A 144,179-nucleotide genomic window follows, 5' to 3' on the forward strand; every position below is an offset into this window, starting at 1 on the left:
CTCGTACTCCTCCACAACCTTGTCCATTTGTAGTTGTCGTGTAGAGGGACCCCGTCTGGAGGCCGTGACCACCGTCTTCTTCTTTCCTTCAGGGCGTATCATCAGGAAAACAAATTTCCTGGTTTTGGAAATGATCTTACTGCATTATTTTGCAGTAATCAAAGAGATGGCGGTAGGTGGTGCTACCTCTAGTATCCCGTACAACTTATTTCCCAATGTAATAATAATAGCATGGGGCCTTGATTCATACAGAGCATGTCACTTCCACAAGTATGGTTGTCATAATAATACATCAGAAACTTCAAGGGGAGTAATGTCACACAATACCTCATCCATGAAGGGCTTGATGTTGTATGGAAGGCGACACTGCTGGCTCACGCGAAGATCTTGTCCTTGGTGAAGCCACCCAATGGTGTATGGTTGTGGATGCACTGTGGTCGGTAAGCCCAACCGCTTCACGACCTCTGCCGAAATGAGGTTATTTTGACTCCCGCTATCAACAATGAACTGTATCGGGGAGCCCTTTACCCACATCTGGGAGTGGAAGAGACGCTCCTCCTCCTCTGGACCTTCAGGTTCATTATTCTGGATCTTGGCGGTAGCAACAATGGCGTTAGGATCCGCATCAGTGATCTGCTTCCCTTTGTCATTCCCGTTATCGATTTCTGACTCAGAGTCAGAACATGCATCTGATTCTGAAACCTTTAGCTCAGCCACCAGTGACTGCTTGGCCTGACACTCACTTGTGTTGTGAGTGGAGCTCTTGTGGAACTCACACCATTTTCCCGTGTCCTTTTTCGGCTTCGCGGCGCTGTTCTTTGCTTGCGGCTTCGGCGGGTTGTCTTGGGCTGTCCCGCCTTGGCTTTGTCCTTTGTTTTGTGGTTTAGGGGCACCTTTCCCCTGCTTTGGATTCGTAGATCCAAAGTCTCGCTTCTTTTGTTTAAACTTCTGCTCGACCTTGATGACATATCGGTATGCTGCGCCGAGCAAGGATATGTTCAAGAATTGTATTTCTTCCTGGATGTACTTGTGCAGGCAGCCACGGTATTTGAGTATCAAATGTTGCTCTGAATCCTTGATACCTAACTTTGTGCGAACGATATGGAAAATATTGGTGAACTCCGGCACGTCTTGGTCCCTTCCCTGCCATAGCGTGGTCCACTTTATGTATTCATCCTCATAGCTTCCGATAGGGTAGTACTGCTCCTTGATGGCATCCCGGAATGCATTCCAGGTGGGCATGGTTGAAAACAGTGAGCCAGTACTTTCATCCTTCTGCTCGCAGTAGGTTTCCCACCAATCCTTGACGTGGGGGGCTGCTTTGAGAAGAGCGAAAACAATCTTTTCCCGACTCGAAAGTTCATGAACAGAAAAATAACCCTCTAACATATTTAACCATTTATCTACGACATCTGCGTCTATCTGACCCTCGAATATGGGGATTTCAAAATTAACTTGTACCTTAAAGGGCGTGGCATTTCTAGAGTAGCTGCTGGAAGCCGATGTGTTGCTTCTGGGTAGCCGCTGAAGAATCTGGGCAAAGCTGTCCATCATCGCGTTCCGTTGTCGCTCGAGGGCTTCTTCGAGCAAGATTTTGATGGGATCTCCTACCCCTTCGTCTTTCTTCTCATCCGCCATGGGAGGCCGTCGGGATTTGCGAGGCTGGTCTTGCAAAGGTTCGACCAGTTCAAGCCCTAACTCCTTATATCCCGACCTTGTTGGGGACATGCAAAGAAAAACAGAGAAAAAAGCAGACCGCTCTGATACCACTGATCCGGACTTAAACAAGAACGCAAAAAATTACAGAGATAACCATAAACACAGATATGCAGTGGAAATAATACTTCATTTCATTAATGTAAAATACTGAAATATGCTTACAAACGGTAATGGAAATAAACTAGCTAGGGCGATGGTAGCTTATCTCTGAGGAGAGATGTGGTGGCTACATGCCTCTGAACTGTGTTACAATGAGGCTTGAAGGCCTATTTATTGTTGAGAAACAATGGAAAACCCTTAACATTCCAAAACCTAACCCTAGAAGATGAAACGCCAAACTGTGAGCCCCGTTTGGGTAAATTGGTACACCAACTTCCCGGGGTCGTAACTTTGGCATACGATCTCCGTTTGACGCGTACAATAGCTCGTTAGAAAGATCTATCCGAGCACTGCCACTTTTGGAGGCATTATCGGTCCATGGACCCATGTTGCCCCATATTTCCCAAAAAACGTCGTTTAGGGCCTCAAAATGGCTCTGGAAGTTCAGGACCCGAAAAACTACTAAAAATAGTAAGTTGTGCTACAATTAAGGAAACTGAAAATGTTGAGAGAAACAATGGTGGGGGTCCAGGTGGACTTGGCAGGTGGCCACCAATATCCACCTGGATCACATATACCATCAATCGTACAAGAATGTGGAGGAAAACTTGAATAGCTTTATTGATAATCAAGAAATAGCAAAGAGGATTACAACCAATTGTTCTGACCTAGCATCATCCTCTCAGCAAGAAAGCCCTTCTTCACCTCATAAAAAGCTTAGATCACCCAACACTATGATATTGCACCAAGAAACCAGCAGCACTTCCTTACAAGATACAAAATTCCAACCTCTGGATCTCTGGGATGAGGGATCCATATATAGATGTTTGCAAGGGGGGTGAGTAAGCTTTTGAGATTTGATTAGTGTCCTCTCTCTAATAGTTCTTGATTCCACTTAGAGATTGATGATCTCTTACTCATCCCTGGGCGAATGCAGAGAGGCAAGTGTCACAGAAGAAGTTTCTAGAAGATTCCATGATCGTCCACCTTGCAGATTGACCTTGCCATTTGTCCACTCTCGCCCATCGCACCCCATAGAAGGGCTTCTCAAGATGCATCACACCTCCTATGTGTATTTAGGTGGGATGCAGCGCACTTTGACCATGGAGTAGGTAAGATGGTCCAGTTTTGACCAGTTCTGAGCAGTTTTTCATGGAGAACCTCTGGGAGAAGATGTAATCAGTTGACCTTGTTCTTTTAGGGGTTGGAACAACACTTTTAGGGACTTAAGAGCCCTTGGTTTATGGACATTTATGATTCGGGTTGTAGTGCCCAAAAATGTCTATAACAAACACAGGCGACCAACAAAAAAGGAGACAGAAGCAGGACCACAAATCCATCTGGAGACATATAGGAGCCATCCACATCACAGACTCAGATGTTGGAAAGGCAGCTAAGTGTGGAATTTTCTTCATTCAGTGGACCTTCTAACAAGGACGAGGACATAAAGGATAGGTATAAAGACATTAAAATAAGGAACGAGAAGCTCAAAGCTCAGGCATATGCTCAATATCTAAAACTCACTCCCACAAATCAAACAAGGCTAATGTCAACTTTTGACATCAAAGAGGGAAAGCTTCAAATGTCCTTTATCAAACCTGCAACACAGCAACTGAATACATCATCAGACTTTAAGAGGGTTAACTTTGAAGTATTGGAAAGGGATATTCATCCCATATACCAAATAGACCTACATAAATAGGTAGGAGAGATGATATACTCCATCCTCTGTATAAGGCCATAGCCACCCATCAACTACATAATTCATTGAATAATATCTCGACACAGTTTCAGTTGGAGAAGGCCTCCTCACAGGTCAAGGATACCAGGATTAAGTCTTTGGAAGACTTAGTTATTGATTTGGGACATGATCCAAAAGATATTAAAGACCATAACAACAAGACAATATAGAGGGCTACAAACCAAACCATAAAAGCCACTATTACCACAATAAAAGGGAAAGCATGAAAGCAGTTCAAAAGCTATCTCTATCATCTTGCAAGAAGATATTTTTTGTTTCCTAGATTAAATCTCAAGTTAGTTTGAGATATTTCGTAATAATTTTTGTATAAATACTTCACAATTCATAGTATGTAGGGTGGATTCTTAGACATTTCTATGGACTTCTTGATGAAGATATTGTAAGCTATTGTATCACTGACTAGATGAGCAAGCTAGATTGATGAATAAAGACAAGATATTTCACAAGATTCATGTGTTTAGCAAAGTGCAAATAAGTATTTTCTCGTGTTGATTTTCTTCTTTATTAAAAGTTTTTCCACACTGTACATCTGAATCTAAATTCTATAACATGGAATGATATCTCATAATTTGCTCAATTGCACTTTGTTTTAACTATTATGAATTTAAATGTTTTCTAGTGATATCTAAGTTAAGGAATTATTAATTGATCCTTAGTTAGGTTGTCTCTTTATAATCTATAACAAATGATTCTTAATTAACCTTTGTTTATGATTACCCTATGTTCTTCGTTTAAGTCCCGGTCTGAGAATTCTTGATTGCTCTCTCACCCTGATTCAAACCATTTCACCCCTCTTGCCCAAGCACCTGCACTCTACTCTCCTATCTTTCCCTTTGAATAGTCCCTTTAGTTAATTCCAATCCTGCTTCCCTTCTGTTGACTTCATAGCCAAATGATCTAAATACATCATTCTATCCATCTGTTTCAAGGATTCGACCATCCAATCTTCAATAAAAATCAAAAACTCCCTAAACATTTAGAACTAGCCTAAAATCCCAACAAACAAAGCTAAATCATATAGAGAGAGCCCTCTCTGAGCCATAGGTTGGCTAGAGCCTATGATTAAAGGTTGGTTTGTGGTTACCTCAGTCATTTTCGTTCTTCTAATAACTTCTAGAGAAAATTCTGAGCAATAACAACTCCCTTATTCGCTGAAACTATGCCATGTCATCTTCTCCCTGCTACCTGGACAAGTCAAACTCAAACTCAAACTCTGACTTGCTCTAACATTTTCATCTGGACTCTAATTTGAGTGTCATTCACATCATTGTTATCAAGATGACGAGGACTTCGACCCGATGCTAAGATTATCCATATTTTGCCACTTTGAGTTTTGAGCCTTTTGTCATGCCACTGATACATTTTATGAAGATCCGCTTGGATCAGTCCTTCCCACTGAGAGCTTTTGGACCACCAAAAGCCTTTTTAGTCAATTGGTAAGTGAGGAAATTTCTCCCTCACTTTTCCCTTCTCCATCCATTGAGCTTTGCTTGTATGCATTCCTTTGAATCCAACATGGGTGTACTCCACATCTCCCCATTGTGAAGTTTTGGTCCTCCGGTCGAGTATGATATCTTCGAGAAACTTATCTAAATACTCGAGTGAAAAATCATCCACTGTAGGAATCTGTACAACCTCCTTGGTATCCATAATCAATGGAGGTTCATAAAGCTTCAAGTTTTCCACATTTAATATGGAGTACATTTTCATATAAGCAAGCAAGTCAAGACGAAAAGAATTGTCTCCAATCTTTGCCAATATGGTGAAGGGACCATATCTAATGGGTCTCAGTTTCTTCCCTTCTCCCTTCATCATATATTTTCTGACATGGAGCCATACCTTGTCCCCAACTTGAAACTGATGGTCAAATCAATGCTTGTCATGTCGATATTTATATCAAGCTTGACTCTTCTCCAACTACTCTTACACTGCTTGATAAATTACATGTATCCATTGAATTAAATTTTGTGCTTTGTCACTATCATCTCGTCCATTACCATCCTCCTCTTTCCCAAAGACCATGTCCAAGGGATATTTGGGTAGATATCCAAAACATGTCTCAAATAGTGAGCTTTGTGTAGATGAATGTGCTGCTCGATTGTATGCATGCTGCATATAAGGAAGTTGTTCATCCCACAACTTGGGATGTTTCCCACAATAGCCTCGCAACAAGTGTACCATGACGTGACTGACAACCTTTGTCTGTCCATCAGCCTGTGGATGAAATGTCATACTTATTTTCATCTTGGCATCCATCATTCTCCACAAGCTGGTCCAAATCTCTTGAAGAAAGCTGGAGACTCTATCTGACATAATAGATGTGGGAAACCCAAAATGGACCCAAACATGCTGAAAGAAAAGAAAAGAAATCTACTCAGCAATGACCTGCTTTTTACAAGGCATTAAAATACACATTTTACTAGACCTATCCACAACAACATACAAATAGTTGTGACCTTTCCTAGACATCGGTAAACCTCCTATGAAGTTCATGGACACACTTTCCTATAGTAGACTCAGAATAGGGAGTGGTGTGTAGAGCCCAAGTTTTCTATTAGAGGGCTTTGAAATAGAACACAATGCACAACATATTACAAATCGAGTCACAATGTTTTTCATATGAGGCCAAAAACAAAACCTCTATAAATGACATAAATTTTTCTTAATGCCAAAATGACCAGACACCAAAGAGGTATGGGCCTCTTAGATTACATCAACCCTTTCATTACTGGGCATACATAGTTTTCCAAGGTGGTATAATAGATTTCCCTACAAGTAATAATTGTCTACTTGCGATCCACGAGTTAGTTTCGCATAGAGTTCTTTAAAATCATTATCGTTAGCACACCGTTCAGCATAACTTTCTAACGACAAAGAAACATTTTTCAAAACTAAAAATTCACAAATAGGAGGGTGAGAAATCATATTTGTTTCTGTGTTGTTGGCACCCTACTTATATTTTATTACCAAATGAAACTGTTGGAGGAATCCCGTCCATCAGAAGTGACGGGCTTGTTGAAGCTTGGTCTGTGATTGAAGATACTACAAGGGTTGATGATCTATGTGGATGATGGTCTCCTTGCCGATCAAATAGTGTTTCCACTTCTTTACACTCTGGATCAAGGTGTACAACTCCCAGCCATACGTTGGATAATTCACAGCAACCTGGGAAAAAGTCTCCGAATGGTAACAAACATGCTTTCTTTGTTGCATCAATACAACACCCATGGCATATCAGCTGGAATCTGTTTCAATTTCCAAAGGCTGCTAAATGTCTGGTAAGGCAAACATTGGGGCTATGCTGATCTTCTCTTTCAGTGTGTTGAAGGGTTTCTCTTATTTCCTCCCCACTGAAAGGCCAGCTTCACACTAGTCAGGTCGTGCAAAGGGGCTACTTTAATGGAAAATTTTGCTATGAACCTTCTCCAATACTACACTGCGCCCATAAAACTTAGAACTTCTATGACATTTGTGGGCTCATGCCACTTCATTATCACCTCCATTTTAGAGTCATCTATCCTTAATTTCACATTACCTAGAATATGGCCTAAATAAATCAGATAAGTCTTTCCAATATCACACTTTGACAATTTCAAATATAATTTATCTTTCTTTAGAACATCAAGCACTTTCTTTATGTGACACATATGTTCCTCCCATGTCCTACTGTACATAAGAATATCATCTAGCTACACAAGAACAAAATGAGCAAGAAATGGCCAAAATAAGTCATTCATTACCCTCATAAACGTGGTTGGAGTGTTGCATAGTCTAAATGGCATCACCATCCATTCAAACAGACCTTGCTTGGTTTTGAAAACAGTTTTCTAGATGTCCTACTATGCAATTCTAACTTGGTGATAACCACTATGAAAATCCATCTTGGAAAAATAAACATCATTTTTTAATTGATCTAACAATTCATCAATGCGAGGGAGAGGGTATCAATTCATCATCGTGATCTTATTTAGTGCCTTGTAATCCACACACATTCTCCATGTGTTGCCTTTCTTGGGCACCAACACAATTGGTGAGCCACAAGGAGAATAACTTGGTCTAATGACTCAATGATTTAATAGTTCCTTCACCTATTTCCTTATCTCCTCTATCTCGATAGCAGCCATCCTATACATGCAAAGATTTGGTAAAGGGGCATCCTGTTGCAAATGGATCTCATGTTGGATTTCCATTTTAGGGGGCGATATTTTCGGTTCCTGAAACAATTCATCATACTCAAAAACAATTTCAAATAATTCATTCTTATGATTAGGATCAGAACCTCTGAAAGTGTCAGCCGTATCGGCTTCTTTCACCCTCACTACCATGATCATGCACCCTTTACTGGAATTAACCAATCTTTTAATCCGTCCTGCATTGACAAGGCTAGCAATAACTTTTGTGTGATGAGCTCTGACTATATACTCTACCCCATCCTTGGTGAGGTGGTATTTGTTTTCATGTCGAAAGAAAATGACCTTTCTATCATATAAATATGGGCTTCCAAAGGCGATTCCATAGATGTCTAAAGGTACTACATCTAACTCTACCTCATCAATTAATTTAGAATCAATTAAAAGTTTGGCCCTACACTACATGGTGACTTTAAATTTGGATGTATCGCTTACCCAACCAAGCGGGTATGGACTCAGATGAGGTTTAGTTTTAAGACCTAACCTTTTCACTAAGGACTCTGAGATTAAGTTTGCTTGGGAACCTGAATCAAACAGAGTTTCCACCTTTATATGCTTTATGACAACTCTAATGTGGAAAAAAATCAATTCTCTTTCACTCATGACTCATAGGCTCATTCAAATAACTAGTGCTTGCAACCGAATAAGAACTATCATTAATAGAAGGAGTACGTATTACGCCCATGGTTGTGATCAATGTCTCATTTCCGGAATCTAATCCAAGGTCCTCTACTGTTTCCATTGTCTTCTGCTTCCCATTTCTACTGAATCTCTTTGGTCTTAGTTTTGGATGCAGCTTCCAATAGTGGTCGTCGTCATGCCCATCCTTCTTGTAGTGAGTGCATGACGGTGTTGCTCCATACCCCTTCTTGGCTATGACAGTCTTCTTGTCCTTCCCTTTTCCTTTCTTTTGGAATTTTGCATGCTGAGGATTGAATAACATCTTCTTGGTTTGGTCATCTCGATCATTATTGCCTCGACTTTCAAGATGTATAGATTTAACACTCACCGTATCAATTGAAGTAGGATCGAGCAGTAATAATGAGTGTCTGATATAACTATGCAGTGCACCTATGTACTTAGTTATAATTTCGAGTGCATCTAATGAGATTCTTATATTCATTGCTTGTTTCCGAAATTCTTCCGTGAATCCTTGTACATTTTGGCGCTTACCTTGCCTTAAATATTTCAAGTCCATAAGTTCCTTTTGATTATAACCCAAAGGGTAGAATTGGTCTTTTAATGTAGAAATAAAACTAGACCAAGAGGACAAAAGGTTACCTAACTTCGTGCTACCCTTATGTAACTTTCTCTCCAACTAAACGAGAGTAGTGCCACTCAACCGAAGTGATGCTAACTAGAAATTCACCTCATCTTCTTCGATCTATTGGATTCGGAAATAAACCTCTATCTATTTGATCCAATTATTGGGATTTTCTGCACTACATTCTCCATTATACATGGAGAGATCGAAATTCACATCTAGCTTGAAGAACGGTTTCTTAGAGTTATGTTTTGAATTTCTATGAGATTTATGAGAACTATCACTGGAAGAAGGAGAGGGAGGAGTATCTTCTCCACCACCATCCTAATTTCCTGATCCATGATCATCGACATCCTTCTTCTCATGCCCAAGTTCCTTCTCATACTTTGTGAACAACTGGTTCACTTTTCCTGCCATATTGTAGAATACCTTTTGGAAATTCGATTCCTCTTCCAAACAAGATTCTTCATTGGCCATGTTTCTTCTTCACTATACACGTTCTGCTTAGGATCAAAGGAATTAAGCATTCCTTCTCCTCTTTGCAACTCGTTCCGTGTTAGAATAAACTTGTGCAATTCGCATCTACAAAGACCTTCTCCGATACCAAACTTGATCCAATATCTTTTACTTACAGATGCATCAAAATTACATTTAACAGAGTTAATTAACCATGGAACTTAAAATCACATAAACAATGTGGAAATAATCAGAGGAAAAAAAACCATGACACAATGATTTGATTACAGAGTTCGTCCAGTTTGGACTACGTCTCCGGGCCCTGCTCAATAGTAGGGAGGCCTTCTTTTTATTAGTGGCATGAAAGAGATAAAAGTACAATAATAAGAAATTACAACCCTTATACCTCCAAGATGATATATGAGAACAGAATGGAGAGCCCAAATTTGAAGAAAAATAGAGCCACTGAACTCCTTGCTTAAAATAGTGAAAAAAACACCTATCCAAACTCCCAATTTGGATAATAGAGCCTTCTACAACCTTCTCGGAACCTCCCTACTGGTCAAGGCAAGGTTCTAGCCTACGACAAAGGTTAGGGTTTGTTGTATGTAGTAAATTTATGTATTCGGCTACTCCTCCCCTATCTTTCTCTGACACAACAGTCATATATATAAAATCATGGTGGCATCCCTCAAAATCGGGGTAGTTTCAATGTAATACCCAAGGTTGGCAAGCGGTAGCAGGCCTGAAGTATTCACAACAACCACCCTTCTGCAATAGTAAGCCACTGTTTAGCAACCCATTTCAATGGCACCTGACTCTTGTCGGCGGGTTCATCGGAGGTTCCAGCTTATCGGTGGATAGTCTAATGCCCAGACATAGCATCCCGCAATAAATATGGACCCGACAAGAAGATTCACCATATAAGGTAATGTCTTTGTGTCCGACACTCCCGTCGCATTATCACAATAAACGTGAAACCCTTTCCACAATGGTTATCACTTTGCAACACTTGTGGACAAAGGGTTTATTAATCACACTGTATAACATTTCGAGTTCGGGTCCCTTATCGTAGTATCACAATCGACACTTTTTCCCCAAAACATCACAAGCACTAACCTTTTCGTGCAATTGTGATATATGATGCATATCGCATCACAACTATGTCTTGTCAAGGCTGATTCATAACTCCTTCATCCTGCATCATGAGATATTGCAATTGCATTTGGGAACGCCAGGGGCCGATTCTTCCTTAAGCACTCCTCTTTTTCACCAATATACAATATGCGCGTCCAATGGAATCCGTCCATGTCGTTCTCCCTTATTCGCTGAAACTATGCCATGTCATCTTCTCCCTCCTACTTAGACAAGTCAAGCTCAAACTTTGACTTACTCTAACTTTGTCATCTAGACTCAGATTTGAGTGTCGTTCACATCATTGGAATCATGATGACAAGCACTTCGATCCAATGATAAGCTTTCCCAGATTCTTCCACTTTAAGTTTTGAGCCTTTTGTCATGCCACTGGGAATTTTTCTAAAGGTCCACTTGGATCACCAAGGCTGGCCTGCGCAAATCTTCTAGTATACTACACTATTGATACTTGGTTGAAAGCAAGATATTGGAGGAGGGTAGGCTCCGCCTACAATGAACATCTAAACACCCTACAATGAGACTCTATGTGGGATCTACAGTTATTTTGGTGATATCCAGTTTCTAAGATTTTCATTTTTGAATTACATTACACAGATACTGTTGACATTTGTTATGATATGGACTACTACATATTTTATGATAGACAGTTTTTTGATATAACTTTGGAACCTTTCTTATCTATCACCTTATTTTGACTGGATTAACGAAACTATTTTTATTTATAATAGAAGCAGTGCATTTACCTCTGAAGAAAACTATGGTATTGACCCATTGTCTAGTAACAAAGCCTATGTACATATTAAAAATCTCCATAGTAAATTTGGGGTTAGTGTTATAGACAATTTTGTGCCTTACAGCAACAGACATGAATTGTCAATAATCCAAGGGATCCAAAGTTCCCTAAACATGATGTTCCTACCCCTAGAGGAACAAGGTCAGCAAACCAACAGCTCTCAGATCAGTTCTCCACCTGAAAATACTAAAAAACAAGCAATCCTGAAATCAAAGCAGGTGCTCCACTAGGTTTCTGCGCTGAAACTCAGTTGCTCCATGGTGTACCTGCGTTGCAAAGCAAGTGGGACAAAGGCCACCTGCGCTGAGCGAGATGGGACAAGTGGCACACTGAGTCATTGCTCTGGAATCTTCCAAAAATGACACTTGGATCAGGTATTTCGCCTTGTGATGAGTCAGAGGCTCTGTTTCTCCAAGTGGAAGCAAGGTTCTCCAAGTGGACTCAAGAACTGAAGATCAACTAAAGATTAACTGAAGAGAGAGAGGACACAAGGCAGCTACACATCAGTTGCAAGCTGACTCATCCTTTCTCAATTCATCTATATATTGAGCTCTCTCCTATGAGCTCAGAGGCTGGAATTTGGTGCAAAGTAATGATATGCTGTTGGTTTCACTATAGAGCTATTGGGTGATTGTTTGAGAGAGGTGAAGAGGAGAAATTCTTTCTGCTGGGAGGTGTTGCTGGATTGGAGCCTTCAATGGTTGTAATACTCTCAGAACCTTTACTTCTTCATTAATAAAAGCTATTGAGGTTCTTCTATGTGCTCTTGTTTCAATAATATATTTTGATAATTGCATGTTTGGTTTACACTAATCCTTGAACCAGTTATGATTGCATGCTTCTTGTAGTTCCCTTCTTTGTTATTTTGCAGGATCTCATTGTAGCTGGGCTAGCAAAAGAGCAAGGAGCTGGGAGCAAGCAGCCAAAGAGAAGAGTTTGGATTCGACATTAAGCGCAAGGCAACGGTTAGTGCATTTCTCCATTCTCTTTTGCTTTCATAAAGAAGTAAACCTTAAGTAGTTTGTTTTACAGTTGTTGCTAAGGTACTATCACCCTTAGAGTGGGATAGGGTCATCCGAGTCGGATACTTTTCCCTACAACAAACTGGCGACTCTGCTGGGGATCGTATCCGTTTGATTGTGTTTGTAGTATTTTGCTATTCATTTCCTGAACAAAAGAGTACCAAATCGAAAAGCTTTTGACTATATCAAAAGCGAAGTAGAGGGCAGCTACTCTAGCTCATTTCTGAGCAAGTTCATGATTTGAAGAGCTGATCTACAAGGATCCTTGTAAGCTCTTAGTGATAGCTTTTCACCTTCCTAATCATCCCTTTGAGTGTGCTTGACTGATTGTTTCTGATTTGAGCAAAAACTGTGCATTTTTGAGAAAATTATGACCCGGAAACTATGAAAACGCAAGTTTCGTTTTCCAAAGCAGGTAGTACACAGGCTACCTGCTTTGCAACGCAGGTCCCGAAGGGGCTACCTGCGCTGAGAGCCAGACTGGCTGTGCAGCACCTGCGTTGGCCCAATTTTGCCTAGTGCTGTTGGGGTTTCCTCCTTTTCTCTTGCCTGTTTTCACTATTGATTTGGCTGCCAGTTACCAGTCTTGCACCTGTTCTGAAACCAATATTACTTGCCATCATTCTGCCTCTGTTATATAACGAAATTGTACTTGTTCTTTGTATTTCTTACTCATTTACAATTTCCCATAACGAAGAGTAAACTAGTCTTGCTTTTGGCCTCTTAGATCTGAACCTGTGTTAGGCATTTTGCTGGTCTAAAGAGTTAGCTTGTTTGCTGTCCATAGCTGATTAGTCATTTTTACTTTCGTCAGTATGGTTTGATTTCATGTATTTCCAGTGATTAAGCAAGTGAATCTTAAGGTGTCTTTTGATTTTGGACAAACTTGTTTGTTTTCGCTCTAAATCGAAATCAAAGTTATATAACCACTTTCTTTTTGTAATCCATCAACATTAAGAAAAGGAAAAGAAAATGCATGCATTGTGCATTTTGCATTTGAAAAAGTTTGCATGATGATTTAGGAGAAAGTGCATTAGTTTGTGCTGTATGAACTGTGTGAAAAGAATTTGCCTTTCTTCTCCCTCAGTAGTTAAGATTTTCATCAGTCAAAAAGATTTGAAAAACCTTGCTTCTCATCTTAGGCTGCATTTAGGAATTTGTCATATACATCTCGTGGTGAACCTTGAAAGGCAAACTTTAAAAAGATCAACTTAAAATATACTGAATGAACCTAACAACGCATTGTAACATAACACAAACATCTAGAGGTCTAGGTAGAGACGTGTTCCGGCGTCGTTAAACATAGTGACTGTCGATCTCTACGAAGGTGGGTGATTCCTCCTGAGAGTCGGTGGCACTAATACGGAGTTGTGCTCCCACGTACCGTCGCGTATATATTGGGAGACCCTTATAGGCAATTATCCTTTATCCATAGGAAGCCGTGTTGACCGCCCTACTGATCGCGATGCAGTGAACACAGCATTCACGAAGATCAACCACCCGTACCGTAAAACGTATTCTGTGGTTTCGCGAAAGGTTTGGCACACCCTCTGCCTAGATCTCCAGAGCAGTTTCTTTTGGCCTTTTTCAAACTCTATAACTGAAAAGGTCCAACCGAGCATTTGTCACTTCGGGCTCGTTAATACATCGAAGGAGACTAGAGTCATCTTTAGCTTTTTCTCGACTCTTAAAACATGAAAAAGCAAAGTTATGTTTAAAAGCGTCTAATAAAATTCATTCAAATCGGAAACACAAATTTTCCCCTTTATATTTTAGTTGATCGAGTAATCCACAATCGTGGAAGAAAGTCAATTGAATATCCGTCGTTCTCGGAGGCTTGCGAGTCAACCATCTTTGTCTCCGGAATCGAAAACAATCCGGGCAAAGCGAACTCGTCGAACCAGTTCAAAATCTCCTTTAAAAGTTAGAACAAGTGTTCCAACAACATCTAAGATTCTGGTCACTCCAAACATTTCTGGAAACCCTACCTCCATAGAAGAAGTTCAACCACCACAGAGGGACAGTAATATTGATCCTAGTCTGGGGGAAAATACTTGTATGACTGAACCAGTTCCATCTGTAACCGGTCCAGAGAGTTTTGTTCCTCAAACATCTGTCGCTGTCGATCCAACCCCTTCTTCGGCACCGGAAATCTTTTACGGACCTGACGGTCTTCCTCTTCCACCTGGTCTGATTGCGATAGAGGAAATTATAGAGGAACCGCAAGTATCCACTCCAATTCAATTTGGAGTAGGGGTCACTCTATTTCCTGCTACAACAGAAGTTTGTCCATCACCAGTGGAAGTTCCTGTAGAATCACTAGGCGATCAATTGGATAGACTAAAAATGTCTGAAAAACCGTCGACATCTAGGACTGTGTCAAATGACACGGCGACGGCAGAATTACCTGCCACAAATCCAACAATGTTCGTCGGCATACCATCTGTCCCAACTAGCTCTCAATCGCTAGAAGGAGTCCACCAAGAGACTATCTCGACAGTATGGTCTGTTCCTGTTTGTTCCGGAGTAATGTCTAGTAACTCTCATGGTGAGACTCATCAAATTGACCCTTTTGGGAATCTAATTAGGCCATCCAGTCCTCCAGGACAATCAATTGCCTTGAGTTCTGGATTGCTACCGTATGGGGGGCAGTATGCCCTTTCATTACCCCCTCCGGGAGGGTACCCATACGGGAGTTCTCAACCTTATTCAAGTTATGGTGGAATCGCAACGAGTAGTTGGGTACCTATGCTATCCCAACCACCAAGAGTTGTATATTCTATGCAACAGTGTGTACCTGTGACAAACATCCCAACTACACCGGCTATTGTGACCGTGTCGCAAGTTCAAACAATGCCTGTTGTGTGTCAACCTCAGATTTCTCAGGTTCTCATGCAATAGCCCCTTGACCCTGCGACCCAACCACAATCACCTACTGGTGGGGCAACACAAGTACAGTCGGGTACAACTACCCCACATCTTGGTCCAATGGTTAGTATAGCGCAACAACCCATGGTATCGCAACCGTGGATAGTGCAATACCAATAGCCGCAATTCCAACAAGTGTACCAGGGTTCTGAACAGCAAATCTTTGCGAATACGGGACAACCATATATTCAAAATGGTCAAAATCAACCACTTTATAGTGGTCAAGTCCATCAACCGTATCAATCATACCAAAATCAACTCCATTATGCTGGTATGCAAAGACCAACTGTTCAGGCGATTCCATCTTATCCTGGTTACGCTCCACCTAACTTGAATCAACAGTTACCATTCGTGGCGACTTTAGAGTTGCCTGATTTACATCGGTTAACCAATGATCCAATTGCTTACGCCCCATGGTGGCCAGTGATTCCGCACAAACTTCCATCCGACATTCCTAAATTCAATGGAAATCCAGGTGAAGACCCGTCGAATCATGTGATGACATTTCATCTATGGTGTTCGTCGAACACTTTGAATGACGATTCGATAAGGCTTCGCCTCTTTCAGAGGACATTGACAGGTCCAGCGGCAAAATGGTATATAGAATTGCCTAGAGCTTCGTTCGACAATTTTAGCTCCCTTGCCACGACATTCTTAACCCACTTTCAATTACCAATAAGGTATGAAACGGGAACAGAGATATTGACCAACTTCAAACAGACAACCGCAACTCATATATCAGATCATATACATGAGTGGCGACGTCGACGAAGAATGGTTAAAACATACGTTCCTGATCAGCTTTTAGCTGAGTGGTTTATAAAGTCGTTACTTCCGGCCATAACGGAAGATGTGGCAAAGGGAGGAGTCGTAACAGAAGAGCAGGTTATCGCTCGTGCACAATATTTGGACTTAGTATATACTCAGTCCGGCACGCTCTATGACAAAATACCAGACGCCCCTAGACCAGAGTTTTCAATCCCTCCTCCTCCTAAATCAAACAGTGACTCTCATGCCGGTGATGGCGTGATAGGCACGGCAAACACGAATCCGAAAAAGACCCAACAAAAGAAGGCCCGTAAGGATTCGAATCAAAATGCGCATGAAGAAGTTCTTGCTTCGGAAGTAAATGCCGTATCGACAGATAAGGGCAAAGAAACCAATCAACCAGGAAGAAAGAAGAATCAAAACGAAGGGAAGAAAGATCAAAGAAAGTCATCTCCTCGAAAAAATCCTCGTAGAAAGGAGAAAACGTCTAGGAGATGTCACATATGTGACGGTGATCATTGGACGACAGATTGCCCGTACAAAGCTGAGTTTAAAAGATTCGTAAAGAATCCGCACACTCCAGCCGTATTGACTGATCCATTTCCCGACCCAAGTCAGAATCTGGTTGACAGTGGAAATGCTTCCCCATCACAAGTTATGATGTTGTCAAGTTTTAAGCGCCAAGATGATGCTTTAATTTCAACATTAGACAAAAGCCATGGGAATTCACAGTCGTTGAATGGCGAGAGAAAAGGTCGATCAGGCAGTTCGACAACAACTTCGACAGAAGTTGTGCCGCCATCCAACACGAGAGGCATTCCAACGATCCATGGAGGCAATCATCCTCTCCAATATATCGGAGTAATTTTCCTAAAAGGCCCTTCTTTAATGGGCACTTTTGCCCCACCATCACCGAGTAATCTTACGGAGATGGGTGCAACGGGATATGAAGCCTTCTATTTTTAATGGATCTAAAGGTTTCGAGGATAGTTCCTATCTCAAGTCAACCTCGTTTAAAAAATGAAATAAAGAGTAAAGAGGATAGTTATTTACGATGTCAACCTCATTAAAAAATGAAATGTCCCCTTAAGAATTAGAGGACATATGCCTCGTCCGCATTTTTATGCTGGGGGCATCAAGATTGAGCAGTTTTAGCAATGTTCATGCTCGTTAAAAAATAAACGCAAGAATTGAGCAGTTTTAGCAATGTTCATGCTCGTTAAAAAATAAACGCAAGAATCGAGCAGTTTTTGTGTAGAGTTCATGCTCGTTAAAAAATAAACATAAATTGTGAGCAATCTTTCCCTAGCAGTTCAAGCTCACTCAGAAAAAATGAACCGGTAAATAACCATTGAGAAAAGTAACCTTTGAAAGCCATATTAAAAGCCCTTGGTCGTGTTTATATGCCATCACCTCCATCCATTCATTTTGGCCAATCGTTCATCTCCATATGTGTGTTTACCCATTTTGAGGAACAGCTGCGAAGAGTGATTTCACTTAGCCATCCTTGTGACACTGCCGTGATTGGAAAATTCCAACCTGTACCTGGAATCTGCTGTTATCCCCGTTTATCACTCGTTCCTCAAAAGACGAGTCTTCTTTGAGCTCTTTTCACTGACTCGTAAAATATGAAAAGTTTGCCGAGTTTTGGCCTTCCAGCTCGTTAAAAGGACCGGAAGAGCTATCCCTCCTCTAGATTTTAATCTTTTTGGACCTGAGGGATTATTGCACAAAAAGATCGAGCGCTTGTTTTGATCAGCTCGTTAAAGAAATCGAAAATTCATCCCTTCTGTATGGTTTTATACTTTTTCGGACTTAAGGGATTAGAAGACGAAAAAGGAATTTTTGGAGTTAACTTTCCGTACCTTTTCAGACTCTCTAAAAATGAAAAGGACCGAGTTTTCCTTGTCGTTAGACTCGTTAAAATGATTAAATAGCGACAAACTTGTCTTTAGACGAGAACGAGTTTCCCTATCGCTAGGCTCGTTAAAACATAGTGATGGGCTTGCCCGAAGGGCAGGTTATAGAACAAGCATATGTTATCCTCCTCAAGCTTGACAAAAATAAAGAGGTACTGGTCAGCAATGACTGGGGAAAAATTGGGAGAACCTCACAGCATTAATGGTAGCAAGTCGCTCTTGAACATGACACTTTGTCCTCCGTATCACATCGGGTTGGGTTGTTTCATTCACCGGTCTCATAACCATGGTCCTCGCCACACCATCCACAATTGGGGTAATGCTACCAATCCATCACATCAGTGTCGTTATATGTTCAAGAGATGTGGTTCTGCAAAGAGTCAACCGTGTCCCATCCACTGCCATACATTATCCTTCATCCACTTCATGACCGCCACCCTGAATCGTACATCACAGTTTGTTTTCACCTCATCACAATCACTAGCTCCGTTCCATGTCACTGATGTGGGATTCATTAAGGCCCTCCTTTGACGGATCGCTCCTTGTCGACATCAGCTCATTATCCAAGGAGTTGATCTAGGAACACCCCCTTCAGTACTTTGAAGCTTGCATGCCTCAATGGCAAGTTTCTCACTTCCGGCGACAGGTATACATCAATGACCTTCGACCAGAAGATTTTGCATGGTGGTCGACGCCAAGTCCTTTATTCCCGCCATGTGAATTGTACTGCCGTACCTTGAGGGTCATCATCCTTATCGATGATTCCTCTTGCGCTTGTTAACGGTTTACATCATTGACCGGTAATCAAGCGATGTCTTTCCATGTTCGACTTCAAAAAATTCTCACATGGATCGACTTGTACATCGAGTGAAGATCGGAAGAGATTGAAGACCCCGGATCTAGTTTCATCCATCCGGGCTGCGATATATATTCAGGACATAAAGACATTTGATATGTACATCATTACAGCAGATGATCATCCTTCTCAAAGGATGATAATTTCAGCAGAGAATTATCAGTCTACAATCAGACGATCGTCTGTTCTATGTACCAAAATGTATTTATAAAGCTGAGCATGGGAATGCCCGCCTCAGCTAGATCATGAAAATGTATGAAAAATAATGTATTGTACTGTATCTTATTACAGGACACTTCTCAGCAGATTGAATGAACTTCGGATCCTCTCAATAAAGCATTTCACCCGATAAACGACCTCATACTTTAGGGGGCATCTGTTATAGACAATTTTGTGCCTTACAGCAACAGACATGAATTGTCAATAATCCAAGGGATCCAAAGTTCCCTAAACATGATGTTCCTACCCCTAGAGGAACAAGGTCAGCAAACCAACAGCTCTCAGATCAGTTCTCCACCTGAAAATACTCAAAAACAAGCAATCCTGAAATCAAAGCAGGTGCTCCACTAGGTTTCTGTGCTGAAACTCAGTTGCTCCATGGTGTACCTGCGTTGCAAAGCAAGTGGGACAAAGGGAAGCAAGGTTCTGTTTCTCCAAGTGGAAGCAAGGTTCTCCAAGTGGACTCAAGAACTGAAGATCAACTAAAGATTAACTGAAGAGAGAGAGGACACAAGGCAGCTACACATCAGTTGCAAGCTGACTCATCCTTTCTCAATTCATCTATATATTGAGCTCTCTCCTATGACCTCAGAGGCTGGAATTTGGTGCAAAGTAATGATATGCTGTTGGTTTCACTATAGAGCTATTGGGTGATTGTTTGAGAGAGGTGAAGAGGAGAAATTCTTTCTGCTGGGAGGTGTTGCTGGATTGGAGCCTTCAATGGTTGTAATACTCTCAGAACCTTTACTTCTTCATTAATAAAAGCTATTGAGGTTCTTCTATGTGCTCTTGTTTCAATAATATATTGTGATAATTGCATGTTTGGTTTACACTAATCCTTGAACCAGTTATGATTGCATGCTTCTTGTAGTTCCCTTCTTTGTTATTTTGCAGGATCTCATTGTAGCTGGGCTAGCAAAAGAGCAAGGAGCTGGGAGCAAGCAGCCAAAGAGAAGAGTTTGGATTCGACATTAAGCGCAAGGCAACGGTTAGTGCATTTCTCCATTCTCTTTCGCTTTCATAAAGAAGTAAATCTCAAGTAGTTTGTTTTACAGTTGTTGCTAAGGTACTATCACCCTTAGAGTGGGATAGGGTCATCCGAGTCGGATACTTTTCCCTACAACAGTTAGTGTTTTGATGGTTATTATGGATTGATTCCAGTCAACATTTACCACCCATTTAATTTATATGGTTGTACTAGTTACCCAAAAATAAAGTCAAATTGTGGACAACATAATTGCAATTAGATATTTTAATTTTGAAGATTATATACCACCCTAGAGCCATCTTAACCCCAGATCTAGCCCCAAGAGATCCCCCGGATCTATCAAGCCCCATAGGGATCAAATCTCTAGAGGTGGAAACCTTTCCTCAAGCTTTGCACTAAAAAAAGAGGTTTTAAACTTTGATCCCTCTGGGTTCTTGATAGATTCTGGTTAAGATGGATCTAGGTTGGTTATTAGTTGTGCCAACATTTAAATATTTACACTTTTTCCTCATACAAAGTTTATATCACTTTTAACGTTTTATTTATTACTTTTAACTTTTTATTATTTTTGAATTGAATTGACATTTAAAATTGTTTACATTCTTACATTATACCTACACATCTAGCTTATTAATGGAATAAGAATTCCTTCAATCTTTCTCTCTATATATGTTTCATGTTAAAATATTTTACTCAACATGTGTATTGAAATATATTTTTCATGTTAAAATCCTTTACTCAACCTGAGTATTGAAATGTTTTATTTATAATGCACATGAAATTACTTTATTTTTCTCTATATAAAGTACATATAAGATTATATTTACTTATGGTTCACAGTAAATTATTTTCGTTATTAATGAATTACACAGAACGTAATATCAATGATAATAATTTTTCTTCTCCATATTAAGTAGTGAAGAAATTATATTTATTGGGCATACTAAAGAGTACTTTTTTTTACTCATCTTCATATTAAGTAGTGAAGAAATTACTTTTTTTCCTTATATTTTTATATAAAGTTATCTATTTTAATTATGCTAGAGATTAATTTATTTTTTATTGTTATTTGTTAATTTGTTAATTTAAAGTATTATTTTACTATTTTTAAACATAACGTTACATGGAAACATCTCTCCCATACTGGGATGTAAAGGCCTCAATCAAATATCAAACATTGCATCTATATGAATACAAAATCCTTAACCTAACTTAATTATAATTATTACACTAAATATTAATATAACTATGTACCTTAATTTATTAAAAATAACATAATTATATATATTTTAATATATTTAACAACAAAAGTAACCCCAAAGGAAATCTTGTTAAGAGGTATATATGGGGATTGGGACCAATGACAAATAATGAGGCAAAAATGCATTGATTGTTACGAGTTCTCATATTTGGTCGGACTTCACAAGTATCCAAAGTTAGAATTTTGGGAGACACCCCTATTATAATTTAGCACTTATATAAAGGAACCTTGTCTCAGGACAAGAATTTGAGAAACTTATTAAAGTTGATGAGAATAATCCTTCAAGAAATTCCAAAAACATAGTAGTTTCACATCCTTAGGAGTCAAAATGAAACAGCTAATAAATATGTGAATCAAACCTGCCAACTCTAGGCAGGGCATTCAAAAGTAAATGACTACTTGGGGTGGTGGATTCTTTCCTAACCGTAAAGGCCAAGTCTTACTTCTAAAGAAGGAAGTATGAATCGTTTTCCCTTAATTAAGAATTATTTCATGGATTGTCATAATGCTGGGGGTCGTCTTCATTAAAAAAATTTGGAAGGGGGGATGACAAATGTCATGGTGGCTCAATTAAGTTTTACGGATATAGAAGGAAGAATCTCATAATTTTTACATAGGAGGGACACAGATCAAAGGACGCAATACAAATACGATAATATACATCCACATCTAGTGATGAATTCTCATGAGGGTGAGTCACTTATGAAGATTAATGCTACAATGGCATTGGGCTCATATCTGATCTAGGTGATGGAGTATGAGTTGGAGTTGAAGAAAAAATAGAGATTTTTGGGGTTACCAATTTAGGATGCATTATAGAGACAAAAAAATAGGGGAATTATAGAATAATTTGGTAGGTCCTATGGTATAAGCCTAGAAACATGATTGTTGCATAAGCCAGTGCGAAATTGGGTTATAGGTTGGATCTTTTCTCTATATGGTGTTCTAGATATTTTACATGCATGATTGTGACGATCTCTAGGCTTCCACTAGAATATGTTTTTGGGTATGTTGGGCAAGAGAAAAGCCCTCAAATTATGGTCTTTTGGCTATAAGTTTACATGTCTTTGCACTTGTTTGATGTAATAGGCTCATTGAGAGTTGCCTTTAATTGCATTCTATTGAAGGAACAATTGTTTGGTTTACACAAACTGAACTCAACATTTGCTCCAAAGGGTAGGGAATTTAGGGAAACAAAGTGTGGCTTGTGGCTAGGCTTGATTGACATCCTTTGGGATACAAGCCATTTTAACAATGTAATGGCCCTGGGTTGAAAGTTCATGTAATAAAAGTTAGTAAAGGAAAAATAAGATCACGGTCAAGGGACACTTATTCCAAGTTGAATATTGGGAAAAATATCTTAGTGGGCATCACTTGATATGTTTATGGCTAAGTGTACATTGGCAAAGGCAATGAAAAAGGCTTTGAAAAGGAAAAAAAAGCATTATTGATATTTTATTTATGAAAATAAAAGAAATTAGGAGCAAAGAGAGTTGAAAGGTCATAGGTTGCATGTGAGGAGGAAAATTAAGGGAAATAATGGAAAATTCAAGAAATTAGAGGCATGAATAATAAAAGACATCAGAGCATGATTTGATAGCTTTTGTCAGTTTTGTTTTAGAATTAGGTTTCAGAGAGGATAAAAGCACGAAGAGGAGAAGGAAAGCAAGCAAGAAAAGGAAAGAAAAGGAAAGAAAAGGAAGGACAAGGAAAGCCTAGGAAGCAAAAGGAAAGCAAAGGAAGGACAAGGAAAGCCCATGAAGGAAAAGGAATGCAAAGGAAAGAAAGGATCAAGCAAGGAAAAGTTGGATCAAGCAACTTCAACGGGAATACTTGTAGGTAACATTTTGCATGCATGATTTCCTTGCTAGTTTTGACATACATGGTATGTGCATGTTGGTATTTGGCTTTCTTTATGTCATTGGCATGTGTTTTGTCGGGTTTGAAAATATAATTTAGCCTATCGTTTCCATTTATGGATAGCCATGGTGTGATGGGACTTTTCTTGGTTTGAGATTTAGATTTCAAAAAGATTTTGGATCTAGGTAAGGTGGCCTGAGGAAAATTCCTAAAGCCCTAAGAATCCATTGATCGGTAATGGAAGGATACATAGTAAAGCCTGAGGGTTGAGATGAGAAAATTCCTCAAGGTATTGGGGAATAAATTTTGAGGCATCCAAGCATGATTAAGTTTTGTGATCTTGGCACTAGTTTAGGAAAGGTCACAGTATGGTGAGGGTGGAGGTGGTTTAACCTATTGATTTCATTGGTTTTTTATGGATTGGTTTATCCCATGAGATCGCACATTCATGCTTGGAATATGGCACAAGGGTGATTGGCTAAAAGAAATATTTGGTTCAGCCAATCTGTGGTTGGGTGGTACGTGCGAGTCTAAACTTGGTTGGATTTTTGCTATGTTTAATAAGAGGGAATTTTCCCTTTCTTTTGATGAGTAAATGTACTTGTTATTATGTGGATTTAATGGTTGTTCTCTCATTTGTATTTATCTGGCTATAAGGATGGTTATTTGACAGTTCTTAGTCATCTCCCTTTTCATGTTTTTACTTGTAATTGAATGAATAATGAATGCAATACCTAATTGATGTTATGGCAGCTAATGTGACAAGGCAGTGGCCTTTCTTGTTAAACCTCAGATAAGTTTTTATCTCCTTATGTTTAGAATTGCGTTCATGACCTGTACCTTGTAGTTTTACCAAGTGTTTGATGAAATTTTAGTCTCGGTTGGGGAAGGTTAGGTCAAGTCATGGTTTTAGTTTTGGTTTGCAAGCATTATTTCTATGTATTTTATGAGTTCTGGAAGTTTTGTAGAGTTGTGGGTAGAGACTGGATCCCAGCCTTGGAAAATAGACTTAAATCATGCAGTCGTTGGCATAGAACTAGTAGAGAAAGGATATAACTACACTTAGGTAGGCTCATGAGAGTGACTGGATGCTCTCAGTCACTCGGAGAGACTAGAAAGGGAGTGATTGGGGTTCTAAGTTAGTGAAAAGGACAATCATCTCAAGGGCTAGGCACTTGGAGGGGTTGGGTTGCTCTTGAAGGTCCTATAACACCTGAGGGAATTCAATAAGATCTTAAGTTGTCGACTTCATTTCGATATGGTCATATTGCAGGCTGAGTCTTATCATAGTGACGCCCAGCCGATGTTTACCCCGGGAAAGCTAGTGAAAATAGGTAAACGTGGGAGGAGGTGATTTCAGGGTGGTATCATGGCAGGTTGCACTCTCTTGGGTAAAGTTTGATGTTTTCAAGGTTATGGTTTTCATTCATGAGGTCATAGTATATAGCTGGCATGGTCATGCATGATGTTGTTGTGATGATGTGTTAATATGATTATATGGATATGCTTATGATTATAAATGTACATGATAATGTGGATAGATATTGCAGATCAGATAAGCCTCCCCTGAACATCACTAAGATATGGATTTCATTTTGGTATTTATTTGTTTTATTTGACATGGCACAATTGTAGGAAGAAGGGAATCAAAGATGACAAGAAAAATGGTAGACTACAGTTCGTGTGACTCTCCCTAGAAATCAGTTGGGAAGCAAGGATAATTGTATTCTCCTAGTATAGCATATACATTTAGGAGCATAAGGGTAGAGATCAGAAGTTGTGAAGAAAACAATGACATGTTGGTTAAGGCTTAGGAAATACTTGCAAGGGCTTAAGAGAAGCAGGTAGAGATTAATGCAGTAATCCTTCAGAGCTTTCAAGAGTTACAGAGATAGGGACAGTTGAGGATCAATCAAGAGTAGGAAGAGAAAACTAATGGATCCTATGCTAGCATGTATCAATATGGATATAGGTTGGATAGAGGGGACACAATTAGAGGTGGAAGATCAATGGATACACCTGACATGAGGACTGGTATGTATGGACGTCATTCTAGTTCCTTGTCTTTGGACACCATCACAGTCATCACCATCACCATCCTTATAGGAGGAGTGAATAGTTTCTTGAGGAGTTAAAGAAATTGAAGCCTCAAACATTTGATGGAGAGATGAAGAAGGCAGAAGATGCAGAGGTATATTTTCTTGGGATGAAGAAATTCTTCAAATTGCATAGCTACGCAGAGAACATGAAAGGCAAGATAGCCACCTTCAGACTTAAAGGGAGAGTGTATCTTTGGTGGGAAGATGTGAATAATGCCAAGGGAATTTGAGAAGCCGAGTTGATTTGGGAGGAGTTTAAGAGACTCTTCAACAAGAAGTACTTATTGGAGAGGTACTATGATGAAAAACCTATGTATTTTTATGAGTTTTAGATGATTTCTATTACATATGATGAGTATACTAGCAAGTTCTTGGAGTTGTTGAGATATGTGCCTTATCTCAAGGATGACAAGGCTAAGATTTAGAGCTTCATCAGTGGGTTTCCAACAACATATAGATACCAGATTGAGTTTGATGAGACTATATTGCTAGAGGAAGTCACCTGGAAATCGATGCATTGTTATGAGGAGTCAAAGCACAAGGTTGATCCTAAACGTGACTTGAAGGGAATGATAAAGTTAAAGGAAAGTGGCCATCAAAGTGGGGAAGACCTAAGGATGCAGGTGAGAAAGAAAAGGTGATTCCTTACAAGAAGTTCAATACAACTGAGAAGGGGCATGGGTCGCAGCTTGGAGAGAAACAAACTAGAGGTGATGGTAGAGGATCATTGCAGTGTTGGATATGTGGCAAAGATCATCATAAGAAGGATTGTCCATTATACCAATGAGGTAGGCCTCAGATATATAATGATTAGGAGGAGAAAATAGTTGGGGATGTTGGTCATAGTATTGCCCATATCTGTGTAGTCGTGGACAACAAGGAGGAAGATCACCAGGATCCATTATTGAGATGGAAGGTAAGCTCTATGGTCGAGTTATTTCTATTTTCATTGATCCTAGATCTAATTATATTTACGTTAATCTTGTCTTGGTGGATAAGTGTGGCTTGAGAAAAGAAGTGCATGTAGAGTCTTGGTTGGTGCAGCTGGATATAGGTACTAAGAAGAGAGTGCATCACGAGGTAAGAGCATGCTCATTTGAGTTGAATGGTATGCCTACAACAACACATTTGAATGTACTTCCATTGGGATCATATAGTATTCTTTTGGTTATGGATTGGCTGTATCTTCATAGGACTAAAGTGGATTTTTATGAGAAGTCTATTGAGTTCCTAGATGATAATGGTGAAAAGAGAATCTTGTATGGAAAAATGAAGCCTACATCAGTGAGGATGGTCATAGCTATGTAGGCTAAGTGCATTTGCAGGAAAGGGTGTGTAATGTTTGCAATCCATATTTCTAGTGACAAGTGTTAGAGTCGGTCTGGTCATCCCTCTATCAGAGATCAAAACTCTTTTTGCATTTCATGTTCAGGTGTCCCACCTCGCTCGATCAGTTGCATTCTGTTAGGGGCATGCCATAAATTTGTCGGAAGGGCTTTTGTCATTCATTTGCCTCATGCTTTGCACTGTTGGATTAGGTCTCGTCATCAAAATCAAGTCTTAAAAGTCATTTGTAGTCTTGTTTCAGTTTCTGGGTCATAACAGTCATTTTAGTCATTAGGTCTAGCATTAGTCAATTTGGTCTTCAACAAAGTCTAATAAAGAAAGAAGGCCAGAGGGAGGTTCTTGATAAGTTGTTATTTCAAAGATTTTTATCGTCATATGCATGGATTATGACAAGTCGACATTTTGTTTTTTGTAATAATTTTCCAAAATTTTCAGTTCTTGAATTCTTCAGGTGCAGCCCTCGTCTCCTTTGCCAAATTCCATGTCAGCTATTCCTGCAAAAAATTGCCAAGAAATTAATCATTTCAACCAAAAAATCAAGGGGGAAACAAAAAGTCAGAGTTGTATTAATTATGAAAAAGTGCCAATTTCAAAAACATTACAAAAATGGTTTTGAGGAACCAAAAATCAAATCAATGTCTTTATAAGCTTTTTCCATGAAGATCAAAGTCATTTTTCATGCCAAGGTCAAAGAAAATCATTTCAAACTAAATTGGGTGAGCAAGTGCGTGTTTTGGGGCGAAATAGCTTGCAACTAGCCGGCGCGGTGCACAGAATAGGTGGCGCGGCGCACACTGGGAGTTTTCATCCAGTGTTATTCTGAATAAGCGCAGCGTACCGGAAGCGCTCGATGCACTGGGCTCTTAGCACGACGCATATAGTCCAAAGCCAGAAATTGTTTCAAATCTCTTCAAGTTTCTCATTCCTTGTGTGGATTTGCCAGGTAGGGCCTTCTTCTTGATGTTGCATCAAATTTTGTGATACATGATGGTGGTTTATGGGTGGTAACAGTTGACACAAAAATCCAAACCCTCCCTCTAAATTTCCTTCAAAGGAAGATTGTTGTGGGTTCCTAAATCTTTAATTTGTCACCAAGGACTCTCCTCCTTCCCCATTTATCCCTTGTTTCATCATTTCCTACCTCCCCCACTAAGCTCATCAATCCTACATTTTCTTTCCTACATTCAAAACCCCAAAACCCTAGCCCCTATAAAAATCTCCCAATCCTATACAACAATCCCAAAACCTAAACCCTATTCCCATACATAAATCCCTCAAACCCTCTCCCATAATTCCCTATCAAATTTCTCCCAATGATTCCCATTCCCCACTTTTAGTTCCCCTTCCTAACATTCCCTTGTTGCATTTGTTTTTCCCCTTGGTGGCAGAATCCAACTATATTGCATTACAACACAGCAGTTTCATACATCATTAAAGAGCAGTCCAAGCACAGTTCATATACAGTAGCATCTTTTCTTCAAGGTATATTGTACAACAGTCATGGCATCTGAGCATTCATCGAACTATGAGGTGGAAACCCAAAGTGACTCTCCCTTGGAAGAACAGGCACCCCGGAGGCCTCATAAAAGTGGCAGACATGTTAGGGAAGAACCGACCACCCTTACAGAATTGTAGGCCTGCCCTCTTGCTATGTAGTTTTTTCAGCATCAGTCATGCTATGAGTTTTGTCAAAAGGTGGCTAGTGTCAAATTTCATCATGAGTTGGCTCTTCTTTTTGTGTTGCACTTGCACGGAGATCAAGCTATCTTAGCCGGTGTCACCTTCACACTTACACCAGAATCTGTCTCATTAGCAACTGGTATACCGAACATTGGTGAACCATTGCACAAGAAACATAAGATTGACCGGCAGCATTATGAGCCATACATCAAAAAAAGTTTCCTGAGGTATCTCAAGAGAGTGTTCCTGTTCCGATATCTGAAATATGAATATGCTCCACTAATGAAATTGATCATGAAATATTTTAGCTGTGAGGGACGGTTCTCTTGTCTTTATGGTTCTCACATCAGGTTGCTCATGCATTTCACTAGGGTACGGATGATGAACATTCCATAATTCATTTGCCAGAACACAGAGAGGATGACCACCTTTATACAACATAAAACCCCTCAGCAGCAACTTAACAGTGTCTATCACTTTGCTCTTATTAAGATTTTGGTGGTTCATCAGCTTGGATTGCAGGGCATCACTTGGGATGATTTCATCTCTCGTGAATTCTTCAGAGCTTCACGGGGATTATCAGAGGTTAAGCATGAAGGTGAACCTTCTCATCAGTATGAGCACCATGAGACTGCTAGTGTGCCGGTATTCATCACATATCAGAGAGGCACCAACCATTTGTTTGCAGCGGCAAAGCGAGTGTTACCTCTACCCGGGGTGGAAGGGGCCTCGCTTCCTCTATCAGCATCACATGTACATGACAAAGGCAAGAGGCCAATGTAGTATGAGGGGCCTTTAGGTGAGCCATCGGGTGAACGAGAGATCGGCTTCATTCTCATTCATGATGATGATACTAATACGGGTCCACAAAGCGCCAAACCTAGAGAGATCATCTAGGAGCAGCAAACAGAGATCGAAGCCTTATCCCTTGACATGGAGAGGGCTAAGTGGAACATGAATTATTTGGAGCAGAGGAACAAATAGCTTGAAGATCAGCAGGCAATCATGGAGCTACAAAAAATTCGTGAGCATCGCCAAGCTGCACAAAGGAGAAGAGTTGAGCTCACGTCATTGGAGCAAAAGATTAACGAGGATCGGGAGGCCAATCTCGAGAGAGTTAACATGCACTTAGAGAGGCTGTTGGACAAGGCCAAAAAATATCATGCATTGCTGAGACACATGGCTTTTCACTACATGGCATGAAACAAGGTGTGTAAGGCCCGAATCATGAATTTGAAGGCAAAATTGAGGAAGGCAATAAAGAAGCAAAAGAGGCAAAGGGAGCTCGATCGTCTTTAGATATTGGCCAAAGCCTCTTTAGCCTAGCATAACACTTAATGAAGAATCTCTAGCCCAAATTTCAAGAAATTTGGGGCATTTTTGGTATTTTTGCAAATTTTTGTACAAAAAACAGGGTTTTTCTCCCTGTGCGCCGCACCATGTGGCGCGCGCTTATAATTGGAAGCTCAAAATGAAAAAGAAAATATTATTTTGGATTTTTCATGAAAAATCATGACTATTTGTGCATGGCCAAGAAGTTTGGGAAAGTTTTGAGTCCTCAGGAGGTCAAAAACACCCTAAAAATGACCTCTCTGCCCCTATTTTGACACACAGGAAGCAGTCTTGGGAGATTGAGGTTTTGGAGGGGCAAATGGGCACCAAATTCAGAAATTCCACTTGGGCTGGAAAGTAGACAGGTAGGGATTTCCAACAAGCACACTTGGGCTCAATTTGAATTTCAGAAAGTGCCTAAAAATCATCATCAAAGTGGTGCGACGCATACAAAAATTGGTGCGACGCACAAAGGTTTTTTGCCCAATTTTTCACCTTCCAGCTCATAAATTCAGCCAGTTTGACTAGTTTTGCTTTGTAATGTTATTTTTGACTTATCTTGATGTAATTGGATGAAAATGATGTAATTTTGACGCTTATTTACTTGTTCTAGAGGATTCATTCACCAAAAAGTGAAAATTTAATGAATGAATCAATTTCCTACCTTATAGAGGCAAGTTGTTTTGATTGCCTAGATTTTAGTGCTTTGTTTAGAATTGGTTGAAATAGCTCTTAGAATGATGAGCTAGACCCTTAGAGGCTAGGGAATAGGTTGGCTTGCCTATATTATGTAATTTCTAAGTCATTTTCAGGGTTGGACACTTGGGATTGCTTTGGCACTCTATTGTACATTCTATCTCTGCATTTTTGGCTAAGGAAAGACCAGGGTTTTGCAGCACTGTTTGGGATCGATGTGGCTTTATGTTTTGATGGTGTTCTTATCTAAGTAATTGTAAGTTCATTAGTGTTATGTGTATCATTTTCCTATCTCTTATTCTGAATTTGAACAAATGAGTGATTAAGGTAGAATCCATTACTATGCTCTGCCTTTGAATTTGTTTAAATTTCTATGTTTTCATCAGTTTAAGGAGAATTCTTGAGACTCTCTTTCTCTCCTTAGCTCCTCACCATTCTGATCTATCCATTCACTCACTTTAAAGCATCAAAACAATTGCCTTCCTTGCCCCAATCAGAACTCTGCAGAAACTGTGCCTCATCCCCGAGCCCAATTTGCCTTTCCCTGTTTCCAACACAAAACCCCCAAAAACTCAAAACAAACCCTTGTACTTTATACCTAGCCTAAAATTATCTTCTATTTCAATCATCTGAAGCTCCAATGCTTGTCTTCTGCCGAGATCGACCTGGAGAGAGCCCTCTCTTGTCCTCGTAGGGCTAGCTACGAGGCTGAGCATGGTTTGATGTGGACCTAGAACCTTGTCTTTTCAGCTTGAGACAAATCTAGGCTCTAACAACAAGGGTAAGGATGCTGAGGATGCATAAATATTCAATAGGTACCCTGTACTATAGTAGTTTTAGAGTGTGTTTCCAGCAGAGATTTCATATTTTCCTCGCCATAGGGGAGTGGAGTTTTCCATTGAGTTGGTACCAGGGGAAACACCATAATATAAAGCACCTTACAGGATGATCACACCAGAGTTGGTGGAGTTAAAGCTGCAATTGAAGGAAATGCTTGTTAAGGGATACATTAGGCCAAGCGTATCACCTTAGGGTGCACTAGTATTATTCGTGAAGAAGAAGGATGGTACCCTAAAGTTGTTCATTGATTACAGGAAATTGAACAAGATGATGATCAAGGACATATATCCATTGCTAAGGATTGATGACTTGTTAGATCAGTTGAAGGGAGAAACAATGTTCTCAAAGATTGACTTGAGATTAGGATACCATTAGGTATATATAAAAGAAGAGGAAATATAAAAGACTACCTTGAAGACCAAGTATGGGCATTATAAGTTTGTTGTAGTTTCATTTAGTTTGACTAATGCTCCAACTACTTTTATCTTCTTGATGAATAATGTGTTGTATCCTTATCTAGTCAATTTTATTATTGTATTCATTGATGACATGCTGATTTATTCTAAGAATGAGGAAGAGCATGTTGACAATTTAGCAATAGTGTTAAGGTTGCTAAGAGAACATCAGTTTTATGCCAAGATTACAAAGTGTAGTTTCTTTCGAACAAAGGTGCACTACTTGGGACATGTTTTCTCGAAGGAATGCATAACAGTAGATCCAAAAAGGTAAGAGTTATCATGGAGTGGGAAGATCCTAGAAATGTGGATGAAGTGAGATCATTCATGGGGTTAGAAGGTTACTATAGGAAGTTCATTAGGAACTTCTCATGCATTTCCTACCATAATACATCATTCCAAAGGAAATGTAATAATTTTGAATGGACAGAGGAGTGTGTAGCCATTTTTGAATAGTTAAAGAAGTTGTTGACAAATTCTCTAGTGTTAAAGATTGCAGATTCATATAAAGAGTTTGTAGTGTGTATAAATGCTTACAAAAGAGGGCTTGGTGGAGTACTTATGTAGGAGGGATAGGTGATATGATATGAGTCTAGGAAATTAAATGTGCACGAGAAAAATTATCCAACTCATGATATTGAGTTGGAAGCTACTATTCATGCCTTAAATATCTGGAGACATTATCTTCTTAGTAGGAGGTTTGTGTTGATGAGAAATCACAACGGGTTGAGATATCTATTTGAAAAATCCAATTTGAATGCTAGGAAAGCTAGATGTTTGGCCACAATCAATGAGTTTGAATCTGAGATCAGATACATCAAGGGTAAGGAGAACAGGGTTGTAGATGCTCTCAATGGTAAAGTGTAGTCGAACCACACTGCAATAGTGAGATCATATGGGGCATATTTACATGATCAGATCTTACAGGTAGGACAACATGATGACAGGTACATGGAGCTTATGCATAGGCTACAACAAGGTACATGTGACCAAGATGTAGACTACTGTCTCATGACAAATGGCTTGGTGAGATTTAGGGACAAAATCTATGTGTTAGATGACAGTGAACTCATGAAGCTTATGTTGAGGGATTTTCATGTAAAATCATATTCAGGTCACCGAGGATACCAGAAGACATTGACAATAGTGAAGAAGTTCTTCTATTGCTTGAATATGAAGAAGGAAGTGGCAGAATTCATGACTAGATGTTTGGACTGTCAGTAGATGAAATCATAGTGCAAGCATCTAGGTGGGTTTCTTCAACAATTCTGATTCCAAAATGGAAATAGGAGGTCATTTCCATGGATTTCATTGCAGGTCTTCCGAGGACATCGAGGCAACATGATTTTATCATGGTTGTGATAGAAAGGTTAAGCAGGGTAGATCACTTCATTTCAGTAAAGACTACCGATTCATCTAGTGAGGTAGGACAGGTCTTCATTAGGGAGATCATGATATTACATGGTGTTCCAAAGAAGATTATGTCAGATAGGGATGCAAAGTTTACTTCCAAGTTTTGGAAGGAGGTATTTGTAGGTTTAGGGACAGAGTTGGCCTTCAATACAACTTATCATCCACATACAGATGGACAAATAGAGAGAGTTAACATGATACTAGAGGATATGCTGAGGTTGTATGTTATGCAGTAGCACAAGACATGGGAGGAGTACCTTCCATTGGTTGAGTTTTCTTATAACAATGATTATCAGGAGTCATTGAGGATGAGTCTATTTGAGGAACTGTATGGGCGGAGTTGTAACACTACCATTAGTTGGAGTGATCCAGTGAACATGGTACTTATTGGACCAAACACGTTGGCAGACACAAAACACGAAATGTAGGTTATAAAGAAGAAATTAAGGGCAACAAGGGATAGGTAGAAGAGTTATGTAGACCAACACAGGGGATTTAAGGAGTTTCAAGTTGGGAAGCATGTGTATTTGTGCATCAACCCGAATAAGAGATCCTTGAGGATTGGATCATGTGCCAAGTTGGGACCATGATATTGCAGGCCTTTTGAGATCCTTGAGATGATTGGACCAGTGGCCTGTAGACTTGCACTACCTCCAACAATGAAATCCCATGATGTTTTTATATGTAAAGGACGTTGATCACATTATTGATTGGTTTATATTGTAGGTTGAGGAAGAAGTAGAATTCCAGCTAGAACCTCCGTGCGTATTGCATTAGAAACAATTCATGCTTCAGAACAGAGAAATCGAGCAAGTTAAAGTGCAGTGGAAGCACTTTGGGCCTGATGAAGGTACATGAGAGAAGGCTGATGAGATGTAGGTTATGTATACTTCATTGTTTGTCATTGGAGGCAAGCGAGTATTTTTGTATTTGTACATACTTATGTATGATTTTTAGTTTAAATACCATAACGAGTTGTGTTATAAAGCTCCAATAAGCGATAAGGTTGTCATGTTGTCATGTTTGTCATGATTGTTTTTCTTTTGAGCAGGTTGTTATTGTAAATACTACAACAACTTGGGTTATAAAGCTCCATGGGAAGTGTGTTTTTATTTTCAGTGGTGTTCTTGTTGTAGGCATCATAGAACACCAAGGACAGTGTTCCCCTAAGGGTGATGGGTCTGTAACAACCCCAGGTCAAAAGTTCATGTAATAAAAGTTAATAGAGGCAAAATAAGATCATGGTAAAGGGACACTCATTCCAAACTGAATGTTGGGCAAAATATCCTAGTGGGCATCACTTGATGTGTTTATGGATAAGGGGAAATTAGAAAAGGCTTTGAAAAGGAAAAAATGCATTATTAGTATTTTATTTATGAAAATAAAGGAAATTAGGAGAAAATGGAGGTGAAAGGTCACAGGTTGCATGTGAGGAGGAAAATGAAGGGAATTAATGGAAAATTGAAGAAATTAGAGGCATGAATAATAAAAGACATCATAGCATCAATTGTTAGCTTTTGTTAGTTCAGTTTTCGAATTAGTTTTAAGAGAGGAGAAGAGCACTAAGAGGAGAAGGAACGAAAGAAAGTAAAGGAAGGACAAGGAAAGAAAAGGAAGGTTAATGAAAGCCAGGGAAGGACAAGGAAATCAAAAGAGAGCAAGCATCAAGCAAGGAAAAATTGGATCAACCATCTTCAATAGAAGTACTTGCAGGTAACAAGTTGCATGTATGATTTCCTAGCTGGTTTTGACATGCATAGTATGTGCATGTTGGTATTTGGTTCTCTTACTAGCATTGGCATGGGTTTTTCTAAGTTTGACAGTGGATTTTAGCTTGGCCTTGCCATTTCCAGATAACCATGGTGTGATGGGACTTTTCTCCGTTTGAGCTTTGTATTGTCGGAAGATTTTCGATCTGAGTGAGGTGGTCTTAGGAAAATTCCCAAAGGCTTAGGAATTCCTTGACCAGTAATAACAAGATACACGGTAAAGCCCGAGGGTGGAGATGGGAAAATTCCTCAAGGTATTGGAGAAGAAATTATAAGGCATCTAATCTCAGTTTGGTTTTGTGATCACGACATTGGTTTAGGTGAGGTCACGATATGGTGAGGGTGGAGGTGGTTTAAGATATGGATTCCATTGTTTGTTTATGGACTGGTTTATCCAATGAGATCCAACATTCATGCTTGGAATATGGCACGAGGGTGATTGGCCAAAAGAAATATATGTTCCAGGGGTGGTACGTGGGATTCTTGAACCTGGTTGGATTTTGCCTATGTTTAAGAAGAGGTAAGTTTCCATTTCTTTTTATGAGTAAATGTACTTATTATTATGTGGCTTTATTGGTTGTTATCTCATTGTTATTTATCTAGTTATATGTTGGCTATAAGCATGGTCATTTGACAGTTCTTATTCTTGGATATTTTCATGTTTTTACTTGTATTTGAATGAATAATTAATGCAAGACCTAATTGATCTTATGAAAACTAATGTAAGAAGGTAGTGACCCTTCTTGTTAAACCTCAAATAAGTTTTCAACTCCTTATTTCAGACTTGCATTCATGACCTGTAGGTTGTACATTTATCAAGTGTTTGGTAGAATGTTAGTCCCGATTGGAGAAGGTTAGGTCATGCACTAGTTTTGATTTTGGTTTACAACCATTATTTATATGTTTTTAAAGAGTTATGGAAGTTTCATGGAGTTCTGGGTAGAGACTAGATTCTAGCCCTCGAAAATAGCCTTAAATCTCGCAACCAATGGCATAGCACTTGAAGAAAAAGGCTATAGTCACACTCAGGTGGGCTCATGGGAGTGAATGGAGGCTCTTAGTCACTTGGAGGGCTTGGAAAGGGAGCTAATGGGTTAGTGAAAAGGAGAGTCATCTTAGGGGTTGGGCACCTCGAGGTGTTGGGTTTCTCCTGAAGGTCTTGTAGCACCTGAGTGAAGCTAGTAAGGTCTCAAGTTGTTGATTCCATTTCCTTAAGGTCATATAGGACGTTGAGTCTTATCATAGTAACCCTTAGCTCATGTTTACCCCTTGCAATCCAGTGAAAGTGAGTAAATGTGGGAGGATGAAGTTACAAACACCTCCTTTGTGTCCCAGATTGACTTTCAAGAAGTTAGTTTATGGGTTTCTAAACATGGTTTGAGTATAGGATTTGCATGGTTGAGAGGTCACATAATTTCTTCTACTTAGGACATCAAATGGAGATTGTGGGAAGAGAAAGAGCTTGAAGTCTCTAGGCTGGATGATTGTGAGAATTGAATATGATATTGGGAATCACATAACTACAATGGGAAACATTGGGAGGTCACAGTCTCGATACTAAGTTGCAAGTTAACCAAGATTTTGGAGTTGGGGAAAGTGTGGTATAGTGTAGATTTTTTTTTCCTCCTCTAGACCAACCAAATTAACATGAAGCAAGGCAAAGAGCGATATTTTGGTAACAATATTTTTTAAAGGAAAACTAATTGCAAATACCAATAATGGGTTAGTAAATTAGTGGAGAAAATGGACACCCTCCAACTGGATATAATGGTGATGAATAGGAAATAATAGGAGTAGATGAATACCAATGTGAATGTGTTGGAGTAGGTCCAAGCCCTAAAAGATAAGTCAACTAGGAAAGTAGATGAGTTAGAGACCCTTCATTAAAAAACTGTAGAATTACAAGAACAAGTTCAACTTCTGTACACGAACCTAAGTTAATTCGATACTAGAAGTTGGAAGGAAGTAAACAAGCTCCCAAAACTCAATATGTCATCAAAGGAGAAGGATGATGACTTCAAATGATATATGAATTATAGTAATTTTTTTCTTTTATTAGGAAGTTACTATTAGATGAATCCCTATAGGAATGTATTGAATTTTTTTAAAATATGTAGTCCATTGGAAGTTTTAGTAGTCTATAGAAAGCATAGGAATAAGAGGGAGGATGACCAAAATGTAATCCATTTCATGTGTACATGTTGTGACGAGGAACATATTTAATGAAATATATATACATTCCTGTTAAAAATAAATAAATTAATAAAAAATAATAATAAATTTAAATATCATATAATCTTTTATGTTTTATTAAAGTTAGTATTCATGGTGTTTGGAATGATAACCTACATTCCTTCATTTTTACACTTCTATTTAAAGAATACTAATTCCAAATTTAAAAAACAGATTTCCTTTTTATAACTTTTTAATTTATTAAAAACAAAACATTTATATATTTTAATTTACCTTCAATTAAGAGGAAACTAGAAAAGGAAAATAATGAAGCAAACTTGAGAATCATATATTTCATCACATTTACAACCTAACTAAACAATTTATCTATATTAAAAATTAAGCGTAGAAATAATGTATTTATTTATTTTTAATCAACCTTCACGAAATAAGTGTTTCATTGAAATTATTTGCTTGATGTTTAATATTAACAAATAGTTAAATATTAGAAGACAGGGTAACTTTGAGAGTTTCAATGGATGCAATACCTTTTCTTAGACTAGATGGCCAGATTAGGTGGGTCTCCAGATCTTCTCCCCACCCATGCTCTGGATATTATTTCTTTAACTCATTGGTCACAAATGGGCCATGATACCAGAAGGCAAATCCTTCTCATTTTTTCAAGAAGTAGGAAGAAAATCCATAGGTTTAGGTTTTTGCACCATAGTTAAGAGAATGAGCCCTAAAACTGGCTAAATGTGGTCGGGTGGGTCAATTCATGTTGATTTGTCCCTCCTCACACTTTTTAAGGTGATGAGCCTCGGCATTGCAAAACAAATGCTACAACTCCTAAGGCTACCGACTTTAATTATAAACTCGGGGTTCATACAAACTTAAGAGGTATCAACACTATATGTACAACATACAATGTGTATGGAGTGCATGTACTGAAATCAAATCTTAAACTAATTTCAGAAAATGAACTGCTTGAAATGGAAACCCTAACCTATTGTAAGAAATAAAGTATAAGGAAAGAACCATATTCTAATTGCATAAAGATCATGAACTAGATGTAAAACAAACCTAACTTAACCCTATTTATCACATGTGATGATTTAAACTAACTGAGCATGGAATATGATGTAGGGAGTATTAACTGTTGCATGCATGTGCTAACTAAGAAATAAAAAGAACTATTTTTCTTTATCTTTTCATTTTATAAATGCAAATACTAATCTTTCCTTGTTCCTTGGCATGGGAGACAGGTGTGGAGGAATAGGGGTACAATGTTTTTGATGGCTTGGAGGTGAAGTAGAGGCCTAATCCTAGCTTCAGTGATGAAGTTTCTCAATTCGGGCTCAAAACAAGCCGCTACATGATTTCCCATAGGATGTACTAGTTCATACAAGGTCCCTTGTTTTATTACAAAAAAAGACGCCGAAAGCCTAGGAAGTGGTCTATAAGGTGGAATGGAGCATGGGAAAGGTGGATAATGGAAGAATAAGGCATGAAGGTGGTGGAAACTACCCAGAACTCAAGAAAGGGCTTCAGGATGGGTAGATTTGCTCAATGGAAATGACAATTTTTGCTTATAAAACAAGAATTCATATTGAGATTTTAGTGGATTTTGGCAACATGGGTAGATGAGGCGAACGAGATGTGGTCTCCTTGAAATGTAGAAGCTCCTGCAACAACACATTATTGTCTACATCTATCCACATTTATAGATGGGAAAGATTTATTAAATAACAGAAAATTACTAGTCTAAAATCCAGAAATTAGAGAACTAGTGAGCTAATAAATCTATTAAATTCCTACCCTAATCAAGTGAAAATGCAATGGAGTAAATTTTGTTATTAAATAGAATGTTTTGTGATTTAATTAAAGTGGAACCAACTCGATTGAAGCTCGTTAGCATGCTCTAAAAAATAACAGAAATTTATTGTTCTTTGCTACAAAGGAGCTCCAGAAATCTATATTTTGGAATAAGAAAACTAATCCAAGTAGCTCAGTGATTACTATGACTTTCCAGATATTTTCCAAGGATGAAATGATGTTTTTCATCCTGCAAAAGATCTTACATCAACCATTTAACCGAATCCTACAACAAGAAATAATTAATACTAAATGCAGAAATATAAAGAAACGAAAAAAAAAGAGATGCATGTGAATAAGAAGTGAAAATAAGGCTCCTGTCATGGCCAAGCCCAAGGAAACTCAAACACCTGTGGAGGAGAACAAAATTTAGAAGCTAAACATGACACCAATCTTGCTTATTTTCATCCATACAATTACATCCCTGCAAGAAGATACAATGGAGCTACAGAAATACGAGTTCTCTCCACAAGAAGACTAATCAAAATCTACTCGTAGAGGCAAATTCAACTTGGTACTTATACAAAATGATTAGGAATCATTCACCATGAAAGGAGGATGCTTTCCCCACGAAAATCCCTTGATTAGTGGATCAGGTTCCCAATACTAGGAATCTTCATTAAATGACAGGGAACACATTCCTAGATTTTCTCAATAATTGGAGTTCCAAAATCTGTGCCATAATTCCATAATATCTTGTTGATTTATTTTTTAATATTGATCCTCCTATAGTAGGGAGAAAGTCTCTAAATTATCTCCTCCTCCATATGTTCATAATTTGCCCAATATTCTCATAATATTCCACAAAAATAAATAATATTAGGTACAAATATGAAATTATTCATAAACCTTCCTAATGAACATATTAAAGTTAAAACTACATTATCTAATGCAAAAAGAGAGGTTTAATGTGCTGAAGGATTGTTAGATGAGCTTGAATTTATGTTTAATTCAGAGACATGGACCTTAAGTTATGTGTAATTTAGAGGCCCATCATACCCCCCTGCTGAAATTGTTGTTCATCCTCCAAGAAACTTAGTGACCTCATTGTGCCTCATTCATGGCTTGGTGGCCTCTCTCTTGTTCATTCCTGAGTCCTTTCTCTTAAGAATCTTTGCTTTAAGTTCTGCAAGGATAAGCCCAAAAATCTATTTGCGCATAGAAAAATAATTGTTTCTTGAGACCATTAGCTTGCCTTCTTCTTTTCTTTTGTGGCCTAGATGATTGTCTAATGGCCTTGGAGTTCTATGTTTTGATTAGGTCTCTCTTTGGCACTATCTTTTTTGATTTTGTTTTAGCACCATTTGTTATTTTCTTCCTTCTTGTAGCAACATTCTGTCTTCCTGTAGTAGTCATTCCTTATCTTTTAGAGTCTTTTAACTATATGGGAGTGATGAGAAATGACGTAGAGGGTTTGGAGGATGATGACAGGGCTCAGAGAGAGTAGTCTAGGTTTGTGAAAATGGATAGGATGCTCTATTTGTTTGTTTGTTTTTCTTTTTTTACTTTTCAGGGTGAGACAGAGTGTAGGGCTTGTTCTTGAAATTATGAAATGGGATAGATGAATGATGGACAGATACTGAATATGAAAGGGATGGAGGGCTTGGAGTGTTGTGGTGACTTGGACTTTGCAAAAATTTATTCTTTTAACTATTGTCACCATTCCTTGAAATCATCACCCTTCATAGTTTTGACTTTTCAACGTTGCATGAGTGAAGGAGTGAACTGTAATTAACTAGTTGAAGGTGGCTAAGATTGCTGACCCATCCTTAGATTATAAAACCTCAAATTTCATGCATTAACAACAAATTTATAACTATAATATGCTCAAGAGAAGAGGTCAAGAATATTGCATACATGTACTTATCTACTGGTTGTTGGAGAGACATGCATGCTACTGCCGAGTTGATGTTTTGTGTTTCTAATGACTCAGGTACATCTTCTTGACTTCCCTCTTTTTCTTTTTTGTTGATCTCATTTTGCTGATGTGTTGTCTTCTTGTTGATGTGCAGGTGTTGGGGGACCTATATCAACCTTGCCTAAAGAATACATGACCTTTTGACAAATTTATCCAATCATATTTCCTCTTGTAGCTTCTTCTCAGCCATCTTGTAGAGATCCTGTAGTAATTCAGGACAACCTCTTATAGTAGACTTGTTTTGTCCATATCTCCCAAAAGGTAGAATGGATTGACCTGAAATTTTCTGAGCATGTTTCCATCATCATTATGCACCTCCCCATAAATAAATCTTGGCCAAATGATGCATTAATCTTGAGAAAAAATAAAAATGGCTGAAGGTGATGGAGGTCGATTTATTGGAAACCATGCACTGGAATTTGCTGAAATTTCTTGGGCATGTTACCATGATCCATATACGTCTCCCCATGAAACAACATTTTAAATACATGCATGAATATCAATGAAATTCAAAAATGGCTAAAGGTGATGGAGGCCGATATCTTGGAAAATATGCACTGGAATTGGCTGAAATCGCTTGAAAATGTTATCATCAGCCATATGCATCTCCACATGCAACATCTTGGAAAGTTGATGCATGGTTTTCAGGTTATGGAAAAAATAAATTTTTTCTCTATGTCTTTCTATTTTTTGTGGTAAAACAGAGCATTCGAGTAGTTTTTTAGAACATCAAGCAAAATGAGTGGGGAAGGATTGAGAATGATGGGTGGATGGTGGAAATAGATGAGGGTGATGGATTGGCATGACCTTGGACTTGTTGGAGCATTTGAGAAAAGGAGGAGAAAGTCAAAATTTGACTTCTTTTGACTAGGTTTGACCTAATTTTTTCTTTTCTTTGGTGGCAACTTGTTTTTGTTGCTTGCAAATGTTGGAGAGCACATGAATTCATCAGAGAGGTACATGGAGTACATATTCTTTTTTATATTTTCCTCCTTTTTTATTCTAGGCCTATTAGCCGACTCAATGAGGTTTTCAACTAGTAGGTCTACCTAGGCACCTCAAATGAGGTTCTCACCTAGGATCTTTTCTTTTTCTCCTTTTTTAAATGGTCCATTGACTGCCTCATGGAGGTTTTCAATCAATGAGCCAATATAAGGCACCTCAAAGGAGGTTTTTGCCTAATATTTTATTTTTTCTCTTATTTTCCATTTTGTTTTTTTTGTTTTTGTTTTTTCTAGTCTACCCTGCTTGGAAAACAAAATCACTTTCAAGTATAAGAATACTTCTAATGGTGCCATTTGCACATCAAAATCATAGATAAACTGATGTGTAGACTTGCAATATATGATTTGACATGTACCTGGATTTTAGAGACCAAATGATTCGACTTTGAAAGGATCAAGCATAGTTGAAGAAGAGAGCGATGCTCCATCTTGTTGATTTTCTGGAACCAAACCTCAATATAAATTTGATGCCCTTGGTTTTCTTTCTTATCTGAATCATTATTTATTTCTTCTTATATCATGACCTTCAAATCTTCCTCTTTTTGTTGATTATTCTCTTGAATACATGGAGCATTTGATGGTAACCATGAGGGAGATTTCTCGATATCTGATTTTGTTGTCTGCTCTTCATCAAATCCAGCCCATGATCCTTTGGTATTCTCATTTGAATCTTCTTCTTCGAGATGTGGTCCTTCAATGATATCAAGAGAATCTCTTTTTTTCAATATAGAGGAGATGTTTGGCAGTGTTGTACCTTAGCATTATAAGTGGGCTGAGCTAATTCAATGTGTGGGTTTGTAAATGGTCGTATAGGTAGTTGACTAGGAGTGGATATTTGAGATGGATGTGATTGGGGTTGTCGTTATGGTGGAGGTTAATGGTAGGGATAACATGGAGTTGGGTATGGAGGATATTGAGGAAAATATTGAGGATATTGTGGATGGATCCCATAATTTTCTTGCAAACTTTGTTGCCAATATTGGTTTTGGGGTTGAGATGTCCAATGTTTCGAAGGAAAGGGTGTGTTCCAATTACTTTGAAGTGGATATGCATAACCTTGAAATTGTGAATTAGGTTCTTGCATCATGTTAGGTTGAATATGCTGCCATCATCCTCTTGGAGCTACATAACATAGCTGCATTGACAATTGACTTCCTCTATTGTCCTCTTCGTGAACTTCCTTCAACCTTTACAATGATGGACAATATTTAATAGCATGTGACTCTGCATGGACAACACGAATATCAACATCTTATTTTTGCTCATTTTGTATTCTTACATTTCTACTTATTCACTTAGATTGCTAAGAATTTCTGTTTTAAAGTCATCAAGAAAATTTCCAAGCTTAGCTTGACTTACCAATTTTGATGTTGATTGACTTACTCTTGCCCTCTCTATTGATATGTGTTTGCATGTTTCTCAAATTCCTTCAAATGATAATTGGTATACATCATTTCTACTCATGATATCGAGGAGATCAATGCACTCATCTGTTGAGTCTCGAAATTATCATCCATATTTCCATCATTTCATAAATATTTAGCCCTCATTTCATAACTATCTAGCATAAAACACTACATCAAGTAACCATCTCCTTGATTATATGGGTTAGGATCCTTGTTTTCCAAAGTTATTTATTTTATCTATTTAAAGTGAATTCATGATTAAAAACTAGGAAATTGACATGGTTTCATTTATATATGTGTATGTGTGTGTGTGTGTGTGTGTGTGTGTGTGTTATGAGTTTTGTGACGTGTAGATCATTTGGAAGCTTCCAATGCACCCTTATGTGGCCTCCCAAGATCAAATTCAAATTGCAACTCAAGAGGTGGACCATATTCCAACGAGAAATATCATGGAGATCTTTATGAGTCATGGGATTTGTATCTTCTATTTAGGGATAAGTTGAGGCAAGTATGGATCTAGTAGATATTTAAGGGATTTACATTTATTGAGTAGATTTCCCTAATTCATGTATAAATAGGAGGAGAATCTTTCAAACGAAGCTAGTAGTTGTCATTTTATTCATTAGCATCAGATTTATGATTTTTCATTCAACATGAATAATATCATTTTCTGCAAATCATGAGTTATGAGTGTTGTTTTATTCTTAAGATGCGATAGTTGTTCTTGTGTGCTCATTGAGGAATGGAAGGATCCCCATCAACCACAATCTGCATACAACTGTAACTTAGCTTGATTTATGTTACTTTCATTCATGCAAGTGTGCTTTACTTTCTATAGGTGTGATTTGTTCTCTACAAGTTTGATTTACTTTCTTACATTTGATTTTATTGTCATTAAATTGCTTGATTACTAGCTATCTTAGTTTGCTTGCTTGATAACTAAATCAGTAGTTGCTATTTACTGCTTTCTGGATTAATTTACTACTTTCTAAAATATCATAGTTTGCTTCTTATAGTTTTTCATATATTAGTTTGCTTTTGAATAGTTTAGAAAGGCCATGGCATTAGTTCATTCATTCCAGCTTTAGAATTTAATTTAGTTTTCTTGCATAAGATTCCTTTTGCAATTTTCTTTAGTTATATTTGTAATATGTATTTACTTTCTCTCTTTCCATCCTAAGAAAACTTTCTACAGTAGTTTCATTTGAGGTCCCACATATTTTTGTTTTCTTCTATGTTTACGAAACCCCCGAGTTGACATATTAAAATAACAAGGGATTTAATATTCAATTAAATCGCCCTACATTTTTGGCATCGTTGGTGGGGAAGCATACTTAGATGTAACTAGTTAAGGATATTGTTTAGAAAGCATTTTCATTAGGGTTATTTGAATTTAGCTGGAAATTAGAAAAGATAAAACGTTCATATAAAAACCTACATTCACTAAAAAAAAACATAAAAAGGACCATCCATATCATCAATTCCTAGTTTTGCAGGTAGAAGAAATGGATGGCGATGGTGAAGATGAGGATGATCCTTTTGGGTTTCCCATTTAGGAACCTGATATCAATGCTGATATGAAGAACATCTATCCATCTGTACTTCCTATCTTCAGTGGTATGAGATCAGAAGACCAATAAAATTTTCTATTTGAATTTGAAATAATTTGTAGATCTTATGGCTACATATTACACATTCAAAAGTTGAATTTGTTTCTGGCAACATTGAAGGATAGAGCTCTTAAATGGTTCATGACTTTAGGAAAAAATTCTATAAGGACATGGGATTATATGAACAGAGTACTTTTGGAAAAATACAAAGATTATTGTATAAACCATGACCTTAGAAATTAAGTCTTTAAGATGAACCAAAAACAGGATGAAAGCTTACAAGATTTAGTGGAGAGATTTACATATCATGTCAAAAGAACTAAAATGTATAATTTAGGATCAGAAATATTAAAAAATCTCCTACTAAATGTTATAAAGGATGAATGGATTGATCTTCTTAACCCTGTGTGAATTGTGTAAGAACATATCAAGAAGAAAAGCTAAGTATGCAAGATCCCCTCAGGATCTTGTTATGGAAAGAGTAGGTAAGTCGAAAATAGTATTGGTAAGTCAATTTGAACTTAACAATTTGCTATACATTTTTGGTAATTTAAAAGAAAAAATATACATGCTAAGAATGGAAACCAAGCAAATAATTGAGAATGTTGCTTCATTTATGTTTTTCCATAAATGAAAAAGGAAATATGCTTTGAATGAATGTCCACTTGATAACATTAAAATGAATGAAATTTGTGCAGGATCACATACTACTAAAGATTGTCCATCATTACCGGGGTTAAAGGCAGTTTACCAAGAAGCAAATCAAACGTTAGAAAAATCTTGTTATGCGGCTCCAAACATATCATGGAAACCTCATCAACTTGGTATGATGTAAGATCTTACTTCTGAATTTCAGGGTTATGTACAACAATCTCAAAGGAATTGGCAAACACCCCATCTCAATCCTAACCTCAAAACCAATCTTGGAAACAAGGTTGGCAAGGGCTTTACAGAAGAAATCCACCATATCCTCAATCTTCCTCACTATCCTCAATGCCAAGCTCAATGCTATTCATACTATTCACCTCCACCACAACATCCATTTCATGCTCAGTTGACCTAAATTCAACCATTACCATCTGCAAAAGTACCCCAAAGATCCATTTCCACTCCACTACCTGTAAAACCATTTGGAATCTCCAAAAAAAAAAACACCTCAATCCATTCATAATTTTGAGGAACTGAAAAATAAAGTACCAATTTCCATTGAAGAACAACAATCAGAACAAGAAAAATATTCAGGTAACTTCCAAGAATCATGGATGCATGTTAAAGAAGAGAAGTTGTTGAGACCTGAGTGTCATGTAGGTCTATCACGCGATTCTATGAATGAAGATCACATCTCTGAAGACTTGCATGGCATGATATCAAAAAACCAAGGAAGACAAGATTACATTGAATCTTGGTTTAAGATAGTTATCGGATCTCAGGATTCCATTATTTAGTATCTTTTGACATTATTAAAATCAAGGAAGTTGATCTCTCATATACCGGTACATATCAAAGAGTATATTTTAAACATAAATATGAGTTTACTGATGATTTTGTTACGCAAATGGATGCATTGGAAATTCTCTTATACTTAAGAGAATGTTTTATTTATTTTTCAATAGAATAGGAATAATAAATAAAAACAAGTTTTTGGGATTTTTAAGATAAATTTGCAATTTTGTGGTGTAGTAAGAACCACCCATTTAATAACCCTTGGAAAGAAAAAATTGCAATAAAACAAACGATTGTGAAAGAATGATAGTTTCAGGTAAGAGATCGATTCTTTTCATTTTATGTTTTGCATCCAAATTTGTAAAAGAGAGGAACCAACTAGTAAAAACTTGAGTATGCTTTGTGTGACCTGGAGGATCAGAAAAAAGAATTTTCATATTAGTATATCTTTTGTTTAAAAAAAAAAAAAAATCCTTCCATTTCATTATTTGTTTCTTTAAGATATATATATATATATATATATATATATATATATATCTATATATATATATATATATATATATATATATATAAAGTGAATGGAACACATGTAAGTAAAAAAAAAAACTGAACAAAATAGATTTGTTTGTTTAAACAAATTTGAAAAGAAAACAAATACATTGTAAAAAAAAAAAATATTGTTTTTTTTAAGGAAATTAATTAAAAAAAAAGTTGGATAGATTATTTTAATAAATAAAAAATAAATAATAAAAAAATTGAAAAAGATTTATTAAAAATAAATAAATAAATAAATAAAAGCACAAAAACAAAAATGAAAATAAAAAAATTTAAACCAACAAAACAATTAACAAAACCCAATTTAAAAAAAAAAAAAAAAACATAAAACTCAAACGGTTCTTGAAATTGGATTTTTCTTTTTTTTCATTGCTCAGGCTTGGCCTCCATTAAACCTGCAAATAAACCATTTAATCTAAATTGCGTCGACCTTTGAGCTCTGGATGGATGGAAAACAGAACACAAATGATGAACAATTTGGCTGGGAAGAGACAAGTGGTTACCAAAACCACCTAGGGACAAGAAGGACCGTTGGATTCAACTCGTGTGAGATCGACACAGCTCTGCATTCCCCTAATTTTGAAAAAAAAATGAATTTCACCCAGCCTGAGTAGAGGCCAAAGGTTAAAATTTTCATTTTTCAAAACACATTTTGTGACCAAATGAAAATGAATCTCAAAAATCTAAAACATGGGTTTTTTTCAGGACGGGGTGAATTATGTTTATCATAAGAGATTTCCTGAAAATTTGAATTATCTTTAATGGGAGATATTTCCTGAAAATTCATAACCATTTGATAGATTTTTGGGGTTCTTTGGAGCCTTTTTTGCGAGGTTGCCTGAAAAAAAAAAGTTTTCAATTAAATGCAGCCCGCAACCATGGCCAACGACCAAGCAGTGTTGCCAAGCTGCAGAGAAAAAAATCAATCAGTAAATTAAAAAAAAATTGATAAAAATAAAAATTTTAATAGTTAAATAACAAAAAAATATTAATTATTAAAAATAAAACATGCTTTCTTACTGCAAAAGTTTCAGAAATGATATTTTCTCCATGTTTACAACCTACAACAAAAACAATATATATATACTATATATATATATATATATATATATATATATATATATATATATATATATATATATATATATATATATATATATATATATATATATAATCGTAAACCTTTCCCAAGCTTTTATAGAATGAAAATTGGTTGAAAAAATCCACTTTCTGAGTAGTTGAGTTCAAAAGATATGAAAAATGATTTGGCAAATATTTTGGAATCCCATTTTCCTAAAAATCTTGGAAAGAATGAATTCAAAAGATATGAAAAATGATTTGAAATATATTTTGGAATCATATTTTCCTAAAAATCTTGGATTTAGATTGGTGACTTCTCAAGTTATTGTTTCAATTTTCAATTTTAGAATAATTAAAATTTCCAAAATTCCATTATATTCATAAATGTGACTTGTGATCTTTTGGTATGTCATTCAGATTTCATAATGAATGTCATGAGTTTAAATTTTGTGGGGATTTGAATTTGTTAACTATTCTATAATTTTGACACAACACTAATTAAACAACAATTTTTCCGCCACATGGTAGTACAACATTGGCCAATATTGGACATTCATTGCCATATCATCAGTCAAATAGTTAACATGTCACATCATCCATTTGCCATGTCACCCACTACCACATCACTATTACACAGTCACCCTCCATCTTCCAGCTCATTTTTCAACACTGAAAATAGATCAATAAGAAGAACAATAAGGGTGCTTCATCTACAAGATTACTGTTTTGCAAAACACCTTGAAGATAATCTAGCAGATGGAAGATTTAATCCTGTAGACATGGGTTTTCATTTCATAAAGTATTTTTATATGATCATGTTTCTTTGAGTCTTGCAGGTACAGAAGCCAACGACATCACAAACTGGAAAATTTTATGTCATGACTCAGCCGAAGAAGATTGACAGGACTTTTAGATGCAAGAAGGGCACAATCCTGCAACTGAGAAGCCTCATGAGAATCTTCACTGTTTCACCCAAACTTCAAATCATCCTAACTTTCTCATACAACATCTGATTTAAACGATTCAAGCATCGTTGGAAAGATCTCGACAAGATCTACATAATGAGAAAGCTATCATCATAGTTTGAAATGGAAACAAAGTGAATAAATTGCTAACAAGACAGAACAGGTAACCTGAGGCACTAATGTCAATATAGGTAAAAATTCGTTTGGTTTCCTTTTGTGAATTTGTTTTATTAGTATATATTCTTAGTTTTTTGTGTAAATGTCATTAATAGAGAGATTGATCACCTCTCTCTTTTGATAATCTTACCTTCTATTGCAGAAGAAGTACTATTTTTTTTGCAGGTTCAACGAGAAATAATAGATGACCATAACCGAACAGTGTCTCTCTCAAACACCACATTTATTTCACAAAAACATGATCAAAGAAACATCAAATATGAAACATCAAAGCATGAGCATATGATGCTAGATCATATGCAACACTTGAGAGCTCTCATATGTCAGTCTCACCATTGCATTCCTCCTTCTTTAGTCAATAAAACCTTCATCTCATTTCCTTCACTCCTCATTTTCTTTCACAGCCATTTTCCTTCCTTGCTTTCACTAATTTGTAACCCAGCAATAAAACATTCAATTCCTATACAGAGCTAATTCATTACATTTTCTTTCGATTTTTCAAATAAACCTTGATCCACTGCAAAAAAATTTCATTCATAGTCCTTCAAAATCATTGTTTCATGCTCGCATTAGATGATGGAGGATTCCTAAAGGCCTCCCTTCTAACAAGTCCTAGCCTATCGACATCAGCACATTATCTAGGTTCAAGGCTAGAGTCCTTAGTAGTACCTTGAGGCTTGTATGCATTAATGACAAGCTCTCTCACCAGCAATCATGGGAGTACACCAATGTCCCTTGATCGTTGGATCTTGCAAGTGGATCGACATCAACTCATCTATTTGTCCTTTGCAAGATGTACTTAGGTATCTTGGCACTCATTGATATTAATGGCGACTTTGCCTCACATTGGTTAACGAAATTCATCAATGGTCGGTAATCCAATGAATTATCTTCATGCTCGACATCAACACATTTATTTTCATGACTAGAATTGTACCATCGGGTTTTGTAATGATTGAAGACTACATCATTTCAGTAGTTTGCAACATGAATCAATTTGTAACAGCAACATTAAAGATCCAAATCTAGTCATCAGCACAAAGACAACAAAGAAGTAGATCAAATTCCTTTGTTTACATACTCCATGATCTGAAAACATTAGCAGCCACACCCTTCAGCATCCACAACTCATGTACATTGAGGGTAAGTGAAGGTATGTGATTTTCTAATTTTTAGTCATGCAATTCCTTAAAATGCTAAAATTGTAATTTTGGAGAATTCCTCATTTACACTCCCTTTCTCATATTGTCATAAATTGAAAAACACCTTTAGTTGGGGGGAAGGGACATCAATTCATATTCACATTTCATACACCATCACACATTTTCATTTCATTCCAACTCACATATTATTTGCATTCAGTTATTGTTGCAGTATGATTCCAAATGATTATATTCTTTGCAAATTATCAATTTATTGATAGTTATTATAGGACTTGAAAAGAAAATGCTCAATGTTTACATGAAATTTGATGCAACAAAAATTAAAAAGCATTGTTACACAAGAACCAATGCTCAAATTTTCGGTTGTCACACAAGAACCAACCATCAAAAATATATGTTGCAATCAAATGTATTACACTCTGCAAAATAAAAAATGATGATGCAAGGTTTGTAGAGAATCCATACAAGCAAAAGTTCATAAAGAAGCAAATCATTTAAAAAAAAAACAACTTTTGGATAAATGAATCAATGCAATAGTTGCATGAGGATGTGCAACAACTTCAGTTGGGGGGTATGTTGAGTCTCAAAATTATCATCCATATTCCCATCATTTCATAACTATTTAGCCCTCATTTCATAACTATCTAGCTTAAAACCATACATCAAGTAACAATCTTCATGAGTATATGGGTTAGGATCCTTGTTTTCCAAAGTTATTTATTTTATGTATTTAAAGTGAATTCATGATTAAAAACTAGGAAATTAACATGGTTTCATGTGTGTGTGTGTGTGTGTGTTATGATTTTTGTGACATGTGTAGATCATTTGGAAGCTTCCAATGCACCGTTATGTGGCCTCCCAAGATCAAATTCGAATTTGAACTCAAGAGGTGGACCATATTTAAAGGAGAAATATCATGGATATCTTTATGAGTCATGTGATTTGTATCTTGTATTTAGGGATAAGTTGAGACAAGTATGGATCTAGTAGATATTTAATGGATTTACATTTATTGAGTAAATATCCCTAATTCATGTATAAATAGGAGGATCATTCTACAAAGGAGCCTAATAGTTGTCATTTTATTCATTAGCATCAGATTTATGATTGTTCATTCAACATCAATAATATAATTTTCTACAAATCATGAGTTATGAGTGTTGTTTGATTCCTACGATGTGATAGTTGTTCTTGTGTGCTCATTGTAGAATGGAAGGATCCCCATCAACCACAATCTGCGTACAATTGTAACATAGTTTGATTTATGTTATTTTCTTTCATGCAGGTGTGGTTTACTTTCTCTAAGTGTGATTTTCTTTCTGCAAGTTTGATTTTCTTTCTTAAATTTGATTTTATTGTCATTAACTTGCTTGATTACTAGCTATCTTAGTTTTCTTGCGTAATAACTAAATCACTAGTTGCTATTTACCGCTTTTTGGATTAATTTACTACTTTCTAGATTATCATAGTTTGCTTCTTATAGTTGTTCATAGATTAGTTTGCTTTTGAATAGTTTAGAAAGGCCATGGCATTAATTCATTAATTCCAGCTTTAGAATTTAATTTAGTTTTCCTGCATAAGATTTCTTTTGCAGTTTTCTTTTGTTATATTTGTAATATGTATTTCCTTTCTCTCTTTCCATCCTAAACAAACTTTCTACAACAATTTCATCTGAGGTCCCATATATTTTTGTTTTCTTCTATGTTTACGAAACCCTCAGGTTGACATATTAAAATGACAAGGGATTTAGCATTCAATAAAATATCCCTATATCATCCCTAATTGTTATAAGTAAGGATTTTTAGTGTGTCAGGTCTTAAATGATGTAGTTTTCCCCTCTTAACATTATACATGAACCTCTCTATTAGATCCTCTAGACTCTCATCTTCTTTTTTATTCAATCTAAATATTTCTTCTTTAAGATCATGATCTTTATATTTTTCTAGAAATATATTTTGCATATCATTCCATGATCTTATTGAATTAGTCCCTAAACTCAGGAACCATTTAAGAGCTCTATTCTTCAATGTTTTTGGAAACAATCTCAATTTTTTAGTTTTTAACAAGTAACTATAAGATATACAAATAGTTTCAAATTAAAAGAGAAAGGTTTTCAAATTCTCTGACTTTAGACGATGAAATTTTGGAAGAAAAGATGGAGGGGTGCTCTTCATGTGCACACTACCATCAGTATCTTGAATGTCAAATTTGGGAGGATCTTCCCCATTGTCATCCTCTCCATCCATTTCTTTTACATTCTTTTTCATTTCTTCTTCTTCTACTTGCAAACATGAATGTGGATGTGGCTCTTACTGCACCACGTGATCAAATGGGGGCGTGGGTTGGTGTTGGAGATTTTTTTTGTTTTTTATGATTGAATGGAAACACTAACGAAATGCAATTTCTATTTTTGGAATGAAATATGCCTAATGAAAATATTTTTTGTTTTTGCAAAAAGTAAAATGGAATGAATCAACTAGGGAAGAAAACAATGCATACTTTGACACCTCCCTGAAAACAGCGCCAAAAAGTGATGAACCTCGGTATTGCAACAAGAATGCTGCAACTGCCAAGGCTACTGACTTTAATTATCAACTGAGGGTTCGTACAAACTTAAGAGGTATCAACACTATATGTACAACAAAAAATTTGTCCTTAATTTATTGTAATGATGTAATGGAGTGCATGTACTAAAATCAAATCCTAAACTAATTGTAGAAAATGAACTACGCGGAATGGAAACCTTAACCTATTGCAATAAATAAAGTACAAGGAAATAAACATATTCTAATTGCATAAATCATGAACTAAATGTAAAAGAAACCTAACTTAACCCTATTTATCACATGTGGTGATTTAAACTAACTGAGCATGGCATTTGATCTAGGGAGAATTAACTGCTGCATGCATGTGCTAATTAAGAAATAAAAAGAACTATTTTTCTTTATCTTTTCATTTTGTAAATGCAAATGCTAATATTTCCCTGGTCTTTGGTAGGGGAGACAGGTGTGGAGGAAGATGGGTACAATGGTTTTGATGTCTTGGAGGTCAAGTAGAGGCCTAATCCCAGCTTAAATAATGATTTTTCTCAATTCGGGCTCAAAATAGGCCACTACAAGATTTCCTACAGGATGTCTACAAGATGTACTAGTTCCTACATGATCCCTTATTTTATTACAAAAAAAGGCCAAAAGCTTAGGAGGTCATTTAGAAGTTGGAATGGAGATTGGGAAAGGTGTATAATGGAAGAATAAGGCATATAGGTGGTGGAAAGTACCCATAAATCAAGTAAGAGCTTCAATATGAGTAGATTTGCTCAATGGAAATGAAAATTTTTGCTTATAAAACAAGAATTTGGATTGAGATTTTAGTGGATTTTGGCGACATGGGTGGATGAGGCTTGGATGAGGTGAATGATATGAGGTATCCCTGCAATGTAGAATCTCTTGCAACAACACACATTACTGTTTTCATCTATCCAAAAATTCATCTATACATAGGAAATATTTATTAAATATTGGAAAATTACTAGTCTAAATCGATAAATTTGAGAACTAGTCAGCTAGTAAATATATCAAATGCCTAACCTAATTAAGTGAAAATGAAATGGGGTGATTTTTTTTATTAAATATAATTTTTTTGTGATATAATTCAAGTGGAACCAGCTTAATTGAAGCTCATTAGAATTCTCTAAAAAAGAGCATAAATTTATTGTTATTTGTTACAAAGGAGTTCCAGAAATCTAGATTTGGGAATAAGAAGACTAATCCAAGTAGCTCAATGATTACTATGACCTTCCAAATATTTTCCAAGGTTGAAATTATGGTTGTGATCCTACAAAATAACTTACATCAACAATTTAACCAAATCCTACAACAAGAAATCATTAATACTAAATGCAGAAATAGAAAGAAACAAAAACAAGAGATGCACATGAATAACAAGTGAAAAGAAGGAAAGAAAATGATACAAAAAGGGATCCGAGGCTCATGGGATGGCCAAACCTAAGGAAACTTAGAGACCTATGGAGGAGAACAAGATTTAGAAGCTGAACATGACACCAATCTTCATTATTTTCATCAATAGAATGACATCCCCGCAAGAAAATACAATGGAGTTGAAAAAATATGAGTTCTCTCCACAAGAAGAATAATCAAAATCTACCTCTAGAGGAAAATTTGACTTGGTACTTATACAAAATTATTAGGAATCATTCCCCATGAAAGAAGGAAGCTTTCCCCACCAAAATTCCTTGATTAATGGATCTGGATCCCAGTAGTAGGAATCTGCATTAAATGGGAGGGAACACATTCCTAGATTTTCTCAATCATTGGAGTTCCACAATCTGTGCCATAGTTCCACAATAACTTGTTGATTTATTATTTAATATTGATCCTCCTACAATGGGGATCAAGTCCCTAAATTATCTCCTCCTCCAAATCATCATAATCTGTCCAATATTCTCATACTATTCCACAAAAATAAATCATATTAGGCACAAATATGGAATTATTCATAAACCTTCCTAATGAACATACTAAAGTTAAAAATAGATTATCTAATGGAAAATAGAGGTTTAATGTGCTGAAGGATGGTTAGATGGGCCTTAATTTATGTTTAATTCAGAGGCATGGACCTTAATTTATGTCTAATTTAGAGGCCCATCATAAGGATGTACGTTGAAAAAATTGGAAACCATTGATCAAGGGTTTTATCACTTTTTCATTTTGCAGCAAAAGTTTTTTTACATTCTTTTTCAAGAACAAGGATGATTAAGACCTGATATTCCAAAATGAGCCTTACTTCATGGGGGTCCAAGCATTATATATGGATAAATGGAGCCTTGATTTTCACCCTGAAAGTGATGTCCCATATTATATCCCTTTTTCGGCGAAGCTCTCTTTATTCCCCTACATTGTTGGAATGCTATTACTTAAAGAAATATGAATAATTCAGTTGTGAATTAAATTGGTTGAGCCAAGCCAATAGAGAGGTTCCTCTCCTATGAAATAGTATGCATGGAAGTAGAGTCTAGGGAAGGGTCTCCTAATGGAAATATCCCTAAATCTAGATATTTGGATCCATAGTTGGGAGGTTGACTATGATCAAGTTCCTTTTAAATGCAAAGTCTTCTGTGAATATGGCCACTTTGCAAGAATTTTCAAAATGAAGCAGAAGTGGTAGGAAAAATGAGGGAATATAGAACAATGGGAACAACAAAAGAAGATAAGAGGCCCAACTAAACAATACAACAATCTACCAACGTAACTAGATTAGAATGGGAATAAAGAAAAATGACCAAATTCCATAAGTGATCCACTGTTATGGGAGTAGAAGGATTTAGTAACAATCAAAATGTGAAAAATAATAGCTTTGAGACTCTCAATTCAATGACTGAATAAGGGGAAATTCTTGAGACCATTGTATAAGAACAAGTACAAAATTTAGGACCAGGTCATGGACTAGAGTAAATGATGAATCCATGTGGACATTTAAAAATGATTCAATATTGGAGCATAAAAAAAGGAATCTTCCTTAGAAGAGGAATAATTTCTCTCCCCTAAAAGATATGAATTGGGGCCTTCCTTTCAAGCTCAACTGATGAGAAGTCAGATGTAGAGAAAGAAACATATATAGAAAGGCTCCAAATGAAGGTTAGTTGTTGATCCAATTGTTGGGCTATTAAATTATCATTATTATTACTATTTGTTGAAATCTATTTCATCCATTTCCACCATTCTTTTATCACATTATTTATCATAACTTATCATACAATTCTATTTCATAATTATTTATGCTCTTGTGTTAAGTAATACTTGTTCTCCTTTATTTTTAATAAATTAATGATTATTATGCATGATTTTTCCAATGATGGTTTATCACTAAAGTTTTTATAAAATCACTCACAATTTTGGCCTACAACATCTCTTCCAAATTGCAAATTTGATTTTTAGCTCATAGTCAAATATTCCTATTCAGAAATTCACTAGGATAAAAAATGACAATTTCATGTTAGATATCTCAAGAAAATGAAGATGAATCTTGAAAATATGAGACATGGGTTTTATGCATAACAAACCAGATTACTTTTCCATCATGCAGTTTTTTAAAATTCAGTATGGATTGAGAGAAATCCAAGGTTATCTAAAGGATATTTTGCTAGATTTGTTGTTGTGGATATTTTCCAGCTTTCGTTAATTGCAAAATCAGATTTGACTTGCTCGAGTTGATTGATGATGGAGAGATCTTCCAGATTTCATCTTACTGATTAACTCATTGTAATCAATCCAAAAGTGTAATGAAAAATTATTTTGTTAATTTTAGTTGTAATTATACCTTTTCTCTCTATATATTTAATTGAAGGTAGAAATCAGAGAGGGGGATGGAAAATTATTGAATTAGAGGAAGAGATTAGAGTTTTATTATATCTATTTCTAATTTTTAATGAAAGGAGCTATCACTGGAATTTCATAAGTGTCTACTTGTAATCTGATTTGAATTATTTTTCAAGGTCAAACTACCACTTGGGAAGTTGGACCCACTACCTTGGACGAGGTGCTACCTTGAACATCTAAAGTAGTTTAGTTGTGTGCTTGTTTCTTTGAATTTCGATTGTTGTTCCTTAAAGTAATTTTTTTTTTTTAAGTAATTTGTTGGTTGCTCCATTTTCCTGATTTGTTGTTTCCTGTAATTTCTAGATTTTGATTAGTTTACTACTCTAGATCAACATTTGAATTATGTTGGGTGCAGCTGATTAAATTTCCAATTCAGCAAGGTGTGGTTTAATTTAGTATTGATTCAAGTTGTGTGATTAACATAACTCTTTTTCCTATCATTTACTTTCTGCTTTTTAAATTTAGCATTGTTATTCAAGTTTTACATTTTATTTCTTGTTGAACGAGCTTGATAGTGTAAAACACAATCAAGGAGAACCATTGTTAGCTGTTGGTAATTTCTTTCATATATTTTGCAATCTGTCTTGAAACAAAAATACGTTCCTTGAGTTGAGAATTAATGTCGAGATGATTAGTTGTTTTTTTATCAAGCAATTCATTTCCCCAACATTTTGGCGACATTGTCGGGGAGGCAGTCAAATAACACTACCACAATAATATATGGTTGTAGATGCATTCCTGAATCTGAGAGAGTTTGATATTAAAGATGGAAGGTAAGAACCTATGCACACACCCTAGCTAACTTGTGGTGAGGTATGCCCTATGTAGGTAGTTTTAGGTCATATAACATGCATGGATAAAAGTAGGATTCTTAGAGGTACAAATTCAAAAAAGGAAAAATTATCATTTCACTTAGGTGGTGTTGTAAGCACCACCCATTCCACTAACCAACTCGCAAGAACATTTTAAGGAGGAATCTTCAGGCATGGTAAGAGTTCTAGGGAAATTTCCTCTCGCTTTTTGAAATTTGCTGTAAGAACAAGATTTATAGGAGTGAAATTAGTAATTTTGTAAAAATGATATTATTAACTCTATACACTTACAATTGGGAATTTTTCATGATAAATAAAATCAAGAAGAATTTGAAGTGTTTTGTCATTGGTACCAAAAGAAGCATTTTGCAAGAGGATGAAAGCATCATATCAAAGAGATTGAGAAATTGCTACAAGTTCAAAGCCATGGAAACCATGGTCAACATGTATGTTTCAAAACACTATTCTTTCATTTTCTTACTTACATGGATCTTTATTTTATCTTGCAACATGAACTGATTATTTTTCTTACCTACGAAGGTCAACCCTACAACCCAATCAACTGCATCATCAAAATCCCCCATGCCCTATACAATTTCCTGAACATTCCATCCCACACCTCCATAATAATAAATCATTACAACATGCTTATAGTGTTGAACTACAAATTTTATGCACCCCTCCCACCCATTCTATTTTACTTACATCACTAATGGAAACTTATAGTAGGTTTGGTAAAGTTTTAAATCCTAAAATTGCAGAAGTCATAGAGGACAATGGGGTTTATTCTAGTCGATAGCAACAAGAAGATGAGATCAATAAGACATTAGAAGAATTTCATGATATGAAAATTATGGCAAACAAAGAAAGCAAAGACTATATTGGATCTTGGTTTCAATATATCATTTGTTCACAACATTACTCCATACTCACCAATTTTTGGCACCATATTTTTAAGGGAACTTGGTGTCTCCTACGATGGTATTTATTAGCCCATCATTTCCACCCTTCACCCCTTGTTCAGATTGTAGTTTGATTGTAATGGTATTTCATTGCTTATCAGGCGCCCTGAGGTTCAGTTTCAAAGAGGAGGGACCACATCATCCATTACTTTAAATATACCTAATGTGGGAGGAAAGAGAGATATCTCGAACTACTGTTCCTACTTATGGAGCACCTAATAAAAGAACTGGATGGGTGGATGGCCTAATTAACCAGTTGAGGATGACCAACCAACAGGAGTCAAGAGATCAACATTCTGGAAGGAAGGAAAACTAACATACCCGATTAGGTGATAGTTCTATAAGTTGAAAAAGCCGGTATGGATAAGGCAAAATTGAATAAGCTCATCCAAAAGGAAGGTAGTTCGTTAACCCATCTCCAAGGAAGGGACCCATACTTAATGAATGAGGGAGATTACGCCCTGATTCTCTTTCTTTCTTTATTTCTTCCATTATTACGGCTTCAAAAAAAGGAAAGTAGAGTCTTGGATATAACCACTTCCCCCATTGTTGGGTTGTGATTTGATTCCCAAGGCTACATGCTAATTTATTAGTTGAGTTGCAGTGACAGAAAAAACATAGAAACTGGTCGGATGGCATCGTGGTGACATGGCATGCATGGGGAGGAAAAACTAAATTGATTGGATTACAAAGTCAGTGGAGGGAGACAAACATGGGAGGGAGTCTCCCATCCAACAAGAAAAAAATATAGTCCAACAAGTGGTTGGTATAGTTTACACTACAATTAATTAATTCATAGCAATCAACGTGAAAAGTTCCTACCTATGCCTACACCCTCTTATATCTCTTCTGACAGTATTTGGGTAACTATATACTTGAGGGCCTGTTTCGAAATGGCTCAATTCGAAGTAATATTATATGTAGAGATGTTACACCTTTTTCAAATAGAGTAGGCTATTATAGAAAATAAAATAACTAAGTAGATAAGTAAATAAATTTATTTATATTTAAAAAGAGTTGTGCTTGCTACAATATGTTGTGTAAATCAATATCAGTGATAGATATTTGAATTTGTTTGTGTATGCAGAAATACTATATTGAAAATTATATTTCTACAAACACTCATCACCATTTTGGAAAAAATGTTTGTTTATCATATTTTATGGATTATGGGCTTGATAAAATTACTAAAACATAGACGGGTCAGTGATGTTTTGAAGGAACAAATGAGAATATTTTTAAAACATGTTTCTATCCTTAGTAGCCATTTATTTATACTTTCTAACCCAATTTTAATTGCTCGAGTTGGATTGGAACGGAATAATTATGACCAAAACGTTGATAGGGTGTCTAGTGGCAACTCAGGGACAAAGATGGGATAGTCGATTTTTGGAGGCCTAAATGAATATATTTTGCAAACATTTTTCTATGATATATTCCCCTATTAAAATAATTTACAAGTCAATTTGAATCACTTGATTTTGATATCATTTGAGAATGTTATGGCCAAAATACTCGCTACTTATCGTAAATCAACATTCTTTAAACTGTGTTTTTTTTTTTTTTTCCGGTTCTTCACTAGCATATTTGACCCATCAATTCTTATTGACATCAAAATGTGTTTTTATTGGATATAGCTACATGAATAAAATTTAATATCCAATTTTAATCAGTTTAGTCCATCACCAAACGAAAACATTATGCTTAAAATATCAACTGGTTGTCTAAGTTGGGAAATCGAAAATGGCTTTGTTATGAAGGTTGTTCTAAGTAAATTAGACATATCATATCATGGAAGTTTTAAAACCTGTTTCTATTAGTGATATACCTTTTAATTAGTTTTAATTTGGATTTGGAATCACTCAAATCAGATGAAAACAAAGGAATTATTATTAAAACACTGTTGGTTGGTATGGTCGACTACTATTCTCCTGTAGGTAACAAATACTTTTTTATTTGTTTATCTTCCTATGGATTTGTTTGACAGGGTAATTATTTATTAATTTTTTCATATTTATTGGATTAAGAGAGACTACACACCTCTCTTCTTCTATTATTTAATGTTTTATTGCAGGTAGATGCTTGCTTTTTGCAAGTCCCAGGAGAATAAAGGAGGTCCATTTATGAAAAAGTGATTCTTGAAGGCACTGTTAATGAAATAAGGGAATTTCATCGAAGCATCTATTAAGAAATTTACTATCATATGATGTTGAGTTTTTTTTATTTTTTATTTTTATTTTAATTTTTTTATTTATGTTTCATGATCTAAAATGTCTTATAAAAGTTGGCTATAAATTTCCTACTAAAACCTGCCAACAAGAAAAAAAAAAAACATGAAGAATTTTTCGTTACTAGATAAATTCCTAATAGGAGAAATGAAGAATGTATTTTCATTTGAAGGCCCAATTTATTTCCACCAAAGAATTTTTCTAAAAGATATTTTGTTGACATTCATTCACCATTAACAAATTGTGTTCTTGGAAACAAATTGTTATTCACTTAGGAAACAACATTGTTTCACATGAAATCACAATTATTGTAACTTATTTATTTATTTATTGTTTTTCAATAAAGTATTCTTTCTTTTCTAATTTACCTTATGTTTTTATGTTTTAGGTGTTTTTTCTTTCAAAGTCACGAATATTGCTCCTTCTTCAAAATAAAGGAAGGAAGTTCTTAAGTTTCATGTTGTTTCTCCACATTTATCCATTTGTTCCCTAGCCTTATCAAGTATATGGTTGCCTTATATGTAATATTAAACATTCTTATGGTAAGTCTTGTCAGAAATGATTTAATGTTAATTCCTTATTACATTGTAAAGTGACTATGATTGTTGGATGACTAATCCTTTTCCATGTTACCTTGCAAGGATCACGCATTGAGTTGGGTTTTGGGAGGGATTGCCATCATCATGATTGATACTTCATGTCCACAAGATTAAAATGTTATAGGTAGTTTTGAGGTTCTAACATGAAACACTGGTACTGTTGGATAAATAATTCTTGAATCCTTATTGTTTCTACCTTAACTACAATTGGTGTTTCCTCAGTCACAACTGTTGTTGCCTCAACTACAATTTTTATTTCTTGACTCACAATTATTGTTCTCTCAATCATAGTTGTTGTTTTCTAGCTCATTGTTGTTGTTCCCTCAGTCACAACTGTCATTTCTCAACTCATAGTTGTTGTTCCCTCAGTCACAACTATTGTTTTCTAACTCAAAATTGTTGTTCCCTCAGTAATAATTGTTGTTTACTAAGTCAAAATTCTTGTTCCTTTGGTACAAACTATCGTTTCCTAGGTATCAACTTTTGTTCCCTAAATTACAAATGTTGTTACCTAAGTCATGGTTGTTGTTACCTCAATCATAACTATTGTTATTGGTCCATTTTCACGCTTTTGTTTATTTTCTTTATTCAACACTTGTAGGTCTTTCTAATTTATTTTCTCATTAGTGAATAAGAAATACTTTTAATGTTCTAGGTCCTCTTTGACATAATTATTGGGTAGTCAATTTATCTTTGTTTATCTATAAACATAATCTTATTTTTAAGTAATAATTATGCAAAGATGAATCATCACGCCAATTTTCAACTTTCTTAATTTGTCAAGCCCCCGATCTTATAAAATTTATGATTATTACCACAAAATTGTACTTAACTCTATCGTCACTATCTAATGAACTCTTCTTCAAACTAAATATTAACAAATAAAAACATATTTATCAACAGGCATTTTAGGGTTATTAGTTTTCAAGAAGCAAGATTAACCAAGTTGAAAATAGTTACTACAAAACATTTCATGCCATCCCCAGCACTTAAAGAGTTGACCTGCCACCTCAACTATTAATTATTTTTCTGTTGATTAACAATAAGCATAGTTGAATTTTAAACATAAATAGTCAACTGGAGGATAGCAGGTCTCATCACGAGTCGACCTACCATGATCATAGGTCCTAATAAAGTGACATTATAGCTACTAGTCACCAAGCTAGGGCAGTGGCCTTCGATTGTAAAACTAAAGGACAAGATGTCTAATCATGGGCCAACTTGTTCACTTTTGTTAGCTCCCGTGAATGGCATTGTTATTAACTGGTTAACAAGAAAGAACAATAATCTTCAGTAGACATCTAAGTAAATTTAAATTCTCTTGTAACTATTTATTTATTTCTAATAGATGGCACATTGGTATCTCAATGGGTTAAAAAGGCATCCCTATTGAGGTTATGGACACTTGTTGATAGCAATGGCCATGCCTATTGTATAGAAGTTAATTCAATATTATGATATACTTGGCAACCCTGTTTTCTATAAACTAATTCCTGATAAATCCTACTGTTGCATATATAAGGTTTGCTAGAACTCATGGTTCATGGGATGATATTTAATCAGTTCTTAGATGATGATGGTTATGGTTTATATCTATTGATGAGTTCTAAATATTCACTTTACCCATCAGGGGCGAAGCTTTTAGGATATTTTAGATTTGGAATTTTGCATCAACTAATCTATCATTCCTTTGTTCTACAAAGTTTCATATCTTTAATCAAAGAAAATTTCTTTTCCCAATCAGTCACCATTCATTCTTAGCTTAACAACAATACTATTATTTTGGGGTAGAATAAAGAGACCTTATTCTAATCGTGAATGTCAGGTAATTGGTAAGATCTTGAGAAGTAAAGATTGAGATAACTAATTCATTCCATGTATCACCATTTTTGTGCCCAGAACAAGCAAAGCTAATGGTTCTAGGGAATGAATCTTTTTGTCATCATTTTTACCCTATTTCATATTCCCTTTTTATACATTATTATCCCATGGCATTAGTAACATGATTATGTCACTTTTATAAAATGAGGTAATTGAGGTGATGAATTATTGATTGAAGCTACTCATGAGATGTGTTATAGAAATCTTGATGACATAGCAGCTAATCAGTTTGTGGGGAGGAAACCCTATTACACTTTATGATTACTTTCTTTCATCTTGCATGGCTTCCACCTTCCACATCACTTTCAACATAAGCTCAACCTACATCAAATTCGACAAATATCAGTCCATCCATGCCATTCCACATTTTTATGGAGGTAAAACTTGAGGTAAAATAACATAAGTTTTTTATTTGTTAAAAGTTTAGGATAATGTCATGAAAAACGACAGAGCATTATTTACTCATATTTTCAAATCATCAGTTCGACTTCTTCACCACTTCCCAATTTTTTTAAATGAGTAGTGTACTTTCATTAATTTATTTATCATGAGAATGCCATTAATACATTGAATCTTGGTTTAAGACAGTTATTGGATCTCAAGATTCCATTATTTAGTATCTTTTGACATTATTAATATCAAGGAGTTGGTCTCTCATATACAGGTACATATGAAAGAGTATATTTTAAACATGAATATGAGTTTACTGATGATTTTGTTACGCAAATGGATGCATTGAAAATTCTCTTATACTTAAGAGAATGTTTTATTTCTTTTTCAATAGAATAGGACGAATAAATAAAAACAAGTTTTTGTGATTTTTAAGATAAATTTGCAATTTTGTGGTGCAGTAAGAACCACCCTTTTAATAACGGTTGGCGGGAAAAAGTTGCAATAAAATAAATGATTGTGAAAGAATGATAGTTTCAAGTAAGATATCGATTCTTTTCATTTTATGTTTTTCATCCAAATTTTTAAAAGAGAGGAATCAACTAATAAAAACTTGAGTATGCTTTGTGTGACCTGGAGGATCAGAAAAAATGATTTTCATGTTAGTAGATATTTTGTTAAAAAAAAATTCCTTCTCTTTCATTATTTGTTTCTTTAGTGTATATATATATATATATATATATATATATATATATATATATATATATATATATATATATATATATATATATATAAAGTGAATGGAACACATGTAAATAAAAAAAAAACGAACAAAATAGATTTGTTTGTTTAAAAAAAATTGAAAAGAAAACAAATACATTGTAAAAAAAAAAAAAATCATTTTTTTAAGAAATTAATTTTAAAAAATAACATTTTTTTGGATAGATTATTTTAATAAATAAAAAATAAATAATAAAAAATTTGAAATTTTTTTTATTAAAAATAAGTAAATAAAAAAATAAAAGCACAAAAACAAAAACGAAAATAAAAAAGTTTTAACCAACAAAGCAATTAACAAAACCCAATAAAAAAAAAAAAAAAAACTAAAAGATAAAACTCAAATGGTTCTTGAAATTGGATTTTTTTTTTCATTGTTCAGGCATAGCCTTCGTTTAACCTACAAATAAACCATTTAATCTAAATCCCATCGGCCTTTGAGATCTGGATGGATGGAAAACAGAACGCAAATGATGAACAATCTGGCTGGGAAGAGACAAGTGGTTACCAAAACCACCCAGGGACAAGAAGGACCATTAGATTCAACCCGTGTGAGATAAACATAACTCTGCATTCCCCTGATTTTGAAAAAAAAGTGAATTTCACCCGAAAGTTACCTGAGTAGAGGCCAAAGGTTAAAATTGTCATTTTCAAAACACATTGTGTGACCAAATGAAGACGAATCTCAAAAATCTAAAACATGGGTTTGGTAAATTATGTTTATCATAAGAGATTTCTTGAAAATTTGAATTATCATTTACGTGAGATATTTCCTCAAAATTCGTAACCATTTGATAGATTTTCGGGGTTCTCTGGAGCCTTATTTGCGAGGTTGCCTGAAAAGAAAATGGTTTTCAATTAAATGCAGCATGCAACCATGGCTAGCTACCCAGCAGTGTTGCCAAGCTACAGAGAAAAAAAATCAATCAATAAATTAAAAAGGAAATGATAAAAATAAAAATTTTAATAGTTAAATAACAAAAAAAATATTAATTATTAAAAAAAACATGATTTCTTACTGTGGAAATTTCAGAAATGATATGTTTTCCATACTTACAGCTTGCAACATATATATATATATATATATATATATATATATATATATATATATATATATATATATATATATATATATATATATATATATATATATATATATATAATCATAAACCTTTCCCAAGCTTTTATAGAATAAAAATTGGTTGAAAAAATCCACTTTCTGAGTAAAAAGGATGAGTTCAAAAGATATGAAAAATGATTTGGCAAATATTTTGGAATCCCATTTTCCTAAAAGTTTTGGAAAGAATGAATTCAAAAGATATGAAAAATGATTTGGAAAATATTTTGGAATCATATTTTCCTAAAAATCTTGGATCTAGATTGGCGACTGCTCAAGTTGTTGTTTCAATTTTCATTTTTAGAATAATTAAAATTTCCAAAATTCCATTATATTCATAAATGTGACTTGTGATATTTTGGTATGCCATTCAGATTGCATAATGGATGTCATGAATTCAAATTTTGCGGGGATTGGAATTTGTTAATTATTCTATAATTTTGACACAACATTAATTAAACAACAATTTTTTCACCACATGGTAGTACAACATTGGCCAATATTGGACATTCATTGCCATATCATCAGTCAAATAGTTAACACGTCACATTCTCCATTTGCCATGTCACCCACTGCCACATCACTCTTACACAGTCACCCTCCATCTTCTAGCTCATTTTTCAACACTGAAAATGGATCAATAAGAAGAATGATAAGGGTGCTTCATCTACAAGATTATTGGTTTACAAAACACCTTGAAGAGAATCCAGTAGATGGAAGATTGAATCCTGTAGACATGCATTTTCATTTCATAAAGTATTTTTATATGACCATGTTTCTTTGAGTCCTGAAGGTATAGAAGCCAATGACATCAAAAACTGGAAAATTTTATGTCATGACTCAGCTGAAGAAGATTGACAGGATTTTTAGATGCAAGAAGGGCACAAACCTGCAACTGAGAAACCTCATGACAATCTTCACTGTTTCACCCATATTTCAAGTCAGCCTAACTTTCTCATACCACATCCGATTTCAACGATTCAAGCATCATTGGAGAGATATCGACAAGATCTACATAATGAGAAGGCTATCATCATAGTTTGAAATGGAAAGAGAGTGAATAAATTGTTGACAAGACACAATAGGTAACCTTAGGCACTAGTGTCGATATAGGTAAAAATTCATTTGGTTTTCTTTTGTGATTTTTTTTATTAGTATAGATTGTTAGTTTTTGTGTAAATGTCATTAATAGAGAGATTGATCACCTTTTTCTTTTGATAATCTTACCTTCCATTGCAGAAGAAGTACTATTTTTTTTGTACGTTCCACGAGAAAGAATAGATGACCATAACCAAACAGTGTCTCTCTCAAAGACCACATTTATTTCACAAAAACATGATCAAAGAAACATCAAAGATGAAACATCAAAGCATGAGCATATGATGTCAGATCAGATGCAACACTTGAGAGCTCTCAGATGTCAGTCTCATCATTGCATCCCTCCTTCTTTAGTCAATAAAACCTTCATCTCATTTTCCTTCACTCATTTTCTTTCACAGTGATTTTGCTTCCTTTCTTTCACTAATCTGTAACCCAGCAATAAAACATTCAACTCCTCTACAAAGTTGATTCATTACATTTTCCTTCCATTTTTCAAATAAACCTTGATCCACTACAAAAAAATTTCATTCATAGTCCTTCAAAATCATTGTTTCATGCTCGCGTTAGATGATGGAGGATTGCTAAAGGCCTCCCTTCTAACAAGCCCTGGCCTATCGACATTAGCACATTATCTAGGTTCAAGGCTAGAGTCCTTAGTAGTACCTTGAGGCTTATATGCATTAATGACAGGCTCTCCTGCCTGCAATCATGGGAATACACCAATGTCCCTTAATCATCAGATCTTGCAAGTGGATCGACATCAACTCATCTATTTGCCCTTTGTGAGATGTACTTACGTACCTTGGCACTCATTGATATTAATGGTGAGTTTACCTTGCATCGGTTCACGACATTCATTAATGGTCGGTGATCCAATGACTTCTCTTCATGCTCAACATCAACACATTTATTTGCATGACTAGAATTGTACCATCGGGTTTTGTAACGATTGAAGACTACATCATTTCAGTAGTTTGCAACAGGAATCAATTTGTAACAACAACAATAAAGATCCAAATCTAGTCATCAGCACAAAGAGAACAAAGAAGTAGATCAAATTCCTTTGTTTACATACCCCATGATCCAACAACAACAGCAGTCACACCCTTCAACATCCACAACTCATGTACATTAAGGGTAAGTGAAGGTATGTGGTTTTCTAATTTTTAGTCATGAAATTCCTTAAAATGCTAAAATTGTAATTTTGGAAAATTCCGCATTTACACTCCCTTTCTCATATTGTCATAAACTGAAAAACACCTTTAGATGGGAGGAAGGGACATCAGTTCATATTCACATTTCATACACCACCACACATTTTCATTTATTCCAACTCGCATATTATTTGCAATCAGTTATTGTTGTAGTATGATTCCAAAAGATTATATTCTTTTCAAATTATCAATTTATTGATAGTTATTATAGGACATGAAAAGAAAATTGTCATTGTTTTCATGAACATTGATGCAACAAAAAATAAAAAGCATTGTTACACAAGAACCAATGCTCAAATTTTTGGTTTTCAGACAAGAACCAACCATCAAAAATATATGCTACAATCAAATGTATTACACTTTGCAAAATAAAAAATGATGATGCAAAGTTTGCAGAGAATCCATACAGGCAAAAGTTCATAAAGAAGCAAATCATTTAAAAAAAAAAATAAACTTTTGGATAAATCAATCAATGCAGTAGTTGCATGAGGACATGCAACAACTTCAGTTGGGAGGTATGTTGAGTCTCAAAATTATCATCCATATTTCCATCATTTCATAACTATTTAGTCCTCATTTCATAACTATCTAGCCTAAAACCATACATCAAGTAACCATCTTCATGAGTATATGGGTTAGGATCCTTGTTTTTCAAAGTTATTTCTGTTGGCATTATGACATAGGTTTGACGCTATGACATAGGTGTTGTCCTTGATGGCAACTAACTCAAATGACAGATCACAGTTCAAGCTCTCAGAATGAAGGAAAAGGAGATATACGCAGGTTCCTCTTAACCAAGTCGCGTATACATGTGGGATCGCTGATCAAAAGGTGTGTATACGTATGCACACACTTTCATGTAAGGAAAAGCGCGTACATGTGGGAAAACTTAATTTTGGTCCATGGTATTTAGTCCTTGGTATTTGGACCTTTGATTTTGGACCATGGTATCTTTTCCGAAGTGTTGAACCCAGGTATTGGGTCCATGGTATTGATTCTCTATGGTTTTGGACCATGGTATTGAGTAAGGCCTAAGACTATAAAAGGGGAAGGAGATCATTAGGAAAAGGAATTCACTCAAGCATTGAATATCTTATGAAGAGCAAGATCTAGAATTGAGTTATGGTGCATAGCTGGATCTGAACCAAGGAGGAACCAGAGCACTAGAAGAAGGATAAGTTCTATTGATGGGTCAAGATCTTAAGGCTTGAATAGTAGTATCCTTGTGTGATTTTGATCTTTTATATTTTGCGCATGACTTGATCTATAAATCTGATAATCTGGGTATAAATGATGTCTGAATAAGTGAAAAGGGAAAATTATCTTTTATAGATCTATACGCAGGTTGGGCACAGCAGAGGCTCGTATACACGTTGGTTCAATAAGTCAAAATAGCGCATACGTTGGTTCACCTTAATACACAAGTGTATGCACGTAGGTTCTACATATTGAAGTAGCGTACGTCTCATGAAATATTTTTTAGCTACTTCTATTTATTGCTACAGTGTTTTGGGTTCAGGATTGGTTTCTGGTTACTGTCAATGTTTTCTGGTTACAACATTCAGAGAAGTAATTGTTTGATTCAGTTTTGATTAAAGCAAAGGAAATTGGTTGATGCAGATGTATTTGATGTTTGATTATTGTTATTGATGGATCCAATCTGAAAATTTATGAAACGTGGTCCCTAAAATAAGAGAGAAGGTTGTAGCCTTCTGTAGGTCAGCACCTACGTACTAGTACATCAGCTAGTACAAGAGCTAAGGGGGTTGAAGCTCCCTTCCAGGAGAAGCTGGAGAACAAGAGAAGGTTGTATCCTTCTACAGGTAGAAGCCTGCGTACTGGTATAATACTGCACCGGTACAAAATATTGTAAAAATAAGTTTCTTATTAAAAGAAGATAGAGACGAATTGCAGCAGGTGGTTTTCACCCACATTGGGTTCCACCTAATATCTTGTGTCCATGTGTGTGATGATCTATTCTGTTTTACTGCACCGGTTTACTGCTCTTATGGTTAATGAAGTTCTGATGCACTAATTAAAAATCAACATTTAATGAATTATAAGTTTACTGATATACGTTGGTTACTTTAGACATAGTAGTGTATATACGCAGTTTCCCATAACTGAAGTAGCGTATACAAATCTGATTTTGAAATGAAAAATAATTGATTTGATAATACTGATTCACCCCCCTCTCAGTATTATTTCCAGCAATTGGTATCAGAGCAGGTACTTCAATAGAAGCTTGATCGCTTGAAGGAAGATCTATCGTCATGAGCAACTACGAAAAAGAGGCATCTATCAGGCCACCAATCTTTCATGGGAGCAACTTCGTCTATTGGAAGGTAAGAATCACAGCCTATCTTCAATCTCTTGGTACAAAAGTTTGGGGTATCGTGGAAGCAGGATACACATTTCCATCAGCAACTCCTACAGATACAGCTGGTAAGAAGCAGTATGAAACAAATGCAAAGGCTATCAATACTCTATTAGGGAGTTTATCTTAATCAGAATTCATCAAGGTTATGTAGCTCAAAACTACAAAAGAAATATGGGACAATATCATTCTGAGCTATGAAGGAGACGATCAGGTAAAATGTACAAAACTAAAAACTCTCAGAATTCAATATGAAAATCTCAAAATGCACAATGACAAAAGTGTGGCTAATTATTTCTTACGTATAGATGAGATTGTTAATCATATGAAAAACTTGGGTGAAGAAATAAAAGAAGTTACTTTGGTTGAAAAGGTGCTAAGATCTTTGCCTTCTAAGTTTGAATCAAAATTTTCTACCATAGAAGAAAAGAAGGATCTACAGAGCATTACCATCAGCTGCACAGAATCCTAACTGCTTTTGAAATGAGAAAAGGGGGACCATCAGATAGTAGAGAAGCCACATTCAAAGCTTTAGGAAAAGGATATTACAATGAGTCAGGACATATGTCAGAAGGAGAGGAAGAATCAAACTTTGTCAAGAACCTTCGATAGGGTACTGGAAGATTCAGAGGTAAGCTACCTTTCAAATTCTTTGCTTGTGGAAGAGTCGGTCACTATGCAACCAAGTGCCCTCATAAAGATAAGCTTGACAAAGTTAAGGAACTAGTTAGATGGAACAAAAAACATAAAGTAAGTAAGAAGAGCTATTATACTCATGAAGACAATGATGGATTTTCAATTAGTGATGAAGATGAGCATTGTAATGATTATAGACTTTTGATGGCTTTTGAAGATGATGATTGTTATGAAACTAGCTCAAGAAAAGATAGAAAAGATAGATCAATGCCTTAGAATTCAGCCTCTTTGAGGGGGCAACCTCGTTTACATTACGTAAATGAACAATTCTTGGATGATACAAATGAAAAGACCTCCTTTCTATATATAGGAGTATAAGGGGTCATAACATAATTAGAGCCGACATAACAATAATAATGTAAGGGCACAGTAATAACATTAGTGGGCTTCTATGGGGCACAATAGTAACAATATGGGCACTACATGGGTACATCAATATAATAAGTGGGTTGTACTAATAACAATAAGGGGTTACACTAGTAGTATAGGGGCCTAACATGCCACTCTCCTTCAAAAAGCATTGTCCTCGACGCTTGAGTAGTTCTTGATGCTTCTGTATAAAATTCTTGTCCTCCCATGTGGAATCTTCAACGAGTAAGTTCTTCCGCTTGATGAGATACTCTGAAATTGATCAATTTTGTAGCTGTCAGGTTATTGTTTCTGTGACTGCTCTAGGTTCCAGTATGATTTTTCCTTCCTCTTCAATTTCTGCCAATATTGTTTGAATTGGGACCTTTTGCAACTTTTGAATAAGTGGCCATACTTCTTCACCCTTCTTCCATTCATCCCTTGCTTCGTTTATCCAATCTGGTTGGATAATAAAAATAGCAAAAAACAATGCTTCCACATCCTCATCCTTGAAGAGTCTTCCCATTCGGTAAGGTCCCCATTTTTTAAGTGCATGTAGTATTGCCAACATTTCCTTCTCATAAATATCTTGCTTGAGATGTAGCAGTAAAAATACCCAATCACCTACATCAAAATTTTTTTCACTACGATGTTGATCTACCTGTTGTTTCATTTGATTTTGCACCGAAGTGGCGTTATCCTTTAAAAGTTGGAGAACTTGTTGTTAATGCTCGATGTGATCTTTCACTGCTTGAAACTTTTTCTTCTCGATATGTACTTCTATCTCTTGAGTTTGAGGAGTGGTAATTTCTTCCAATCCTTTACAAAATATGGTCGGATTCATTTCTTGATTTTCAATGTGATCTTTCACTTCTTGAACATTTTTATTCTTGATATGTCCTTCTATCTTAATAGTTTGAGGAGTGGTAATTTCGACCAATGAATTACAAGATATGGTTGGGTTCATTTCTTCTTTCTCAATGTGATCTTTCACTTCTTGCACCTTTTTCTTCTTGATATGTCCTTCTATCTTGAGAGTTTTAGGAGTGGTAATTCTTACCAATGCTTTACAAGATATGGCCTGATTCATTTCTTCTTTCTTTCGGGTGGGGTCCTGCCGTATATCTTCTTCTTTTGATGTTTCTTGATCCTTTTCTTCGTCCTCTTCATATTCTATGTAAAATAATTTCTTTTCAGCACACTTATGACCTTTAGTGCATTTGCTATCACAATTGTAACAAAGCCCTTTTTCTCTTTTTTCTTCCAATTGTTGTGGTGTAACCCTTGTAGGTTGTGGAAGGCTAGGAGAAACAACACTTCCATCTTTATATTTGTGAGGGGTATGCTTCTTGGTTTCCATAATTTTGCTTTCCATTACGTCACAAAGCCCTTTTACTCTTTCCAATTGTTGTGGTGTTGCTCTAAAGAACGTGTTGCTCTTTGTATCCTCATAATGTGTTATCATTTCCTCTGTGAAAATTGACCACGTAACAAGTTTTCTACGAGAACAATGCCCTTCATACCATAAAAATAGATCCAGTTCTAAATATGAAGATGCAATACATACCTTTTGTAACAGTGGTACACCATGTAGATCAAAATATTGCTCCATTTGAAGTATCCAATTTACCGGATCCTTGCCATCAAACTTCCTCATCTTGCTTTTTCTTGATTTTAGGAGCTTGAACTTGAAATGACTGTAAATATGTACTTTTAGATCTTTAAGTTTTGAAATTGCAACCTATAGGATCCCTGTGTGTCCTCTTTCCAATGCCACTAGTCTGATCCAAATTGGATTCTCCAAGAAAGAGTTATGCACAATCTCCTAAGATGCCCTGATTATAGACCTTTCCAGAAGAGCGAACTTGTATGAAGTGCCACGTGTCACTGTTTCGACCTTTGGATCTAAAAGATGCATAAAAGAAACTATAGTCCTTCCTCTTTTTGCAACTTCTTACGAAATTTCAATCTGATCCCCAGAGAGAAAGTTATGACAATTTTCCCCAGGTCACCTGTTCGGAATGTAATTCAGGAGTCTGCAAAAATACCAACTTCCTCAGATCATCTCTCCGCAAATATAGTGCGAAAAGATCTAAAATTTGGACCCAAGGTTTAGCGTGATTTCTTCTCAAATGGTTTTTTTTTCAACTTCTGAAACATCACAGAACAAAAGTTATAGCAAAAATTCCACGATGACCTGTTTGGAGTAGCGAAACCCTAGAATCCAAAGCTCTGATACCAAATGTTATGAAACCAGCTCAAGAAAAGATATAAAAGATAGATCAATGCCTTCGAATTTAGCCTCTTCGAGGGGGAAACCTCCTTTACATTACATAAATGAACAATTCTTGGATGATACAAATGAAAAGACCTCCTTTCTATATATAAGAGTCTAAGGGGTCATAACATAATCAGAGCCGACATAAGAATAATAATGTAAGGGCACAATAATAACATTAGTGGGCTTCTATGGGGCACAATAGTAACAATATGGGCACTACATGGGTACATCAATATAATAAGTGGGTTGTACTAATAACAATAAGGGGTTACACTAGTAGTATAGGGGCCTAACAATGATTTCTTGGATGCTATAGATGAAGATGATCTCTATGAAGAAATTTCTAAACTTAAAATCTATTTAGAAGAAACGAGTATGATCATAGATATTCTGACATTCCAACTTGCCGAAAGAGAAAAACACAATGAAAAGTTAGAATGTGAAATTGTGGGACTTAGAAAAGATATTGAGAAAACAAAAGCTCTTAATCTTAGATATGCTAAAGGATCTGAAACTTTAGATGAGATTATCAAAGTGCATCATTCTCCTCTAATCAAGACAGGTCTTGGATATTCTGTAGAGGCATCTCAAGTACAAAAGCCATCCACCTCCAAAAGTTATCTTGATGCAGCAAGGAGAAATGAATAGGTTGACAATCGATAACAAAGGCATAAAGCAGATCACTAGGTAAAGCGGGGTCAATCTACTTCAAGTATGAACATAGATCACCAAGTAAATCGGGGGCAATCTATTACAAGTATGAACAAAAGCTACAACCAACCGTAGGTAAATCATTCTCAATTTGCCTCAAGAATGAATGTCTATGGAAACTACAATCACCTGGATGGTAAGTTTGATAATCGCAGGAATTTCTTCCATGGCCAATGTTTCTCTTGTCATAACCTTGGACACAAAGCAACTCAATGTGTTGCCTACAATACCATCATGACCATAGAAGCACAAAATCAAAGGAGTGTGACTGGAATCATGAAAAGAACCTATAATAACTTTTTTTCTCTTGAAAATGAAATAGAATGTTCTATTTGTAACAACTTCGGTCATGAAGATTCTGAATGCAGGAGTAGGTTTCAGCAAACAACTCAGAAGGAGAAAGCTTCATTGAGTCCCAAAACATGGAGAAAGAAAGAACCGCAACCAGAAAGATGTGGCATAGCATTATATGTGGAAGGACGGGAAAATTAGTGGTACATCAACAGTGGATGCTCGAAACATATGACAGGTGATAAAGAAAAATTCAATCATATAGTGCCTTAGAAAAGGAAAGGAAGGTCTCATTTGGAAATGACACCCTGGCACTCATAAAAGGTAAAGGTTCTGTTCTTTTGAAAGAAAATGTCAAAGCTGGAAATGTTATGTATGTTGATGGCTTAAAGCATAATCTATTGAGTGTCAGTCAAATGTGTGATCAAGTAAATGAGGTAATATTTCGATCAAATGGATGTATTGTTCGTGAGCTTGATACAGGAGAAACAATGATCAAAGGCATAATAACTCCAAATAGTTTATACATACTCAAGGGAGGACAACAACAATGCTATCTAAGCAAAAATGATGAACACTGGCTATGGCATAGAGGATTGGGGCATCTAAGCTTCTCTCAGATAAGGAAAGCATGCAAATATCAGGCAGTTCGTGATCTCCCTGACATCAGAATTCCAGAAAATAGAATACGCAAATCATGTCAGTTTTGTAAGCAAACCAAAACTAATTTCCCTGAGAAGGAAGGATCAGCTAGTAAGCCACTTGAACTTGTCCATACTAATTTATGTGGTACATCCAGGAAAAAGTCACCTCGAGGAGAAGAATACTTCATATTGTTCATTGACGACTTTTCTATGATGTGTTGGATAGGACTTCTGAAGCATAAATACAAAGCTTTTGAAAAGTTAAAAGCGCCTGGGTTGAAAACGAATCAAATCACAGAATCAAATGCCTTAGGTATGATCGAGGAGGTGAATTTACCTCAAATGAATTTTTCAATTTTTGTGAATAATGTGGAATAAGAAGGGAATTCTCTACTGCAAGGACTCCTCAGTAAAATGGAGTAGTAGAAAGGATGAACAGAACAGTTCAACAAATGGCTCGTGCTATGCTTGATGAGTCTGGAACTCTTGCAACCTTCTAGGGTGAAGCTGCATTTGCTGCTGTTACGATTCTCAACAAGACAAACGTCTGGGTGAACAACACTAAAACTCCTCATGAACATCGGTATGGTAAGAATCCTATGGTAAAATACTTCAAAATTTATGGAAGCAAATGTTACATCAAAAGGACTGATGAAAACCTTGGCAGGTTTGAAACTAGAGCAGATGAAGGCATTCTCCTTGGTTACTCTTCCCAAAGCAAAGGATATAAGTGTTACAATAAAAGACTTGGAAAAATTGTTGAAAGTATTGATCTAGTGGTTGATGAAGAAGGAAACAATCCAAGGCAAGTAAAATCCAAAGATTTCGAAGATGATGAGGACAATCCTTCAACATCAAATCAGACTTATGATGAAGAAGAAACCTATGAGGCACCAGAAGAATAGATAAGGGTAGAAGAAAAGACTCCATCTAGGTACGTTCAGAAGAATCATCCTAAAACTCAAATTTTGGGGCAGAAAGAGGCAGGTGTACAAACAAGAAGAACTATTTCAGAAGCTTCAAGCTATCTAGCATTGCTCTACTCCACTGAACCATGAAATATAAGTGAAGCATGCAAAGATGAATGCTGGGTCAAGGCCATGAACGAAGAACTTGAGCAGATTGAAAATAATAACACTTGGGAGTTGGTTCCTAGACCAAATGATAAGAATGTCATAGGGACAAAATGGATATTCAAAAACAAGTTGAATGAAAATGGAGATGTTATTAGAAACAAGGCTAGACTTGTTTGTAAAGGGTATGCTCAACAAGAAGGCATATACTTTGAAGAAACTTTTGCACCAGTTGCTAGACTTGATGTCATAAGAATGTTCCTTGCTCTTTCTAACTTTCAGGAGTTCAAAGTATATCAAATGGATGTGAAATCTGCTTTTCTAAATGGAGACTTAGAAGAAGAAGTGTACATTGAGCAACGAGAGGGATTCATCCTTGGGAATGATCCAAAACTTGTATGCAGACTCAAAAAGGCTCTCTATGGCCTTAAACAGGCTCCAAGGGCTTGGTATTTTTGGTTGGACAAATATCTCCATCAACAAGGTTTTTCAAAAGGATCAACAAATAACAATCTATATATAAAAATTGATAATGATAAATTGTTAATACTTGTTGTGTATGTAGATGATATCATATTTGGTAGCAATGAAGAAGCCATGAGTCAAAACTTTGCTTTGGTGATGCAGAAAGAATTTGAAATGTTCTTACTTGGTGAGCTCACATATTTTCTTGGTTTATCAGTCCAACAAAACAAAGACGGTATTTTTCTATCACAAACCAAGTATCTCAAGCAGATCTTGAAGAAATATGGGATGGAGGATTCGAAACGAGTATGTACCCTTATGGTAACAGGATGAAACCTCAGCGCAAATGATGAATTAGCATCAGTACATCAACCAACCTATAGATCCATGATTGGTAGCCTGCTCTATCTGACAGGTACCTGACCAGACATAATGCATGCAGTGGGAATAGTTGGAAGATTCCAGGCAAATCCAAAGGAAGCACACCTTCAGGCAGTTAAGAGGATTTTCAAATATCTTCAAGGAACGCAAAATTATGGCTTATGGTATCCTAGAGATACAAATCTCACACTTCATGCATATACAGATGTAGATTGGGCAGGAAGCATGGATGACAGAAAAAGCACTAGTGGTGGTGCATTCTTTATGGGTTCCAGATTAGTATCTTGGTTCATCAAGAAACAAAGCTCAATTGCATTATCTACAGCTGAAGTAGAATATGTGGCTGCTGCATCTTTCTACACACAACTCCTTTGGATGATGCAAACATTGCAAGATATTCAAATCACTTGTATTCCACCTATCTCCATTTTTTGCGATAATACAAGTGCAATCAGTATTTCAAAGAATCCAGTCATGCATTCAAAGACCAAGCACATACCTATCAAATATCATCTTCTCCGGGAACCAGTGCTTGAACAAAAGGTCAAATTGGAGTATGTTCCCTCCAAGGAACATGTTGTTGATATATTCATCAAACCATTGCCCAGGGAGACATTTGAATACCTCAAACAGAAGTTTGGAGTATTTGAGGCATCATCTTGCTATTAAATTATCTATTTCAGAGAACAGTGGTTGTACGCGAGTTTCATGAAGCGTATCCACATACATACGCCAGTTTCTGTGGATACAATTGCGTATATTATGGTTTGAAGAAAAACAGTGGGGCCAGAATCAGGATGAAAAGATTCTAATATGGGTCTGACAGAGACCATCTGGCACAGGTTCAAGGGGAGCATATACTTCTATTAATGCATTGTTGGCATTATTTTAGAAGATCTTGGTTCAATTTCACAGTTGTTTTTGTTCAAGTGGAACAGGTGCAGAGGGAGCTCATGGTTGTCAGTCTGAATGATCATCGACAGATGCTACTGATGATTAGTTGTTGATGACTATCATAGTCTTGTCTTATATATTTAGTCTCTATGTCATGTATTTCTTGTATTATCAAGGTCATGTAACGGCTTATGTTGGCTTCCCCACTATGCCTGGGATGGATGATGTAATGTTCTTGTTTAATCATGTGTAAACTTTTGGTGGATCCCCACTTGGTTGGGTGGATGAGTCAATATTGGTATATCCCCACTTGGTTGGGAGATGGATGTATGTATGAGTCTTTGGTGATAGGAAGGTCATTTATGATGTATAAAGTCATGTTTCTTCTTGTAGCACGTCTTTTTGCAGACCTTGCCTACAGTCAAGGGGAGCATGGATAGCACAACAAAGTAGAGATTTCAGCATGTACTCAAGGGAAGCATAACCCTTTGCCCTTGATAACAAAGGGGGAGAATGATTTTGAGTGCCTTGGGGTTCCCATCAAGTCCAAAGGGGGAGATTGTTGGAATTATGACACAGGTTTGGCGCTATAACATAGGTGTTGTCCTTGATGGCAACTCACCCAAATGACAGATCACAGTTCAGGCTCTCAAAATGAAGGAAAAAGAGGTATACACAGGTTCCCCTTAACCAAATCACGTATACACGTGGGATCGCCGATCAAAAGGCGTGTAAACATATGCACGCACTTTCATGTAAGGAAAAGCGCGTACATGTGGTAAAACTTATTTTTTGTCCATGGTATTTAGTCCTTGGTATTTGGACCAATGGTTTTGGACTATGGTATCTCGTCCGAAGTGTTGAACCCAGGTATTGGGTCCATGGTATTGATTCTCAATGGTTTTGGACCATGGTATTGAGTAAGGCCTAAGACTATAAAAGGGGGAGGAGATCATTAGGCAAAGACATTCACTCAAGCATTGCATATCCTATGAAGAGCAAGATCTAGAATTGGGTTATGGTGCATAGCTGGATCTGAACCAAGGAGGAACCTAAGCACTAGAAGAAGGATAAGTTCTATTGATGGGTCAAGATCTTAAGGCTTGAATAGTAGTATCCTTGTGTGATTTTGATCTGTTATATTTGGCGCATGACTTGATATATAAATTTGATAATCTGGGTATAACTGATGTTTGAATAAGTGAAAAGGGCAAATTATCTTTTATAGATCTGTACGCAGGTTCGACACAGCAGAGGTGCGTATACATGATGGTTCAGTAAGTCAAAACAGTGTATACTCTAGTTCGCCTTAATACAGAAGCGTATGCATGTAGGTTCTATATATTGAAGTAACGTATGTCTTATGAAATATGTTTTAGCTACTTCTGTTTATTGCTGCAATGTTTTGGGTTCAAGATTGGTTTCTGGTTACTGTTAATGTTTTCTGGTTATGGCATTCAGAGAAGTAATTTTTTGATTCAGTTTTGATTGAAGCAAAGGAGATTGGTTGATGCAGATTTATTTGATGTTTGATTATTGTTATTGATGGATCCAGTCTAAAAATTTATGAAACATGGTCCCTGGAAGAAGAGAGAAGGTTGTAGCCTTCTATAGGTCAGCACCTACGTACTAGTACATCAGCTAGTACAAGAGCTAAGGGGGTTGTAGCTCCCTTTTAGGAGAAGCTGGAGAATGAGAGAAGGTTGTAGCCTTTTGTAGGTAGAAGCCTGCATACTGGTATAAGACTGCACCAGTACATAAATATTGTAAAAAGAAGTTTCTTATTAAAAGAAGATAGAGACGAATTGCAGCAGGTGGTTTTCACCCACATTGGGTTTCCACCTTTTACCTTGTGTCCATGTGTGTGATGATCTGTTATGTTTTACTGCACCGTTTTACTATTATTATGGTAAATGAAGTTCTGATGCACTAATTAAAGATCAACATTTAATGAATTATAAGTTTACTGATATATGATGGTTGTTTTAGACATAGTAGCGTATATACGCAGTTTCCCATAACTAAAGTAGCGTATACAAATCTGATTGTGAAATGAAAGATAATTGATTTGATAATAATGATTCACCCCCTTCTCAGTATTATTTCCAACAATTTATTTTATGTATTTAAAGTGAATTTATGATTAAAAACTAGGAAATTAACATGGTTTCATATATATATATATATGTGTGTGTGTGTGTGCATGTGTGTGTGTTATTATTTTTGTGACATGTGTAGATCATTTGGAAGCTTCCAAGGCACCCTTATGTTTCCTCCCAAGATCAAATTCGAATTTCAACTCAAGAGGTGGACCATATTCCAAGGAGAAATATCATGGAGGTCTTTATAAATCATGGGATTGGTATCTTGTATTTAGGGATAAGTTGAGACAAGTACGGATCTAGTAGATATTTATTGGATTTACATTTATTGAGTAGATATCCCTAATTCATGTATAAATAGGAGGAGTATCCTTCAAAGGAACCTAATAGCTATCATTTTATTCATTAGCATCAGATTTATGATTGTTCATTCAACATCAATAATATCATTTTTTACAAATCATGAGTTATGAGTGTTGTTTTATTCCTACGATGTGATATTTGTTCTTGTATGCTCATTGTAGAATGGAAGGATCCCCATCAACCACAATCTTCATACAACTGTAACATGGTTTGATTTATGTTATTTTCTTTCATGTAAGCGTGCTTTACTTTCTATAAGCGTGATTCGCTTTCTGCAAATTTGATTTGCTTTTTTACATTTGATTTTATTGTCATTAAATTGCTTTCTTACTAGCTATCTTAGTTTGCTTGCTTAATAACTAAATCACTAGTTGCTATTTTCCACATTTTGGATTAATTTGTTGCTTTCTAGATTATCATAGTTTGCTTCTTATAGTTGTTCATAGACTAGTTTTCTTTTGAATAGTTTAGAAAGGTTGTGGAATTAATTCATTCATTCCAGCTTTAGAATTTAATTTAGTTTTCCTGCATAAGATTTCTTTTGCAGTTTTCTTTTATTATTTTTGTAATATGTATTTCCTTTCTCACTTTCCATCCTAAACAAACTTTCTACAATAGTTTCATCTGAAGTCCCATATATTTTGGTTTGCTTCTATGTTTACGAAACCCTCAGGTTGCCATATTAAAATGACAATGGATTTAACATTCAATAAAATCTCCCTATCTCATCCCTCATTGTTCTAAGTAAGAGGATTTTTAGTGCGTCAGATCCTAAATGATGTAGTTTTCCCCACTTAACATTATACATGAACTTCTCTATTAGATCCTCTAGAATCTTATCTTCTTTTTTATTCATTCTAAATATTTCTTCTTTAAGATCACGATGTTTATATTTTTCTAGAAATATCTTTTGCATATCGTTCTATGATCTTATTGAATTAGTCCCTAAACTCAGGAACCATTTAAGAGCTCTATTCTTCAATGTTTCTGGAAGCAATCTCAATTTTTGAGTTCTTAACAAGTAACTATAAGATCTACAAATAGTTTCAAATTCAAAGAGAAAGGTTTTCAGATCCTCTAACCTTAGACCATGAAATTTTGGAAGAAAAGATGAAGGGGTGTTCTTCATGTGCACACTACCATCAGTATCTTGAATGGAAAATCCGAGAGGATCTTCCTCATTGTCATCATCTCCATCCATTTCTTCTACATTATTTTCCATCTCTTCTTCTTCTACTTGCAAACATGAATGTGGATGTGGCTCTTACTGCACCACGTGATCAAATGGGGGGTGGGTTGGTGTTGGAGATTTTTTTTGTTTTTTATGATTGAATGGAAACACTAATGCAATGCAATTTCTATTTTTGAAATGAAATATGCTTAATGAAAATATTTTTTGTTTATGAAAAAATTAAAATGGAATGAATCAACTAGGGAAGAAAACAATGCATACTTTGACACCTCCCCGAAAACAACGCCAAAAGGTGATGAACCTCAGTATTGCAACAAGAATGCTGCAACTCGCAAGGCTACCAAATTTAATTATCAACGGGAGTTTGTACAAAATTAAGAGGTATCAACACTATATGTACAACAAACAATGTGTCCTTAATTTGTTGTAATGATGTAATGGAGTGCATGTACTGAAATCAAATCCTAAACTAATTGCAGAAAATGAACTGCGCGAAATGGAAACCCTAACCTATTGCAAGAAATAAAGTACAGGGAAATAAGCACATTCTAATTGCATAAAGATCATGAACTAAATGTAAAAGAAACCTAACTTAACCCTATTTATCACATGTGATGATTTTAACTAACTGAGCATGGAATATGATCTAGAGAGTATTAACTGTTGCATGCATGTGCTAATTAAGAAATAAAAAGAACTATTTTTCTTTATCTTTTAATTTTATAAATGAAAATGCTAATCTTTCCCTGCTATTTGGTAGGGGAGGCAGGTGTGGAGGAAGAGGGGTACAATGTTTTTTATGGCTTGGAGGTCAAGTAGAGGCCTAGTCCTAGTTTCAATAATGATTTTTCTCAATTCGGGCTCAAAACATGCCGCTATAGGATTTCCTACAGGATGTCTACAAGATGTACCAGTTCCTACATGATCCCTTATTTTATTACGAAAAAAGGTTGAAAGCTTAGGAAGTCATTTAGAAGGTGGAATGGAGCTTGGGAAAGGTGGATAATGGAAGAATAAGGCATAGATGTGGTGGACACTACCCATAAATCAAGTAAGAGCTTCAATATGAGTAGATTTTCTCAATGGAAATGAAACATTTTGCTTATAAAACAAGAATTTGGATTGAGATTTTAGTGGATTTTGGCGACATGGGTGGATGAGGCTTGGATGAGGTGAACGAGATGAGGTATCCCTGCAATGTAGAATCTCTTGCAACAACACAAATAATTGTTTGCATCTATCGACAAATTCATCTACACATGGGAAATATTTATTAAATAATGGAAAATTACTAGTCTAAATCGAGAAATTTGAGAACTAGTCAGCTAGTAAATATATCAAATTCCTAACCTAATTAAGTGAGAATGAAATGGGGTGATTTTTTTTTAAATAATTTTTTTTTGTGATCTAATTCAAGTGGAACCAACTCAATTGAATCTCGTTAGAATGCTCTAAAAAATAGCAGAAATTTATTGTTCTTTGTTACAAAGGAGTTCTATAAATCTAGATTTGGGAATAAGAAGACTAATCCAAGTAGCTCAATGATTACTATGACCTTCCAAATATTTTCCAAGGTTGAAATTATGCTTGTGATCCAGCAAAATATCTTACATCAACCATTTAACCAAATACTACAACAAGAAATCATTAATACTAAATCTAGAAATAGAAAGAAACAAAAAGAAGAGATGCACATGAATAAGAAGTGAAAAGAAGGAAAGAAAATGATACAAAAAGGGCTCTGAGGCTCTTGGGATGGCCAAGCCCAAGGAAACTTAGAGACCTATGGAGGAGAGCAAGATTTAGAAGCTGAACATGACACCAATCTTCATTATTTTCATCAATAGAATTACATCCCTGCAAGAAAATACAATGGAGCTGCAAAAATATGAGTTCTCTCCACAAGAAGACTAATCAAAATCTACCCCTAGAGGAAAATTTGACTTGGTACATATACAAAATTATTAGGAATCATTCCCCATGAAAGAAGGAAGCTTTCCCCACAAAAATCCCTTGATTAGTGGATCTGGTTCCCAATAGTAGGAATCTGCATTAAATGACAAGGAACACATTCCTGGATTTTCTCAATCATTGGAGTTCCAAAATTTGTGCCATAGTTCCACAATATCTTGTTGATTTATTAGTTAATATTGATCCTCCTATAGTAGGGATCAAGTCCCTAAAATATCTCGTCCTCCAAATCTTCAAAATATGCCCAATATTCTCATAATATTCCACAAAATAAATCATATTAGGCACAAATATGGAATTATTCATAGACCTTCTTAATGAACATATTAAAGTTAAAAATACATTATCTAATGGAAAAGAGAGGTTTAATGTGTTGAAGGATGGTCAGATAGGCCATAATTTATGTTTAATTCAGAGGCATGGGCCTTAATTTATGTCTAACTTAGAGGCCTATCATAAGGATGTACGTTGAAAAAATCGGAAACCATTGATCAAGGGTTTTATCACTTTTTCATTTTGCAACAAAAGTTTTCTTACATTCTTTTTCGAGAACAAGGATGATCAAGACTTGATATTCCAAAATGAGCCTCACTTCATGGGGGTCGAAGATTTATATATGGATAAATGGAGCCTTGATTTTAACCCTGAAAGTGATGTCCCATATTACATCCCTTTTTGGGCAAAGCTCTGTTTATTCCCCTACATTGTTGGAATGTTACTAATTCAAGAAATATCAATAATTCACTTGCAAATTAAATTGGTTGAGCCAAGCCACTAGAGATGTTCCTCTCCTATGAAAGTATCTCCATGGAGGTAGAGTCTATGTAAGGGTCTCCTAATGGAAATAAACATAAATCTAGATATTTGGATCCATAGTTGGGAGGTTGACTATGATCAAGTTCCTTTTAAATGCAAAGTTTTCCTTGAATATGGCTACTTTGCAATAATTTTCAAAATGAAGCAGAAGTGGTAGAAAAAATGAGGGAATATATAACAATGGGAACAACAAAAGAAGATAAGAGGCCCAACTAAACAACAAAACAATCTACCAGAGTAACTAGATCAAAGTGGGAATAAAGAAAAAGGACCAAATTCCCTAAGTGATCCACTCTTATGGGAGTAGAAGGATTTAGTAACAACCAAAATGTGAAAAATAATAGCTTTGAGGCTCTCAATTCAATGACTGAAGAAGGGGAAATTCTTGAATCCATTGTATAAGAACAAGTACAAAATTCAGGACCAGGGCATGAACTAGAGTAAAATGATGAATCCATGTGGACATTTAAAAATGATTCAATATTGGAGCATAAAAAAAGGAATCTTCCTTAGAAGAGGAATAATTCGTCTCCCCTAAAAGATATGAATTGGGGCCTTCCTTTCAAGCTCAACTGATGAGAAGTCAGATGTAGAGAAGGAAACATATATAGAAAGGCTCCAAAGGAAGGTTAGTTGTTGATCCAATTGTTGGGCTATTAAATTATCATTATTATTACTATTTGTTGAAATCTGTTTCATCCATTCCACCATTCTTTTATCACGTTATTTATCATAATTTATCATACAATTCTATTTCATAATTATTTATGCTCTTGTGGATAAGTGATACTTGTTCTCCTTTATTTTTAATAAATTAATGATTATTATGCACGATTTTCCCAATGATGGTTTATCAATGAAGTTTTTACAACAACACTCACAATTTTAGCCTACAAGATCTCTTCCAAATTGCAAATTTGATTTTTAGCTCATAGTCAAATATTCCTATTCAGAAATTCAGTAGGATAAAAAATGACAATTTTGTGTTAGATATCTCAAGAAAATGAAGATGAATCCTAAAAATACGAGACATGGGTTTTATGCATAACGAACCAAATTACTTTTCCAACATGCAATTTTCTAAAATTCGGTATGGATTGAGAGAGATGCAAGGTTATCTGAAGGATATTTTCCTAGATTAGTTGTTGTGGATATTTTCAAATTTTCGTTAATTGGAAAATTAGATTTGACTTGCACCAGTTGATTGATGATGGAGAGATCTTCCAGATTTCATCTTACTGATTAACTCATTGTAATCAATCCAAAAGTGCAATGGAAAATTATTTTTTTCATTTTAATTGTAATTATACTTTTTCTTTCTATATATTTAATTGAAGATAGAAATCAGAGAGTGGGATGGACAATTATTGAATTAGAGGAAGAGATTAGAGTTTTATTGTATCTATTTCTAATTTTTAATGAAAGGAACTATCACTGGAATTTCATAAGTGCCTACTTGTAATCTGATTTGAATTATTCTTCAAGGTTGAACAGATGCTTGGGAAGTTGGACCCACTACCTTGGATGAGGTGCTACCTTGAACATCTAAATTATTTTAGTTGTGTGCTTGTTTCTTTGAATTTATATTGTTGTTCCTTAAAGTAATTTTATTTTTTTTGAAGTATTTTGTTGGTTGCTCCATTTTCCTGATTTGTTGTTTCCTGCAATTTCTAGATTTCTATTAGTTTACTACTCTAGATCAACATTTGAATTATGTTGGGTGCAATTGGTTAAATTTCCAATTTATCAAGGTGTGGTTTAATTTAGTATTGATTCAAGTTGTGTGATTAGCATAACTCTTTTTCCTATCATTTACTTTCTGCTTTTTAAATTTAGCGTTGTTATTCAAGTTTTACATTTTATTTCTTGTTGAATGAGCTTGATAGTGTAAAGCACGATTAGGCAGAATCATTGTTAGCTGTTGGTAATTTATTTCATATATTTTGCAATCTGTCTTGAAACAAAAATATGATCCTTGAGTTGAGAATTAATATCGAGATGATTAGTTGTTTTTTTATCAAGCAATTCATTTCCCCAACATTTTTTTGACGTTGTTGGGGAAGGAGTCAAATAACACTACCACAATAATATATGGTTGTAGATGCATTCCTGAATCTGAGAGTGTTTGATATTAAACACAGAAGGTAAGAACCTATGTACATACCCTAGCTAACTTGTGGTGAGGTATGCTCTATGTAGGTAGTTTCAGGTCATATAACATGAATGGATAAAAGTAGGATTCTTAGAGGTACAAATTCAAAAAAGGAAAAATTATCATTTCACGTAGGTGGTGTTGTAAGCACCACCCATTCCACTAACCAACTGGCAGGAACATTTTAAGGAGGAATCTTCAGGCCTGGTAAGAGTTCTAGGGAAATTTCCTCTCGCTTTTTGAAATTTGCTGCAAGAACAAGATTATAGGAGTTGAAATTAGTAATTTTGTAAAAATGATATTATTAACTTTATACACTCACAATTCGGAATTTTTCATGATAAATAAAATCAAGAAGAATTTGAAGTGTTTTGTCATCATTACCAAAAGAACAATTTTGCAAGAGGATGACAGCATCATATCAAAGAGATTGAGAAATTGATACAAGCTCAAAGCCATGGCAAACATGGTCGACATGTATGGTTCAAAACACTATTCTTTCATTTTCTTACTTGCGTGGATCTTTATTTCATCATGCCGCATGAACTAATTATTTCTTACCTATGAAGGTCAACCCTACAACCCAATCAACTACATCATCGAAATCCCCCATGCCCTATACAATTTCCTGCTCATTCCATCCCACACCTTCATAATAATAAATCATTACAACGTGCTTATAGTGCTGAACTACAAATTTTATGCACCCTTGCCACCCATTCTATTTTACTTGCATCACTAATGGAAACTTACATTAGGTTTGGTAAAGTTTTAAATCTTAAAATTGTAGAAGTCATAGAAGACAATGGGGTTTATTCTAGTCGATATCAACAAGAATATGAGATCAATAAGACATTAAAAGAGTTTCATGATATGCCAGTTATGGAAAATAGATAAAGCAAAGACTATATTGGATCTTGGTTTCAATATATCATTTGTTTGCAACATTACTCCATACTTCACCAATTTTTGGCGCCATCTTTTTAAGGGAACTTGGTGTCTCTTACCATGGTATTTATTAGCCCATCATTTCCATCCTTCACCCCTTGTTCAGATTGTAGTTTGATTGTAATGGTATTTCGTTGCTTATCGGGTGCCCCTGAGGTTTGGTTTTGAAGAGGAGGGACCACACCATCCATTACTTTAACTATACCTAAGGTGGGAGGAAAGAGAGATAACTCGAACTACTGTTCCTACTTATGGAGCACCTAATAAAAGAACTAGATGGATGGATGGATGGCATAATTAACGAGTTGAGGATGACCAACCAACATGAGTCAAGAAAGAAACATTCTGGAAGGAAGGAAAACTAACATACCCGATCAGGTTACAGTTCTATAAGCTGAACAAGCTGGTATGGATAAGGAAAAATTGAACAAGCTTGTCTAAAAGGAAGGTAGTTCGCTAGCCCATCTCCAAGGAAGGGACCCATACTTAATGAACGAGGGAGATTGTGCCCTGATTCTCTTTCTTTCTTTCTTTATTTCTTTCTACCATCATTGCGGCTTCAAAAAAAGGAAAGTAAAGTCTTGGATATACCCACTTCCCACATTGTTGGATTGTGATTTGATTCCCAAGGCTACATGCTAACTTATTGGTTGAGTTGCAATGACAGAAAAAACAGAGAAACTGATCGGATGGCATCATGGCGACATGGCATCCATGGGGAGGAAAAGCCAAATTTATTGGATTACAAAGTCAGTGGAGGGAGACAAACATGGGAGGGAGTCTCCCAACCAACAAGAAAATAATCCAGTCCAACAAGTGGTTGGTATAGTTTACACTATAATTAATTAATTCATAGAAATCAATGTGAAAGGTTCCTACCTATGCCTACATCCTCTTATCTCTCTTCTAACAGAATTTGTGTAACTACATACTTGAGGGCTTGTTTCGAAATGGCTCAATTCGATGTAATATTATACGTAGAGATGTTACACCTTTTTCAAATAGAGTAGGCTATTATAGAAAATAAAATAACTAAGTAGATAGGTAAATAAATTTATTTATATTTAAAAAGAGTTATGCTTGCTGCAATATGTTGTGTAAATCAATATCAATGATAGATATTTGAATTTGTTTGTGTATGTAGAAATATTATATTGAAAAGCATATTTCTACAAACACTCATCACAATTTTGGAAAAAAATGTTTGTTTATCATATTTTATGGATTATGGGCTTGATAAAATTACTAAAACATAGCCGGGTCAATGATGTTTTGAAGGAACAAATGAGAATATTTTAAAAAATTCTTTCTATCCTCAGTAGCCATTTGTTTATACTTTCTAACCCAATTTGAATTGCTCAAATTGGATTGGAACGAAATAATTATGACTAAAACATTGATAGGGTGTTTAGTGGCAACTCAGGGACAAGGTTTGGATAGTCAATTTTTGGAGGCCTGAATGAATAGATTTTGCAAACTTTTTCTATGATATATTCCCCTATTAATATAATTTACAATTCAATTTGAATCACTTGATTTTGATATCGTTTGAGAAAGTTATGACCAAAATACTTGCTACCTATCGTAAATCAACATTCTTAAAACTTTTTTTTTTCGGTTGTTCACTAGCGTATTCGACCCATCAATTCTTATTGACTTTAAAATGTGTTTTTATTGGATATAGCTACATGAATAAAATTTAATATCCAATTTTTATCAGTTCAATCCATCATCAAACGAAAATGTTATGCTTAAAATATCCACTATTTGTCTAAGTTGCGAAATCAAAAATGGCTTTGTTATGAAGGTTGTTCTAAGTAAATTAGACATATCATATCATGGAAGTTCTAAAATTGTTTCTATTGGTTATATACCTTTTAATTAGATTTAATTTGGCTTTGGAATCACTCAAATTAGATGAAAAAAAAGAGTTATTATTAAAACACTGCTGGTTAGTATGGTCATCTACTACTCTCTTGTAGGTAACAAATACTTTTTTATTTGTTTATCTTCCTATGGATTTGTTTGACAGAGTAATTATTTATTATTTTTTTCATATTTATTGGATTAAGAGAGACTACACATCTCTCTTCTTCCATGATTTAATGTTTTATTGCAGGAAGATGCTTGCTTTTTGCAAGTCCTAGGAGAATAAAGGAGGTCCATTTATGGAAAAGTGATTCTTGAAGGCACTGTTAATGAAATAAGGGAATTTCATCGAAGCATCTATTAAGAAATTTACTATCATATGATGTTTAGTTTTTTTATTTTTATTTTATTTTAATTATTTTATTTATGTTTCATGATTTAAAATGTCTTATAAAAGCTGGCTATAAATCTCCTACTAATACCTGCTAACAAGAAAAAAAACAACCTAAAGAATTTTTCGTTACTAGATAAATTCCTAATAGGAGAAATGAAGAATTTATTTTCTTTGAAGACCCAATTTATTTCCACCAAAGAATTTTTCTGAAAGATATTTTGTTGACATTTATTCACCATTAGCAGATTGTGTTCTTGGAAACAAATTATTATTCACTTAGGAAACAACATTGTTTCACTCTAAATCATAATTGTTGTAACTGATTTATTTATTTATTTCTTGTTTTTCAATAAAGTATTGTTTCATTTCTAATTTATCTTATGCTTTTATGTTTTAGGTGTTTTTTCTTTCAAAGTCATGACTGTTGTTCCTTCATCAAAATAAAATAAGGAAGTTCTTAAGTTTCATGTTGTTTCTCCACATTTCTCCATTTTTTCCCTAGCCTTATCAAGTATATGGTTGCCTCATATCTAATACTAAAGATTCTTATGGTAAGTCTTGTAAAAAATGATTTAATATTGATTCCTTATTACTTTGTAAAGTGACTATGATTATTGGATGACTAATCCTTTTCCATGTCACCTTGCAAGGATCACCCGTTGAGACGGGTTTTGGGAGGGATTGCCATGGTCATGATTGATACTTCATGTCCACAAGATTAAAATGCTATAGGTAGTTTCGAGGTTGTAACATGAAACAATGGAACTATTGGATAAATAATTCTTGAATCCTTATTGTTTCTACCTTAACTACAACTAGTGTTTCCTTAGTCACAACTATTGTTTCCTCAACCACAATTTTTATTTCCTGACTCACAATTATTGTTCCCTCAATCATAGTTGTTGTTTTCTAGCTCATTGTTGTTGTTCCCTCAATCACAACTGTCATTTCCCGACTCACAGCTGTTGATCCCTCAGTCACAACTATTGTTTTCTAACTCGCAATTGTTGTTCCCTCAGTAACAATTGTTGTTTACTAAGTCACAATTATTGTTCCTTTAGTACAAACTGTCGTTTCCTAGGTCTCAACTTTTGTTCCCTCAATTACAAATGTTGTTACCTAAGTCATGGTTGTTGTTACCTCAGTCATAACTATTGTTATTATCCATTTTCACGCTTTTGTTTATTTTATTTATTCAACACTTGTAGATCTTTCTAATTTATTTTCTCATTAGTGAATGAGAAATACTTTTAATGTTCTAGGTCCTCTTTGACATAATTATTGGGTAGTCAATTTATCTTTGTTTATCTATAAACATAATCTTATTTTTAAGGAATAATTATGCAAAGATGAATCATCATGCCAACTTTCAACTTTCTTAATTTGTCAAGTCTCTGATCTTGTAAAATTTATGATTATTACCACAAAATTGTACTTAAATATATCATCGCTATCTAACGAACTCTTCCTCAAATTGTTGGGTGTGGAGCCTGATTATCTTATGTATTCAAAGGTTTCAGTCGGATGTATACCCCAGGAAGACTGTACACCCCTCCACGCAGGGGGGTGCGGTGGGGACTTGTCCCCTCCGCGGGGGTCCGGGGGGGCTAATCCCCCCCGGCTGGGGGGTCTGGGGGCCAGCGTTCCCCCGGCAGGGGTTCGGGGGCAGTGCCCTTGAAGCTAAAAATAGATGTAAAATTGCCTTGTAAAAGTCTAGTAATTTCTAGTCAATCTGGGCCGTTCATTTGGCGGATGATCTGACAGTAGAAGTTATGTTTAATTTAGGGTTTTTTTCCCTAGAAGGTAACCCCTCATTATATATGAGGGAATTGTATTGCGTCTATATATATTTGTATTCTGAGTGAGGAAGAGAGAGGAGATTGAGAGTGAAGAGGGTGTTACAGCAGATCTGTTGTAAGTTGTATCTCTTCAGTTTGCTGGATAATATAATAAAGAAGGACTCGCTGTTTCTCCGTCGACATAGCCCAAACTAGGTGAACCACGTATATCTGTGTCTCTCTTGTTTTATGTGTTTTCTGTGTTTATATTTCTGCAATATTTTATGTGTTCCATTGCTCTATAATATATAATTTTCTAACAACTGGTATCAGAGCCGAAGGTCTATTTGGCTGATAAACTTTCAGGAGGGAAGGGTTCCTGGTTCGAGGGGGAGAAATGGTGGAAGATGGTAGGTTTAGGGTCGAAAAATTCAACGACCAAAACTACCAGCGGTGGAAGATGCAGATGGAAGATTATCTGTATCAGAGAGATTTGTACCTACCATTGAGTTGAAAGACAAAGAAGCCGATGAGTATGACAGACACAAAATGGGATATTCTCAATAGAAAAGCACTTGGAACAATACGGTTGTGCGTAGTGGCATTGGTAACATTTAATCTTTCAAAGGAAACGACAACACAGGGTTTAATGTCGGCATTGGCCAAACTATATGAAAAACCATCGGCCTCAAATAAGGTATTTCTTATGAAGCATTTATTTAATATGAAGATGTCAGAAGGTGTATCTATTGTAGACCATTTAAATGATTTTAATACAGTTACAAGTCAGTTAAGTTCTATAGGGGTAAATTTTGATGATGAAGTTAGGGCTCTGTTATTTCTGTGCTCATTGCCAGAAAGTTGGAATGGTTTAGTTATGGCCGTTAGTAACTCTATCTCTAGATCTAGTACTTTAAAGTTTGAAGATGTTGTTGGTGCAATCCTTAGCAAGGAAATGCGACGGAAAAGCTCTGGTGAGACATCAGGTAATGCTTTGACTGCAGAGACTAGGGGAAGAAAAATGGAAATCTTTGGTTGAAAATGAGACAGGGAAAAGGTTGAAGTGTCTCAGATCAGATAATGGAGGTGAATATTGCAGCAAAGAGTTTGATAGGTACTGTTCAGAGAATGGAATTTGTAGAGAGAAGACAGTTCCAGGAACACCACAAGAAAATGGTGTGTCAGAAAGGATGAGCAAGGCAATCATGGAGTGTGCAAGGTGCATGAGTTTGCATGCAGGATTACCTTCACAATTTTGGGTAGATGTTGTAGATACTGTTGTTTATCTAATAAACAGAGGGCCTTCAAGTTCCTTGGATGGTGGTATTCCAGAGGAGGCATGGACAGGTAAAATGGTAAACTACTCATTTTTGAAGACTTTTGGTTGTGAAGCCTTTGTCCACATTAACAAAGAAAATAGAACAATGCTTGAGGCAAAATCAAAGAAATGTACCTTTATTAGATATGGTGTTAATGATTGTGGTTATCACTTCTATGATTATGAAAATCACAAAATCATTAGGAGAAGAGATGTAATATTCAATGAAAAGGTCTTGTATAAGAATCAGTTGCAGGAAAAGAAACAAGAAAAAGAAAACAAAGAATACACAGTGCTTGACGATATCACAGGAAAAGTGATGGTGCCTAAAAATCATAATGATCAACAGCCAGAACAACAACCACAACAACAACAAGCACTTCAAACACCTAAAAGTGGTGTTAGAATATCTACTAGGATAAGTAGACCCCGTGAACGATACTCTCCTTCATTATATTATGTATTGTTGAGTAATTCTGGTGAACCACAATGTTATGAAGAAGTAGTGCAGGTAGAAACCAGGAAGAAGTGGGAGCAAGCCATGAAAGAAGAGATGGACTCCTTAGCACATAACCAGACTTGGGACTTAGTCAGGTTGCCTGCTGGTAAAATAGCATTGCAGAATAAATGGGTTTACAGGATGAAGGAAGAAGATGGAGGAAAATAGAGGTACAAAGCTAGACTTGTGGTGAAGGGGTTTGCACAGAAGAAAGGTATTGATTTTGATGAAATATTTTCTCCTGTTGTTAAAATGACTTCAATCAAAACTATTTTAAGTCTAGTAGTAGCTGAAGATTTGCATCTTGGGCAGTTAGATGTAAAGACAACCTTTCTCCATGGGGATTTGGAGGAAGAGATATGTATCCAGCAGCTACAAGGATATGAGGTAAAAGGGAAGGAGAAACTAGTGTGCAGGTTGAAAAAGAGCTTGTATGGCTTAAAACAGGCTCCAAGGCAGTGGTATTTAAAATTTGATAGGTTTATGCGTGAACAAGGTTATAATAGATGCCACTTTGATCATTGTGTTTATCTCAAAAGGAAAAATGATGGCAGCTATATTATATTGTTATTGTATGTAGATGATATGCTTGTTGTAGGTTATAACATGCAGGAAATAAATGTGCTCAAAAGAAAATTGGAAAACTCATTTGCAATGAAGGATTTGGGTGCTGCAAAACAAATCCTTGGTATGAGAATAATTAGAGACAGGAAGAATTGCAAACTAACATTGTCTCAAAGTGAGTACATAGAAAAGGTGTTGAAAAGGTTTAATATGCAGAATGTAAAACCAGTTAGTATACCTTTGGCTAGCCATTTCAAATTAAGAAGGAGGCGTGTCCCAAGACTCAGAAAGAAATGGCTCATATGTCTAAAGTTCCATATGCATCAGCAGTTGGAAGCTCAATGTATGCAATGGTCTGCACAATGCCTGATATTGCACATGCAGTGGGAGTTGTAAGTAGGTACATGAAAAATCCAGGAAAAGAACATTGGATGGCAGTGAAGTGGATTCTCAGGTATTTGAGAGGTACCACAAATCAAGCATTATGCTTTGGTGGTTCAAACATTTCTCTATAGGGATATGTTGATGCAGATATGGCAAGTGATAGAGATAACAGGAGGAGCACAACAAGGTATGTGTTTACTGTAGGTGGAACAGTTGTCAGTTGGGTTTGAAATATCCAAAGTGTTGTTGCACTTTCAACAATAGAAGCAAAGTATGTTGCTGTTACAGAGGCTAGTAAAGAAATGATTTGGTTGCAAAGGTTTCTAGATGAATTAGGTAAGAAGCAAGAGTTGGGCAGGTTATACAGTGACAGCCATAGTGCCATACATCTTGCAAAGAACTCTGCATTTCATTCCAAGACTAAACATATACAGCTCAAGTACCATTTCATACGGTGAGCATTGGAAGATGGACAGTTGAAGCTGGAAAAGACACATACTAGCTAGAATCCTACAGATATGTTAACAAAAGTTGTAACCAGGGAGAAACTGAGAATCTACTCAGTTTCAATTGGTCTTCAAGTATGATGAAGAAGATGAGAAACATCCAGGTCCAAAGTAGAGTTATTGTCTAGCAAATGAAGCAGCGATGGAGTTGTTATAATCAGTCTCCAAGTGGGATATTGTTGGGTGTGGAGCCTAATTATCTTCTGTATTCAAAGGTTTCAGCCAGATGTATACCCCACGAAGACTGTACACCCCTCCACACAGGGGGGTGCAGGGGGGCTAATCCCCCCCGGTTGGGGGGCCTGGGGGCCAATGGTCCCCCGGTGGGGGTTCGGGGGCAATGCCCCCAAAGCTAAAAATAGATGTAAAATTGACTTGTAAAAGTCTAGTAATTTCTAGTCAATCTGGGTCAATCTGGGCCATTCATTAGGTGGATGATCTGATGGTAGAAGTTATGTTTAATTTAGGGTTTTTTTGCCCTAGAAGGCAACCCCTCACTATATATGAGGGAATTGTATTGTGTCTATATATATATCTGTATTCTGAGTGAGGAAGAGAGAGGATATTGAGAGTGAAGAGGGTGTTATAGCGGATCTACTATAGGTTGTATCTCTTCAATTTGTTGGATAATATAATAAAGAAGGACTGGCTGTTTCTCCATGGACGTAGCCCAAACTGGGTGAATCACGTATATCTGTGTCTCTCTTGTTTTATGCATTTTCTGTGTTTATATTTCTGCAATATTTTATGTGTTCCATTGCTTTGTAATATATAATTTTCTAACAGAAACCAAATATTAACAAATAGAAATATATTTATCAACAGTCATTTCAGGGTTATTAGTTTTCAAGAAGCAAGATTAACCAAGTTGACATCCCCAGCTCTTAAGGAGTTATCCTTCCATCTCATCTATTAAGTATTTTTTTTATTGATTAACAATAAGCATAGTTGAATTTTAAACATAAATAGTCAACTGGAGGATAGTAGGTCTCATCACGAGTCGACATACCATGATCATAGGTCCTAACAAAGTGACATTACAGCTACTAGTCAGCAAGCCAGGGTAGTGGCCTTCGGTTGTAAAACTAAAGGAGAAGATGTCTCATCATGGGCCGACTTGTTCACTTTTGTTAGAACAATGATCTTCGGTAGAAATCTAAGTAAATTTAAATTCTCTTTATTTATTTCTAATAGATGGCACATTGGTATCTCAATGGGTTTAAAAGGCATCCCTATTGAGGTTATGGACACTTGTTGATAGAAATGGCCATGACTATCGTATAGAAGTTAATTCAATATTATGATATACTTGGAAACCTTGTTTTCTATAAACTAATTCCTGATGAATCATACTGTTGCATATATAAGGTTTGCTAGAACTGATGGTTCATGGGATAATATTTAATCAGTTCTTAGATGATGATGGTTATCGTTTATATCTATTGATGAGTTCTAAATATTCGCTTTACCTGTCAGGGGCGAAGCTTTTAGGATATTTTAGATTTGGCATTTTGCATCAACTAATATATCATTCCTTTTTTATACAAAGTTCCATATCTTTAATCAAAGATAGTTTCTTTTCCCAATTAGTCGCGATTTATTCTTAGCTTAACAACGCTACTATTATTTTGGGGTAGAATAAATAGGCCTAACTCTAATTTTGAATGTTAGGTAATTGGTTAGATCTTGAGAAGTAAAGACTGAGATAACTAATTCATCCCATGCATCACCATTTTTGTGCCCATAACAACCAAAGCTAATGGTTCTAGGGAATGCATCTTTTTTTCATCATTTTTACCCTATTTTATATTCCCTTTTTATACATTATCATCCCATGGCATTCATAACATGATTATGTCACTTTTATAAAATGAGGTAATTGAGGTGATGAATTATTGATTGAAGCTACTCATTTGATGTGTTATAGAAATCTTCATGACATAGCAACTAATCAGTTTGGGGGAAGGAAACCCTGTTACACTTTATGATTACTTTCATTTAGCTTGCATGGATTCCACCTTCCACATCACTTTCAACATAAGCTCAACCTACATCAACTTCAACAAATATCAGTCCATCCATGCCATTCCACATCTTTTATGGAGGTAAAAATTGAGGTAAAATAACATAAGGCTTTTATTTGTTAAAATCTTAGGATAATGTCATGAAAAACGACCAAGAATTATTTACTCATATTTTCAAATCATCAGTTCAACTTATTCACAACTTCCTAATTTTTTTAAAGACACATGTTTTCAGTTTGAAGTAGTGTACTTTTCATTAATTTATTTATCATGACCATGCCATTAATACTCTTTATCATCCCTCGATATCATTATTCATTCTCAAAACCTCCCTTATTCCATTTGTTTCAAACCAAGCAAAGATTTAAACAACAATTATATTAACAACCTCAATCTTTTTTTCTAGTGTAGCATGATGGCATTCTAATTTTCCAATTTGGGGGAGGAGTTGCTATGCATGATGGATTTTTTTTCCTTTCTTCCTCATTTAAGGCATACAATTTCATTTTTATATAGTGTAGAAAATGATTCGCGTATATATTTAAAAATATGAAATAGATTCTTGTAATTTTTTTACAACAAAGATGTATCATTAAAATACACAATCCAAGAAAATTTCAAGCTAAACCCATTTGTAACTCTCCTTGTATCACACATTATCACCTACAACCATTTTTCTTATATATTGGGATATGTGGATCAAATGGCTATGATTTTCAGAGTGGAGAAGCATTAATATAATAAAAGTCTTCTAGCAAAATTTCAACAAAATATGATTTGTAGTTTTTGAGAAAATGATTAATGAAGTTTGTTGTTACTTGTATCATATTTTTCTGCAATTTTATATACATATGGTTGAAAGTCAATGTGCAAATTGTTATAACTTTACCAACATTGCTAGAATTTAATGATTATTGTTTTAAAGAAACCTTTGGGGAAGAATCATTTGGTTCCATCAATATCCTAAGTTGGGGTAAGTGTTTTGGTTATTGAATCATAACTTGGTTAATATAGAGGAATTGGGTTGCATGAGGACAAGTAATATGTTCAGCTTGGGCAGATGTTTGGTGATTAAATTATCATTATTATTACCATTTCTTGACATGTATTTCATCCATTTCCACCATTATGTTATCATGTTATTTATCATAAAATTTCATTTCATAATTATCTATGCTCTTGTGGATAAGTAATACTTGTTCTCCTATATTTTTAATAAATTGATGATTATTGTGTACGATTTTTCCAATCATGGTTTATTAATGAATTTTTTATAAGATCACTCATGGTTTTAGTCTCCAAGGCCTCTTCCAAATTGCAAATTTGATCTTCAACTCATAGTCAAATATTCCAATTCAGAAATTCACTAGGATAAAAGGTGACAAATTTACATTGGATATTTTGGGAAAATGAAGATGATACTTGAAAATATGAGACATGGGGTTTGTGAAGAAAAAACCAAATTAATTTTCCGAATCACATTTTTCTAAAATTCAATTTGTATTGAGATAAATGCAAGGTTATATGAAAGAGATTTTCCTCTATTTGTTGTTGTGATCGTTTTCTAATTTTCCTTAATTACAAAATCATATTCAACTTGCTCCAGCTGATTGATGATGGATCTATCTTCCATAGTTGATCTTACTAATTAATTCATTGAAATCAATCCAAAAATGTGATGGAAAATTATTCTATTCAGTTTAGTTGTAATTATCCCTTTGATCTTTATATATTTAATTGAAGGAAAAAATCAGAGAGGGGGATGGGCACTTATTGAATTAGAGGAAGAACTCATAGTTGTATTGTATCTATTTCTAATTCTTAGTGAAAGGAGTTATCGATGGAATTTCCTAATTGTCTACTTGTAATATGATCTGAATTATTTTTCAATGTTTAACTAACTCTTGGGCAGTTGGACCTGCTACATTGGACGAGGTGTTGTCCTAAGCATATAAAGTAGTTTAGTTGTGTGCTTATTTCTTTGAATTTAAATTTTTGTTCATTAAAATAATTTTCTTTTTTTTTTTCATGTAATTTTTTGGTTGTTGCATTTTCCTAATTTGTTGTTTCCTGCAAATTCTAAATTTCTATTAATTTACTGCTCTAGAACATCACTTGAATTTTGATGGGTGAAATAGGTTAAACTTCCAATTTAGCAAGGTGTGGTTTAATTTATTATTGATTTAAGTGCGTGATTAACATAATTATTTTTCCTGTTATTTAATTTATTCTTTTTAAATTTAACATTGTTATTCAAGTTTTACATTTTATTTCTTATTGAATTTTCTTAACAATGTAGAACACAATCATGTAGAACCATTGTTAGTTGTTGGTAGTTGTTTGCATATACATCACAGACTCCCTTGAAACAAAAATACGTTCCTTGGATTGATAATTAATGTCGAGGCAATTATTTATTTTTTTAAGAAAGAAATTAATTTCCCCAACACCAATAAAGCGGTAAGTTACAAAACAATAGAGAATGATAATGAAATGGAAACATAGAAAATATTAGATCCAAAACTAAAGTTATATAAATATACTAGAAAATGAGCAACTCAACCCCTCAACAAGGGGCTACTCTTTCATCAAGTTAGTAATGAGGGTCTTCTCCTCAAATTGTAGGGGATTGGGGTCAACAAAAAGGATGGGGAAAGTGAAATATTTGATCAAGATGGCAAAATTAGCCCAGCAATCACCCTTTAATATAGTCTAATAACTAAAATGTTAATTTAACCCACTACAAATCAAATCATTGGAAAATGGGAGGCTAAATGGCAGGCCTTAGAGGCCTTGTGGCAACTATAAGAGATCTATGTTATGAAAGGAGGTCAAGAACATCCAAATTAACACAACAGGGTAATGATTGATAGTCACCAATGAGTCTCCTTAGGACTTCAATAGCTTTATATTCATCAAGGACTTTATTATCAATCAATAGTTGTATGTTTTGTAAATGGTGTGTTCTTCTAAGGCAATTTTGTAAGGTATACATCTACAAAAACCTCATTTTTATCACTCAACAATATTCTCCTTAGGAAAGTTTAGTATATCTCTTGGATAAAGAAAAATGATAGAATTTTTGAAGAAGTTTCCATGCAATTTATGATGTATTTTCCATGAGAGAGACACATATTTATAATATAAATACACTTTTGTAGGTTTTCACCCTGTATATAAATTACCTACAAATGAAATTCTTCAAAGAAAAAAATAAATAATGGGAAGAAAAGAAAATAAATATACATAGAGAGTTCCCACTGGATCCCAAAACTAGGGCTACCATATTGATTTTTCATTATGTTCCTTTCAATGTTACAATACATATATATAAATGATGAAGCATTCATAAACCCCAATCCATTAACCCTGGATTAGAACATAACCATAGTTCCCTTGACTGAATCTACAAAATACCATGGGTAGAAAACCATCATGCCCAAAACCATGGGTAGGTTCTCCCACCATCTTTGGGTCAACCCCTCATCCTCGGGTTTGCATAAAAACAATTTTCTAGGGCACTTCCCCAGACCCCATGCAAGGCTGTCACCCCCCCTTGTGGCCCCCCCATTGCACCCAACACAATGTACAATGCATGGAGCTAGTCATGGAAAGAATATAACACACACCCAACATTTTGCCACTTGTTGTTTTCTTTCCACACTGAGGGTCACAAGAGACCTAGTCATTGGTCTATCCCTACGATTCCCATCGTTTCTCTACACCAAGAAAAAATCTCAATGCTCACACACTTCTTCAATGCATCTGCAACATTCTTCAAAGTGTCCACCTTTACTAGCAACATCATTTCATCCTCAACCATATCCCTCAAAAAGTGATACTAAACATTAATGTGCTTTGTCTTTGAATGATAAGCATGATTCTTTGCCAAGAAAATTTCACTTTGGCTGACACAATATACTCTGATAGCTCAATGTACCAACCCCATACTTGAACACAATCGCTGCAATCAAATTGCTTCCTTTCTTGCATGAATGGTCGCCATGTATTCCACCTCTATATTTGAAAGTGCCACTACACATTGTCTCTTGCTCATCCAACTAAATGCTCCTCCAAATAGGTTAAACACATACCCACATGTAGATCTTCTTTGATCCTGATCTCGAGCCAAATCTGCATCAAAAAATCCATTAATGTCCAAAAATACGTCCATTCTTGGTCTGCCTTGGTACCACAAGCCATAATAACTAGAAAATACCTAAACACCCACTTCACTACTTTCCAATGCTCCTTCCCTAGTTTCTACATAAACTTGCTCAATATTCCCTACATATGCAATGTCTAGTTTGGTGAAAACCATTTCATACATCAGGCTACCAACTACACTTGCATATGGAACATGAGACATGTCCTCTTCCTCTTCTGTGTCTTAGGAGATTGTTTAGCAGAGAAATTTACACCTACAAGAATAGGATCCTTCACTGGTTTACTATCTTGAATACTAAACCTCTACAATATGTAGAAAATCTTGTAGATTCACAAGCTCATGTAATCTACTAAAACAAGAGACAAGAATCTACTTCTACTCTTTACAGAGGAAGCCCATAAACATCGAGCAAACAATAATCAATAGAGGAAGAGAATAAAAGGCACATAACAGAATAAATATCTGGGGGAAGCCACAACCCAAAACCCCACTATTTGTTTTGTATTAATCTGAAAAATTAATATGAAATTACAATACTTGTTCTCTCTAGAACAATCCCAGCAGTCAGCAAATTCAATCTCCAACTCATAAGCGCAAGGCCAAATCGTAGCCACTTCACAAGCTCTCCAAATCTCCATTCCAATGTGTAATTCCTATGAATAATAGCTTGTATTTGAAGGGAAATAAAACCTCTAAAAATAGTGCAATCCCTCAAGGATCAGTTCCTCATTGCCTGCACTATCAGTGCAACTCAAAAAAATCTAAAACAAATAGTACATTGTCCTTGCACTCTAGTCTCAACTGGGTCTTTCTCATAATCTTCATGCATGAGTTTCTGATGGTGGAATCTTCAGTTAACTAGAGTAGCACTAATTAGGTCACTATTGTTGCAACTGACTGTTTACTCACTATTAGTTCCTGAAACTGATTGGAACTAATTTAACTAGACTTAACTCAATAAATTGAGTTAACTAATTACAACTCATTCATAACTCATCTTTAACTCCTATAAGTTAGGGAGAACATATACATGTATTCTAAAAGACTTCGAATTATAATTTCCTAAATTAATTAAGTTAATTAAACTTAATTAATTATTTTCAAATTGTTATGAGAAAAGAATTATATTTTAATTCACAGTTTAATTCAAGGATAAATTAAACTGAATTTCTTGTTGCCATTTCTCAACACTCCCTCTCAACAAGAAAGGGATTATCCACTACCCTGATCCTTTCTCTGTGAAACTTGAATTTACATCTCGGCAATGCCTTTGCCAAGATGTTAACATCTTGCTCCTCTGTGGGAATGTAATCCAACAACATCATCCGCTTGAATACACAATCTCTGAGATGATGATACTGAATATCTATATGCTTGGACCGATCATGAAAAAATGAATTTTTAGAGAGTTTGGTACAACTTTGATTATCACAATAAATAATTGTCAAATCCATCTATTGAACAAATAAACTAACCAGGATATTCCTCATCCAGATAGCCTCACATGCTACTTGACTTACAACCACGTACTCTGCCTCTACCGAAATCAGTGAAACCGATCTCTATTTCATACTGTACCAAGAAACTGTAGCTGACCCAATACTAAAGATCCCTCATGATGTGCTCTTCCTATCAGATGGACTACCCACCCAATCTGCATCGGTGAAGCTTTGAAGATTCACTCCCTATGTCCGTCTGTACCACAACCCAAACTGTGTAGTGCTTATGAGGTATCTCAATACATTCTTTTCTTCCTTCCAATACAACTTGGTAGGCATAACCATCATTTGACTAAGCTGGTTAACTTCATAACACATATCTAGTCATGTGTTCACAAAATACATGAGTGAACCCACAAGCTTCCTATAAACAGGAGCTTCCACTACTTCTCCTGAAGTAGCATCCTCCTTCCTTCAGTTACCAACTAGAGGAGTCTCCATGGGTTCACTTCTCTCCATGCGAAATCTCTCAAGTATCTCATTGGCATACTTTCCTTGAGAAATAAACAACTCCCCATCTCCCTACCATACCTCCATGCCAAGAAAGTAATGCATGAGCACCATGTCCTAAATCTCAAATTATCTTGCAAGGTCCTCCTTGCAATATTTGATGATCTTCTCATCACCTATTAGTATGAGATTATCTACATAAAGTACAATGATCAAAAGCTTACCTTCCACCACTATGTGATATAGGTTTGCGTCTACTTCACTCTTCATGAAGCCCAAACCAGTGAAGTAGCTATTTATCCAGGTATACCAAACATAAGGTGCTTGCTTCAGTCCATACAATGCTCTCTTAAGTCGGCACACATGCGACTCACGGTCCAAGGTTTCAAAAAATTCTAGATTCTCTATGTACATCTCTTCCTCAATCATGCCATTGAGGAAGGCAGTCTTCACATCCATCTAATGGATACTCCAAGCCATCTGTGCAAATAGTGCCAAAATAGATCTGATAGATGAGTACCTTGCAACATGAGAAATGGTGTCATCATAGTTAATCCCCTCCACCCATGAAAATCCACGGGCCACAAATCTGGATTTATGCTTCTAAACACTACCATATGCAACATTATTTACCTTGTAAAGCCAATGGGAGCTAACAACTAACTTGTCCTCTGGTCTAGCGACCATATCCCAAACACTGTTTCGAACTATGGAGTCATACTCCTCCACCATCGCATCAACCCAAACTGTTTGTTGCACTGCTTCCTGAAAGGATGATGGCTCTGTCACAATACATACACCCATAAGTGCCATGTATACAATGTACCTCTCTGGTGACCTCCTCTGTCTGCGCTGAGAAGAGGGTGATCCCACATTCTCCTGTGCATCATCCAACAATCTGTCAGCCTCTCTAGTGCACTTTCTTCTCTTTTTGGAATACTCTGACTGAGTGGATATCTCCACTCTTGGAATCTCTGCATGTGGCTGCTCCACATCAATGTGAGGCTCCTCAACCTTAGGAACTAAAAGTTCCTCCTCCGCATGTAACTCCAGCTCCCTCTCAAGGGATACTCACATGGCCTTCTCCTCATCAAAATTGACATCCTTTTGAACCACTATCATCCAGCTGGTTTATATGTACACCCGATAGTTGTAGGGAGTACCAGTGTACCCCACAAATATCCCCAAATATGTTGTTGGCTCAAGCTTCTTTCGTACATCTTTGGTCACATGGAAATAAACTGATGACCCAAAAATCCTGAAGTGGCCAACATCTGGCCTCTTACCGGAATAAGCTTTCTCTGGTGTTTTACTCTCAAGTGTCCGATGTGGGCTATGGTTCTGAACATAAACCACTATGTTGCATGCCTCATCCCACAAGTGTAGCGGTAGGCCCTAATCATGCAACATCGCCATTGATACTCCTACTATGCTCATTTTCCTCCTCTTGACAACATCATTCTGTTGAGGGTTATGAGGTGCCATCAACTGTCATTTAATCCCTTCCACTACACACATGTTTTTAAACTCATTGGAGACATATTCTCCACTGTTATAGCTCCGTAGAGATTTAACCTTCATTCCTGACTCTTTCTCTACCAATGCTTTGAACTCACAAAACTTTGTGAATGTCCGATCCATTCCTTGCATGAAAAATATCTAGCATTTACGAGAATATTCATCTACAAATATAACATAATACATGTGTTTGGCGGTGGATACTGTTGAGAATGGTCCACACACATCTGAATGAACTCTCTTAAGAATAGACTTTGCTCAACTGTCTCTATCTCCAAAGGAAGGCTTGGTGTATTTTCCAAAAGTACAACCCTTGCATGTATCAACTTGCTCAAGCATACCTTTGGGAAGACTGGTAGAGATTTTTTGCAATGTCTTCAAAGCCCCATGATGCAAGTGGCCCAAATGCCTTTGCCACAACTCATTGACGTCTCGGCTCAACATCTTTTCCACTTTTGAACTCAAAGAAACAAAATCCTCTACCTCTATCTTATAAAGATTCTGATCTTGAGTCCCTACCTTCTTTACTTGACCCGTGGCTATGTTTCGAAGGAACGCCTTTCCTTTCGAAAAGATTACATCATAACCTCTATCCTCAAGCATGGAAATGGATACCAAGTTCTTCCTCAGTCCAGGTACATGCATAACATTCTTCAAGTTATGTGGAGCCGCATGCTCCCCCTAAAAAGTAATAGTGCCCACTCTAGTAACACTATACTTACCATCATCACCCATCTCGATATCCATCTTGATATCTTTCTCCTCTATTTCACTGAATAACTCTTATCGCCAGTCATGTGGAAAGAAGCTCCACTACCTAAGTACTAGACACTTCCCATCATTGAAGACACCATACATGTAATGAGGGAAAATTCGAATTCAAATTGGGAGGCCAAAGCCTCACCCACCAATCCTCCCGAGGACTTCTCCTTGGACTTCTTCAATGGATAATTTGTAGCAACGTGACCCATCTTGTGACAATGAAAGCATTTAGCTTTTTTCATGTCCTTCTTCTTACCTCCATGAATAAGAATCTGATTTAGAATGAGAAATTTTACCATCCCCCTTCCTTGCCTTAATTGCTAAGGCACAATTTTCCTCATCATTAGTATTTGATGAAGATCCATTCCCTAGTGTTCCTCCTAATCTCATCTTGCATCAAATCTGACCATAGTCATTCCCAATCTGGTAGCTTCTCCCAACCATTGGTAGAGTCCTAATAACTATGCCAACTATTATTCCCACACTTCCAATTTCATCTCGACATTGAGTGAACTTGGTCAAGTACTTCGGAATCGTCTCACCTTTCTCCATCTTGATTTTACGAAGTTTATCCTTTAGTGCCAACTTCCTTTGATCACTGTTATTCTGATACAATTCTATAAATGTTTTCCACATAACATGTGGATTTTCCTTTCCATGGAGACTCAAGAAAATGTTGTCTCAAACTCCCTCAATGATTATCCGCCTTGACCTCACCAAACACTTCTTACATTCAGCGAAGTTCTGTGTATCCTTAACTCCTGGCTTGGGGACTTCTTGATTAATGAATTCCTTCAAGCCATTATCTTCTAGCACAACCTCCATCATGTCCCTCCAGGCTATAAAATTTGAGTTGCCTTCCAAGTCATACTCAGGCCTCAACCCATGTAATTCCATCTGCCGATCTGGAAGTATGTATGCAAATTCGACTTTCACTTGTAACCCAAAAACTTAAAACTTCGAAATATTCTCTAGAGAGTTGATTTTAAATCAACGATATTTCCCTTATCCAAACTCCGATTCGGCCAATTTGTTTTTTAATTTGGGTATATTTTCCCAAAGAATCCAAACATGCAATTTTTTTCTAAAAATTTTGTATAGAAATTCTCAGAACGTCTCTAGAAATTCTTGGCCCAAAAAACAATCTTGCTTCGATACCATGTAGAAATTCCTGTAGATTCACAAGCTCATGTAATCTACTAAAACACGAGAGAAGAATCTACTTATACTATTTACAATGGAAGCCCATAAGCATTGAGAAAACAATAATCAATAGAGGAAGATCATCGAGGCACACAACACAATGAATATCCGTGGAAAGCCACAACTCAAAACCCCACTATTATTTTCGTATTAATTAGGAAAATGAAGATGAAATTACAATGCTTGTTCTCTCTAGAAAAATCCCAACACTTAGCAAATTCAATCTCCAACTCATAAGTAAACTTAAGTCCAAATCTTAGCTAATTCACAAGCTCTCCAAGTCTCTATTCTAATGTGTAATTCCTATGAAGAATAGCTTGTATTTAAAGGGAAATAAAACCTCTAAAAATAACACAATCCCTCAAGGATCAGTTCCTGATTGTATGCATTGTCAGTGCAACTTATAAAAATCTAAAACAAATAGTACATTGTCCCTACACTCTAGTCTCAACTGGGTCTTTCTCACAATCGACATGTATCAGTTTCTGATGGTGGAACCTTCAGCTAACTAGAGTAGCACTAATTAGGTCACTAGTGTCCCAACTGACTCTTTACTCACTATTAGTTCATGAAACTGGTTGGAACTAATTTAACTGGAATTAACTCAATAAACTAAGTTAACTAATTACAACTCATTCATAATTGATCTTGAACTCCTGTAAGTTAGGGAGAACATATACATGTCTTCTAAAAGACGTCCAATTTGAATTTCCCAAATTAATTAAGTTAATTAAACTTAATTAATTATTTTCAAATTGCTATGAGAAAAGAATTATATTTTAATTCACAGTTTAATTCAAGGACAAATTAAACTATTATTTCTTCTTTCCATTTCTCAACAAAATATTGTCTTGACATACTTCCTCTAGTTTAACTAGAGCTTCCTCTTTGTCAGACGTCGTATGATTTCCATGGCTAAAATGTAGTTTGCAGCACCAATTCTAATTTGGAGGACAATTGGGTCTTCAAATCCTGGATAATTTCTTTGTCAGCTCTAATCAACAACATATCATCCATATACAAGACCAAATAAATAACATGACCAATTAATTTAAAATATACATAGTGATTCACTTTGCTTCTAGTGAATCCAAGTCCCTATATATATGTATCAAAATTCTGATACCACATCCTTGGTGACTATTTTAGCCCATACATAGTCTTTTTTAACATGCATACCAGTTCTTTCTTACCCTTCACCATAAAGCCTTTAGGTTGCTTCATATAGATCTCTTCTTCCCAATCCGCGTGAAGAAATTTTGTCTTCGTGTCCATCTGTTCTAGCACAAAATCAAATGCAACAAAAACAGATAAAAGTAATCTAATAGAAGCTGTCAGCCGGATAAATCGTTCTTGCGGACAAGATCGATCTCCCTAGTATCAATTGATATCTAGCGACAAGCAAAACAAGCAAATTCTACCTTTCTCTAAATATTTTGATTTATAAATAAAAGCCAAGAGGTGTTTTAGACCCTACCTTAAGTCCAATGCTAGTTTGTGGCAGCCACCCTTCGACCATCCAAATGAGTTTTCTTCTGAGAACCTGCAAACACAAACAAGCACACATCAAATAACACCTGCATAGCCAATATAATAAATCATATTCATCATGATGATCAAGGAATTCATGAAATAAGCCATAAGAGACAGCTTATTGAGAAAAATAAACTTGATTGTATTAACTTTAAACAAAGAAGAACTTTACAACCTTAGTGCCTTGATGTTGTACAAGCTCCTCCCAAGGTCCAAGCAAGAATCTCCTCTACTTTAACAAGTTTCACACTCTTCCCAATGAGATCAAAAGGTATGTAATCTCTCCTCTCAAGCTCAATTAGGAAGTCTAAATTCCAACAGCATTTACCATCAAAAATATTTAGCTTTCAACCTCCTTAGTAACTAGCCCAATGCCTCATTTATAGTGCAAAGGAAGGAAGTTACAGGTCCACCTTCAAAGGGATAGAGTCCTCCTTCAAAGAGATAAGCTCCTGACATCAAGGGGTTAGCTCCTTTAGTTATGGGATGCATGAATATCAAAGGAGCGAACTTTCCATCTCAAGATTCCCTCTAGAAGCTTACAGAAATAACCCAAAGTGAGTTTTTAAGAATAAACTTCCGCCTTTTTTACTTTACAGGGGTGCATACCAATTCCTTTAGAGACAGAGTGGGCAGGCACGCAGAGGACATGACCAGCAGGTGCGGGACCATAGGTAATGCTAAGAGAAAGTGCGGAACCGGAGTTTTAGAGATTTTCAAGGACTTTCTCTCATTTTTAAGGCTTTGACATGAAGAGCTAAGGTTTAAGACTTGCAAAGGAGGTAAGTATAAGTGGTGATAGACTCACACAGATTGCAGAAAGTCATGGTGACAATTTTTTTTTCAACAGATTGCCCCCTAAAGTGTGAAGTCTATAATAGATGAGGATTTCATTTATCATCTAAGAAGAGTGAAGTACTTTATCATTTCAAGGATCATCTTGTGGAGAGCCTGGTTGGAACCTGTAAAAACATTCAATACAATATATATATATATATATGTGATCATATCATTGCTGAGGTAGGCATTCCCATACTCAGATCAAAACTGACTAGAAAACTAACTAAACTGCTCTCATATAGGAATGATCTTGTAATACATCACAGGTATAGACATATGTAGACATAGTATGGGTGCAGCCATTTGTTTATGAATAGTCCGCTGTATAATGAATAACAAAATTCCTCGCAGCCTGGATGGTGGAAACTAGATCCAGGGTCTTGATTTCTACTTCCCAAAATAGTACGATTCTATCCATGTGAATGAATGTGTCGAAGTCGAACATGGTAGAAACCACTTGATTACCATTCAATGATGTAAACTGTTAACAAGTGTGAGAGAAACCACCAATAATGTCAATGGCTCTCAAAGTACTTAGTACAATCCATGAAATGTGAATAGATGAGTTGATGTCGAACATGTCACGGAATCCTTTGATCGAAGGTCAATGATGCAACCTGTCGTCGAAGGCGAGAAACCTGCCATTGAGGCATGCAGATCCCAAGGTACTGACGATTTCTAGATCATCTTTCTAGATAATGAGCTGAAGTCGATAGAAAGCAATCCGTCGTAGGCAAGCCCACAACACGAAATCGTAGATTAAGTTTGAAGAAATATAGTTGCAAGGAATGACTTAGGGATGTTCAAGATGGATGATAGATATTTTTCAGATGAATGGTTTATTTGCACTGATCTCTTGAACACATAATGACACTACAGATGGTTTGGTGACAATTGACCCAAAGCTAATACCCAGAAACCGGCTGAAGACTTTCAATATGGTTTGATTAACTGTTAGGCAAAGGATTTCCCAACCCAGGTGAACAAAAATTGTTGTGGTCAAGAGTGGTTGAATGCTTTTCTGAGACACAAAGTATAACAAACAGGTTCATTTTTCTCTCTTTTCCCCCACCATTTCTGGCAAGTACCTATTTATTTTTGACAAGCTTGACGAGGATAACATTTGCTTGATTATATGCTCATCCTTCGGATGAGTCCAACTTAGTTTAAATTCAAACCCTAAGAAGAAGTGGTCCGTTCCTGTTTGTAGTTGAACAGGTCCTTTACTGTTAAATTTTAACGAGTCCAGTATAGGAGAAACTCGGCGTTTTTCAATTTTAGGGAGTTAGAAGAAAAACTCAAGAAAACTCCATGGTTGTCCTTTTTCATAAATTTGTGTCTCCCAAGCCTGAAAAGGTATAAAATAATACTTGAGAGAACCACTTGACCATTACGATCAAGGAGTACTTTTCATAATTAGTGTCTCTGATCTGAAAAGGTAAAAAAGCGATCAATGGCATGTCGTTTTATAACCAATATTGAATATAAAACGACAAAAATCCGGCAATATTTTCATGTTTATACGGTCAGAAAAGAGCTGTAAGTGGACTGTCTTTTTAATTCCATTTTAACGAGCTTAAAAAGAAAAACCCGGCAATCTTTTCATATTTTAGGAGTAAGAAAAGAGCTTAAATATGACTCTAATGTTTTTTGTTGAAAATGATCAATTTTGCCTGAAAAATCCGATATTCTGCACAAAAACGCAAACATTACTCATACATGTTTAAAATAAATAAAAATGCATCAAAAAGTTACCATTTTAAAGTAAAAAATAAACAAATTAAAAATTCATTTATTCAAAAAAGCTTATAAAAAGGGCTTTTGTAAATTCATTTTTACCATTTGACTTCAAAGTGAGAAAAGAGAGATTTTGGGTAAGAAACTTCCCATGAAGATTGCGGAAAATCCGTCCATTGGAATCGAAATCCATCACCCCCAGGTAATCCACATCATTTTAATCTTGCATTTCAACCGTTTGAATTTTGTTTTTAGGTTTCTATTTTGATTTTTAGTAAAAATTTTGTTTGAATGATCGCTCGCGGGGGTCTGCAGGCGCAACATGCAAAACCTGCGGACCCCGACATTTTCCTACAAAGGAAAAGGCCAGGGGCCCACACCTGCTATTTAGGCAGAGTGCGGACCTACACACTGTCTCTAACTTGGAGAGTGCGGACCCCGCGACATAGGTTTTACAACTTCATTTTTTTCAATTTCCGCCCAAAAACTTTGATTTAAAATGTTCTAATCTACCTTTTCTTCCAACGTAGGATATACACCACGCTTAGTTGGTGGGAATGGGAGCACGAAGATGTGGACCTTGCCGAAATTAATCATCAACTTTCAATAGATGCATTGAAGAAATGCGAGCTATTTAAATTCTAGGCCATAAATGGCATGAGGGCCCAAGTAGACTTTTTGCAGTGGCTGGTGGACATATGAAATATATAGGACCAGTGTTTCATTATTGGTGGCCACCAGCTCGAAATGGAGCCAGAGGACATTTACTTTTTGACTGATTTTCCTAGGAGAGGTGAACATTTGACTCTATTCAGGACTAGGCCAGGTGGCCAGTCTGTCGATAGTCTCCGGTTAGAGTTTTGTAATGACTAAACCAAGGACAAAGGGATTGATATCAAAACCATCTCTTGTCCTAAACTCAAAGTGATTGCATTTACTGTCACTAGACTCTACGGAAGCGCAACACTGCATATGGCCACCGGATCCCAAATGCGAATGGCAGTAGACTATTATCGAGGCACCGTCTTCAACTGGTGCGAAGCTCTGTTGGCTGATGTAAAAGGCCAACTGACTAGAGAAAAGAACAGACAACTAAAGAACTTTGGATATGGTTTCTTAGTTGTAAGATTTGGTCTAGAGAGGGTTTCGATGTTGGTCCCACAGCATATTTCCATTGGAGTTGGACTTATGGCCCGTCATCCTGAGGAGGGTTCAGAGGTTGTTCGATTTCCTCCTGAGTATTTTCATTTGTTGGAGAACCAATTTTTCGCAATTCATGATTTTCCTTATGCTAGGGTGGATTATCGTGGCAACCTAGACATGGCTCTTCCACCAGGAGAGCAATGGGATGACTCAGGTAAAATCATTTTCAACATTTTTTTAAGTTTTTTTTTTTTTTTTTTTTTTTAAATCATCCAAAACCGATACTAAAAGTTTCAAATGCAGATGTGGGTCCACAACGACCAGCCACTCTCTGGCCCTATGAGAGGAAACACCCAGTTGCAGTAGTACCAACCCCATGGGACGAATCTACAGAGACCCTGAATGAATTAGAAAACCATCTAGAGAATTTGATAGCAAACATTCCAGAGACTAGCATAGATGACATTCCTCTTAGGTTACAGCGCTATGTGATTGGGGTCCCAGGACCTTTCAGGAGGTTCCTTTGTAGGGTGGCTCGAGCAGTGGTTTCTTATCGTGATCATCACCAGTGATCGGATGATCACCTATTGTAGACTCATATGACATTTTTTCTTTTTGTACTATCATTTTTGCTGATCATAAGGTGTTTTTCAACCTATGATCGAAGAAAATGTATATTTGACACACTTCTATGCTATGATATATCACTATTACTGGCTATCTTGTAAAACATGTTATGGAATGTTTTTAAATTTACTGTTTGATTATTGCAAATGTCTACTTAAAATTCGAGAAGCAATTGCATCTACTAATGTATTTAAATATCTTGGAATATGTTGATATTCAATGTAGTCAAATTCACCTTCCAAGAGACGAAATCTCAAAAATAATCTTAATAACACTGCATTTCTAATGGCATAATTCTATTAAGTTGTAACACAACGAGTTCAGAATCTAACCTCACAATCAAACTCCAAATCCCAAATGAGATGGATTTAGATAATAACTCAATCACTGCACTATACTCTGCAATGTTGTTCGTTGTTTGACCGAGGCTTACCCCATGCATAGATACCAACTCATCGAAGGGTGAATAGATAACCCAAGCTGCGAAAGAAATGTTCCATGTATTACGACAAGCACCATCAGTGAAATCAATGTATGTTTGAAGAGACGTCGACATCTGCAATATCAAGAATAAAATCAAGATAAGCAGGAATAATGACAAAAACACTCTCTAAACTAAGTACACTTTTCTAATCTAAAACACACCAGCTAGAAAGAAAACTAATCTAACTAAAATCTCCACACCCAGATTTAAGCATAATATCTCTTTAGATAAAGACCATTTCTGGGCTTACCTAAAGAGACACCATCAAAATCTACCAATTCATAGGCCCCTTTTGCCAGATTTCGCTTAACAACATAAGGACCATGCCACATACGTACGAATTTTCCAGCCCCTAGTTTATCATTTGCTTGATCGTATAGTAAGACTAGGTCTCCTTCCGAAAAATTACAAGGTGTAACATTTCGATCGTACTGAGCTTTAATACGTTTGGCATGAGTTTCAATTGCTAGTGCAGCGTCACGTCGATTCTCATCTAGTTGAGCCAAGTACAACAAACGTTTCTTCTCTTTAGAAGTGGCTAGAAGTAATTCTATGGCTATTTGCAATGACGGGATTTTGCATTCAATGGGTAACACAGCTTCCAAACTGTAAAATAGTTGGAAAGGAGTGAAACCAGTTGATGTTTTCACCATACGATACGCCCAAAGCACTGAAAATAACATGTTATGCCAATTCGACCTATGAATCCCAATGATTCGTCAGATCATAATGACTAGAACTTTGTTGATGGCTTCAACCAGACCATTAGCTTGTGGGTAATATGGAGTAGAACTATCGTGACGTAGGCCAAGTTGATCTATTAGTTTATTCATCATGATGTTTCGAAAATGATGCCCATGATCAGTGATAATCACTTGTGGAACACCGAATCTAGTAATTATATGATTGAAAATGAAAATCGCAGCAGTTTTGTCGTCTGCCGAAAATGTAGGCATCGCCTCAGCCCACTTGGTAAAATAATCTATCGCAAGGATGATATACGCATGCCCCCCGGCCGAGTGAGGGTTACATGTAATAAAGTCGATACCCCATTTTGCAAAAGGACCGATGGCAATTATAGGGTGGAGAGGAGCAGGTGGAGCACGCATCTTTCAATCAAAAATTTGACAATTGTGGCATTTTCGAACTGCGTCAATACAATCTCTAAACAAAGACGGCCAGAAATAGCCAACACACAATATCTTTTGGGCTGTGGCATACCCAGACATATGACCGCCGCACGCTCCAGAGTGACAGTCATTTAAAACCTTTTCGGCCTCCTCATGAATTAAACAACGTCATAAAATAGAGTCTGCCCCACGACGATAGAGTGTATCTCCAATAATCTTGTATTGTTGGGATTGGAAACGTATTTTCCGTCATTGAGATCGTGAAATTTCAAGCTGAAAATATTTGGTTTGGAGATAAACTATGATATCTCCATACCATGGATCAAGAGTGCTGATAAGAAAAAAGGATTTGTCCGCAATGGGCTCTTCCGCCACAGTTTCAGTATCAGCACACGGGAAGTCACACATCAACTCTGCAAAAACTAAAGATTTCTTTGACTTAGATTTTTCAAATTCCAAATCAAATTCCTACAGGATAACAATCCATTTGGAATACTTGCCCCCTAGCAATTTTTTGGTCAAAATATAGATCATAGGGTTACAGTAAAAAATTATGGTAGTTTTGCGTAGTAAAATGTAATGACAAAATCATTGGACAGCTTGAACAGCTGCCAAGGCCAATCTCTCCACATGTGAATATTTTAACTCCGTCGGATTCAAAGTTTGACTAAGGTAGTAAATCACATGCACCGAATTCATCTTCTTGAACTAACACCATTCCGATGGTGGAATGAGAGGCGGCGAGATACAAGAAGTAATCTTGGTTGTAGTTAGGAGGATGCAATAACGGTGCATGGGTCAACGCATGTTTAAGTGCATCAAAAGATTTGTCAGCTATCTCATCCCAAAATAATGGAGTTTTCTGTTTCAACAACCTGGTAAAACCCTTTGTTATCTCAACGTAGTTAGGAATGAATCGACGTAAAAAGTTTTCTTTCCCTTGCAAACTTTGGAGTTGGCAAAGAGTTGAAGGAGGAGGCAATTTTACAATAGCTTCAACCTTCGAGGGATCGACACGAATGCCAGCTTTCGAAACAACAAATCCCAGTAAACGACCCGTTTCTATACAAAAAACAAATTTGTGTGGATTCAACCTAATTCGATAATGCCTACATCTCATAAATATTGTTCGTAAATGAGTGAGATGATCGGCTCTACATAATGAATGGGCAGGTAAATCATCGAGATAAGGTTGCACAATGTGCTTTATGTCATGAAACGCGTAAGACATAGCCCTTTGAAAAGTTGCTCCGACGTTCTTTAGTCCAAAAGGTAATTTGCAATAAGCAAATGTCCCCCATGGACAAATGAAAGCCGTTTTTGGTTGATCAGTAGGTAGAATGTTGATTTGATTATAACCGGAAAAACCATCCATAAAGGAGAAAATTTCACTGCCGGCACAATCATCGATAATTTGGTCGATATAGGGTGTTGGGTAATTGTCTTTGGGACAAGCTCGATTAATGTCCCTATAATTGATACATATTCTTATTGTTCCTTGCTTTTTGTTAACAGGAACAATATTCGATACCCAATCTGTTAAAGGAATTGGATAAATGAAACCTGCTTTAAGTAATTTCTCATCTTCTACTTTAATAGAAGCAGCTTTTCGCGGGTGGATCTGACGCAAACGTTGTCGGACGGGTTTAGCATCCGGGTAAGTTTTGATTTCATGAACAACAATTTCTCGATCAATTCCTAGAATTTCTTCAAATGACCAGGCAAACACGTCATGAAATTCTTGAAATATGGCCTTATAAGTTTGGAGTTCATTTTCCGTACAGGAGGCACCTATATGAATGTTTTCAACAATTCCAGGTTTAACTGAAATGTCAATAGGAACCGTTCGAGAAATATTTCCCAAATTTAATTCAAAATCAGGATTTTGCAATGGATTCTGCGGTTCTTTAACATAATCAATTGTAAAAATAGATGAAAAATCATTTTCAAAATGATCAATCTCAGGTAAGAACGAAGATTTATGATGAAGATCTTCCCATGGTAAATCATCAACAGACAAAATTTCGCGAATCTGCTCATCAGTATGAACAAGTTCGGAAAAAGTTGTTGAATCTGAGTTTGATGTTGAAAGCGATTCTCCATGGATCACATTCATTAGATCAATTTCGGTTGAAGAAGGGTTGGAAAACGACTGTACATCCCGATATGCAATTTCATAGGGACTCAAAGGCATCGCATCACCAAATGAATCCACCTCGGATTCGGAAGGTAAAATCCAAGGATCATCATAAACAATAGTGTTTGATGAAATCATATGAATGGTTACAGTGGAAGGCGATACGTTAGGAGGAGGAAATGAAAATGTTCCTAGTAAACCAGAATCTTTAACCAATCCTACTCCAACATCCTTGTAAGGGACAGTTGTTTTGTTGACATGCTGGATACTTTCAGAAGAGGCTGGGTCGGATGAATAGTAAGTTAGCTAGTCTATAGTTACGATCTTTCCATTATGAGGAAACTTTATAAGCCGAAAGACCGATGAAACAATAACAGTCATAGCGTAAGACCAACTATGACCCAAGAGAAGGTTGTAATCTAGAGGGGCATCAACCACTTCCACATCGAGATTAACAGTTTTGCCTTCAACCCCTATAGGTAAATCCTGTAGAATGCTAAAAGGATGGAACCCATGACCATCAAAAGCCTTTAGAATAGTCGGGGATTGATTGAGTGTAGGAGAACCAAGCGATCTCCAACACAGGATCGACATAATATACGTTGCAGCTCCCTCATCAATCACAGTCCTAAAGCAAGGTTTGTTTTTTACTAACACTGGAATCTGGAAAGCCATTTGATGAGGTAAGTGAGGTGTACTATTTTCTAAATCGAAGATTATAAGGTTCGAGTCCTGAATATCAACAGCTCCTATAGCCGACAATAGCAATTTACGCTGTGCTGGACATGATTGCAGCACCTCCAAAGCCGACATTGTTGAAGGTGAAATAGCCAAATCTTCAACAATGTTATAGTTCTGAGCAGCTCTCACATGTGTATTGAAAGCTGACTTTCGAAGTATACCTTTTGTAGGCAGTTTGATCACTAAGTCTGGGTTAGGTTTCTCGATCTGTAGCAGATCGGAACCAGGAGTTGAAGTTGATGGGTTCGAATTAGAAGATTCTGCTTCCTTACCACCAACAGGACTTTTACTTCCATAATCTTGCGATCGTGTTGCAATCCTAACATGGGACATCATCATTATGAGTTCTTCTGAGGCATTTGAGGAAGAACCTATCATCTTACTATCTTGACTAGGAAAAGGATCCTTCAAGACAGCAGGCATTTGAGAACCTTTGATGATTTTCGCAACCTCAGCGCGATGAGGGTAGTCTCTTGTAAAATGTTCTTCGTCACAAATGAGACAAAGATAATGAGGTTTACGTTTCTCGTTAGTAGATTTTGTTTTATCTGATTTCTCTTTTCAATTTTTATCTGATTTATTTTTATTCTTCCCCTTCTTCTTACCGCCAAACTTTGATTTGGCCGTAGATGATTCTACGACATGAATATCGGCAAGAATTTCAGTGGAAGAATCTCCTGTCGGGGAATCTGGTAAAGTTATAATAGGAGAATAATTCTTCAAATATTTCTTCTTACTTTTGGTATTAACTGAACCAATCATACCGTTAGTGGCATGAGACCCTAAAGGAGCTGCAGTTATTTGATTTTGTTTAGGAAGGTCGGGGATTTTCTCGTTTAAAGTACCTTACTGCGTATAAACGAGGTCAAGGTACTGAGCTTGAGCAATTACTTGCTCTTTAGTAACAACTCCTGCCTTAGCTACATCCTCAGTGATCTTAGGTAATAATGATTTAACAAACCATTCTGCTAAAATTTGATTCGGAATATAAACCTTAACTAAACGCCATCAACGTCTCCATTCATGAATGTGATCTGAAATGTATGTGGACGTTGACTGTTTTAATGAAGTTAATAATTCTGTGCCATTGTCATATCCGACAGGCAACTGAAAATGAGTTAAGAATGAAGTAGCTAGCTGACTAAAGTTATAAAAAGAGGCTCGCAGTAACTCAATGTACCACTTGGCCGGAAGACCAATCAGAGTGCGTTGAAAAGGATCTAAACAAATTGAATCATCTATATTGGAGTTAGATGCAAACCAGAGGTGATAAGTCATCACATGGTTTGACAGATCCTCTCCTGATTTACCTTCAAACTTTGGGATATCACTAGGCAACTTATTCAGCATTGGCGACCAAAACGGAAGATAATTAATTAGATCGTTCATAAGGCACGACAAATCAGGCAAGTCCAAAGTTGCAATGAATGGTAACTGACGGTTAGGGTCTCGAAAACTTTGGGTCATAAGACTCGCCCCAGGAGGAGGATATCCAGGAAAACTTGGAATTGGAATTGCATTTGGGGTATTATATCCTCCCGGAAAACCAGGATTAACCGGACCGTACTGGGGTTGTTGAGGTTGCTGATAAGTATATCCAGGGTACGGTTGATACTGATAGACTGGGTTCTGCACAGCAGGACCAAATTGGTACTATCCCTGGTACGGTTGATAAGTAAATTGAGGTTGACTTGTGACAACTGTACTTGGACTAGGTTGTCCTACAGGCATCTGAACCGAAGTCTGAATTGTAGGTCTAGACTAAGGTAAAGATGCTTGAGGAGTTGATGTAAGAATAGTAGAAACCGGAGCTGCCGATACTCCAGAAGTAGGTGTGGTAGATTGAACAGATGCTGCAGAAGTTTCACTAGTCGTTTAAGGCAGAGTACGAGGTGTACTAGGCCCAGGCTAAGAAACTACACCAGATGCAAAAGTTTGAATACTAGGCTGGACAAGTTTCTGGGTTGAACCAGAAACCAAAGGTTGTCCAGATTGAGATGACAACTCCACATTCAGTTGCAAGATTTGTTGAGATTGAGATGGATCCAACACTACGTTCATTTCGGGGTATGGACCCATAGAAGGTTGAGCATATTAAGGACCATAACCGGTTTGAGGGTAGGGTTGATAATTCAAAGGTACATTTCCAGCTCCTCAGACAAATGATTAACCTGAAGGTGGTTGGAAACCTTGGGTTGGGTACTGAACTTGAGGTTGATAACCTTTAGGCATGTACTGAAACTGGGGTTGACCTTGAGGTACGTACTGAGTTTGGGGTCGACCTTGAGGAATGTACTGTCCCGAAGGTATGTACTGTCCTTGAGGCTGCCCCCCAAGCGGTAACTGAGTACCTTGAGGTTGCCCCCCAGGTGATAATTGAGTACCTTGAGGTTGCACCCCAGGCAGTAACTGACTACCTTGAGGTTGCAGATTTGGAATGGTACCTTACATCATAAGAATGTCTTCTACACTCAATGGTTTAGTTCTGTTATTACCAGTTAATAACCCATGTTCAACAGGTTGAGGAGATGCTCCCGAAAAAGTACCAGTGAGTGACTGATACCCAAAAGGAACAGAAGGACCGCCATACAAAAATGTTTCCGGTGATTGGGAAAACATGGATGACTATCTTGACATATTCAAAGGAGGATAATAAACTCTAGGTTTTGGATGATAAGGAACTCGAGGTGGTGCAAAAATGAGACCTGGATTTTCTAAAAAGTTGGTCAATGAAAGATACCAAGTGTCCCTCCTAGGTGGACTGTAAAAGATCGATTCACGCTCCCTAAGTTCGATAGTTGGTTGATTTTCAGGGATGGTTATACCTTCTTCCAGATTAACAAGTTCTTCAATAGCAATAAGTCCAGAAGGAAGATTTTGGGTAATGATTCTTCCTACCCTGGGTGAACCAGGACCACTGGAAGTTGGAGAAGCAAATCCTGACGATGGAGTAGCAGCAGGTTCAGTTTCAGGCTCAGAAATCTCAGGTTCCTCAGCTAATTCACTAGTAGAAGAAAAACTACCAGTAACTTTGGAAAATGAAATTGGTTCAGAAATATACTATGTTGCTTCTTCCGGTGACCCAACTCTACTGTCACTAGGAGTTACAAGAGCTCATAGCCCTTCAAGATAGCTTGGTGAATACTCAGGAGGTTTCCCCCGAATTCTACGGGATTGTCTCAGTAATTCAGCCACGATTAAATATTTTAATTACTTCACATGCAAACCAAGAAAAATCTCAATAAAACCACCTAAAGTCTCTAAAGAACCAAAAAATTTGAATCACATGCCTAAAGAATCTAGGAGTTCAAACCACACACAAACAGTAACTTTCCATACCGAAAACACTAGTTGGTGATGAAATCCAACGTCGTAGAATTCAATACAGAAATGGCGGTTGGAACAGTTACCCCAAAAACCTGCTTAATGAAACAGACTGGCACAAGTTTCTCCACTAAATCGTCTCGAGTGAAGAGAACCCCCTAGAGAGTCCAAGTGAGTCTAGTCGACGTCTGCTCCAGGTATAGTGGGATCTTCCCTCCACCGTCACCTTAGGAAAGAATCCTATAGATTATGGTCACTATGGTTACCAACAGAAACAAATATACCTGGGGGAACAATCTGTGATCCGATACACACGGAAGGGCAGAGTATCAAAGCTCAATCCCCTTGAAGGCTCCTTAACATAATCTAAGGTTTACCAACAACTGACCCCAGGCTCCTTGACAATGGTCAATCCAAGGTTTACCGTTTTTAATACGTGTATATCTTCTATCATTCCCGATGAGAAAGGATTAATTACCCCACTGGTTCGGATATGATATCGTGCTTGACTCCTATAAGAGGAGCTTCCCAGAGCATAGATGTAACAATTGGAATTTATCTCCTACCGCAAGATATAGCTAGTTATTTGTTTTAACTATCTTGGAGAGTTAATTACTCCCTACTCCAAGATATTAGCCTAAGCTATGTTGGTGATAAAGAGCCCTAGAAATAAAAAGATTGCTAGATAAATTTTACTTTAAGCATTATTTTTATTGGTTGTTCCTTAGGTCAAAAGGTATGGAGATGAAACTTTATGGTGTGAAGACTTGACTCCAAAACACTAAAAATGCACCTAAGATGATAAACAATCCATTTTCTTCAATGAATTTCTAGCTAAAGAAAGAGTTGAGAATGCAAATGCTTGAAAAACAAATTTTTCCTTAACAAACAAATGAAAAGAAAAACCTTTTGTCTTTTCCAACAAACTCAAAAACGAGACTACTAATTATGCTCACGAAAAAATCTTTTTTCTTTTTCAACAATCAAAAACTACAAAAACAAATTCTTTCCAAAAGAGATTTTAAAATTTCTAGAAAACACTCAAAACTATGAAAAATCTAATCTTGAGATCTACAAATTTTAAAAACCTAATTGAAATAAAAGCTTAAAAAATTTGTTTTTTGAGGATGTTTTACTTAGTTATCAGCAAACTAAGGACTAATTCGTTCAGAATAACAAATTAATCAAAAAACAACCAGCTTATGTTTTCTATTTAAAAATGAAATTCAAAACTTTCAAAACAAGTTCTTTCAAAGCTTTGCAAAGAGAAAAATGAGATTTATTTCTCACCAAGGGCAGATTCTACAAATCGGTCAGACTCATCAAGAAGACCACAAAGACCAGGGTAATCTGAGGTTTCGTAGGCTTCTAATCTCTAAGTTACTACAAAGACCAAACGAAAATCAAACCAGGCACACAAAACTTCTAGAAAATCACCTAAAACCAAAATGCCAATGGAATTCACCTACAAGAAGTTTCTGACAAGACACATGCAGATCTAGGCAGAGGCTAAAAAACATAAACAAATCCTAAGCTTAACTGAATGAAAAGATTTTAAGTATTTCAAAAATTTGACAGGGTCCGCAGGCCCCCGGTATAACCAAGTGTGGTACCGCTCTGTGTAGTAAAGCAACAGTGCGGGGATGTCCGCACTGTGTTACAAACAGAACGTGCGGTCCTCTTTCAAAAGTGTGAAAAACAAAAAACAATTCAAAATCTACAAAACTACCCAATCCCACACGCATCAAGAAAAAACCAGAAACAAAGAAAAGTTTCTCAAGTCAAAGTAAAAGTAAAGGCAAAAACCAAAATTCAAGTCCCCAGTATGGCCGCCATTTTGTCGGACAGATAAATCGTTCTTGTGGATAAGACCAATCTCCCCAGTATAAACTGATATCTAGCGACAAGAAAAACAAGAAAATTCTACCTTTCTCTAAATATTGTGATTTATAAATAAAAGCCAAGAGGTGTTTTAGACCCTACCTTAAGTCCAACGCTAGTTTGTGGCAGCCATGCTTCGACCGTCCAAATGAGTTTCCTTTTGAGAACCTGCAAACACAAACAAGAACACATCAAATAACAGTTGCATAGCCAATATAATAAATCATATTCATCATGATGATCAAGGAATTCATGAAATAAGCCATAAGAGATAGCTTATTGAGAAAAATAAACTTGATTGTATTAACTTTAAACAAAAAAGAACTTTACAACCATGGTGCCTTGATGTTTTACAAGCTCCTCCCAGGGTCCAAGCAAGAATCTCCTCTACTTTGACAAGCTTCACACTCTTCCCAATGAGATCAAAAGGTATGTAATCTCTCCTCTCAAGCTCAATTAGGAAGTCTAAATTCCAACAACATTTACCCTCAAAAATATTCAACTTTCAACCTCCTTAGTAACCAACCCAATGCCTCATTTTATAGTGTAGAGGAAGGAAGTTACACGTCCACCTTCAAAGGGATAAACTCCTCACATCGAGGGGTTAGTTCCTTTAGTTATGGGATGCATGAACATCAAAGGAGCGAACTTGCCAGCTCAAGATTCCCTCTAGAAGCTTCCAGAAATAACCCAAAGTGAGTTTTTAAGAATAAACTTCCGCCTTTTTTACTTTTACAGGGGTTCGCACCCATTCCTTTAGAGACAGAGCGGGAAGGCCCGCAGGGGACATGACCAGTAGGTGCATGACCACAAGTAATGCTAAGAGAAAGTGCAGAACCAGAGTTTTAGAGATTTTCAAGGACTTTCTCTCATTTTTAAGGCTTTGACTTGAAGATCTGAGGTTTAAGACTTGCAAAGGAGGTAAGTATGAGTGGTGATAGACTCACACAGATTGCAGAAAGTCATGGTGACAATTTTTTGTGCAACAGAAGCTAACTTGGCAACAGGAGAAAATATGTCACCAAAATCAATTCCTGGCACCTTGGAATAACCTTTTTCTACCAACCGAGCTTTTTATTTCTCCACCTTGTCTTCTACATTCATCTTCTTCTTAAACACTCATTTTCTTCCAATGGATTTCCTTCCAGATGACAACTCCACTAGATCCCAAGCCTTATTTTTGTCCAAAGATGTCATTTCATTAGCCATGGACTCTTTCTATAGTTTTCTATCCTATGAATCTATTGCCTCCCTAACAGTTATGGGATGATCATCAGTAATAGATAAAGAAAAATTTGAACATAAAGCATATGGACTATACCTTTCTAGTTGTCTTCTCTCTTGAACTGATCTTCTAAAAACTGGAGTCTGTGGCTCTTCCTCTTCTGATTCCTATTCTGTTGTAGAGTATGATTCTTTCTCCTTTAGCTCAATTTCTATATCTTCAAGTTCCTTTGGTAGGACTTCATGTTTAATAACAACTTTCACCTTTATAGAAACCACATCTTAGCTATGCACAACCTTCTTTGTTTCTAGGTTTGAAAGCTTATAACCTTTTAAACCATCCTTATAACCAATAAAGATGCACGTTTCATATTTACTCTCCAACTTGGTGCTTTTCTCCTCTAGAACATGTACATAAGCATCACAGCTAAATACTCTCAGATGTCAATGAGAGGGTTTCTTACCAATCCATAGCTCATGTGGAGTCTTATCCTCCAACATTAATGAAGGTGATCTGTTAACCAACTAACATGCAGTCTCCACTGCCTCTAGCCATAATTCATGTCCTAACCTGACACCAATGAGCATGCTTCTTGCCTTTTCCATCAGCATCTTATCCATTCTATCTGTAACTACATTTTTCTAAGGTGTGTTTGGAGTATTCTTGTACCATTCTATACCACACTTCTTATAGAACTCTTCAAATTCCTTATTACAGAAATATCCACCATTATCTGTCCCTAACATGTTGAACTTCTTCTCTAACGAGTTTTCCAGCAGAGCCTTAAATTCTTTAAACCTATCAAATACTTCAGATTTCTTAATCCTAATGAAATATTTCCATGTATTCCTTGATAATTCACTTATAAATGAGAGATAGTACACATACTTACCTAGTGATCGAACCGACATAGGTCCAAACACATCACTCTACATAAGCTCTAATATCCCTCTCACCCTCTTATCACGAGAGGGGAAACTCACATGATTCCGCTTCCCATATAAACAATGTTCACAGAAATTGAAATATAGAGAGAAATTAGACATAGCTTCTATTATACCATTACCATGTAGTATTCAAAGGCCCTTATCTCCAATATCTCCAAGCCTTCGATGCCATATCATGGAATTTTCTACAGACGCCACTAGGTTTTCTACTCCATGTTATAGATCAATTTGGGCACATCAACCCCAACCTACAGATCAGTACTATTAGGGCCCATCAAACCCTAATTCAGTTGTTACATGCCCTAAATAAGTCAACCATCAGAAAGCCTAGCTTCCCAAGAAGTTTCATGAACAAAATCATCTAGAAACTGCCTCTAACTAGATTAGTGCAGGTAGGCCTTCATTAGGGTGCGTTGCAATGCAAACCATACACTGACAGGGTGCTATGCAGCACACTTGGTCCCTCTTTGGCCTGTGTTGGGCGAATTTGATTGAATTTCCAGTGGGGTTTGAAATATTCCTTATCCATTGGATGCTGTTAGAAGTTTCTCAAACCTACCTAATCCTTTGAGCTTCTATTTGGATGAGGAAGGGAGTTAAGGAACATCAATCCCTTATCCCTTCCACCATGGAACTAAATTATAAGTTTGGGAGGGCATTCATTATCACCATTTATGGCATAACTTCCTTCATTCACCTATAAAAATACCACTCATTCAAGTGATCAGGGGCTGGAAATTATTGAATTACATGGAGATGCTGTTAATATGAGACTTGATTTGATTTCAAGTATTGTAATGATGTCAAAATGTCTTGCTTGTTATGAGGAGAGGATGGGATTGAACTGGAGGAGTGATGCTGAATCGAGCAATGGGTTGTAACTCTCCCTTTTACTAATAAAGTGTTCAAATCTTTTTCCATATGCTTGTGTTATTCATTTATGCTTTCATATGTATATCATGTATTGCTTTCCATGTTATGTTTAATCAATAGATCATTATCATATGCTTTGATCGGTTGTTGTCTTCTGTTTGTGTGCAGGAACTCTTCAAGCAGATTAAGTACAGAGAGGAGCAATAGAATCAATCAAGGGAGATAAGAAGCAAGCGAAGGCTATAGGTAGGCTTCTTTGCCTCTTATTTAATCTGTTGATCATAGGAAAAGTAGAGAACTCTTTAAACTGTTGTTCTAGACTTAGCTACTAGTCTAGGGCTTTAAGCATTTATCCATAGACACTACAACTTCCCAAAACAAATTGGCAACGCTGGTGGGGAAGATCACCTTTCCTAGTAGCTTATCCACCTCCTTAAACACCTTGACATACTTTACTTGTTGTAATTCAGCCTTTCGCATTAAATTTTGGTCAAAATTTTAGGTTAGATGACTCTTGAGTGGCCTCACAGGAATCAGCGCAGGATAGCCTTAGAGACAGTGCTCTGCAGCGCAATTAGGCCTTCTTTGACCTACGCTAATTTATGCTTGAAATATTTCACTCAGTGCAGTTGGGCCCTCTTTGACCTGCGCTGATCAATGTAGATAGGCCCTCTTTGACCTACACTGATCAGTGCCAATAGGCCCTCTTTGACCTATGCTGATCAATCTTTAAATCATTGAAATCATCATAGGATTTAGTGAGAGACAGTGCTTTGCAGTACAGTTAACCCCTCTTTGACCTGCGCTGGTCAACCTTAGGTCAAATTCCTGCCTTTGGATTGAGTTTTTACCAAAATTAATCTGATTGCTTGCTTGCTGAATGTCAATGATGTCATGTCTAAGAAAGTAGGTTTTCATCTCCTTATCTGACCCTACTTAGACTAGGATTGATAAATGTTTCTTGTGTATTTACTTTGTCATTTTCAATCTATAGTCGAAGGTTAGTTTTTGATCAATTGATCTTTAGCAAAGAAAGTGTCGTAAAATCATCTTTTCCTTCAAAAATTGAATTGTCACCAAATCTTCATTCATGAAAGATCGATTGATTAATGTATGAAAATGATTAGTATTTTCGTTGAAAGTGTCATAATTCCTCATTTCTTTGAAAACGAAAGTGTCGTAAAGTCTTCCTTTCCTTGAAAAGAAATTGTTGCAAAATCATCCTTTTTATGAAAAGAGATTTTTAATCGATTGTGCATATTTCCTTTTTGTTCTTTCACATTAAGGGAAATTTAAAAGAAATACATACATGTTGCATTGAAAAGTTTGTGTATGCTGATAAGGAATAGTGTAGGGAATTTTCATTTAGATTGTGCTCTTTTCTCTTTGATCAAAAAGAAATCTGATTGCTCTATCCCTAAGTAGCTAGGATTTTCATCGTTAAATTGAATGGAAAGAATGCTTATCATGGTAGTTGAATTCCTAGGAATTTCTGAACACATCACGTGGTGAACTTGAAAGGAAAATTCCTAAGCAAGATCAACTTAAAATAAAAATCAATTTACCTAATGGAGCATTGTCACCTAATGAAAAACATTTAGAGGTCTAGGCTAGAGATGTGTTTCGACATCGTAAAACAAAGCAGTTGTCGCTAACTCGTCTGCAATAGATCTTGAGTGTGATGCCTCATTCCATGTACGTGAGTATATCATAGCTCGTCCATGTACCTTTGGGTATATAGGGTAGTGTTACAATACATAAAGTATATGGGAATGCTATCACTATGTGGTTTTGCATTAGACATCACTTGTATGGACTGGGCTTTCACGTACCTTCAGATATATATGGGAGAACAACTCTAGGTTGCTATCCATCCTTAGGTAACCAAGTTGCTTTCCTTGTACACTGTGATACACCAAACAAAACATTTAGGGAGATTGCCTGCCCACACTTCTTGGTTAGCTAGGAGGTATTCTGCAGTTCACAGTGGCTTGGTAAACCTTTCTGCCTAGATTATCCCTCTTTTGTTTTGTTATGTTACTTTGATTAAAATAAAATTAATTGACCACAGATAACATCCTCCTCACTTACTCCTTAGTTGATCTTATGTTGAAACATATGGCGACACATTCGAAATACACCAATGAAGGAATTCCTTTGATGGGAATCCTAGTCCTTTTCCTCCTTTCAGAAATATTAGTGCTCCCTATATGGCTACATTGTCCCTTCTGGGATTTACCATTGGCTTGCTAGTATAGTTTTTTTCAACCTCCTTGGTCCAAAATGTTGTGATTTCTCCGCAATTGATTACACCTCCAACTGGACAAAAACAACCTCCAGTTGATCCTAAAGTTGACCCTTTGCCTTCTTCCTCATTTGTTTCTTCCTGCCCTTCTTCCTCTTCGCCTGGTGAAAGTATTGGTACTAGTAACCAGGTGGCTAAGAAGAAGAAGAAAGGGAAGAAGAAGAAGAAGAAGAAGAAGCAAATTTAGCAAAGGGGCAACCAAGAAACCATTTCTTTGAATGCAACATCTAATGAGAGACCATCTTCTTTGAAATTGTCCTGATATTCCTCAGATCTTAGAAGAATGGTCTTCCTTTTCACATCATCCTGTGTCATCAAATTCTGGAGATCATGTTGGTGACACACCATAAACTAGTGGTAGTAAAGTTCATGGAAACAAGGGTAAAGTTAAGTTTCCCCGTAGGTTATGTGAAGCGAATCACCCCATTCACCTTTGTCCCTATCTGGATAGAGCCAAAAAAGTGTTGGATAACCGTCCTGCTTCACCGCAACGATTTCCATCTGGTTACGAGAGACTATCCCTTAATCCTTCACTAGTTCATGAATTGACTGACTCAAATCAATCATTGGTCAAACCCACTCTCTCTGAAACTGAATCCTCTAAGTCTATAGTCAACCCAAATCAACAGGTCGAGGTGACAGTTGACTCAATTTCACCTTCAACTAATCGTACCTTTCTCATAGATAGTGAATATGATACCACTCGGGTTCTTTTTGTTTCTTCAGATTCTAATGAGCTTGGGGTCAGTTCTCCTGTTCGATCAAAACAAGAGGAAAATCCTCCCGCTCTCATAACTCAAAGGGTTAATTCTCTTACTTCTACGGTACCCCCTCCAGGTAGTCTAGTCACTTCCTTTGATTGGAATCAACTGGCAGGATTCCACCTTCCTTCCTATGTGCCTTTCCAGATCATAGTACAAGTTTGTAATATGATTGTATCTGGCACCATTATAGATGAAGGTGCATCAATGAGTATCTTTTCCTCAACTAGATGGCAAGCACTCAGTTCACCGTCGCTTGTGCTAATTACCCAAAATATGTTGGCTTTTAAAAGAGAAAACAGTCAACCATTAGGGATCCTCCCTCGATTACCCATTACTTTGGTAGGAAAAATTGTTTATCTAAACATGATGGTAGTCCCATGCCCTTTATATTACAACTTACTTCTAGGGTGCGACTATGTTTATGACATGGGAGCTATTGTTTCAACACTCTTTTGAGTGATTTGTTTCCCGAATGAAGGTAGGATTGTCACCATTGACCAACTTTCATTTCCTAGTCCAAATATGGCTCCTAGTCAACCATCTTCCCTAAATGGTCCTTTTGTACCAATGGTTTCATCCCTGCATGAGTCAATTATGTGGCAACCTATTTCATACCAACATCAACTGATGATCAATTCAGTGATGTTGTACATCATGTACTAGGGTAATTGGAACCATATCTCTCCTTCATGGCTTCTTATGAGTTTTGATCGAAGGAATAGGAGGATAGTCCTTTCTCTTGTGTCAAACTCATTAAAAAATGAAACAAGGGTCTATGAGGACAGTTCTTTTACTATGTCAACCTCGTTAAAAAATGAAACAGGTCCATGAGGATAGTTCTTTGTCTTGTGTCAACCTTGTTAGAAAATGAAACAAGAGTCTATGAGGATAGTTCTTTTACTGTATCAACCTCATTAAAAATGAAATAGGTCCATGAGGAGAGTTCCTTGTCTTGTGTCAACCTCGTTAAAAAATGAAACAAGGAATTTGAGCAGAGTTCCTTCTCTTGTGTCAAGCTCATTAAAAAATGAAACAAGGTTCCAAGTTCCAAGTCGAGTCTTTGAGTAGATCTCGTAAAATCCCAGTTCAGTCTTTCACTTGATCTCGTAAAAGAACCTTCATTCCATCCACCTAATAGCTACGAGTAGTCTACTTAGGTGAATATAATGGGGCTTGGGGGGCATGCACCTAATGGTAAAGTTAAGTTTTCCTGTAGGTTATGTGAAGGGAATCACCCCATTCACCTTTGTCCATATCTGGACGAAGCCAAAAAGGTTTTGGATAACCGTCATGCTTCACTACAATGACTTCCATCTAGTTACAGGAGACTCTCAATTTCATCATGCTGGGGGCATGTAAGCCAATCTCAAGCATATTTTTTCATTTCGAGCTTGTGTAAAAATGAAACTAAATCCAAGCATAGTTTTTCATTTCAAGATTGTATAAACATGAAACTGAATCCAAGCATAGTCCCCTATGGTTCAAGCTTGCGTAAAAATGAACCAATTTCCATTTTAACCCTTGTGATTGTCATTCTATCTGCCTTTTGAGCCTTGGTTTTTTTCATTCCATCACCACCATCTCTTTGGTTGATCATACACTTTCACTTGGTTGTTTTACCCTTTTTGAGGAACAGTTGCAATGAGTGGTCTTATTAGCTAGCCTCTTCACATAAATCAACATGTTTTGAGAAGTCCCAACATTATTGGAACCAGTTTCTACCCTAAACACCACTTGTTCCTCAAAATGGAGTCCTCTTTAAGCTCTTTTTAGACTCTCTAAATATGAAAAGATTGTTGAGCACTTGTCCTTTCCAACGGGTTAACGGATTGGAAATGATATCTCTCTTGTATAATTTTACACTTTTTCGGGCTTGAGAGATTATTTTATGAAAAAGAACTTGTGGAGTTTCCTTTTCGTCCCTTTTCAAACTCCCTAAACATGAAAAGGACCAAGTTATATTTTTCGTTAAACTCATTAAAAACATCAAATAGCGACAAACTTGTCCGTCTAGACAAGGCTAAGTTTCACCTTCACTAGATTCGTTAAAGCATCAAATAGCGATGGATTTGCCTGAAGGGTGAAATTATACAACAAGCATATGTTATCCTCCTCAAGCTTGATTAAAAATAAGGAGGTACTGGTCAGCAATGACTAGAGAAAATTGGAAAAAGGGGAAAACACTTTATGGTAGCAAGTCACTCTTGAACATGACACTTTCACCTCATCACCATGAGTATGTGGGTTGGGTCATTCAGCTTGATGGTTATCACACCATTGGTCTATCATACCATCCATTACTTTTTTTTGTGTCAATGCTACCAATTCATCTTAGTGTCACCGACATGTTCAAGAGAAGTCATTCAGTTCAAACTTCATCCTTTGCAATACCGTAAACCTTCATTTTCATGACCGCCATTCCTGAACCTTGTGTTTTCAGTAGATTTTCATCTCCAAAATCAATTACCTCGTTTAATGTTGTTGATGTGGGATACATCAAGGCCCTCCTCTGATGAGTCGCTTCTTGTGTACATCAGCACATCATCCAAGAAGTTGACTTGGAAACACCCCTTCAGTACCTTGAGGCTTGCATACATCACTAGTAGGTTTCTCGCTTCTCGCGATAGGTTGACATCATGGGCCTTCGACCGAAAGACTTTGTATGTTGTTCGACATCAAATCATTTATTCACACCATGTGAAATGTACTATAGTACCTTGAGGATCATTATCATTATTGGTGATTCCTCTCACGTCTGTTAACAACTTACATCATTGGCTGGTAATCAGACGATGTCTTCCCATGTTTGACTTCAAAACGTCTATTCCCATGGTTACACTTCTACTTAAGAGAAATATTGGATGAGATTGAAGACCCCAGATCTAGTTTCATCTATTCGGGCTGTGATATATTTAGGAGTACTATATCAAATGTACAATGGCCTTACATTCATGGTCATCCATTCATGGGTCTATATCTGTAGATGATTATATTTGTACATGTAATGAAAGTTTATAAGCTAAGCATGGGTATGCTTTCCCTCAGCTAGTTCATGAGAAAAGATCAAATTATCATGATATATATATTGTAATTGATGCAAGTCACCTTCTGCTTCGAAACCTCCTCTCCACATGATAAAGCATTTCACTGGACATACATATTTACAACTTCATGCTTTAGGGGTCAATTGTTATAGATCGATTTGGGAACATCAACCCCAACCTACAGATCAATACTATTAGGGCCCATCAAACCCTAATTCAGTTGTTACATGCCCTAAAGAAGTCAACCATGAGAATGCCTAGCTTCCTAAGAAGTTTCATGACCAAAATCATCCAGAAATTGCCTCTAAGTAGATTAGAGCAGGTAGGCCTTCATTAGGGTGCACTGCAATGTAAACAATACACTGACAGGGTGCTATGCAGCGCACTTGGTCCCTATTTGGCCTGCACTGGGTGAATTTGAGCGAATTTCCATTGGGGTTTGAAAGATTCCTTATCCATTGGATGCCTCTAGAAGTTTCTCAAACCTATCTACTCCTTTGAGCTCATATTTGGATGAGGAAGGGAGTTAAGGAACATTAATCCCTTATCCCTTCCACCATGGAACTAAATTCTAAGTTTGGGAGGGTATTCATTATCACCATTTATGGCATAACTTCCTTCATTCACCTATAAAAAGACCACTCATTCAAGTGATCAGGGGCTGGAAATTATTGAATTATAGGGAGATGTTATTAGTATGAGACTTGAGTTGATTTCAAGTATTGTAATGATGTCAAAATGTCTTGCTTGTTATGAGGAGAGTATGGGATTGAACTGGAGGAGTGATGCTGAATCGAGCAATGGGTTGTAACACTTGCTTTTACTAATAAAGTGTTCAAATATTTTTCCATATGCTTGTGTCATTCATTTATGCTTTCACATGTATATCATGTACTTGATTCCATGCTATGTTTAATCAATAAATCATTATCATATGATTTGATTGGTTGTTGTCTTCTGTTTGTTTGCAAGTACTCTTCAAGCGGATTAAGTACATAGAGGAGTGACAAAATCTGTCAAGGGAGATAAGGAGCAAGCAAAGGCTATAGGTAGACTTCTCTGCCTCTTATTTAATCTGTTGATCTTAGGAAAAGTAGAGAACTATTTAAACTATTGTTCTAGACCTAGCTACTAGTCTAGGGTTTTAAGCGTTTATCCATAGACACTAAAACTTCCCAAAATACTCCACTTTCAGGGACCACAAAATTGTTGCACCCCTCAATAAGAGTGCTACCTAGAAGCTTGTAAAAAGTTCCAATCTGAACTACCCACATCAATACTAGTGCTTCTTGAACCATCTTACAGGTATCTTTCTCGAACACTATTTTTAGACTTGCATCATTCATCTTGCTTACAAAAATGATAATTTTGACCAATGCAGGAATATGCAAAGCACTGAGAAGTGTTCTAATCCTTCAACCATGCAACTTTAACTTGAATTTTCTATGTCCAATGATTTTGGCCTTCCTGTCATCCCATAAGAAGACATCACCACCATCATATTTCTCATACTCGTAAAACCACTCTCTATGGTGAGTGAAGTGAAAGGATACACCTATGTCAATCAACCATGCCTTATGATCTACATGTGTACTTGAAGAAGAAGCCAAGTAGACATCCCCACCTTCGTTTGAGGTGGTTTTTGCCTCTGTAGAAGGAGAATCATCATATCCCTTTCCTTTCTCACGAGTTTAAATTTAAATTTTTTTGTACTGCCCTTCTATTTCACATTTCCATCATACCATTACAAGTTTTGTTGGATATTCAGATCTCCCTAAAAATTTAGATCTCCCACTCAAGGACTTATTTTTGTTTCTGTTATGGGAGTATCTTTGTACACATAAGGAATCTCCATTATGGCTCTCCATATTTTTCCATCTCATCTCCTCCGAAAACAAGGATGAGACTATTTCATCAAACTTCAAGGTAATTGAATTGCTACCTATAGCAACAACTAGATTATCCCACAAATCTGGTAGAGAACACAAAAAACTAATGCACTTATCTTCATCTAAAATTTTTATATCAGTAGATAACAACTAACTTACCACAATATTAAAGGCGTTGAGATGCTCTTTTACCAAGTCTCCATCCTTCATCCTCAAGTTATACAACTTTTTCCACAGGAATAGTTTGTTCACTGGAGACTTAGATTGGTACAAATTCCATAATTTAGCCCAGAAAGCCTTCACCGTAGCTCCGCCTGATACATTCAAAAATACTGAATATGAGATACACAACTGTATTGTGCTCTTTGCCTTCCGATTCAACTTCGCCCAGTCTTCTGTTGACATTGTTGTTGGTTTAGTACCTGAATCTACCATGATCCATTGATATTTATGCACCAATAGATCCTCCATCTTGAGCTTCTAGAACTCAAAACTTTGTCCATTGAATTTCTATATCTCTATCTTTCCACTGTTCGCTATCATCTTTGACTACAAGAACCAATCTTGCAGATCTCCCATTGTAACATGTTCTACCACAGGCCCAAGCAAAACCCCTCAGCAACAAAGGAGTCCCCTTGAAGCCAAAACAAATCTGATACCAAATGTAGGTTTTAAACCTATATAGAAATTACCTACAAACGAATTATTCAAATAGTAAAATAAACAATGCGAGAACATAAAACAAATATACACAAATATTTTCCCTCGATCCCAAAACCGAGACTACCATATTGTTTTTTCATTATGTTCCTTTCAATGTTACAATACATATATATCATACAAAAGAACTCATAAACCCCAATCCATTAACCCTAGATTAGAACATAATCGTAGTTCCCTTGACCAATCTACAAAATACCATGGGCAGAAAACCATCATGCCCAAAACCATGGGTATGTTCGCCCACCATCTTTGGGTCTACCTCACGTCCTTGGGTTTGCCCAACTATTATTGGGAGCGCATAATGTTTTTTCCCCCGGGGTGCTAGGCCCGGTGCAACATATAGCACGTGGAGTTATTTTTGGAAAGAATATAACACACACCCAACATCATTTTGGTTTACAAAAAATAAGTAAAATATTTATAATCAAAGTATAATTAATGCAAACTCAATTACCAATTAATTGTTACATTGTTATAGTCTTGAACTTAACAATATTATGGGTTTTCATTTTTATTAACTTTATGAAAAAAATAAATATAATTAAAATTGTAATTTAAAATAAAATATTAGATAATGATTTTTATTTTTATTTATTATTATTATTATTATTATATATATATATATATATATATATATATATATATATATATATATATATATTTCGTATGAGTAATATATATGATCGAATTCCCAATGCATTATCATATAATAAGGCCCAAAGTTGTTATTCCAAACTCAAAATGTTACATGTTAGGATTTAACTTAAATGGAGAAGATAAAAACATTTCTCCCAACTACTTAAACTACATCAAATTAACTATAATTGAAGTATTTTTCCTTTTAATTAAAATAATCATAAAATTTAGTTTATAAATAAAATACATTATTATTACTAAATTTTATATATATTTAGATTGGATTAGATACATAATTATTATAGATTACCTACTCTACTTAGCATGATCCTTAAAGGAAATGACAAATCACCAACTTCTCTTATTTCTTTGCCTTATTGAATGAGTTGTATTGAAAGCAATAGGTCCCTATGATGCCTTTGTAATAATAATCAATAAGAGTGGCGAAGTTAATAGGTTGTGGGGAATTTTCCTAAAAATGTATCACTCTATTGTGTTAAGAGGTGCATTCTACAACTGAATATGAGGGCGATGTGTAATTTTGTCTGTGCTCAAAGTGGAGTTGACATGTGTCCCTCTTAAAATGAATTTTTTTTTTCTCTAAATAGAAAAGCAATGTTTTCTGTAATAAAAAAACAAAAATGAACATGCGTGTTTAGTCAATTTTAATTAAAATCATTTTCAAACATCAATAATCTGAATTTTACTATGGTCACTAGATTTTTTTGTTTATCTAGAAAAGCACATTCGTCAAGAGTATGAGGGTGATGTGTGATTCTGTGACACGTGTCCTTTAAAATATTTTCTAAATAAAGAACAATGTTGGTTATAATAAAAGAATAAAAATGAATATACATATTTAGATAGTTATATTAAAATATTATAATCTATTATGAAGGATATGTGGTAAAAACATAATGAATATACGTGTTTTGTTAGTTTTATTAAAAGTATTATAAACTAGTGGGAAGGAGATATGGTAAAACTCTTTCACTCTACATTAGTTATTGAAATAAAATGGTAAAAATATTTCACCCTCACGATCTACAATAAATAAGATATTTCAATGTCCATGTGAAGTAAATTAATTTTATGTCAACTTTAGAGAAAGAATAAAATAATGAAAAAAATGAGAAACTTTATATTTTTACTCTCTAGTGTGAGGAATATGCAAAGCTCTTATACTTCTTTAAAACATTTCAATGTAAAACTTACATAAACTATTTGAAAATCCATGTTAACTAATTTATTTCAATATGCACTATATGTATAAAACTCAGTTGAGAAACCTATAGTGGCAAGAGCCATCACTGGCTACTATCCTCTAATGTGAGCTAACTCATGAAACTTATTTAAAGAAAATCAATGCCAACTTGAATTACTAACTAGTGTTCTACAAGAGGGTAGGCTTTCACTCCTGCCAGATGCCTCTAGCTCTTGGTTCGTTAACATGTTTCCTTACATGAGCTCTTAGCTAAGCAGAAGTAATTTTATGGAATACTGCAGGTGAAACACACACACACACACACATATATGAGTGTGTGTGTTAAAAATAATAAGAATAATAAGACATGGATCTATAATTCATTCTATTTTTAATATAAAATTCATGTCACATTTTAAAATAATTATAATAAAATTCAATGTGGGTTATAAATAAAATATTTCCATATTAATTAAAATGTTTAATCTTATATATATATATATATATATATATATATATATATATATTGATATATATTCTTTGAATTTTTTGAAAAAAAAATATATCTTATGGTTAAGACATTTTAAGTAGTCATAATTTTCTATGTTTTTACCGCTTTGTAAGTATACTTCTTTTATCAGTTTTGTCTAAAGTTGATCTAGAATTGAACTAGGATCTTTTAAAGTGACTTGGATTGTAAAAAATTTCAAGTGTGAATGATAAAAAATAAATAAACATATTAAGTAAATAAAGCATGAAGACTTAAACGACACTGCAATTTTAAAACGAAATATAAAAGATCGAGACAAGGAAGCAAGGAAAAAAGCAATTGATAACCAAGTTTATCAAATGTAAACTACGTCCTTAGATCTTGTCATGAAGAGAGTGGTATGTTTATTAATATGATGCCAAGCCTCAAATTCTTTAATACATCACCAAAAATTACTCCAAAATCCTAATGAATATACATGTTTTCTTTGTTTTATTAATAATATAATAATTGTTGGCTTATTGGGCCCTAACCCAGGTTCGGAAGATTTATTAGCCAAACAAATTCCCGCAGCTACTGGCCCTTTCGGCAACAGCCCGCAGAGCGCAGACTGAGGTCTCACCCGAGGTTGTAGGGGACAGTGTTGGAACCAGGTTTCCGCACCCTTGGGATGTCTTGATGTGGTCTGGAGGGGTCCCGAACCGTTCTGTGGCCTTGCTCCACTCTGTATTGCTATCGGGCTTTCACGTAGATCTACATAGATGCACTTTCTTATTAATGGAATTATTATATATTTGATCTTCTGATTACAGTCTTTAAGCAAAGATTTAGCAATAAAACCCTGTGTGCACAGTTATAAGAATATATAAAGTCATATAACAGATGCATAAATCAGAACACAATAGATCTGCAATACTTCAGAAACCACTTATCTTTATTAAAATCCTTCACCAATACAACCAAATCTACCCTACGCACTCAGCTGCAGGGGTCCGCGCACACAGCTGCGGACTCTACCAGGCCTCTGTGCACACAGCAGCAGAGCCTCTATCTATCTACCAACACCCTCGACTCGAATTTACAGATGCAGATATTACTGTCTTCACAAACCCATAACACCAAAATCAACCAAAAACCAGAACTACCTTCCACCCTTAGAACCTCACTCTATTTATACATTCCCATGGTCCGCGGACCATGGGCAGGGTGACTTACTTCCTATTATTCTATATTATTTCTGGGTGGAAAACCCTTTGACTCGACCTATTACATTTTGCGCTCCGCGTATTTTATATATTTACAATATTATTACCCTAACTTATAGGCTTTAAACCCCAAAATTGTTACACAGGGCCTTCGATACCCAACAGGCCCCCAACACAATCATCGTGACTCATCCCGAGTCACTTGTTGGTGTGGCGATCCGCGCTGCCTAGGCTCCACGGTTCACCTCCCTGTGAGTGATGCACTTCGTTTTGCTACTCCATCCTTGTCTCCTGCAATGCTTCTTCCAGTTCCTACTCCATTGCCTCTACCAATTCATGCAACCGATAATGCTCATTCTGCTCTACTCGGTTAACACAGAACACCCCTTCATAGGATTTTAGCTCTAGTTGGGGTGCCACGTACGGGAACTCCTCATGCCAATGCAACCAATTTCCAATTCCATGTCTTCTATATGCATTGTCTGTTGCAGCTTGTGTTGCAATTTTTCAAGACCATTGCTGCTGTCCGTGAGATCCCAATCTTCAAGATGCATCAAAGACGACTTGTTAACTGTAATTCAACCATTTGTCTCTATATTTATAGTCTTTCCCTTATCGTTTATCGTTCGCCAGCTAACCCATGGATTAGACAGCGTCACCCGGACCAATTCTGCTTCCTGTCTGGGCATTTCCAGCACGTCCCCTACCATCAGTGCTAAACTCTGCAACTCCATTGGCCATATGACCACCTTCGAGCTTACTCCTTAAGTGTAAATAATGAACAGTTCCATATCGGCTAGTCAACACAATAGCTTACTTTTCTCAAAAGTGCAGCTCATTCGGCAGATGCCCCCTGTAATTTATAGTCATTTTGAAATTCAAATTTAGTTGTTCCCTCCAGTTTTGGTGTCGTAACATTGAGCCTGTGGCAGATCAGTTCAGATCTGGTTTGTACCTTGTCTCTTAATTGCCTACCGCCCACTCCTTTTCACCATGAGTGAGACATCTTATCATGAATAGTGACCGCAATGGTCACCTCTTTGCCTGTCAACGCAACAACGCATCCCCTTCCACGCAACCATGACCCTTGTGACAGACCAAATCTACGTGCACCCCAGTTGTCACATAGCTTCCCCCTAGACTGATTTATCGTCCCGCACTCTCTTTCAACTCGCTGGAGCGGTGAGATTGTCCTTCGAGTGGTTAGTTAGGTGGTCAGCCCACTCGTGTAGAGGTTTAGGCGATTGCCATTTACACTTCCTGGGAAGGGATATCCATTAAGCTTGGCAAGCTGGACCGTGCCTCTTTCTGTAACTTCCTTGACTACATAGGGTCCCAACCAATGCATTCAAAGCTTGCCAGGGAATTTCTCGAACTTGTTGTGATATGGTAATACTAGATCATTCTCCTCGAAAGTGCACACCTTGATATGGCGATAAATGCCAAGCTTTCTCTCGCTACTTTTGTACCTACTGATGGAATCCATTCAAAAACCGTTGTTCCTCAAGTTACTCCAGTTGCGCGAGCCATTCTTCCAATGCCCTGTGGTCTACCATGCCCGTCATTGCCGCGATTTGCAAACGAGGTACAATGTATTCCATTGGCATTACGGCTTCCATGCCGTAGACTAACCTAAATGGTGTCTAGCCCGTCAACTTCTTGCACGTGGTTCGGTATGCCCATAGCACAACAGCGATGCGCAAGTCCTAATCGCTTGTTGAATGCACATTACATACCTTTGTCAACACAATCTTCAAGATCTTATTGAATGCTTTGACAGTCCCATTCACTTGTAGATGGTATGGCGTACTCTGTTGATGATATAACTAGAACTCCTCCATGAGCGCGCTGATAGTCTCATTCAGGAAGTGCATGCCACGATCACTTATTAGAATTTTGGGACATCCAAACCATGTCAACACATTCTCAAATAAATATTTCGCAGCTGTAGCAGCTGTGTAGTCCTTAACTAGCTGTGCTTCTACCCACCAAGTCAAGTATTCTGTTGCGGTGATGATATAGCGCGCGCCCATCTTCCCTTGAGGTGCGATGGGCCCCACAAAGTCGATTTCCCATTTTTCGAATGGTTGCAGCGTCATTTGTGGCTTGAGTGACATTTCATCCCTTCGCGATGGTTTCCCAGTCTGTTGACATATGTCGCAGGCTTGAAAGTACGCTTTTGAATCTTGATGTATGGTTGGACACCATAGTCCAGTGCAGAGAATATTTTGTGCTGTAGCACGTCCCACATAATGTCCTCCTACAACCTCCCCATGTGTTTTGACAAGGATCTAGCCTTGCTCAAATTCAGGTACATATCTGCATAATACTTCATCGTTACCCATTTTGTAGAGGTGCCCTGCAATAACAGTAAAGTCTACTCCATGTATTACCAATTCCTTCTTATGCTACATAGAATAACCCGGTGGCATGGTCCTTGTGGTTAAGAAATGTATTATATCCTTAAAGTGGCCATTCGCAACGCGCACTGCATAGAGTTGTGTGTCAAGCAGTGCCTCCTCTAAGTTTGTGGGCTCTTCACCACTCTCAATTCGAGACAGGTGATCTGGGTCGCCGTTTAGATGACCTGGCTTTACGATGACTTCAAAATCATATTCCTGAAATAATAACAACCATGTGCAAATGCATCCCCACAACATAGGCTTATTGAGTAAGTATTTTAATGTGGAATGATCAGTATACATCTTAAAGTGTCCTCCGAGTAGATAGTGGTGGTATTTCTGGAGCACATACACCATCGCCAACCCTTCGCGCTCAGTGGTGGAGTAGTTCCTTTTAGCTTTGGATAATCATCGGCTTGCGAACACGATTGGGTGATCAATTCCTTCTGCTTCTTCCTGTGTGAATACCACGCCCAGCGCAATACACGATGTATCAAAATGTACGTGAAATTCGATGTCCCACTTTGGAAAGACCAAATGGGCACTGATGCCATATTTTCCTGGAGTGTTTCCAAACTTTTGTTACATTCCTCACTCCAACAATAATTAGTGTCCTTTTTCAACAATTGTTCCATCAGTGCCATGATCTTTGCGTAGCTCTTGATGAACTTTCAGTAGTACCCAGTGTGTCCCAACATGGCACGCAATTGTTTGACACTTTGCGACACTTACAAATTGAGTATGACAACGATCTTCGCTGGGTCTACCATCAAGCCTTGCCTACAAACCACACGGCTGAGCAAGTTCCTGAAGGGGATGAGGAAAGTACACTTCTTTAGATTTAATGCAATTTGGTGCCGTCGGCAAGTATCCAACATTAACAGTAAGCTCGCGACATGTTTCTTGACTAACCCAAATACGGTCCAATCATCAAGATATACTTCCAAGAACTTATGTATAAATTCCTTGAATGCAGCTACCACAACGTGCGAGAATATTGCTGACGCATTTTTCATTCCAAAGGGCATCAGAGTGTACTAAAAACAGCCCCATTCAAAGGCGAAAGTTTTTTTACTCCTGTCCTCTAGCGCGATCTTGATCTGGTGATACCCTGAGAAACTGTCCGTGAAGGAGTAGGCTTCCTGGCCCCACACATTTTCTAGTACCTCATCTGTAAATGGCATCGGAAATGGATCATTAACACATGCATCATTGAGCTTTCTAAGATCCACGCAGATGTGAATTTCCCCTTCCTATTTTTTCTCCTGGACAACCATAGGACTTACCTAGTCGAACTCTTCCATTGGTTCAGTTATTCTTGCTGCAAGCATCTTGTCCAAATCTTTGTGGACCTTCGCTTTTTATTTTGGATTCAAATATTAAGGCCATTGCTTGACTGGTTTCATGTCTAGTTTCAAAGTTATCTTCATCATCCCTAGGTCGCCAAGGATTCCTTTTAATTCCATGATTTTTGTCGAGAATAAGTCTTGATATTCTCAAAGTAACTCGACGACCTTTTCCACCGTGGCATTATCCCAATAGTCCCCAAACATCGTACTTCGGCTCCTCCTCTATACCAATGTTCACTTGTTTTGTTTTCAAAAGCACGGTGTTGTCGGGGTCCTCGATTGCAGGTCCTCGAACCTCGCAGCTCCCCTCTGTTTCCGGAATATTGATGTTTCTAGGGTCGTCCTCATCATCCTCTATCTGCATGTTGTAACATTCCAGGGCCTGGCTCAACTGTCGTGACCAATCTGGGTACACTACTTCTTCCAGATCTAGTGGTACCTTGAAAATGGTGGCCTTCACAACTTGTAGTGCATCATCAATAGTATCCATCCATTGGTCCTCGAACAATAATATCAATAAGAACCCTTCGCACAAGATATCTGATTCACCCGTACCATGTTGGAGTTCTATTTTAGTATACTAGTTCCGTGGGATGACATCCAAGGTATGATAAAATAAGTGTACCCACTCCAGTTGGGGATCTTCTCCATAGGCCTAGGTCCATCTGGTGACGCACATGTGTGGGTCATCACATCCATTGTATTTCTCAGATATTCATTGGTCTGACTTCCCAAATATTATTTGCATCATCCTCCTGCAACCGTGCCAGTATTTAAAGGTTCCTTCATGCGTTCCCCACCAACACGCTGGCATCACGTGCAACACCCATTTTAATGCATCGAACCGATGGTGCTCTAGTACCACACGTTCAAACTTGGTTAGGAATTCATCTACTACTTTTAGCCCATCATACATTAGCAATTTGCGATCCTAAGCTCTGACACAGTACAATAACCTATTCATCATATTACAGTTTAATGTGGTTACTCCGTTCAACCGATTATGTCACTGCTCATCTTCCTCATCTCAATCTGCAGTGCAAGACTCCGCATGCCCCCATGATATTCTTCCTTCCACAATTGGATTGACCCAATCTCGATTTTGTGTAGTAATCTTGTAGATACAATCTAGTTCATCATCACTTCCTTCGTCGTGCATGGGTTTAGTGTAATGCGGTCCTTCAGTCGAGTCTAGCGGAATGACTACACGGAGTGACTTCTTTTCAAATATCATTTTCTGCTTCTTTAAATTAATGACACCATTCATATCGATGGCCCAGTCTATCCCTAACAATGCAGGGTAAGGGCTACTTTCATCCATGATGTTTATTACCTCAAAGTTCATTCGGGTGCTCGTGCCTTCTATATTTACTGTAATTCCTTGCAGTCTTCCCATGGGCAGGATCTTCTATTGGTTTGCCATCTGTAATTGTATAGGAGACCATTATAGTGTGGGCTTGCCCATGCACTCCCGAGTCTGTTTAGGCAGTACATTTGCATCTAAGCCCAAGTCCAGAATGATTTGATCCATCTCATAGTCACCAATCTGTGTCGTTAATCGCATTTCCCGCCCAGTCTGTGAAGCATGTTTTCCCAATTTTCAGACCATGTGAGGTTCACTCGACCCTGCACACCTAGTTATCAATTTTTGTAATCCATTAACCGCTCTATTGTCATGAAGAAATTTCATGCATGTCTCTAAAAAGGTAGTTAGAATCGAGGGATCTCCTTTCGACTCAAGTTGATCCTTATTACCTAGGATAGAGACCTCCACAAAGCTCTTCCTAGCTTCCAGATCTGTCTCCTTGTGAACCCTGGAATTTTCCTTGGTTACTTTCCTCTTATCCTCCCCTGTGGCTGTGCCACTTCTAAGCACCATGTTCACGTTGGGGTCTTCCTCGTGTGGTTCAGCCCTCATCATTTGGATGTTCTGCATTGTCGTAGGTTGCGTTGCCCTCTTCTAATGTATCTATGCTATCAATGTGGGGCACTCTATCATTTCATGATCGAACAACTCACAGTATGGGTACGATATTCTGGTCAGGTTGGCACAGTCCCACACGTAGTGTCTTGGTCCACCACAGTTATAACAGATTTGTTGCCCGCGACCACTTCCTGGCCCCATTCCCCATCCTTATCCTCACCCCTGGAACCCACCACATGCCACCATTGCAGCTAGATCCTGAACTCGTACCTTAGTCTGCATCCTATAGGCAAGTGTTTGATCCATCAATAATTCATAACTCTAGCAATTCCATTCTTCGTGGCCCACCGATCCGCAAAAATTGCAAAATAGCTACTAGGGGGTCTGGGTAAACTTTTGCAGTAGGTGACAGTTGTCTGTGGTGTGCTTTCCTCCCACCTGACAAATTGTGCACCAGAGCAAGGGCGCCGCGCTTGGCCCTACCTATGCCTATGGTCATAATGGCATTGGCTCCCCCCCCCCACCAAATAATTCGTGAATATGGGACAATGATCCTTATCATGACCCTGGCCTTCACATTTCATGCACCACACTTCTTCCCGTGCTTCTGGGCGGGGTGCCTTTTCTTGTTTTAAATTCTACATCTCTAAACGCAGGTTTTGTATTTGTGCGTGGATTTGCTGAACTCCCAACCCCAGATCCTGTATTGGAGTTTCATGCAACCTCATCACTATCTCAATGCTTCAACCTAGGTTGAGATCTTTTGTTGTGACAACGCCATCCTTAGATGTGGTGTTAATGACGCCACAAACCATGTGCAGTGCTGCACATTCAACAGTGTCATGTTTTCCTCGTAGATTGTACTTTTCAATCTTTGACCTAGATCCCACAGGGTTTCACCAGGCATCATCATGATCTCCTTAAATCTAATGATTGACTACATTTCTGATTTCGGCTGGCTGAATTCCTTTTTCAATGCCTCCTGGATCTCTGCTATCCTTTCATTCAGGTGATCGCTCGAGTGCTTTATATACCATGTTAATGCACGGTCTTGCAATGTGCTAACTAGAGTAGCCTTTTTGATGTTATCGTCCGTAACTCCATGCACTTCCCACACTGCCCTTACTACGAACCAAAATTGTTTTGGATCTTCACTTCCTGCTCCTTTGAATACTGGCAGCTTGATCGCGCTTGTCATTTTTAACTCCTAGTTTGTGCGTGGGTATGTTAGAGCCTATTACGACCTC

Source organism: Pinus tabuliformis, chromosome 3_2 (assembly GCF_031772625.1).
Source record: "Pinus tabuliformis cultivar Carrire ecotype Pingquan chromosome 3_2, CPIR1, whole genome shotgun sequence".
NCBI classification, from domain to species: Eukaryota; Viridiplantae; Streptophyta; class Pinopsida; order Pinales; family Pinaceae; genus Pinus; species Pinus tabuliformis.